This window comes from Aythya marila, assembly GCF_965140915.1.
Source record: "Aythya marila genome assembly, chromosome: 2".
In the NCBI taxonomy this organism is placed as follows: domain Eukaryota; kingdom Metazoa; phylum Chordata; class Aves; order Anseriformes; family Anatidae; genus Aythya; species Aythya marila.
Window position 1 is genome coordinate 132,303,827 of NC_139043.1, and position 144,179 is coordinate 132,448,005.

Here is a 144,179-nt window from a genome sequence, read left to right on the forward strand (position 1 = left end):
ACTTGAATGTTGACCCTCCATCCCAGCTGGATCTCCATGTAAACTGTGCTCCTGCTGTAGCCTTTTAAATAGATCAGCAATTTACATTTTAAATAGATGAGCAATTCAAATTAGTGAAATGCCAGAATGTAGGTAGCATGGAGGTGGGGGGGAATTTAGTGCTACCCGAAATTTCATCAGCATTCAACAGTGTAACTCTCCTAACATTTTCTGAGAACAGAGACTGGATGAGCTGTAAGGATGCAATTACTAAATGTTTGTACAAAGCCTGATGGAAGGAAGGGGCTGCTATGTAAAGAATGAGCAGAAGTTCAAACTGACCAAATCTCAAGATCAACTTTGGACACCTGATTTAGGTGTTATAGCATCTAAAAAGCAGGTGCCTTCTCCTTGCTATCCCCAAACTAGAGTTGGGCCAGAACAAACCCATATAAGCACCTGTAATTAGTATAGATGGCAATTTTTTTTTTCTTTTTGTTGTTGTTATTATTTTTAATTGTGGGGGAGCTATATGGGGAAACCCTGTGAGAGGAAGCCAGGGTCTGCCTTGTGACAGACACAGTCAGTTCTAGGCAGCTCTGCAATGGACCCTCCACAGCTGAGCTCATCAGAGAAGTTTGTGATACCTCTGTGAAACCATTTGAAAGAAAAGTAAAATGAATACTGAGAGAAAAGGAACGAGGCCAGAGCAATAGGTTTTGTGCTCCATGATGGAGTAGGTACACCCCAAAAAAGACTGTGGTGCATGGACCCATGATGGTGAAGAGAAAACAAGTAAGAAGGAAGGAGCAGAAGAATAAAAGAATGCTAAACAAGGACCAACAGAAAGAATCCTCTATGCCCTAGTCCCCTCTTGCACTACTTTTTGCCTTACCAGAGGGACTGAGTATAATCTGCAGTGATAACGAGTTGGATAGAGAGTAGGAAGGGATGAGGAGAGCTGTCTGGAATTTAGCTGAGCCTGGAAAAGAGGAGGAAAGCTGATTTCCCTAAATATTTAGATATTTTCTTCTCTGGTTCCCAAGGTCTGAATCAGCAATTGAATATTTGAATTAAATTAAATTCACCAAGTCTGTTTTCCCTGTAGCAGTAATTGGTAATTTCCTTGTTTTTATTTTGGTTCATAAATTCTTTTACTCTTATTGTCCCTATTTTCTCCCCTGTCCCACGGGGAAAGCAGGAGCAGCTGAGCAGCTGGGTAGGAGCTTGTCTGCTGTCCAGGGCCAACTCACCACAGTACCCCAGACAGCAGAAAGCATCCTGAAAGCAGAAAATGGGCAGCAAGAGGGATGGATGCACCTGGACCGTGGGGAGGGCATGCTGAAGGAATATCTCTGCACTTTCAGCCTCCTATGAGGCCTTACATCAGGTGGCATTACTTAAGATTACATGAGATTACTTAAATGAATCAAGTCTTTTTTGGTTTGGGTTGGGTTTGGGCCTGAGAACAAGTACTGCTGTGTACCTTGTGCCCAGTTCAACTCAGCCCTCTTTCTATCCAAAAGAGCAGCTTCACCTATAACATCTGCTGGACAGAGCACCTGACTTGTGCCATTCCCAGGCCTTGACCAGACCTTGTCTGGCCATAACTGGTAGGCTTGGGCCTAAACCTTGCTGAGGTTTAGGATCCTGCCAAGGAAACAATCCAGACAACTGTGGCAGGTTCTACCATGTTCTGCCCTGGTCTCACTTGCTAGTACAGACGTGGTGGCCTACAAGTCCCTGTCCTGGGATAACCTGGGGGGAGCACATTACAGGGAGCAGGGACACAGCAACCATACTGCTGGTGCTGGGTCCTGAGCCTACACAGGTTCATGGGTCATTTACACATCAATTGCCCCATGGCTGCTGTGTGCACAAGGTGACAGCTTTGTGATCTGATTGTTGCTCCTTTAAATGCCCAAATATTTCTGAGAGCAGGAGCTGTTTGCTCCTGTGAGCTCTGAGGTCTTACATGGGTGTGGGTGCCTTTAGGGTTAAGCAGTGATGGACTGTAGGTTTCTAAATTTTATTCTTGGACTTCGGCGCCAAAGTAGGTGGTCTGAATCTCACCAAAGATAAATTACTGGCAGTGAAAGCAAAGTGTAAACATAGGAAAATGTAAAGGCCAGTGTAAAACTGTATGAGTGCATGGCATTTTCCTCTGGAGGCCCTTGCCTAAGTCAATCTGTCATACAGCGGCTCATCAGGCACTGTCAGACAGATGTCTGTCCTTCCACCTTCCTGTGGAACTGCAAACACAAGAAGAGAGCAATTTGTTAATGTGAGCCCAAAACATGCTTGTTTCAATGGGCCTTCAGGAAAATACAAGACCAGCATAATGAGTGAAATTTTAATGAGGGGTTTTGTTTGTTTGTTTGCTGCTTTTTTTTTTTTTTTTCTCCTTTGTTTCCTCATTTCTTTTGTCTCTCCATTCAGGTATTTAACCATTGCCACTGGCTACTAAAATGCCTTTCAGCTACATTATTTCCACCTTTGACCTTCAGAGCTGGTCTTACTCCAAATTTGTTTTTTTTGAGTGATAAAACACTGCTCTGGATCCCATGCACGGGATCATTTCCCTCTTAAGCAACAGCAAATCCTCAGTGCTTATGTTCATCTACATCAGTTGTTTCACACACACAAGCAGCCTTTAATTGCTGCCGCCAATTAAAAACGTGTAACACAGGCATACACACTTCATCCCCGTGGTGCTGGGCTCGGCCTCCCTTTCAGCTGCAGCTTGAAGGAATACCACTCTATTTATCTCCCTGACACACAGCAAACGGCAGTGTCACGCAGTTCAGCGTGCGCGTGAAAAAGCATCTGCGCCGATCACAACGCTATTACTCTTAATCCCTCTGGCCCTGATATTTGTTCACCTCATGCCAGGAGGAAGAATAGGGGGCAGTTGCTCTGGATAAACAGGAACGACCGTGGGAGATGCCCTCAGGAGAAGCTCTGTCATGAGGGGCCTTCCCTGCTCTGACAGCGCCGCACAGCCTGTCGGCTCAGCTGCTGCTCCCTGCAAGGGAAGTGGCAGCATGGCAGGCTGCTAAAGGTGTGATTGATGGGTGCTGTCGGTCCCTACCTGTCACCTCATTGCACTGACAGGGGTGAGCTGCACCCCTGGGAGACAGACTTACATTGTGCAGCCCACCTGTCCCTTGCAGTGAGACCCTAATGTCCTGCTGCAGTGCTCCTCGCAGGTGGCGATCTACTCTGCAGGCTGGGGAGGGTCGAGCAAAGAGCTGGAAGCCCTGTTTTTGCTGGCAAGGGCAGTGATATATCTCTCAGAAGTACCTGGAGACACTGGAGGAGCGCTGGCTGCTGCTGAGGGCTGGTTCAGCCCGGGGTTAGGACAGATTCAGCCACAGCTGTGGGGACGTCAGAGAGAGAAACTTGTGGGATGCTGGCACGGCTCCACAGCCGTGCATGTGCAACGTTGAACACGTGCAGAGGGTTCGCAGTGTCTGCCTCTGAGCCCAAGGGATGACAGAGGTGACACAACTGTTCACCCCTGCCTGGGGGAGTCCCTTGTGTGTGCACGTGGCTGCGCTGGCACACGCAGGTGTGAATTCCTCACCCTGCAGGAGCGAGCCTGAACACCATCTGACTATGGCTCTGGTTTTGCATCAACCTAAATAAAACTATCCGGTCAGAATAACAATCTTCCCTGGGAATCAGGGATTTTTTCTTTTTCTTTTTGTGTGTGTGTTTGCTAGCAGGAGACTTAAAGCAACTTTTTTTGACATAGCAATTTAAAGAGGATCTTTCTAGCCACAAAGATCATCTAAATCAAACCCCAGACCATTCAGCCAGCATCAACACAAGAAACGAACAGCAGACAAATCCAGCTGCCTTCCAGCAGCCCCTTCCCTCTCTCGCTGACCCCTTCCCCTCTGCTGCAGGCAGGCCATGGTTGACACCTGGGCAGCCTGATGCACCTCTCCTTGCATCTGGCTCACTGCAGCACTGGGGCTGTCAGGCCACAACACCCCAGAGGGCCCATCCAAAACCCACGGAATTCAGTGGAAAGGCTCCCACTGATTTCAGGGAAGGTTTCATCAGACCCTGGTCCCTTCCAAACTTTCACTTGGTAGCTCATAGGCTGGCACTGGTGGCACATGAAGACTTCGGGGGAAAAACGTGCTGTTCCTCTGCCTGCACGGAGAGCTCTGATGCCGCTGCTGGATCACTCCTTTCATCTGATGCCTCAGATAAGAGAGCGTCTCACAGCTTCCCTTTCCCCTCCAAATCAAAGGCAGCAACTGCAGCTGCACAGCCCGGCGGGTCTGTTTAGTTTCTGTGGGCCAACAGCCACCAGCTGTAGAGGCTGCTCTGCTTTTTGCTGGATGGGAGCTTTTAATTCCCATAGACAATGTGTACAAATATTTCTCATATCAAAATTGTTCCATATCTTCCTAAGTTAATTAAATGCTAATTTTCTAATGAGGTGACAACAATGGCAACAACCTGTTATCTGCATGCTAGCTAGTGCCCGTAACCAATGGGTGAGCACAGAAACCTTGTGCTGTTATTAAACTATATTCTTATATTAATTAATTACTTTTGTGGCTGTATTATTTTGAAGCTGGTCAAAAATGTGGATAGTAATTAAATGTAAAAAACATTTACATTATTTTTGAGATTGCAGAGTTTCTTTGTGGTATTTATTATTTCACGGTGTTGTTATAGAAACCCCTTACACGTTTTCATGCTCATTGCTTGTTAGTTTAGCAAGAAATGCTGGAAGGAAAACTCAGGATAAAAGTGCTGTTCAACATACCTTGAGCACAAATTAAGACATAACAGTTCCCTGAGTTGTGGAATAAAAAGGAAAAAGCTGCTTGGAATTCCTATTAAAGGGTGGCCATATAGCTGTCACATATTCACACCCAGAAAATGACTTCGGCACTCAAAATCTCGCAGAGGTTGAATTTATGTGCCTACATCCAAAACAGAGATTTTGTTGTCTAATCCAGGAGGTTTCTGAACTTCCCCCCACTTCAGCTGCCAGTACAGAAGATCCCCAGACAACTTGATTCCTGCTGATACCCAAGAGCTCCTCAACCTTAAAAAGGTCAACTTGCCCAACATCCTGTTCATGCACCAGATTAGTTGGGACCCCAAAAACATGTTCCTCCACTTATCTTCCCTCAGGACTGCTTCAAGTCCTCTGAAAATTCCTACCAAACAGCTCTGAAATTGGATTTTACATAAAATACAATGACAGCTAAAAATTTCCTTTGAAATATGCTGGAGTCAAATACTGCAATATTTGAACAGGATATGAGAGATACCTTCAATGCATTACTCTGTCTGGTCTGAGCTCATTCCTCTTACACTCTAGCCAGGAGGCTTCATTTCTCTGGAAGTCGGTGTGAGATTTTCCCATCCCTTTTCAGACAAAAGCCGTGGTAATTTGCATCAGGACTGTGATTTTAGAGACGTGACAGCCACTCTGCCTTTGACAGAGAAGGTTTAGGCACCTACCATCAAGAAAGTGTTCAGACGGCGGGGAAAAGGACAAATCCTCATGATGGCAGAGAAATTCAAAAGCCATATTGGAGTAGGGGAGGGCACATGATTTCAGACAGGCTTCTGGCTTCCACTTCTCCCTGTCCTTTGATTGAAGTAAGGCATTGTGCTCCATCCTTGTGAATCTGACATTCCCCATGTGCTGTTCATGGAGTGTGGGCAACCAACTAAGGACCAGGGAACTGACCTACGGCATAGTGCAATGCTAGAGTGTGGCAATAGTTTAAAATATCACTGGACTTGAATCTTCTTAAAATCTGGCATTTTGTATTTGGGAGCTTCCAAACGATTTTCTACCATCAGGCAGTATGGCTCAAGGGGACAAAGGACACATTTTCCCCCACTGTTGGAGAGCAGGCTTTGCTAATGAAGACTGCTCCAGATTTTAGTAGGAATAAATTGTATACACCATGTTTTGATAAACAAGTAGCAGAGTTCCATGTAGATAATTTTGCAGCTATTTTTAAATGGTATAAATCTTTCCACAATGAGCAACAGGTGAGATGCACCTGTAAACCATTTCTTTCAGTGCTTCAGCAGGAGGATGTCCTACAACTGAATTATAAAGTCTGCCAGGAAAATTAAGCCATAATGTGAAATTCATGTTCAAAAGTGTTTAAAACAATTTGTTTACTGAATTCAGACAAATGCCTCCAAACTGTTTTCATTGCATTTAGTGCTAACTGAGCCAAGGCAAAAAATACACTGATAACAAGCTACAAGTCCATTCACATTAAGCATTAGGTAGACAAATACCGTTCCTCTATTCCTCTGTGAGCTTCTTTCTATTCAAAATCTGGACGAATAAATCCTTATTATCCATTCCTAGCATTAGATGATGATGATAATGATGATGATAAAAATAATAGTAATTTACATTTCAATATAATATTTAATTCATTCCACCTCTGGTATAAATCACAACATCTGGTTAAACACAGATAGTATCAATGCTGTGTGATAGATTAGGACCAGGAGAAGGGGAAACAGTGTAAATAAATAAACAGTTTAAATAAAAGGAAAATTATTTGAATTGAGGTCTGTAGGAAAGCAACAGATAAAAAATGCTTATCTTTGTGGAAAAGTTCTATAGGGTATAGGTAATCATGAGTTTTTGGAGATTTGCCTCAACCTAAAGACAAAATCTGTATAGCTATCCTGATACCATATTTAGGGAGAGACTGGGGAGAGAAAAACTGCCCACAATGGACCAAACTGTGCAGCTTTCCAGTGACTATGAAATATATTCTGAGAAAATCTTGGGATGAAGTCTGATGGCATCACAAAGTGAAATGCTGTTTAAGATGCCTATCTTCATCCAAATCTATCACATTTATCTTAATGAATTTAGTAGTATTCAGCATCATGGACTTAATTAAAATACATAAAAGTATTTTAATTATTAAAATATTTTAAATTATTTTAATTATTTATTATTTAATCATTAGAAATAAGTATTTTAGTCTGTGACTTAATAGCATATACAACTGTTCAATTATTTTTTGGCAATGAGGGTCTAGGTTTCTATAATTTCAATTTAGGGCTACTCAGAAGTTGCAACTCTGCTATCTTGGCTTCCTGTGAAAAGAAGCCAATGCAAACCACTTGTTTAATGCAGCACAAGAAAACACACCTGTGTGGGAGACAGCAAGCGATACAGCCTTCTGAAGTTCTGCTTAGATCTTGGTCATGATTAGAGAGATACAGCAGTGAAATACACTAGGTAACACAAAACAAGAGAGAAAGAGAGAAAGAGAAAAAGGGAGAAAGAGAGAGAGAGAGAAAGAGAGAGAGAGAGAGAGAGAGAGAGAGAGAGAGAGAGAGAGAGAGAGAGAGAGAGAGAGAGAGAAAGAAAGAAAGAAAGAAAGAAAGAAAGAAAGAAAGAAAGAAAGAAAGAAAGAAAGAAAGAAAGAAAAGAAAGAAAGCGAGGGAGGGAGGGAGGGAGGAAGGAAGGAAGGAAGGAAGGAAGGAAGGAAGGAAGGAAGGAAGGAAGGAAGGAAGGAAGAAAGAAAGAGAACAACAACAAAAAAACCACTCTTGCTATAATATCCACAACAGCTGATGAATTGCACAACTCGATGAATCCCCACAATTGCATTAATGTTGGGGAATTACAATATTTTCATCCTTGTTTATGTATTGTAAAAGTTCTGTTTTTCCATTTGCTTCAGGAATTCCTAATCCATTTATTTGACACTCAAGAACAAAGTTCTGTCATGTTTTCGATGCAGTTTGGGCTGCTTCTCCCTGCGTAGAGCTCTCTCTTCTTCAGCAGGGGTTGCACATTGGACTGGACATTTCCCCATGTCCTTGCTGGCTTCAGAAAATGTTTTGTCAGCAGAATGGGCCCATGCTGTCACCACATGTGATAGAGCTGAGGGTGATGCAAGAGCTTGGCTGAGCTTTGCAGTCCCACTGAGCCCTCCTCAGTGTCCAGGCCTTTATAATTCTTCCCCTGGGGAAAAGTCTTTGGCTTCCGATTTATCCCCCAAACCTCATTTGGCCTAGTCTAGTCCAAAACTACACTGTTCTGATGGATGGTTTTAGAAAAGCTGGGCTAATGTTTCTATTGTAAATTAGCCCCCAAGAGGCTCCCCCTGAGCACCAGGAGCCCTTCTGTGCTGTGCGGGTGACGGAGCCCTGGCACAGGCTGCCCAGAGGCTGTGGGGTCTCCTCCCTGGAGCCCTTCAGCAGCCGCCTGGATGTGGTGCTGGGCACCCTGCTCTGGGTGTCCCTGCTTGGGCACGGGTGGCACCGGGTGGCTCCAGAGGGCCCTGCCAGACTCAGCCACTCTGGGATTCTGTTATGGCACAAACTTAGACTGACAGAGAATGAATTTATATGGGAACATTGTGTGCTTTGGAAGGAAAGATGGCTTGCTCACTTACTACAAGGCAATTTCTCCAGATAGGCATTATAATTAACACAATGGGACGATGGTAATGTCATTCATGTGTATGTTGCCAGTATATTGCTTTAGGTTCTTACATTCTCCTTAAGTCATAAACAAAAAGGATAAAACTATGCTGCAGCAAATTTAGAACATTTACATAAAAAAACTGAATAGGCACAGAGTCTTTCTCAAAACCCTTTACTGCCATGCAGACAACAGCTGTGGGCTACCCTAAGAGCAGTTGGTGGCAGCCCTTCAGAGATCACAGTCCCACAAACCTGCACACTCAGAAGCAAATTAAGTACTGGCGTGCTGTGAAGTGGGCCAGCCTGTCACCAGATTCTTCCAAAAGTTACCCATAAGGTCCCAGTGCAGACAAGGGGCCGACAAGCTGGGAGGGCAGCAGTCCTTTGAAGGCAGGGTCACACATCTACAGCTCCAGACTGCCTTCTGCTCCCTAGTGACTTCTGGTGTGGGCAGCTGTCCACTGTACATCCAGATCAGCTCTAAATCAACCCTAAACCAACCCAACTTCCAAGTTTACTTCATTTGTTACTAGAGCTGGATTTAGACACCATCCTCCTGACAACTTAGCGCACAGGCTTTGTGTCCCCTGAGGCTTCGGCTCATCCTCCCACCTGCATTCCTGTCTTGGTTTTGCCTCCAGGGTATTGTTTGCTCAGGAGTGCTTCAGGGATAAGCCCTGTCAATGCTTAAACAGCTTGGAGGGCTGATGCAGCAGCAGGGAGCATCATCAGCCACCCTGGCCCTGCAGGGACTGAGGAGTCCCAGAGCAGGCAATACTATGGGGAGAAGTGTCCTGAGGGCATAATCATGAGCAGACCCCTGCCTTCTGTAACATAAGCTGCCCTGCCAGAGGTGCTGCATCCATCCCTGTGAGGAACGGCGATCTGCATCAGCCAGAGTGAATCAAGCTACCATCTGTGTGGGCATTTTTATTTATTTATTTTTTTAAATGCAGCTGCCACGTATATATAGAAAGCAAGTCATTAGGAACATTATGGTATTAGTCAAATCAACTTTTTCAGAGGGATGAAAGCTAGAGATGTAATTCACAAATAGTGGGTATTGGTGGGTGGTAGTGTTACACAGAAGCTTTCAAGCTCTTTTCTCCTGTGTGAGCAAGTTTTCATTCTTGCAGAGGCATACTGTGGAACTGCTGTTAAGTGGCCATGTGAGGTTTGTTTTTCCCAAGCTCCCCAAAGTGAGCTGGCCCAAGGCTTGGATGAAGAGGCAGAACGGCTCCTTTGGACCATGACACTGTTGTGGGTTTGATGTTCTGGAAGAAGGGACTGCTCTGATTGCTGGTTGCTACCCTCATTTCAGGACTGCATATTCAGCCTTACGCATCACTATTATTCTTCCACTGGGACATACAAAGCCCAAACATTTTTCCATTGTGCTTTCCAAACAGGCACAAGAGCATTTTCTGGAGTACTTTATCCCAGTTCCACCTTCAAGGACATCTGTGATGTCTGCCTCTAAATGATTAAGACTAGCATACAGCAGAGCTTTTACAGAATATCTTCCTTTTCTTCCTCATTAGTCTGCAAACTTCAGCTCACAGCCTATGCTAAGGTCAAGGAACACCTTGTGAGAGGAGCAACATAAGACAGAAACTCTCACACATGTGATGGTCTCTGTATTCCTCAAGACTTCTGAGACACAGAAGAACTTGACAGCACACGGAAATGTTGCTGGTGGATCTGTTTTTGATATTTGTCTCTGAGGCACGTAATAGTGGGGTATCTATATAAGCTATAATTTAATGAACTGAGATCTTTATTTCTGCAGCTCTCCAAACTGGGGCAGCTAGGTAGCCTGGTGTTTTGTAATCCTGTTTTACTTAATTAAAGTCTTCGTGTTGGCTGCATGGAAAGATATGTTACCCTGTTACTAGCAGATGATGAAAGGAGGCAGACATCATTAGTGTACATGACTCCTTGCTCAGCCTCCATCAGAGCTGGGGCCTCTGTAGTTCGTCTGGAACAGAATTAACATATTTCTCATTGAAATGTTTCTTTTCTCTCTTGTTCAGCTGCATAACAAGTATACATTCCCCATAACAAGTATTAAACTGTTTGGTTATCTGCAATGTGCCCAGACTTTCACAAAGATTCATTCACAAATGAACTCCTGCTGTTAGGTCAAAGAAGGTCTATTTTAGCACTTGCAGCTCCTATAATATTAAGCTGTTAATGAATTGACCAAGTTTTCATCATACTTGGCATGAGGGATGCTTCTCGTGGCCTCGACTCTGACTCCTGAAGAGCAAGATTTCACTGGGGTCCTCTCATAAGTTTTCTTGGGTTTATGCCATCACAGGAGGGAGTGCATAAGAAGTAGCATCTGGCAGTACATCTGCATCCAGTCCCTGATGGCATCCTGAGATCCATCTGCCCAGGCGCGCTCCTCCCTTCATACAGAGCTTGACATATCTGGTACCCCACTGCCAGACAACCTCAGCACATACGTCTTGCTCCAAGGGAGGCTGAGTCACTTTTTCAGTGCCTCCATCTTTTGTTGACCTCCTTGCTAACCTGATGTAAGAGTATGTGGTCTCTTTTCAAACTGCTCACCGCTCTCTGGAAGAAATCTGCTGAAGGTCTTGACCTGAGCAAACAGACCAAAGGCCCTAAAGTCTTATTTCTTTACAGAGGACACAAAACCAAAGCTGGTATCTGCGATAAATATTGGTAAGTGGGCATGACAGATCTCAAGGCTTTGCAAGGAAGCAGCAAGGAGGGCCACGAGGCCTGCTCTACAGTTAGCTGATCAGTTGAAAGTCAGTTGTCATTTCTTTGTTACTGTTTCTTTGTTATTGATGCATTTTACATTATTGTACATATCATCCAATAGATCCTTTCAGAGAAACCACATAATTGAATACTTAACAGGGATACTTTAATTTTCTTCAGCTCTTGGAAGTACACAATCATTTTTTATTCAGAGTTGGCAATGAAGATCCCCAAACTAGTGGTGGAATGGGAGGGATAACAGATTTGTGGAAGCGACTCTACAGATTTGTACTGTAGGGGAGTGAGCATATGACAAAGGAGTGAGACCTACTTTTATCCTATATACATGTACATCGTAATGAAAACTTCCTTTCAGTATTTATATTACCTTTTAAATTTAACACATTTTATGCCCATGCACCTCTCCCGTGCTGCAGCAATGATTACTGTTTCCAAATGCCCTTGCTCACAGGGAGTATTTTTTCTTTCTCCCTATCTGTACATTTTACATGAAGATGTACAAAATAGAAGCTATCTTCTGCTGCACATGGTATTCATTTAGTGACATGTCTCTTTCATATCTAGGAGCATAACATAGTGTAGCAGAAACATTTGTCACCCAGAGTTTGGGGTGCAGCAATCAAAGGAAACGTTTCAGGTTGTCTCAGATGCATTGCCTCTCCGTCAGCCTGTACCACCAATTTAGTCCAGCCATAGCAGTGTGTATTCAAGAGATTAGACAATCTATCTGAAGAGTTTCATACGTGTTTATTTTTTTCTTTTCAGTTGTCTTTCAGAATTACCCAAAACATGATATCAAGCTGAAAATTTCCTAATACAGAAGGTAAAACCAGCAGTCAAGGAATAATTTCAAAACCTTTGTTCTTGTTAGTCATAGATCTGAAATTTCCAAGAAGAAATTATCAAATTTCAGCATCACAGTCTTTGGAAAAAATTCATACATATGACAAGTAATTCATATTTTGATGCAACTTTAGCAAAGAGAAGTAAATTATTACCATTGTGTAACATTTCAAATGAGATGCTACATTTGACCAAACTGTATCAAACCAAAACAAAACAGCTTTTCTATTAATTAAAGATGATGAATGTCTATGAGAAATAAACAAATAAATAAATCTGCAGTATTGTCATGAATAATACAATCATGTTTTTAGCTTGTCTTACTTTAATGTGAACTCACAAGTCTTCATGTATAAGTGTGAAGACTGTTAAATAACATTCACAGGAATACAGCAGGTTTTAAAGGGCTGCTTTTCATACTCAAAACCTGGAAAAAAATTCCTAACATAGATTGCCCAACTTTACATGAATTTGTGGCTTAGAATCACAGAATGGTTTGGGGTAGAAGGGACCTTAAAGCCCACCCAGTTCCAACCCCCTGCCGTGGGGAGGGACACCTCCCACCAGCCCAGGTTGCCCAAAGCCCCATCCAGCCTGGCCTTGAGCACTTCCAGGGATGGGGCATCCACAGCTTCTCTGGGCAGCCTGTGCCAGGGCCTCACCACCCTCTGAGTGAAGAATTTCCTCCTAACCTCTAATCTCTTCTCTTCTAGTTTAAAGCCATTCCCCCTTGTCCTATCTGCCTGAATAAAAAGTTGCTCTCCAAGTAAAAACTTGCTCCTCAAAGATCTGAAGAAGCCCCTCTACTGTCTTCTCTGTTCAGCACTTTCTGATATTATTTGAAGGGCAGAGACACAGTGGCATAATGGCAAAGTAGTGCCTGAGACGAGCAGATTGAGAATAGCTAGTTAATGAACAAATAAACACAGATATGACCATCTGACTTTTAAGAAGGGACAGTCACAAGCTCATTTGGGCAGCAAGAACCCATGCTAGTTATTAAAACAGCCCTGCTTTAATTAGAAAACCATAGCACCTTAGCTCATCTTTTAGAATGAGAAGCTAAAGGAAGCCATCAAAAGATAAGAAAGCAGTAAGGACATAAGAACTCTAACTATGTGGGCCAGTGTGAAGGCTCCTGAGGTAAGAAAGGCTAAATAAAACCTTCCTGACTTCAGATTTTGCTGTCCTTCCCAAAGCAGAGCAGGTCTTTCTGTATTATAGAGTAATAACTACTTGAGGTCTCTTCAGTTTCAGCCATGTGAGAGCAGGGCAGGTGGCAGCTCATCCTGCCCTTGCAAAAGGATTTAGTCTACAGCTTTCCTACCAAAAGCAGTAGGCACGAGTCTGGTATCTGTTTACTGGAAAGCAGTCCTGCACTGAGTAAGGGAAACAACTGTGCAGACACAAGTTTCAAACGAACAACAGCAACAACAAAAAAACTTTTCTGGCACCTCTATGAGAACCCAATAAATAAAAGTAAAAAGCCTCAACCTCTCAGCTTCTCTGTATTTGTGGTAACAAATCAGACTCCAGTGATGGTAGGAGACTCGCCCTCTAGGTTAAGCACTGCTCTGTTCTTTTTTGTAGCCTGTCCAAAGCAATCCAGGAGCACAGCCTGCTCCAAACACCAGCAGCTCCCCACTGAGCCGGGGTGATGCTTGAGGAGTGCAGAATCAGCAAAAGGGCTCCCTGGCCATTTCCCTCCTCGTCTGTCCTCTCTGCTGTTCGGATCACAGGAGTAGAGAAATGAAGACATTGCCAATATCAGTAAGAACATTTACATTTAACTTAACAACATACACACAGTGCTACTCTATCCTGGCTTTGTTGTCAGTGGTGGTGGTATTTTTAATGTGAAAGTAGTAACAATTAGCCAGGAGCAAATTTACCAAACCCAGTTTATTCCTTACTTAAATATATGAACCATTGATCCACTGAGAAGCTGCTTCATTTCAGACATCTTTATTTCCTCCTGAGCTCCCTCCCTCTTTTTCTTTCCCCCTACAAAAAAGAAAATGTTGAGGGAGCTCTGATTTGACATCAGAATTAGCATTTCTTCCACCCTCTTCTCCAGCAACATGGTGAGTTGCAAGATGTCTGTCTGCTGGAAGAACTGGCCATTTTAGCTCTATTTCCTTCCACTCATTCCCAGGGAGGCTGTGGTAGGACAAAGACATCAGTTTGTCACCATACTCCATACTTACCTCCCATGCCTCTGCTTTGTAAATTCCTACAATTTCCTTGTGAAATGGCAGACTCCCAAAGATCTGTATGCTGAACAGTTTTTCCAAGGTTCAGTAAAATGAAGCTCTTCATATCTCATAACATCCACATCTCTAACTGACCAGAACAAACACCTTTTGGGAAGAATTTAGAAAAAGTAGATAAACTGCCAGCTCTTATCTACTTTTCAGTGACCAAGAATAAGACAAGGGAATCAGGACTCTCATTTGACTGATGTATTTATTTGTGGCTTTAACATGCAAAAACAGTATAACAATTATAGAAGTTAGAAAAAATATATAGCACTGAAAAAAGTACTCATGCAAAATGAGGCTTCTACTTGAACTATTCTTCACAATCACCAGTTAGTTGATTTGTCCCAATATTTATAGTTCATCGTTAAAACTGCCAAAACTGGCAACCACCAGGATTGTTGTCTCAATTAAGGACAGTAAACAGATTGTCCCATTTTTTTTAAATGAAAAAATCCAAAATGTAATACTTCACAGTTTAACATGTTTATTCATTTAAACGAGCTAAAAAATAGTGGTGTGACATCTGCTTGAGAGACACTGGTACCTAACATTTTGGCTGTCTCCCCACCAATTTGGTTCTGATTAAGGGGGGGTGGGGGTGGAAGAAGAGTAAAGGATTCTGTCAGTTAAATGCATTGATAAACTACACAAAATATTTCTTCACTCTTGGAAAAGTGTAGAAATACATCTACAAAAGAATGTATTACAGCAAACTAAGAGGATGATGGGGAAAAGTGCTGTGATATATCAGCGTCGGCTCTTTCAGGGAAAAATATTGTAAGCATATGATCACAGACAATCTTTGCCAGTTTATTTATCTCATGGATTCATTTCCCAAAGTGCAGGCATAATCCACCACAAAATCTTTTAAGAAGCAGTTCCAACGTCACATTTCTGCTGTCTTATTGATGTGCCATATTGTTATTTTCTTAGTCATAAGCATCACTAATTATTATGCTACTGTAAGTAAAACTTGAAATGCGATCAAGATCTGTAGTATCCTGTTTGTTGGCACTCTAACTTGCATAGTCTGCATTTCAAGTACAGTACTTTACAGAAAATTGTCCCAAATGCATTTGACCTTCACCAGTTGGCTCAGTTGTGCCTTTTATAGGCACAATCCCATATATCAGAGCAAAATGAATCATCACTCTACTGGGAGCTGCTAGCAACATTTTCCTCTCCAAAGGGGCAGCATTCAAAACTTGGCCCTAATTCAGTAGAAAAGCCTCTTTCTTGATAGCACTTCTCCTGGACATGGGATGGGTGGTTTTGTAGGGCTTCCACTGTGCTTTTGTTTAGTTGGGTTGTTTAGAAGTTGCTTCCAAACACAGCTTGTTAGGTCAACTATTCTAGATTATACCTAAATGAAAGGATGTTTGCTGGTGTTGTGCATCTTTGCAGTTATGTACATGTTGTCCCTGCTCCAAGCTGGTCTGATGAATGGAAGGAGCTATGACATACCCTGAATCACATGATGTCCATATGATATGCAAGAGTGAACTTTAAATAAAGCGTTCTTCAACAAAAGTTTAAATACATCTCTAGGGTCCATTAGGGAAATGCTTAACACGCCTCCTAAGCTTCCAGTAAAATATATTTATGGACTCTAGGAAATAGAGTTAAAGCCTTTCCTTGGCAATGCTCACCAGCAGCACTAGTAAAACTACTATACTGAGGCTTCTGTCCTGAGATGGTCTACATGCTGGTTCTGCCTCTGTGGGATCAAAGGGAAAAGAAAAACTGCTGAGGAGATATTTACTGAGCAAAATCACTGCTGGAAGGCTGTCGTGCCTTCCTAGCCAGAGACTCTTCCAGATGGGACATCCTCTACCACCCACCGCTTGAGGGCCCAGTACAGGCATCTCCACCACAACCTCTGCCTGAAAGAAACTTTGTTTACTCCACAAGCAGACTCAAATATGCTTCCCAGAGGTAAATATCCTTGAAAAAAAATACCCAATCAAGCCAGGGCTGCTGTGTAAGTGATTTGATCAGCAATCTTTCTTTGAAGCAAGTGTATAAAAGCATTACTTTTATAATAAAGTCATGCTGTCTGAAGTTGATGGGAGCTACATGGAACAACTTCATCTACACAAGATCTGCTGTATTGGTTGGATAAGATGCTAAGGGAAGTTCTCTTTATTGTCTTTTACGTAGGCTACACTTAATTTTAATATGAGCTCAGAGGTTAGAAAGGTATAGAATAATATAAATATTCTAAAGCTGGTGAATATCACTGTGCACATTTGAATATTGTGCTGTCCAGATTGCTTTAGTGTCCTTCAAAATGTATATGTAATTCAATGTGACACCTCCAACATTAATAAGAGCACAAAGATAATACAAATACATTTCTTAACGTAGGCACTAAGCAACTCATACAAAGATAGATGGTCCAAAATTGAGGAGGCATATTTCAATCTGTGATATAATTAGGAGCAAAATAAGCCACATGTTTGCAAGATTCAAATCAGTCCCTATTCTAAATTACCAGGTATGGTCGCTACAGTGCTCTAGAAAGTAAAAATAACTTCAGGTTGATTACGATCTCCTTTGAGTAAATCAGCTGTAATTTCAGCAAATTCATAAATGTTACTCATAATCCAAACTCATTGTTAATGTTATTGTGCTTGTGCCTTTTAGAAAACTAACGATGAAAAATTTTATGAAAGGTGGAGGCTTTTAGCTTTAAAAACAAACATATTGACATGGTTCCATTAGAAATTATTGTGCTGATAAGAGAAACAGTGTACTTGCTGCAATATTTACCAGGTATTTCTGTGTACACTGAACAGAACTCTATCCAGTTTATCTAAGCAACAGAAAATCTTCTCATTACATGAAAATATCTTTCATATAAATGAAAAGGCCTAACCTTAGCGAAGCCCACAGGCAAACTGCAAACTATGGCACTTGTGGGCGATATGGACTGATAAGCCACAAAACAGGAAAATTGCTTCAGTCACACATTTATGCACTTCAGATTTTGTCTGTGAGTCATAATTATGGGAAATGAGATCTTCATGTTCTAAGAACTTCATAAATTTGACAGTAGGAATAGCATGCTTTTTAATGTAACCAATTCAGAAAGCAAGTTATGAGACAACTTGCATGATGGGGATAACCACACATCATTCTGAGACCACATACCACCCAGGGAGCTACATACACACATTAAGAAAGCAATCCTTCCAGCATTTTATGGAACAAGAAAATTGCTCATGCAAAGTAAAAGGAGAGGTCTGTAGGTTCTGTGACATGTGGTGTGGCACTGGTGAAATGAACGGCATGTCACATCCAAGAAGACAGATTGTGATATGCTTTTCTCCACACTGAAAGGCGGGCCATGTGTCAGAAAATGCTTCACCATAAATTCAACATGTCAGTAAGCGTTCGGTCATGTATAAGAGTATTAGCCGCCTATAAGTCATATGAATGTATAAATGTTAAGTTTTTGTGTCTGTAACAGTCATAATTAGAAAATGAGACATATTTGCATGTATATGTTTTTCCCTTTCATATTCTTGGAAGACAGTTGTACTCTGAATTTCTAGAGGAGTTGTTTTGCATTGCATAAAGTGAATGAGGAGTACGAGAGATAAGAAGTGTATCCTTAGGGAGACATAACGTATATGGTCATAGTTACTGTATGGTTTAAAAATTAACTGCATTAATCTAAGTTCCTTAAGAGGTGATAATGGGACTGTGTCAATTTAAAATAAATATATTCTCCGTTATAATAGTTGCTAGGATTTGGTATGCCTTTGTCTTCAAAATCAGTGTATGGAATCTTACTCAGGCATTTCTGGAACAAGTCAGTAAATGTCTCATTTACAATTAAACCTAGCCTTCAGCCCACAAACTGGTATCAAAGATACAACCAAGCTAGTTTGCTAACAAAATTTCAGAATTATAGTAGCTTTTATGGAAGTTAATCTGCCTAACTCATTTGCACATTCAGCACTAATGGCTCCATGCTCTTCTTGGTTTCAAAACGAAACCAAACTAGAGAAAGACTGACCACAAATTTAAAGGATCAAACCAAAACCTTTACAACCATAAGCTCAGTAATATGCTGAAGCTGAAGCAGAACAGTGTAAAGGCAGAATTTAACAGCTCCCTGCAGCTGCTTTGACATATCAACTTCTTCAAGTTGCTTGTGGTTATCAAAGGCATCAGAAATGTTATCTACACTGCATATTCTGAAAGAGACTTTGTGAAAATTAAAGGATGACATAAAGCCAAGATTTTCCCAATTATTAGAAGTGTACATAAAAAAAAAAAAAAAGCCTCTTAATACTTACAACTTCAGACATTAGTTTGATGATAAAAATGATTGTATAACTACAAAGAATTTTTTTACAACATCCCCCTCACAGGTAGAGCCAGTTGATACCACAAACAACAGGAAGACTATAATTAAAATATAATTTTGACTTTATATTAATAATAGAGCAATACACTAATTAAACCCAACATCGACTGAACTTTCTATTTACACTAGTTCAGACAGCACAGGAGGCAAAGAACTGTGTTTCAGAGGCATATGCGAATGCTAGAGCTTCTGTCATCCAGGTGCCATTTCTGACAGAACACATGTGTGCTGAACAGTTGGCAAAAGAATGAAAAAGATTACTGTAGATATATGGGCACACAGAATCTGGGATGACATAAAATTAAGTCCATATAGGAGGTGACAGACTGCTTCTAAAAAGATAATTTTTTCCTACAATGTCTTCCATCTTTGTGTGTGCATGTGTGCGCACACATTTACAAGAAAGATAAAAAGGGAGAGGAAGACCGAGGGTTTTTTTGATATACTTTAAATATAAAACAATAAAAGATTATTTTATTTGGTATTTCTGCTTCCTCTTGGGAAAGGGAAAGGAACTTAATTTGGCTATTAGGAAGCTTTGATTCCTAAATTTACTCAAGGCAGATTCTTCTCCTGTGAAGTCAGCATCAATACCCATGGTAATAATAGCACCTGTCTTTCGACATCAAAGTTCTCTGCCTGAGAAAAAATAATGTAAACAATAAACTTCATGTGTTGTACTGCAGCTCCTGGCTTCGGTGTTAACCAAATATACTTGCCGGGCGTGAGCGTTCTTCCTTTATTTTGGAGATCTGGAATGTAGAAGTAACTGATGTATTGCAAAACTTACTAATTTGGACTGCAAGAAATGGCATTGTTTACTGTCTCACAGTGAAGAGACTGTGTGTTCCTACGTAGTCTTGTTCAAGCTGAAGAAATCGTGATGATAGATTCATTGCATCTGCTAGTTTTCATCTGGATCCAGATCAAGGTCAACTTCATTGGAAATGTTAAGATAAAAGAAAGCATAGAAAGCCAACAAAAATACCAATATAGCTGCAAGGACAAGGGCAACTTCCTGTAGGAAAAAAAAAAAAAAAAAAAAAGTAAAACAAAAACTGTTAGAAACACTATCATAATTTAAGATAAATAAGAAATAAATGTCACTTCCCTTCTATAACGCACATCAAAATAACACCAGACGTAGACTCTGCGTAATATATCAATACTTTAATGATTTATTCTTTTTGATCACCAATTCAGAGTGTTATAAAATCCATTCACTTAATAAAGATTTTGGTGAGTTTGATACACTGCCAAAAATAAGACACTTGGCTTAAAGATCTTTGGTCTGACCTAGAAATAGGAGCTTTATGTCCTTTTATTATTCCATCCCTTCCTTTTTAAAAGAAAACAGAATTCATGAACCACAGTTTTGAACACAAATTTAAGTTATGAATTTACACTGTGAATTTTGATGTTTTCTAGCAATATGTTACTGCTTTTTGCCAACAAATTTGTAATTTTTTAATGAAGCAAACACAGTATGGTGGAAGTCAATGAAAATTGCTACCTCTACCTCCCAACCTCCTGGCATGCATTACAATATGGATCTACAAAATCCTTCAGAATTGGATGAAACTTTTCTTCTTTCCCCTCTTCAATAAGGCAAAAAGCACAACAATTCACACTTGCACTTGCCTCTCTTCCCATAAAATACTGCAACTTGCTGCATCTTCCTTAATTAACATAAAAGAGTCTTCCAAAGTATACATGATTTATAGCAGCTTTCAGAATCAGAAAAAATGTTTTTCTACTAAACGTCATATTCACTATGTGACTGCCTATCATCGTATTCTATCTTAAGGCTGGACTCTGTTAAGCTCCAGCTTTACATCTTGGATATAACAAATCAGTGTTATCATTATAACATTACTTCTTGCAAAGTTGCAGTGTTTCTGATTTTTAAGTTTTTTTTTTTTTCTTTTTTCTATGAAAGCACAGCATACTCCCTTTACTGTTGACTCTCATTTTGTTAGACAATAAAAGAAATACAAATTATGTATTTTATGTATTTTATGTAATTATGTTCCTCCAGCTCATAGTAAGTACCACTTCCACAGCTAACAGCACACGTTGCTTCATTACCTATCATCAAGAAGGATTTTTGAAATCATGTATGGGGGTACTCACAAGGAACAGGTCAGTTTGCCCACCCCCACAAACTGCCTACCCTCTACAAAAAGAAGCAATAATCTCCCCTCAGAATCTCAGTTTCACGTTAACCCACAAATCGTCTGCTTCAGAGCAACCTACCCATATACTTCAAAGGAGAGAAATAGTTTAATAAATTTATAGCAACTAATCTGAATTGGTACAGAAGATGCAACATCATACTTACTTTGCCACTGGGATGGAAAAGAGATGCCTACATCTCACCTAGACAATCAGACAACCTTTTCAGGTGAAGGAGAGGATCTGACCCTCTTCAGTGTAAGATTCCTTCTGTCCTAAACAAGATATCTAAACGACGTCACAGGGACATTCTCTAAAAATGCCTATTTCTCCCCTTAGACTATGAAGGAAGTATAGATGATGGGTCAGGTGTAGAGACCTACACTGCAGGACAAGTCCCATCTGGGATCTCCAGATTCATGGTAGCTTTGTGGCTGACTTTGCATGTCCACTGCCATGAAGGAGTTAAAAGTGTGTTAGACTTTTTAAAGTCTAGCCCATAATCTGGCATTCTTCTATAGAACAGCATTTCATTTGCATTTACATGAATGCATTATATAGTTTATCAGAATGTTGGATCAATAATTCAACATATGCCATCTAATAAACTTTGAAATACTACTGCCTAGTTGGTGTATGCTTTATAGGAGCCTTTGTTCTATAGAAACCTTTGCTTTACATTTTATATGGATGATTAATTGATATGCACTTTAAATTTATTTTACATTAAAATCGTTCCTTTGAATTTGCCGAGGCTGTTTGCTAAGGATTTCAGCTACATTTTCCTCTTAGTGTTATCCCTTTCTCTGAGCCTCACCCTCCTGTTTTTATATGATTTGATTAAAAAAAAAAAATACATCTAATTCACTAATATATTAAAGGAAAGTGATTTTTGCTTTGTTGCAGTTACAACACGTCAGTATCTCACAAAAGGGCATGGCAGCATCAGACAGGTTTCATTTATTTCCTTGTATCCACAGCTGTGCTCCCAGACCCATCTGGCCACACAGCTACTAATCTTAAGAGGATGTAATAAACAAGTGACATACAACTGCAAGCTCCATCTGCTCAGGAGAGTGGACAACAAAACCGTACAATGCAGGCACCGTTCACACTTGACACAGACAGCAAATTCATTCCAGTATTAAAAGTTTTTTCCCTTGTTCAGATGTCACACTTGCCATGTTTTCTGCTCTACAATCAGGCCACCTTCCCTCTCCTTTCTCCCCAGACTCCCTTGTGAAATACTGTGGTAGCAGCAGCAAAACTGGGGGGAACGTTTGCATTAAAGATTTGTTTTCTGGGATGCGAAACTGGGAAAATCTTGATTTTATTCTCAGGCTGCCCAATAACTGCTTGGGAGCAGTTCTTTAATTTCTCTCTGCCTACGTTTTACAGCAAATAACACCAAGACAACATTACTTTCCTTACGCAGGCATTAGGAAGTAGGTGAATGGATCAGTATTTATTAACCCTGGGAATGACAAGCCTTATTGAAATTCCAAGTTTGTGACTTATGCGAACACCTTAATTCTGAGTTACTGAAGAAGGCTGAGTAAAAAAAATCTAAAATAAATGGTCTAACAAAGGATGCCTGGCTCTTAGCTAGGGATATGCAGCCTCTTAAGAATTGTATCCAGTTTATGAACTTTTATAAACATAAATTTTGCAATGTAAGTAGCAAATGAGATGCTACACCACTACACTGCCTTTGCAACAACCGTACATATTGTCATTCTAATTTGTTTTATACTTATCAGGCTTTGCTATTTGTATTTTAAGCCATGCATAGAAATGAAATGTTAAAATACTCCCCGCTTGGCATATATAGCTCCCTTTCTCTTACACTTTATGGATCATCCCTATCATCCCCCTGCGAAATCCATTTACTCAGAGGATTTTGCCATGAATAATTAACCAATAAGAAGAAGTCTTATAGAAATAAACTTAACATGATCACAGGGCTTTTTCTCCTTTTTTCTTTTTTCTTTTATAACATGGTACAGAACACTAGGAAATAAAATCCCTGCTCTCAAATTCCAAAGTACAGTCAAGAAAGCTTTAAAAAGGAACACAATTTTCTACTATATTCTCTTAAATTTAGAACAATTTCTGCAGAAATCTATTGATTGCAGCTTAGTTAAGTTTTTCAGGAACTTCTCCATAAAGGAAACACATGCCATTGCAGAATAATGTAGATTCAATTCTCCTATCATTTTTGTCAGTTTTATGTCTCTCCATGCCAAAATACTCCAATAACGTCCTCAGATTCCTGATGGAATAAGTTGCAGAGTTGGGATCTAAATGAGATTAAACAGGATATAAAAAAACAACTACATCAACAAAAAAACAACAACAAAAACAAAAAATGGGGGACTAGATGAGGAAAAATGTTGAATATAGTTGCACAGATTTAGACACTGTTTATGACAGTATCATATACCACATATATAACGTAATACCACACTCAGGAAATTTTATTTTTTTTACATGTTAAATTATTTGTTTATTGTCCTCCAAATAGAAGCATATATTTAGTATATCTTTTTCTTTTTTATCAAACACTATCTTAAAAGTAGGTTAAAGTGTACCACAGATTTCTGTCTCTGAAATTGTAAACTATTCCTAGATATTTTTGAAAAGGGATCAAAAGAAAATCACATGGACCAAGGATATTTGTCTTTTTAGAAATAAAACTTACATGGACTTAAAAATAAATCTTCTTATCCCATATAATTTCTAAGTGGAAGACTTTGGCTGGGCATTCACTGTGACCATTTTTTAGAATTTCAAAAAATAAGAATTAAAAATGAATGTTTGCTTGTTAACAAAACATTTAACATCTAATGCAAGGCAACAAAAGTAATTTAGTAACTTTTATCAGTAATTTTTATGTTATAAATTTTAACCATTAAAATTTTCAGATAGCACAAAAACAATTATGGCCTTAAATAAGGAAAACAAGGAACTACTACAAAGTCATCTAAAACATCTGGCTATATGATCACAAAGCAGGATTCATTTTAACATAGCTAAATGCAAGATAATATAGTTGTTATAATTGTAATACTGTAGTACTACAAAGATGCTACTAGATAATATTGTAACACTTACAAAGGCAGTACTTACAAAATGGAAAACTCTGCCTTGAAAGCCTGTGACTCTAAAAAGGTCTTTTGATTTAAGAAGTAACCACTTCCTCAGCACGATCCCTACATGTGGAAGGGGGGATTTCCAGTAAGGAGATGACTGTTATTTATTTTATCATAGAGAAGAATGAGAGGTAGCTTGGTTACAGCATATAACTATATGCCATATACCTGTATTTAAGTAAGATGCTTCACAGTGTGGGGTCTTTCTACCTCGTTTATAAGAACCTCTTGAGGTCCTGCCGAGGTTAGATAAACTCGGTCTTGAAATAAGATGTAATTTCCTAAGAACAAGAATGAATGAACATTCAAGTAACCTCTTAGGGAGAATACAGACTTCCATGGCCATGAGTCTTTTATGGCAAGATTTCTCAACTAAATAAATAAACATATAAATAAACAAATAACTTATTCAGCCATTGGGAAGAATTCTTCAACTTGGGCATTTGTGAAAGGAGGCCCTGGCTGCTAGCTAGATTTGGTGAACAAAAGCCTCCAGACTGCTCCCTTCCTTCAGAGCCTGGGAAGACTAGAATTGCTTGCATGGTCAGTGCTATATTCTGAATCCCTGGAGTACTAGATTGTCAAAAATAATGACAGTTCATGCTTCTGTGCTTCAGACTTTTCTATAAAGGATCAGAGTAAGAGTTTCCTTCCTTTCCAATAAATTTCCCTTCAATTATATTGATTCCGTTACCGGGATATGATGTTTTATTGTTGGACTCCTTTTCTTTCAGCTGTCCTTTGGAGTGGGTCATAGCCAGAGACTAAAGCCTGAGGAAGATGGACTTCTGCTCCGAGATGGTACAGAAAATCCTCCTAAGCTTCTGCCTGGTGCATCTTGTTCACATGCTGAAAGTCACCAAAATTACTGTGCTTAAGTGTACAGGTCAGGCCAGGGTCAGATGGGAGCAATCTGATTTTGTTGTTCACTTTGTACACTTTTTTCCTCCTCTCCCTTCCATTTCAAGGTCAGGGATGAAAATCTGACTGCTGGAAGCACTGGGAATATATCACACTGTTCATTGGTGGTACATTAAGGTGCCCTGCTCTTTTTGTGAGGCACATAAACTGGTTTGAAGACCCAGTACTTTGGGTCTACAAAAGTGCTTGGATTTCCTAGAAGGTATCTGGATGAAATTTTATGATCTGTAGTATATAGGAGGCCAGATCAAATGATCTAATAGTCCCTTGTGGCCTTAATTTCTGCAAAGCTATGAAACTGTATTCCCAACATATCTTGGCAAACAGAGTCCACTAACTTAGCAGATTATGAGCAGCATGAAATCAGAGAACACCCTTTGCCAAAATACACTAGGAATGTTTTGTTATCTCTTCATACATAACTTGTTCCAGATGAGATAAACTCTTAATAGAGAGCTAGCTAGCTAAACAATAGATTAGGCAGATATGCAGAAGAATGACAGACAGTGAGCTTCCACTTCTCTAAGAAACATTTATTTCTTAGCTCAATCAATGTACTATGCTGCTAATAATTCTCTATGGAGTGGTATTCTGCAGCTGATTACATCTTTGCAAGTGGGTGTAAAATGCTACTGTTCAGATTTGTGTCTGCTTTTCAACAAGAGAGAAAACGTCATCATCTATCACACGGACCACAGATTCATTCTTGTAGCCTGTGAAAAAAAATATCTCCTCAAGAATTCCCATTACTTTTGGCCTCTGCATAGAAAAACCCAGCTATCTGGGGCTGAACTTGAACACTCCTCAAACCATTTTCCCCTTGCCACCCTCCCACTGGCACCTCTAAGAGCTGAGACAGCACCGACAGCTTAGAGCCCTTGCTACTCCACCTGGTCGTCACCTCCAGGTGTACTTCCATCTGCAGGCAACAAAACAACCACAAAGAGAAAATTCAGAGGCTTCCTTTTTGGTACTGCTATAAAGAATCTTGTCTTACCCAAAAACTGAGAGACTTCCAACATATTGCTTTCTCTCCATGTTATTTCTTGAGACAGGGGTCCTGCTTGTCCAAGGCACACCATGTGTTTTGGCACTGTCTGCATTGGTGTCATGTATACAAACAGAGCCAGCACAATAGCTCTTTTTCAATATTTAATTTTTAAGCATGTTTAAAGAGCAAATATTACACTGAATACTAGCATGGTCACCCTGCTTGAACTAACTTTTGATAGTTATTAGTGCTTAGCTACTTCTCTGACATTATCAACATGGATAAAATCTCTCATTGGGGAAATTAAAAAGTACTAAATGGCAGTGACTGAAAGAAACTTTGTTACTTTAAACCTTGCATTAAAATGACAAGGCAATCAAAGTTTGACAAGACAAGCTAATTAGTATGCCAGCGATGAAATGTGAAGGATCTCCAGGGGATCAGTTCTCGAAAGTTTTATGTCATTTATAAGGCTTTTTTTTTTTAAAGCAAATGTTGTCAGCTCTTATGGTGAAATACACAACAGTGGAATTTCATTATCTTCACAGATATTGAGGACTACATCCCCTCTCTGTTTTTCAATCCTTCATTTTCCCTAAATACTTTAGTTTATATCTAGTGGTTGTTCTTCCCATGGATTGGACCCCAGGCTAGAGGTATCAATGAGTACTAAAAAAAAGCCATTGTTTTAAATGGCATTTTCATAGATGTAAAAAATTTTCCTCTTTCCTTGAGAGGTTGTACCTCTATAAGTATGATACAGTTATATCTCCTCTACAGTATTTTTATTATCTGCAACTTAGCTTTTATAGGAAAACGTTAATATACTTTGAAGTGCTGCATACCATATCGTGTACTGAAACCTGGAAAAACAAATAAATGGAGAGTATACATATGTATGTTTTTTCTCAAACATTTAACAAGAGCCTTGGCCATTTCTATTTAAAGTGCTGCCTACTTATTGCATTGCACTGTAATTACACCGCTTTTCTTTCAACACAAACTGAAGTTAGTCAACTGTCACTGCACAGAATTGGAGCCTGCATCGTATAAAAACACTAAAACCTCACCCTTAGAAAGGTGAACCATGTTGTTTATCAGCATCAGAAAACTTTGCTAATATGAAGTGACAGCTGTGACAATACCTTCCCAAATGAAGAGCTCAGGCACACGCAAAGCTCTGAATATTAGGAAACAAACAATTATGTGCATTTAACCTCAAAATAGTTTCAGAACTGTACATAACCTGATGGGTTATATAAGCTCAGCGAGAAGGCTGTATACAAAGGCCTTGTCCTCCTTGCTCCACAAGCACATCCCTGTAGGGAGAAGTAACCACCTTCCCTTCCCTTTTGCTTAAGCTCTGACAGCTTTTGTCAGCAATTAGGAAGCAAGGAAAATGACTGAGATCTGTTTGGGGGCAATCAGAATCAGATTTTATAGCCCATGTGTGCAAGAAATGTAACAGCCAGAAGACAATATTTTAAAGTTTTTGTTGTTATTGTTGTTTTGTTTTGTTTTGTTTGTTTGTTTAAAAGGCAGAGGCAGAATTGCAAACCTCAGACACCTAAAACATTGCAACCAGTAGATCCCCAGGGAACACAACACCCCATGACCTGGAGAACATGTGTGCACTTTGATGGCAAAAGTCATTCCAAGCTGCAACAAAGCTGGCATTCTACAAAAATATGTAGGAACACATTTGTACAGGATAAATTATTCTTGTTCTCCTTATTCACTAATATTTGGTATTCATTATACATGTGATTACACATATGCTTTTCTATTCTCCATCATTTTAAAGTAATAATTACTCAAGATAAAAATGAAACAAAACATGGTTTGAAGGACATATTTTCCTCACTTGTAAGAGATACGCGTAAAACTTGTACATTTCTAAAGAACTAGGCTGTACAGCAAAAGTCTCCAGGTAGAACATCACTTTTAAAAGGTCATGTCATTGAAAGTAAAATGAAAAGAAAAAGTAAAATTTAATAAGAAGGGAAGGAAAAAACATCAAACTCAAAAGGTTAATAATCTATCCTTTAAACAAAAAAGGCAATCTACTTTTTCTCATTAAAACCTGACACACAGCACTAACTGAGGAGATTATGTTGTGAAAACATACTGCATCGCACGGTAATGCTTGATCGAGATCAGCAATCAGGAGCAAAAAGAAAGCACTGTTTCGTGATTATAATAGCAAATTCTGGAAGACAACCAAATACATCATCTGGCAGCTCAACAGCTGTTACAGCTTGGTAGTAATACCTTGGCATTTGCTATAAGCTATAACTTGAAAAAATTGATTTCTCATCTGCCAGAAACAAGAAAATGTTCTCCTTTTAACATTTCTAAAGTTCCTTTCACTAGAATACTCAGGTGTCTGATCTTTTAAAAACAAAACAAACAAACACACAACATTTTTTAACCTTCCTGCTAAGCTAATTGTATATCACTTTGATTCAAAAATAAGTGTGATGGAAAAATATTGGATGCCACCTAAATAAACAATGTACATTCAGCCAAACTCCATTCTGATGACACTGGATAGAACACAATATTCCTGATTGTCTTCCTTCTTCATATTCACAGTCATGATCAGCCAGCCATTATTATACTTCATACCAGCCTGGAACAGGGACATTTCCAAAACAGATTTCAGTCCCTTTCCAAGTATTTTGCTGTTAGTTAAGCCTACTGTTTTCCAAGTCAGAGGTAGTACACAAGAATGTAGACTGAGATAATAATGCTGTGAATTTACAATATTTAACAAACACTGTCTTTAAATGACACAAGAAACTTATTCTAGAATGCCGAGTTCTTAGAAATGGGTATAGGACAGGAAGAGGAAGAAGGGAGATGTTTGTGTATTGTCACTTTTGTAACAATATAAAATCATTAAAGCATTTGTTTTGTGCACAGAGTGGCTCACAGGAAAGATCAGTTTTCTAAGTATACAATATTTTATTGACATTAAAGTATGCATCATAACAAGAACATGGACTACTTAAAACCCTTTAGTATTTCATCTATTCTAGTTATCTTAGGGTTAAGTAAAAGCAATCCATCATAAATATTTTAGATTCTGGCATTCCACTTAGATTTTGAAGTGTCATAAACAATATCTCTCAGAAATCAATATTCACGCAGTACATCTATGGGGAAAAGAAACAAGAAATACACAAAGGTGGTATAAGCTATCAAAGAGAACTCTACCTTCACGCCTAGTGCAGTTTTCTTGGCCTCTGCTTTTAATCTTGTTGCTCTTAACATAGGCCTGGTTTTCTTATAATCTTGTTTTCCTAGAGCAGAAAAACACATTTATTGAAAATGTTGCCAAAAATATATATAAAAAAAGATAAAGAATGTTAGCAATTATTTCAGTTTGAAAGTCAGATCTAACATTTTGAAAACGTCCCCCAGTTCAGCACTTTAAACAGAAGCTGCTTTATAAGCCAGGGGCCCAACCAGTGCAACAACGGTCCTCAGCACAGGTGATGATAGCAACAAGCGAGAGTTGATAAATCAGTGCAGAACTTATTACTCCGAAGAGACATCCAAATACACATACTGACAGCCACCCACTAGTACAATGTTTACTAAATTGTTCTGTAAGCATCACACAGCAAATAAGTAGATTAAAGACGGATGACGTTTTTTTCCCTCACTTTTCAATCAAAACAAAATTTTCGTTACCATTTTTGTTGGTTAGTCATCTCTAATGCACTTATAAATGTGTAATACGTGACATTCTGGTGAATGTAAATGTTTCAAGATTCCAAACTGGAACATTATTTGTGAGTAGCAGAACTCGGAGACATGCAGGTCAGTCCAAGTAAGCATTAATAAAACCACTGCTTCACACTATCTGTTTATAGAAACACGTTACACAGAATCCTCTAGAACTGTCTTAGATGGACTTTTTTGAAAAATATGGGGACTACCTCTTGCAGCCACTAAATAGTGCAGCCAAGTGTTTCATTACTGTGAGTCTATATGAACCGAGTTCAGAGGAAGACATGAAAGTACTTAGAAATGTCATAAATCTTTTATCTCAACTTAATAATAAAGCATAAAATACTTGATATCTCTCAGGTATATTTTTCCGACTTAAAGGCTCCACTACTGTTGTACTGTATACTATTAACCACAGCCTCTTTAAGTCCACTGAAGTCAAGGTACTGATACAGTCAGCAAAGGAGGAGAAGGAAAAGAAGAATCCTCAAAGAAAATGCTCAGAGGGGTAGAATCCCAGTGAAACCGCTTTGTCTTTTCAAAAAAGTCCTTTCCTCCACCCCCCACCTGCCCCATGCATACATGCATTTTGTCCTTTTTGCCTATTTACAAAGCTGAGCTGCAATGCTTAAAGCAGAAATCTTTCATTTTTTCTTTTTTTTTTACCACTAGTTTTACATCTAGGTTTCATCGTTGTTACATTCAGATAACTTAACCTTCCCTCTAAAAGAGTTCTCAGTAGTTTTGTGCACGCAACACTCCCATTTAATCTACCAGATGGGGCCTTATGTTCACAATCAATAGTGCAATCTTCTCATTTCATTGTCATCTTCAAAATTGGGATATTACAGCACAGTGGAGAAATTCTGAAACATGAATTAAAAAAGAATGATCTTCTCCAGCGATACCCTGAATTCATGGAAACACACTTCTACCTTTGTCCACCTTTTCTGTTTCATTTCTCTGCTCATATTCAATGAAGAGCTCTTCCCTGTGTAGAATATCGTGGATGCTGAACTCGCATTACGAATTTGCTCTTATGGTATAATCTCTCCTCAACCCTGGGGATTATATATTGTGAAGGTCTCTGTATTATCCTCTGGTCAGGTATTATTCATAAAAGAACTGAAATAACTTAGAAAATACTCAGTGACAAAAGGAAAAATAACCTAAACCAAGTGAAAAAAAAAAGCATATATCCAAAGAGCCTTCTTAGAGGATGGAGTAAAGATGACAACATGACTATTTATGTCTGATGTTCCAACATATTCATCCAGTCAACATATCACATTTACAGGACAGGATGACTGCAGCATTATTCTTCAGAAGTCAATGATATCTGAAAGCAGGATGCAACAATGCGGAGTGCTGTAATATTCTGTACAGTTACAGAAAGAAATGCAGGAACAACCCAAATGGTTAAGTCATGAGATGAAACCAGCCTGGAAGACAATGTGTTTCTTCCTCCTGAAGTACTGCAGTCGTACCTTTGCAATGAAATAGTTAAAGAGCTGTCAGAATTTCCATTATAAATGGCAGGAGTTTATAACTCATAAAAATTCACTCCAGGGTGAAATTTGGCATAGGTATACCCCAGTCTTGAATTTTTTTGTTTGTTTGTTTGGAGCCAACTTTCAATAAAGTGATGCAGCTGTTCTTACTTACTCATGAACAAACTATAGAAATTTATCCAGCTGATATGTTTTAAGCACAACAAATACTTTTGTTTAGAAGTATAAAACTGACAAGGACTAGGTTCAATTTCAGTTCTCGTAATTCAGATTTGCTGTTCTCCCATCTGGGGTAAATAAAGCAGGACACACAGAGGTTTCCCATCCTGTGATGCAACAGAGTTAGATAACAAAAACTAGAAAGCTTTGTAAGGCCCATTAGGAATGAGAAAAAAGTCAGATACTGATCCCCACCTCCTCTTCCTCACATTGCCCATTCTCCCTCCTCCTCTCCAAGGACCAACTGTGAAGGTGACTAGAGCAATGGTAAATATTACACAGTCTATTCCTAGAAAAGGGAAAGATTATCGGTGTTCCTTCACTCAGTTTCAAACATTCTGGTACTGTTTAATCCAGTACTGTCAGTATGGCTAAGACTGTATTCAGCTTATCCATAGAATATGTCCAGATTTATATTAAATCTGATATGAACAACTAAACCTCCCTATATAACAAATAGGCTATTTTAATAATGACTCTAGAGCTGGTAGTTCTCCAAATCTATGCACCTGTCATTAATTTACCATTCTCCTTGCTAAACGTGAAAGCCAAAGGAAAAAAATATATATGGTAGGGAAACAGTCTGAGTCCACGAAGTGCAAAAGTTTAAAAAGGGCATCTGTGAAGTCCTTTGTAATGAAAACCAGATTTAGCTATTGTACTAAAAGACTCTTAAAACATCTGAACTTTCTGAGGCCTTGGGAAAGACATCTGCACTACAGGACTATAAAGAACTATGAAATGCAAAGCCCCTACCACGTGAATGCTGATCATTACCACCTGGAAAACAAGCAGGAATAAATAATAATAGCTCCCTATGTTCTTTTGAGTCTGCAATTTCAACCAGTTGGAACACGTATATTCACACTCCCGATTTCTTCTAGTTTTATCTACCTCATCCTGCAAGCTGTCTTGTACATTTATCTGTCAGAGTCATCAGCTAAAGCTGTTTCTTCTTCCCAGGAAGTGACCGTCAAAGCCAGTTAAGATGGACTCATCAGACAAAGCCTCATTTGTCTGCTTTACCCAATGTCTATTCAAGACAGACAGAGAGTTTTCCTGAGGGAACATAGGAGGGCCAGAAAAGAAGCCAAAAACATAGATTTGGAAAATTTCCAGACCAAATCCTACTTTCTGTATTACCTAAGCAAAATCCTTTCCTCTTGTACATCTTCACATTATCATTATTATCAATTTTTCATTTCTTCTCTCAAACTCCAGTGCTGGCTTTCCTTTTTTTTTTTTTTTTTTTTTTTTTAAAAAAACAAACAAACAAAACCACCTACCTTACTTTTTTTTTTTTTTTTTTAATTTATTTAATAAACTCACAACTTCTTTCTTTACAACTTTTCTGAAGTCCATCCATCACTTTATTTCAGTTTTTAAGGCCAAAGAACTAGTCCATGATAAGGAAATTTTTCTTACTGACTACAGCCATCTATTCCCTGCTTCTATTGCGCCTTGCCAGTCCCTCCCAAGAACAGCTGCAAAGACCATCCACCTTTCCATTTCAGTGCTTGAAGTTGTCTTCAGAAACTCTCCAGTGCTCACCCTTCATCCCACCCCTTTTATCCTGTCCTTGTCTGCCCATTTTTTTTCCTGCTCCTTGGGTGGCAAAAGGACCTCAGTAGCAGCTGAACAGAGTTGTGCCCATTTAAAAATCCTTTTTTGAAACTTTCCAGGAGTGGAAATGGACTCTTCTATTGGCTGTAGACTTAGAAAAGCATAAAGATAACAGTGAAAGATGGGGGAGTTTTTCAGCTACTAAACACAGCTGTATTGTGAAAAATGCCAAAGTGTTTCCCTCAGAGCAAATGTTAGGTATTCATACAATATGCAGCATAAAGTTGTTTCTCCTCACGTAACTAGGATTAAAATGCTATGGATTTCACAAGAAATGTTGTGATTTTTCTCTATTCACACTAGAGAACAAGATCCCAAATATCTCCTATTCAATAATTTTAATAATAGATTAGAGAAGACCTGATCTGGTATATTCAGTATTCTCTTTAACTAAACACCACAATTAATGCAAAACTTAAGTTAAATAACACTTATGAGCTAGATAAGTTCATTAAGTTCTGAGTGACCTTTTTTTTTTTTTAACTCTGCAGAAATCCTGTGACATTACGAGGTACTATGCATAAATATTTTTGCATAGATAACAAACTCTGTAACACATGTAACTGAGAATGCAGCACGCTGAGCGCTATATGTTAAGAAAATGGACTACACCTAAGATTTTGTAAAGATGCTGCCATTTACCATACAACCTGAACCTATATAATAACTTCTTAAAAAAATATTGGATTCCCGATCCTTCTAGATGTTTACTCTTTCATTCCAACAATAGCTCATTACTGGAATTGAATAACTGACTAAAGACTGCCTCTCTGCTTCTCAATTCATCAGGCTTAAGCAGAAACAGGACTGCATCTTTGGCCTTTGTTGATACTGCTGTCCAAGCTTATTATCATATGAATATCTAGTTATTGTTTTATAAATGTTCACATTTCAGGAGCTCCCTGCTTTCTTTTCTCTCAGTAGACTTTACAATATCCACCTTCATTATCATCATGTGGCAGCACTGCTCTTTGCCTGCATTTGCTACTTTAAAAATTAATGCACTGCTATTTTCTGAATACTGTACTGCGTAAGCTGCTTATGAGTACATTATGCTATCAAGCGAGCACATGCAGAAAAGCTTCCTAAACTGTTATTCTTTCAATGAAAATACCGCTGGTTCTGCTTCAAAGGCACTTCTTTTCACCTGCAAATGGACTTGCTCCTACACTTATTCCTCAATTCATTGTCTTTTATTTGTGTCTGCAAATCTTTAATTGCCTTTAATTAGAAAAAAGTAAATTCAGTGCTTTAATCTTGCAAATACATTCAATCATAATTCTGTCTGGGATGAATACCAAGTTCTATTCACTGACTGATCTTTATAACAAAGGTATATAAATTTATTGTCCGTTTATATAGACCACACCAATTAAGCCACAATGGAATAGCAAATAGATAAGAGTCAAAATATTTGAAATGAGAAATGTGCAATCTAAATTTAATTACTCAGACGAATTATTTGAAGATGAGTTATTTACAGCATGCCAAAAAACCTGACAGATAGTAAAATTTGCTAATCAACATTACAGATTTAAAATTCCTTTCAACACTTTCAGTATAATTTGTAGCAACCAACAAACTGCTGTCCTGAATCTTTCTGTGCCGGTATTACAGTCATAATCAAAACATTAGTAAGATTTTTTTCTATATAGTAGCAATACATTTCATATGCTAAAGTATTGTTTAAAGCATAACAACACTATAGCTACTGTGTAAATTTTAGTTACTGGTAGTAGTTTAATTAAAATACATTAATGTAACTGATGCTGACACCCAGACTAAAATGTATACATAGATAATTAGAAACTAGAGATAGATTGGGGTAAGCTTTACTGTCAAACTGGAAGTGTGAAACAGCACACCTAGTTAAGCAGGAATCATTGTCATTATTATTGGTTTGAATTAGTGAAGGTTGCAGGAACCCTCCCGTGAAATCCTACTGAACAAGGACAGAAGAAAATGGTCCTCTGGACTTTTTAGGGTTTCCACAGTCTGCCTTTGAGGAGGTCCTTGATTTCCTCACTGTAACAGGGGTAGCAAAGGGCCACAAAGATGATGAAGAGCCTGGAGCAGCTCTCCTACAAGGAGACGCCTAGAGAGCTGGGACTGCTCAGCCTGGAGAAGAGGATGAATCTCATCACTGTCTGTAAATACCTGAATGGAGGGTACAATGATGGCCATCAGGTGTTTTACAGTCGTGCCCAGTGGCAGGACTAGAGGCAACAGGCACAAACTGAAACACAGGAGGTTCCATCTCAATGTCAGGAAGCACTTCTTTACTGTGTGGGTGACGGAGCACTGGCACAGGTTGCTCAGAAAGTTTGCACAGTCTCTTTGCTTGGAGATCTTCAAAAGTCACCTTGACATAGCCCTGGGCAATCAGCACTAGCTGGCTCTGCTTGTGCAGGGGGTTGGACTAGATGATGTCTAGAGGTCCCTTCCAACCTCAACCATTCTGTGAAATTCTGTGAATCAGTAATGTAACTGATGTGCACCAAAGGAAATGCCAACATGGTTTCACTAAGGGCAGATTGTGCCTGACAAATATGATGGCCTTCTACAAGAGGGCTACAGTATGGGTGAATAGGGGAAGAGCAACTGGACTTGTGCAAAGCATTTGACACTGTACCCCATGATATTCTTGTCCCTAAACTGGAGAGAAATGGGTTTGACAGATGGACCACTTGGTGGGTAAGGAATTGGCTGGATGGTCACACTCAAAGAGTTGTGGTCAATGGCTCAATGTCCAGGTGGAGATCTGTAACAAGCGATGTTCCTCAGAGGTCGGTATTGGGACCGGCACTATTTAACACCTTTGTTGGTGACATGGGCAGTGAAATTGAGTGCACCCTCAGCAAGTTTGCTGATGACACCAAGCTGTGTGGTGCTGGAAGGAAAGGGCTGCCATCCTGAGGGACCTGGACAGGCCTGAGAGGTGGGCCTGTGTGAGCCTCATGAGGCTCAACAATACCAAGTGGGAGGTCCTGCATCTGGTCTTGGGCAATCCCAAGCACAAATACAGGCCGGGTGGAGAACAGGTTGAGGAGAAGGACCTGGGGGTGGTGGTTGAAGAGCAGCTCAATATGGCCAGGTTGGATGGGGCTTTGGGCAGCCCGATCTGGTGGGAGGTATCCCTGCCCATGGCAGGGGTGTTGGAATTAGATGATCTTCCAACCCAAACTGTCCTGTGATTCCGTGAATTCAATAGCTTGCAAACACAGCAAGTTAACTGACTCAAAAGTTCAAGTCAGTTTGTACTTTCAACAATTCCATAATTTTACAGTAGTTTATTTTTTAATGGGATGGAATAAAGTTTATTTTTTTCCTATATGCCCTGAAACTCCTGCAAATGGACTGTCTCAGTAGCAGAGTTTTTCTTTAAGTGCCTTTATTAATGCCAACAAGTTAGGTGTCTGGTATGGGGAAGGAAGTGTTTTCTCAAGTGCTCTGTAAAATCATCCAGATCCACAGAGGTATGAATGCAACTATCATCTAAGATGTGCGTACAGAAGTATATGCTTAAATGATTTTCAGAGAACTTAAACTAGTCACTGTGCATTCAGTGAGTAACATAATTTGAATCCAGTGAAACTCTGTGAAACTCTAATCATAACTGACATCTATGTCTTAAATACGCACACATCACCTATAACTCTACAACTTCAAATTTGGAAATAACTATTGGTCTGGGAACCTCAAAAAAAAGCAAAATTCCAAAGAAAATTCTGTCCTAAGCTCAGTTAAAATCAGAAGCAAATCACTTACCAGTAAGGGTGCATTTAGGGTGTTATAATCTACCTTTGAGAACTGGTGCCAGAACTCTTGTTCATATGCTTGAAAACAGGACCAAGCCCTCAAGTATTTAGTATAGTTTTTTGTGGTCTCAATGTCACGCAGGCTATTCAAGTACCACTCTTTTCCAGAAAAACAGAAAAGAGGTTTTCTTGTTTTTAATTGCTGCGATTACAGAGTTTTTGGAGTCTCAGGTTAACAGAAACACTTTGTTATGTCTTACACATACTCAAGAATACGTGTGTATTCAGAAAAAGCATGAAAACCCCCCACAGCCTCTCTCTTTTTTATTCAGGTTTAATGGCAGCTCAAATCACTGACCATTTTTCAATCTTGAGAGACAGAACAGCTTGACACTAATAATACATTTGCAAAGGACACATCATCATTTAACACAACATTAAGTGCTCAGGGACAACTTTTTACCGTAGACACAATGTGCTCTGAGCTCAGGGTTGACATTTAATGCTACAAAGATAATCCAACCAGTCATTCATGAGGGGTAAATTAATTTTCAAGCAACTATATTTCAGCTCTAAGCCAACAAGAAGGATGCATTAAAATGAATAAGTTCCTTGTATGCTGTCTGCAAGATTAAAAAAAAATATTAAAATAAAATCAAAATATAAAGCATCCTTAAATATATCAAAATATACCCATTTAATTATTGATATCTTTCTCTGATTCCAAAACGCAAGTCTAGTAATATTTGTTAAATATAATATTCTGACTGAAAACAAAATCCCTTAGAAAATCCCTCTGAATTTGCTCTGAGTTGCCATGAAAAGCAGTATTAATGAATGCTTTACATTTAAAATCTCAACCAGGGATAGATTGACTACAACGGGCACTTAAGAAGTATAGAAAGGTGCTAATTCAAATACTTTTATAAGGACTATTTCAAAAATATACATAAAAGTTTAAGAAAATACATTTCAGAAAGCTGGTTATCAATAATGTAGAAAAAAAAATCAATACTTTAAATCAGTTAATTCAGTCATGAAATTTCATTATTTTCAACACCTGCAGAATATTTTCAATTAATTGTAAGACCATAACAAAGGTTATGAAGAACAGCAGCAAAAATATTGATGTTTACTAGACAGAGTTTGATGGGCATATTTTTTCATACATTCAAAATTAAATAATCTTTTCAAACCTTTTGCTTAAGCTCAACAGGTGTGTGCTGACAGCTATTAAAAAGTAATAGCTCCATGTAGCAAGGAGTATCTTGAACACCCATGATGACAGTTCTCCAATTAACCTCTCCAACAATCTCTCTAACATTTTTCATTCAGACAACTATGAAAACGTTAAATACCTTTCTTAAAAATAAATTAACATAATTAATTCAAAACAGGTCACTGGGTGAGTGTTTCACTTCTTTTCTTCTCCGCTTACATAATATATACATGCATTAATGTGTGTATGTAGTTTTGAGCACATTTTTATTACTTTGCTATGGAACAACTACCAGCATTTGCACTCTCATATACACAACCACGTTTTAGTATAAATTCTGAAACTGAGGAAAGCAAAACAAAAATGTGACTGCTTAGGAGCAAAGTACCAACATTGACATGAGTACAAACATGCTTTTATCAAACATTTGATTAGATTTGGGGGAGAGAAGGGAAACTATCCAATGGTTTCTTTGACAATCAGAGGTGTGAAAAAGACAGCACAATGTGTGGTAAGGGCCACATAGCACACAAAGACGCTTTCTGCTTTTTTGAGACAGGCTGAGCCCAGCTCCAACTTGGCTTACACCGATTTTATTAACTTTGCTGGCTGCAAATAGAGGAAAATGTGATATACCTCGTAATAAGTGGAAACAGAGTTACAGACTTATGGTCAAAGCTTTCTAGGAAGACAGACACAGCATGCAGCACAATCCTTCCAGAGCCATGCAAGGTCTGCGAGTGCTCCTTCGTTCTTTGCAATCTCTGTCTTTGCAGCCTCAGACTTTCTTTAATATATTTTTTTCAAGGGCACACTCATAGCCTTACCTAATAGCTAAAAAAGCCAAACAGGAGGAGATCTACCAAATAGAAGCTATGCAGCAAAGTCAAGAGAAAATGGGTGTCATCGTCATAGTCACCGACACTCACAGTATCTGGAGGACCTTCCAACAACCATGTTCAGCGCAAACACAGTAACTGCAGAATCACAGAAAAACAGATCTGGAAGGGATTTTTAGGAGTTACCTTGTTTGTGTCCTCGCCCCAGAGGAAGATGAAGTTTGGATGGATGTTTGTCTACACAGCTCCTAACAGCCCTTAAAAAGGGCAACTGCACAGTCTCACTAGTTTTCCCCTAGTTCTTCACAAACATTATCATGAAGTTTTCCTCATGTTCAATATCTAACTTAGATCTTCCTTACTGAACTCTTAGAACATTACTCTATCATAAACTTGGAGGACAGTTGACTTATTATCTGCTTTTTTATATATGGTAATCTTTTACTCCTACCTCTTTACTTTCTCCCATACTGAATTTGCAAACTAAATTCATCATCCCATTTGCAATTAAAATACTGGGTCCAGAACAGACCGCTATGGACCCCTCATTACACTTTTACAAACAGACACTAAGCCATTAATAACCACCAAGTACAGTTTTCATAACAATTTGGTACCTATCTTGGAGTAGCTTCATATTCACACATCTCTTTTTTTTTATCAGAATACACTGTCAAAACGCCTTGATAAAGTCGAGGCATATGGCACCTCTTCCTTTTCTCCATCCTTAAGATTTGCTACTCTGTCACAGAAGAAAATCAGATTGGATTGACAAATCACATTGGCTGCTACTTACCTCCTGGTTGTGCTGTAGATTCTTACAAGACACCGTGTGTCCCTGTCCTGAAGGGTGTGAAAGATGAGGGAGCTGCGTTCGATCATTTATGAATATTATATGTCCCATCTGTTGGATTGTTATTGTGATGTTGGCTGTGTAATTACTAGAGGTTAGCTCCAGTAAGAGTGAGCTCGTCCTTACACAGGAGGGCAGAAAATGACTACGAACAGTTCTCCACGGAGAGTATTTAAAGAGGATAAAGGAAAATGTGGAGACTGACGACCAGGTCACCCAAATTCAGCTGCCCACAATAAAATGTATCTATGTAACAGATGCTCCACAAAACATCTTCCCTGTTCTTCTCACCCCCAAAACTAGAGGCAGAAATTTCTCCCACTTTCTTAGATAAAGTAACATTTTTTTGACCTTACACAGAATATGAGTGACTGAGGTCACAGCAGAAGTTAAAGATCCCCTGCCAGTGATTTTTTTCCCCCCAAAAAAAACCAACACACATGCAAATGACTCTAAGACCACGATCCAAAGAAAACCAATACCCCCTCTCCTCTTTCTCCACTGAAGAAAACCCGTTCAACCCTCTGAACCAGAAAGAAACCCTTCCAGACAATGCCTCTGGCAATCAGTTTAACCTCTGAGCGCATGACTGGACCAAAGCAACCACTGCCTAAAAAAACATTTTCAATACCAGTAATGCAAAATTTATTCCCAATTACTCTGATGTATATCATGCTGGTGCCAGACAACATCACTGAATCACTCACGACAGTGGTTGCTGAATAAGCACCGCAATATCACCACGCACTGTAATATTAAACCTTCTGGATAAAGGGTCGGTGGTGCTCCAGGAGGTCAGCAGAGCTTCTCTCCCCCTCTGATACAGTTAACCCCTCGCTACCTGATGTGTCCAAAAATAATGATTGCACCCTGTCGCTGCGGAGAATCACGGGGAGACAGTGGCACCACGTGGATCTGTAATCACCCCTTCACCCATGGCCCTGCCAGTATGAATTTGTCCAGTATTAATACATTAGCTGTCATTAAATTCTATATCTGATTTTAGGAGAATCAAAATAGACTTGAAGCAAACAAAGAACTTTGATAGAGTCACATTATGAGCCAGGGGCAGAGACTTGGAGACAGTGCAGCTAAGGAGAGGCTAGGCTGACTTCCTTCTAATGCCTGCTTGATGAAAACATTTTTTAACATTAGCCTGTGTCTTTGCCACCAAGACTAAAAACATTCTTTGCTTCAGATTAATGCGCTGGTAATTAATCACTGGTGGTCACAACTTGCCAAAGAAAAGCCCTCCAACTCTGAACCAAATCATACCTGAATTGGAGCTAGAACTTGTGTGTAAAGGATTAAATGTAGAGATTTAGTCCAAGCATGAGATTCGTGGATTTTGCCTAGGAAAGGAGAAGCTGCAAGCCCTGAGAGAGACACCCTACGAACACTCACAGCCAGGAAAAACACTTGAGGACAACACTTGATCTAAAAAGGGACAGAGTGGGGGAAGGAACTAAAGACGTCTGGGTGAAGGGACTTGCATGAGGTCAGGCACCAGAAGAATGGCACAACTGTGATCCTGAATGTCTTAACTCCTGATCCACTGTCTTATCCAGTGGATAATGCTTTTCTCAGAATTGAAAATAAATTGGATGCTGTCTGCCAAGATGCAGTAATTCCTTACTAGTAAGTCATATCATTCTGGACCAGCTGTATGTTACAAGACCATCCCAAAATACAAGTTGTAATTTATTAATTCTGCCTAAGTAAAAGGTTTGCAGTAATACTGTCAGCATTTGCAGTTCTCACTTCAATGAAGCATATTGCAAAGGATGCTTTGTCAGACCTATATATCACTGTCACTCCAGGAGTCAATGCACTGACAGCCTTAGCAGAGGTGGATGTTACAGGATACTGTGGAAGTGATTATGTAAGTTGGAAAAGCAGGTTTCTGGAGTCTCACTCCAGCAATGCAGAAATCAGAGGCTTTTAATGGAATTAGCGGAGAAGGGAACATCTCTTGTATACATCACCATTATCCCTTGAGATCCTAAAATTACTTGTGAGGAATAATCTCTCCAACTCACTCATAATTTTAGCACTCCTAAGAACTACATATCTTCAGTTCACCCATAATTTAAACTTCTTTCCTTCAACAGAAACATCACCTGACAGGTCTTAACTAAAAGTGAATGACAGCAATAGCAGCTTACTTATAGTGTAAAGGCAATGCATATTTATGAGCTCCCAGAGTAATGGCTTATGGACCTCAGAACTAAAGGTGTAATAATGTCTTCAAGGCACATCAGAAGGCACAATTTTACCTTCAAAAGCCAAACTGGGCTGTAGCCAGTGATGAGATCTGTGTTTGTATTAAGATACTAAAGCTTGCTGCTACAGAAAGAAAAGATAGAGAAGCCTGTCTGGCCTTTACGTTTATCTTTACTTTTCCAGACTTACTATTCCATCTTTCTCTCCCCTTTTTGAAGGCTCACGGAAGAAGAACTCCATGTGTGTATGTAGCATATTAGAACATGTAGAATAACATCATCTTAATCCAGACTTCAGGACTGGACTTGATACCTTAGAGGAGAATGTCTCATATCCATTCACTGTACTCATCAATATAGAAACAAGAATAGCTAGACTTGGCTTTACACCTCCTCTTTAGGCATATATATTTGTCAATTAACTAAAACACCATATTTTTTCCAATCACATTGCCATCAGAGCGATGGCAATGGCTTTATCTGAGACCTTTTGATTTTATTTCATTATCTCCAGAATCAGCCCTCTGTTGATGTTTTTATGAATCAAGTCAGTCCGTTTCAGTAATGGTTTTATTTTGAACCTGACTTCATTATAAACAATTTAAATAATGAAAGGCATCTACGAGGGCAGTTTACTCAAAGAAGAAAGGACTGTTCCCAGCATATTTTTTTTCCAAAACTTAATTCCATAGGACGACCTTCTAAGTATGTTGCCTCTTGTAGGACACATAAAAGCTGGAGTGACTGCTAAGGAAAACAGCCTAGAGTCTGGGAAACTATTCTATTAGAGCAGATAAAACATGGATCTGCTTTTTATTCCTCAATCTGCCACAAAATTATTGTATAACCCTGGGAAATCTCTTTTCCTCACAAGACTTTGGTACTCATCGAAAACTCTGAGATCCTGGTGTAATGGTGTAATACAAGTGAAAAACACTCATGAGCGTTATCTATTTGAGATGATTCTCTATTGGCCTATATTAATTTATTTTTTAATATTTTAAAATTACATTTACAAATATAATGAGAAACAATTAAAAAGTACCTGAAAAAGTAACTGAATCTGCTAGTGACCCTTAAAGTCAATTTCTTATTCATTAAAAATGCATGTTAAATATTTATAAACCCATGCACAAAGCAATTTCAGTTTCTGGAATTAAAAGCATACACAAATGCTCTAAATTAAACAGAAAATTAACTTTTAGCTATGCCTGCTTCCTCACAAACTTACTGTTGACATTGGTCTGATCACAAAGGTCCTAAGTAACGTCCCCCCTCTCTTTTTCTCTGCTGAAGAAATCTCTTCATGTAAAGTCACAAAGTATGGACTAATGGGTGATATAGGACGCAGAATTTCACCCACACACTGTTATGTGCAGCCCAGCAATTCGGTCCTAGATGAGGTGCATCTGCTGGGGGTTAGTCCAAATGTGCAGCACCAGCAGAGACTCCTCCGCTTCCCGTGGCAGGGTGCTCTCAACAGAAAGGACAGGCATTGCTCAAGACAGACAAAAGAGGTTATTTGTAAACTCCCAGAACAGTTCTCTATTAACATTCCTCTCTCTGATTGATTCTTTAAACATACCAGGACGGACATATTTATTATACATAGCATGCAGAGTGAAAAAACAATCAATGCATTTCTTTTTCAGTCATTTTTCAGTCCCTCGCAACCTAGAGGTTTGTCTCATACTCAGAGTGAATTGCTTTTGTGAATGTCTTGTTTCATAGATAGATTGATACAGAAACACAGAACAAAACAAAGCCACACACCCTCCCTATGGCCTGTTTTTGAACAGTTCAGTTCCTCAGAAGAAAAGAGACATGACTGCACTTCCAGCAACAATGCAGTCCTTATGACAAATATATTTTTCACAGATCCAGGAAAAAGCCTGTGGATTTGATTAAGCTAAGTTCTAAGAACTGGGCAAAGGGATTTTGTATATGCATAATAGGGACCACTAAATTATTAAAGCAAAACTAGTGCAACTAACATTTGAGTGAAAAGTGCATAAAATGAAGATTTCCATCAAGTTGCCTCGTAGTTCTTTTGATGCAAAATCCAAAGGAGTGTCAGAAATACAATGCTAATGTAATGTTCAAGTTCTAACCATTTTTTTTTTTTTCTTCTTATGATAAAAAGGCTACAGAGTGTGGCAAAAGAACTCACTGAGAATTCACTCAGTGGTGTGGCAGTGCTTTATTTTCTATTGGTCCTCCACCCTCAAAATAACACATAAAATTCCCGAGATACCCACGTACCTGTATTTTTAATGCAGATACACATACTAACAGGTATGAAGGCAGGCACTGAAAAGTCAAGGAATTAACATAAAGTTGTCTGTTCCTAATCTATAGCTGAATGAAGAACTCAATTTTACAATAATGTTCAGAGGCCCCTTCTCCATAGAGAAGTAAATAAGGATGATAAGATTCATTGATCAAGGAGTATGGTACGTAACAAGTGAGACAAGGGACCAGAGGAAGATAACAAATGCATTTTTGGTGAGGATAATAGACAAGGACCAAAATCTCTCTTCCTCTCTCAGCCACGTTTTATGTATGACCTTGGACAAGACTTTCAAGTCCTAGATTAGTCTTCCTTCTTTTTTTGGTAGTAAAAGTGTCGAGATTTTACAAGGTTAAACATATAGCAATGTCCTCGTTCTTCCAGGGCAGCATCCCTCACCACCATCACATAGCAGCCCTAACTGATACGTTACTGACCAACAGTCCAAATAAATGCATGTACCTTGATCACTTTCTAGTCCAGGGATTTCCCTAAATATAACCCACTTCAGTCAATATAGCCACCTACTGCAAGATACTCTGGGAATGAAGCTCTTGCAATCTCCCCCATCATAGTGTCCAGTTCCATGATCACAGCACTTTTATGCTGAAGATTTCAGCAATGTTTAGTGCTACACACCCACATAAATTTAATTTAAAATGTGCTAAGCTAAAATTGTTCTTGGGAAACAACTGATTTTGCATATACTGTTCAATACATAAATAGATGGTTTTACTTCTGAAGAACTCTACCTAAAAAAACCACTTTATGATGTGATTATTACCACACACATATATTATGTGTATTATCACACACATATATTATGTGATGTATGCAGTGCAGACCACCCATATTACCATGCCCTTATTCTATAGCCTTTGGCACCTGCTATAAACTCTATCCAAACTCTTCCTATTTACTTACTGAACGAAATATGTTCCTGGGTTCCTTAAAAACCTACAAATGCTGTGTGCTTCTCTTTTCTGTCCCCTTGGAGATGAAGTATTTACTAGAAGTATTTGGTATGAACCTTTTGTTTTGTTTCCCACTGACATTTTTTATGACGAGAATGCCTGAGTCAAATCCTATTCCTGCCAGCAGGACATCCCACAACAGCTAAGGCCAAGGGATAACAGAAAAGTCTCATCAAAGATGTATCTTGGGATTCCCCAAGAAATCATATACTCTAATTACTAATAGACTCTCACTCTCTCTCTCTCTCTCTCTCTCTCTTCCTCAGTACTGTCCTTGTATAAAATAAAATATAAACAAAAGCAACAATATCAAATGTACCTAGCAGCTTATCAAAACAAAACAAGAGCAACCAAACAAAAACCAGGAGAGATGATGCTACGGAAATGCTTTGAAAGTTTTACCATACCACGTTGAGAGTACAAGCACTGAAAAACAAAATGTAACACGACTACAGATATGTACCCTTTTTCTTATATCTCTCTCCTTCCATCCCAGACTTTCAGTATGAATTTCATCTTCACTTCAACAAGAAGAAAAAAGCGTGTGAAATTCAACATGATCTTTTCAGTTCTCCTTAAATTTTGATTTTGGTGAAAACACCCAGTATTAATTTTTCCACAAGTAAAACTACAGGCAGAAAGTTATGGTAATCCTTCCAAATGCATTTTCTAGCTATAAATATCTTGGAAAGCTGCTCCACTTCACAGTGAAACTTTGTCCATATGGAACATATGACTAGAAAGGACTTTGTGAACTACTGAAATCCAGTATTCTGTTAGTGAAGGCACCCATATCATTCAGTTTGGTTCAAAACTGATCATAGGAAACTATCAGTTGGAAAGCAATCTAGAGCTTTTCTCTTCTCTAAACTACAGGCAGGACATCACTCAAGAACCTTAGTCTCCTATTGGTAAGAAATCACCGTCTGTTTTCCAAATGGGTCTCTTTATGGACAATTTAAATACAGTTACAGACTGGGTGCATATGGACTGCTGTTTTTCCCTAGTGTTCACTCCTAAAACATTCACTAAGAGCAAACACATTTGTCTTAGCTTGTGTTTGGCTGGCCTAAACAAGTTAACTTCAAAATTGTTTTTATTTTCTTGGTCATACTAATAGTTCTTTCAGCATCTCTCTTTCAATTCACTGAAGAGCAAAACAGTATAATCAGTACTTCATATGCACCATCACTTTATTCAATAGCTGTAATATTTCTTATCTCTACATTCAATACACACAATGATAAAACACACAGTTTCATTACTATATTTTGGGTGATCATTGGAAACAAAGGCTCCTACCCTACCCTACCCTACCCTACCCTACCCTACCCTACCCTACCCTATCCTATCCTATCCTAATCATTATGCCAGTACCATTCTAAGTAAATATACCCTGCATTTCAGAAGCAAATAATCAGAGAGTAGGTCAGAATAATTCAGGCTGGAAGGGACCTCCGGAGGCTACCTGCTGCAGCCCACTGTTCAAAGCCAGGCTAACCTCAAAGTTAGATCATGTGGATTAGGTCTTCATATGTGCCAAAAAGTCTCCAAAGACGGAAATTCCACTTCTCCGGGCAACCCCTACCAGTGTTTAGCCTCCTTTATAGTGAAACTTTTCCAGAATTGTTACCCACTTAGCAACGCACACAGTTCTTTGATACTATTTTGACAAGAGACAATAAAATCCTAAAGCAACAGAAGCCCTTCCAGTGTCTAAGAGTTATTCATTTTTTATCTTCGCACTTATGGATTGGATTTTGCTCCTGGTTAAAACGATGAGCTTCTGAAATAACTTTGCTCAGTTCAGTAGTTCAATACCTGTTCCAAACCTCCACCAGAGTAAAATCCAACCTTCCAGCCACAGCCTCTTGACTGTTGGAAGTGCTTCTATTTAGACTAAAAATTGCCTAAAACGTAGCTATATAAAGCAAAAAAGTTAACACTGAACTATGCGTTTCAATTTCTCTTTTTGCACAGGGGGAATGACAAAGATGGGGAAAATGATCCTTCATGAACTATTTTTTTTTTTGCTTTAGTTCACAGTGAAACATTTTATTCTCCCTCTCTGAAGAGTATGTAAAAGCACTTCCCCCTCTGTCCCTTTCATGACGATTACTCATTAGAATTTAATGGTTTTCTCTCCACAAACACAACAGATCATATTTGCTTTTTCCATTAAGCCATTTGGGCAGAAAATCTTCCACAGAATATATGCTACAGGGTCTGTGGTTTTCCAAGCTCCCTATCAAGACACACAGAGCCTCCTGTGCTGTAGACAGGAGTCTGATTTTCTTGTACCTCTACCAATCATTTCCATCTGGTATTGTACTTAACAGGCTGATTTTCTGAGACACTTCACACTGTGAAGTATGCTAAGGATTGTACCTTCAGTTCTATTTGATTTGCAATTTATTCAATGTTTCTCCCTGTACACTTCATTCTAGTTTGCACTGTTCCCATCTTTTCCAGAAAAGACACAGAGGACTGCAGTCTAGCTTTTCTGGAAGTATTTCTTCTCTGAAGTATTTCTTCAGAGATAATCTCACAAATCATTTCATTCTGTTTCTTTCTAATCTTTGGTAGGCACAATACACAGTACTATACTTGACCATAATGAAAAAGGCTGTGCCAAAAAAGAAACGCATTTAGGTTTGGTTGTGCCTTCCACACAAATGAAAGACTATGTCATTGTTCTCTGCAGAGAGTACAAAATATCTCCCAAAATAGATGGACTTAAATGATGGTATTTGTTATTCACAATATAATTCATCAAGATCTGACCCACAGACATCACCCAACTGAAATCAAAAGTGATTCCAAGGACATCAAGTACCTACATAGGAAGCTAATCCTTCTCACACTGCCTCCTAATCTGTCCAATCTGCGTGTTAGATGCAATAAAGGCTCTCTATAGACTGACTCGAGATGTAGTTTGGCTTTACAATACCTTCAACAGCAATACCAGCTTATGGCACTTGTTGGCCTGGGTTCTGGCACGTGTCTCAGTCCCTGCAGCGTGCCATCCTGCTCTTCAATACATATGAGCTCAGCTGCACGCAGCCAGATGATGAAGCTGATGAGGGAATTGATTCAACTGCCCAGCACATCTTTTTCTTCAAGCTGGGTCAAAACAGCACACAAACAGCTGTGCCATCACAAATGATGGTGTAGTGTACACTGTGATATGGGGACAGGAGCAAGTAGCAAGATTCAAGTGCCTTAGGTGGGTATTGCTAAAGGTCACTTTGTAATGTCAAACTGCACCCTCCGGCTATCTGTTTGCAGGTGTAGTGCATATTATACAATGCCACTAGGAACTGGGATTGAACTCTCTGCACTATCCAGTAGCTAGCACAGTCCCTGATGCAGTTTGTGCCCAAGGTAAGCAGCTGCCAGGCAATTCCCACACATGGTTCAAGAGTTAATATGGGCCTGGAGCAACTTCCAGGAAGCAGTCTGCATGCAGCCACTCTGTTTTAGGGATAAAGAGTTTAACAGTATGGTCAGGGGCGTTTGATGGTAGTTAGCCTCTGTGCCAGAAAGCAGTCCCAGGCTTAACTTTCACATGCAGACATAAAACATCAGCCCAAATTCAGACTTTTCACCTGTTAGAATAAAAACCTACAGAGATTATTCTTATACCTCTTCACTCAATACCTCCAAAACTCCTACTTAGATTCTACCTTAATTCCTTCCAGCTCTTCAGCGACATTGACTGAAAGTCCCTCAGGCAAGGCCTACACAAATGCACACTCATCCAGCCCACGCTCTGAATTGGCTAGGTAAAAGCCATTTTTAAGCTAGGTGATGCAGTGCCATACTGCGCGGCATCATGGCCGAGTTAATTAGAATCACAGAATCATCTAGGTTGGAAAAGACCTTCACGATCATTAATTCCAACCATCATCCAGACCTGCCAAGTCCCATCTCTAACCCTTGTCCCTCAGTGCCATGTCCATGTCTCTTAAATACCTCCAGGGATGAGGACTCCACCACTTCCCTGGCAGCCTGTTCCCATACTTGACCACCCTCTCCATGAAGAAATCCTTTCAAATGTCCAACCTAAGCCTCCCCTGGTGCAACTTGAGACTGCTTTCTCACATCCTGTCACCTGAGAAAAGAGACCCTCACCTTCCTTGCTGCGACCTCAATCCGTGCAGTTGCAGAGAGGGATGAGGTGTCCCCTCAGCTTCCTCTTCTCCCAGCTAAACAACTCCAGCTCCCACAGCCGCTCCACATAACTCTTGTTTTCCAGTCCTTTCACCAGCTGCATTGCTCTTCTCTGCACGATTAGCGCTGCTACGAGGCAGGTCAGCACGTGCACAATGCTCAAGGGGCCCAAAGCTGAAGGATTTAACACACCCTCTGAATTCAGTCTTGCAACAGCTTCAGTGAATCTGGGCCACTCTCATCAGTATGCCATAACCTTGAGCTGAAGGGACCATGTCTAATGCTGAGACACTGTTTCCTTCCATATGCTAGTTCATTATCCAGCTCCTCGCTGTTTTGACTGCCAACAAATAATGATGTTTTTCAACACTTCTCCGCTAGGAACTGAATGCACAAACATTGCATCATAAATGCCACCCAACATCTGCCAGGCAGTTACCATCTTCCCATGACTATCACCTAGGCTGAACCTGAGCAAGTGATTTAGTGATGAGCTGTGTCACATCCCGTTACCTATTACATCCTAGATCATTCAAACCCCAGTTCTAACAAACAAGAAACATATTCACAGGTATTTGGTTAAAATACCACAGGAAAATTAATTCAAAACAATTAAACATGTATTCTAAATTCAATGTTATTTTGTTACTGAAAAATCAGAAGTCCTGATTCAGGTTATCAGTACTGCTACAAATCTTATAGCATCAATGCAGACATGGTACAAAAGATAAGACATTCACAGAATGTAAACTAAGGCAAAGGTAGCCTTTTTCTACCCTTCATATTTAACAGGCAGTCAAAACTCTTGAGGATATTATTATTTAATATATAAGTTATTTTAGAACAATAGCTTTGCAGAGCAAAATCCGCTCAGTCAGTCCAATGTTAAATAGCTGAGGTGATTACAAGAAAAAGACTTGAAGTAAAATATTTCAGATACTAAACGATAGATCAGTGACTTGCCTTATATTATCTGTAAATTTATTAACTGCAATCAGAGCACTCAATCAGAGCAGAGTACTGGTATAGAACCTACATTCCACTTCACATTATATAGCTCTTTTGTTCCCTTCATGGTGCTGTGCTGTACTGATCCAACAGCTACACAACTGAAACATCTCAAAATAACCCCGCCTATGTGAATATTTTCAATAGTGCATAGTTTTGATCAGCCTTAACCATCAAGTAAAAGCAAATGTCAGTCGCATCATGCTTGCAATTTCTGTAATTCCAATTCAAATTAAGCAATTGCCTTTTTATATTTTCATTCTAGCATTTTGAGCTCACCAAGATGCTTCTCCTGCTATTTCACTTCCCATCCAACACCCAAAGCCTGAAAGTTATATTTAAGACTCAGCAGGCAATCCCATAAATAGTTCAAGACCTTGTAAACCACAATGAAGCCAGTTCCTAACTTCTTCCAAAATAAGACACTATAGAAGAAAAAGCCTCCACTGAAAAAAAAATACTTCAATGCAAATAAGTTACAGAAATCCCTGTCAACATGCAATTAATGGACCACATGACAACCATCACCAATATGTAAAAATCCATTACAAATTCATCCTGCAGAAGCCAGATGGCTGTTCTGTGGTCATGCTTACCCAGAACACAGACACCTAACACATTTTTTTATGGCCATAAATAGGTGTGATTCCTGCTGAACTGGTCACGTCCTGAAGTATGAAATACAAAAGCCCCTCCAGTTAAACCTCTTGAAATGAAGAGAATTGAACCAAGGGGATTGTATGTGTTTCCTTTTGCTTAGTGGCCCCTGCAAAGCTCACCAGCCTCCTTGCTGCCTTCATTTCTGCTAGCCCAGACACTGAGGGAGCAGCACAGATTTAATGGAGTGCCACACTCCACTGGGAGACAATGGCTGGGCAAAACCTAACAACACCAAATAAATAGCTCAACATCTTGTAGCATTGTAACTGAAGACATGTGGTTACAGATATGCATTATGTTCATCTTAAGCATAAAGCAAGAGCATCTGTGGAAGTATGCACTGACCATTTCATTTTTATACCTTCTGCATTGCTGTCTGATGATAAAAAAAAAAAAAAAAAAAAAAAAGAGGAAATCAGATATGTAATTCGTTGCTCAAGTCTCCTTGCATTTATATTGAAATATTATTACTTACAAGTATAAGCACATGGAACACAAGCGAGTGAATAAATATAAATACTGTATACATAGAAAAATGATGTCTGAGATTTTTTTAAGAAATGTGTCTGAAGTTAGATTTACAGATCCACATTCAGATGTGAGTACTTTGAAGTCTACCCTTCATGCATATGAGATAAGATTTTCAAAGGCTGATACAAGAATTTATAAAATTGTTAAACTGCTCTGCCTCTAAATGTAATATATACATGCTTATGTGTCTACAGCAAAATTTTTATGTATTTTGGATAAGATGCAAAGAGGTTGTTTTAGGATGATTTTTGACTGCAAAAATGAATCCACTGAAGAATGGATCAGGCAGCTCAGAGAAAGCACAAGCACAAATATGTATCATTGCAAGAACCCTGTAGACACCAACTACCTTACAGGAACTGCAAGTGCTTGAAATAACACCATACTGAAACGCAGCTCAGCAATTGGAAACAGTGAGCCAAATTTCACTGTCATTTACACCTATAAAAAAATTCATAGCGACACCACTCAGTGAAATGGTGATGTTGTTGATGAGCTTAAAATAAGAGCAGACTATGAGCCTCCATCTGTATAAAAGTACTAAACGTGTAGTATAAACGTATAGTAGAAGTAGCATAATCAAACAAGTTCAAAGAAACAACAGGGATTTACTGTGGAGAAGGGATGGAAGCCAAGGGAGTTGGATTCTCCTATGAAGACAGGCTGAGGGAGCTGGGGTTGTTCAGCCTGGAGAAGAGAGGCAGACCTTACAGCAGCCTTCCAGTACCTAAAGGGAGCCTGCAGGAAAGCTGGGGAGGGACTCTTTGTGCATAGGGATAGGGCAAGGGGGAATGGCTTTAAACTAAAAGAGGGGAGATTTAGGTTAGATATAGGGAAGAAATTCTTCACTCAGAGGGTGGTGAGGCCCTGGCACAGGCTGCCCAGAGAAGCTGTGGAGGCCCCATCCCTGGAGGTGCTCAAGGCCAGGCTGGATGGGGCTTTGGGCAACCTGGGCTTGTAGGAGGTGACCCTGCCCATGGCAGGGGGGTGGAACTGGGTGGGCTTTAAGGTCCCTTCCAACCCAAATCATTCTGTGATTCCCCACCTTCCTCCTTACCATCATTCTCCACAGCACATGGCATGCTGCAGATTCCCCTCCTGTCCCTGCTCAGTAATATCCATACAAACACAAGTACATATCCAGACCTACCATCACCTTCTACGCTCTCAGCCAAGGCAATAAAATACAGCTTTACTGCTTTGGACTTAAAAAAATAAGTGAGCGCATACCATACGTGCTTAAAATCCATCATCAGTCTTCACAGAACGCATTTAAAAACATCCCAATTGATGAAAAATGAGGATTGCATTAGGACAGCTAGTCTAGGTTTCACTTCATAGCACTGTTTTCCTCAGCTGCTCTTTAGTTTCCAAGAAGTGATGCCACTGGCATAAAATTGAAATTAAAGCAGCAATCACTGGCCAAAAGATATAGTTCAGTTTTTGTGACAAAGAAATTCATTCTCCATGGCACCATCTCCCAGACAAAAGAACGACTACACGTGGTATGCATGGCACATCAGCATAAAGTATGAAACTCAGCATAGGAGAAGATTGCAAAACTTGATGACACTCTCATGTAATAGCAAAAGGAGTGGTCTTTTTTCTTCCCCTCCACTTCTCTTTATTATGTGCTTAATAGTATCTTTTTATTTAAAAATTCAAGAGATTAGAGTTACATCTGTATAAAAAGTCCTATCTATTTATTGGTTTGTTTTTCTGCCCCAAAATAAATACTAGGAGAGGTCCCTTCTTTTTTTTATCTTGACTTAAAATTAGTCAGAACAGCAGGTATTTGTTTCAGTACTTTTCCCCTTCCCATCTTTCCCCTAATAAATAGTTGACTGATACCAAATATGGGAGAAAAAAAAAAAAGATTATTAAAAAAAGTAGGTTGGAGAATTTCACTCCATTGACATCAGTCCTGGTAAATATTTGCTTGTCACAAGGGACAGCAATCTCAATGATGAAAATACTGCCTTCTGGTGCTGTGCCTTCTCTTAGCAGACAAAAGATACAGGAATTACTGTTTTGCGATAAATGGTGTGATTTCGAAATTTTCAGTACAAATTCAGTCCAAACATATTTTTTGCTGCTGTTGGTGTTGTTTCAGAAATGAAATCTAAAATTTTGATGCTGACAACAAACATATCCTGATCCAAAACAAAACAAAAAAAAATCACATTTCACTTCAAAGTATGTAATGTATTTCAGAAAAAAATATCAAAACATAACAGTTTTTCTGAGCTGAAAATAAAGACAATTAAATTTGAGTACGTATGGCACCATTCAGGATAAGAAAAGCAGAGGAACATTAACTCTACAAAAAAAAAAAAAAAAGAAAATGAACAATAATGGAAAACAACAAAACAGGTGAGGTGGTAGACAGTAAAGGGGTTGTTTTTAACTGCAGGGCAATTGGATATGGCACACTGCCATGAGAAGGGCTTCCTTCTGGAGACAAGGAGGCAACAGGTCCATGCTCAGGACTGAGCTGGTGGCTGGAGGTGGGAACTCTGGAGACGTCCATGCTGCTGCTAGTCACATTCTGCTCATCCCTCTCTCCATGACCTATTACTTCATATCGTCAGTGCAGATATCAGTGCACAAAGCACTACTGGCTGGGGAGGCTGGTCCCCATTGTGGTCACCCAGCTGAGGTACTCTGTGCTGGAGGCCGGGAGGCCACTGAGCCCAGCCCTGACCAAGGAGCTCATGCTCTTCTCCACAAGCTCTTCTCCATCTCATCAGGAACGTAACCTCTGACACTAGGAGGAGGTGCCTTATTTTGGACAATTCTCCAGCTCCCCACACTCAGGAGTCGTAGAAAAGGGGCCACTTCACCCACAGAGCTGTAGTTGTTCAGGCTGACAGCCCTCTCTCCACACCAGGGTCTCCAGGACTCCCACTCTGTGTTACTCCCACTGTGTTACACCAGTGAGCACCACCACCACCGAGCCATCACGCTTGGTCTAGCACCTTGTGCTTTCCGAGACAAAAAGAGAATTTATTTTCATTCATAACTTTCACTCCTCCCCAGGGGCCGCACAGAGCCTGGCTTACCCCAGAGCTGTGCCTACACATGTTACAGACATGCAGGATCAAGCCAGCGAGTCCAAGGACTCAGAGCAGACAATAAGCAGACCTTTGAGTCTACAACTTGGAAGTTGAATGATTGGCAAACAACCTCTCCTCATGAAAAATTATGTTACAGCAACACAATAGTAATGTGAGCCAAAAGTATGTCTATTCCTGATTTGTAGACCAGGTTTTAGTTATACTATAATCCTCTCAGTATGCCTGCTTAGGATCCCGCAATCACACGAGTCATGAACACTACCCACAAATCCTGCGGCTCCTATGCTGAGCAAGTGACACACCAGATGAAGAGGGATGGAAAATATACATGTGGAATTGTTCTGGGAACTTAAAACGCACATAACAGTAAACAAAGCAAATATGGTGCAAAACCTGTTGCTATTTTCACAGCATTTGTGAAGCAAAGCTACGTAGATGCGGAAAGATGCATGCTTCCTCACACCTCTCCTCTGATCCCAGCAAATTAAGCACAGCAGCACAAACAGCAGCAGTGATAAATAAATGCTACGCAGAGGAGCGCCTTGTCTGCTGCTGCATTGTGGGGGTGTACGTTGTGCATGCTCAGGTATAAATTTGTGTATGGGAAAGACAGCTGAATAAAATCACTCTTCCTCATGCTTCCCTTACAGTGTGGGCTGCTGGAGGGGATTGAGCACAGATAAACTTCCATGGCGTTGTCCTTCTTCCTCTCCTCCTTCTCCAGGCACTGTCCAAGTCAGTTTGAAAAGGCTGCTGCTGCCGTCCTCTGCCTCACCTGGGGACAGTCTTCAAGCAGCCAGTGCTAGTTTGGTCTGATAAGCAAAAACTTCCCTTTACTCCCTGCAGGAAAGGCAGTGCCGCTGTTGGATACTGGTGCACTTGCAAGCACTACAGACAAAGTTTGGCTGGTGGCAGAGAGGTGGCTGGAAGCCAGCTGACACAGAAAAGCAATATCAGTCTTTATTCTGGGGGAACCCTCTAAAAGCAAAAAGCAACTGCTAATGGCACAGCAGCAAACAAAACACAAGCGATCCCTCACTTGTGAAGGAGAGAAAAAGAAGAATGAACTGAAGCGATCAACATGAACTTAAACCATGGCATAGGGCAAGCATGTGGTGTGCCGTATGGAAACTCAGAACAAAACAGAAAGCTTGGAACAAAATGAAATTAAAAATCTGCTTTTAGTTCAAATTACTCCACTAAAAACCTAATTGAAAATTGTGTTGAAGTTGACATGACTTTGTGACATGTTGTTCTTTGAAGACTGCATTTTCCATCCAAAAAAAGGTACTAAGAATGTTTCAATCTGGCTACCTTCTATTCAGCATGGCTAGGGAACAGTAAATCATGAGCTAAAAAATAACACCATGCCATTAGTCAGCAAAAGATAGCTGTTCAACCAGCAGACATCACAATATTTTCAAGAACCCATACATGCTGAACACCTGGAGACAAAGAATAGCGATCATTCACACATGGCTTTAGAACTGTAAAGGGACTTGATAAATTAAGTTTTTAGAGACAGGCCCCATGCAGCATCCCCTTGCCCACTGCTTCTAGATTATAACCTATCTGGGAAAGGCAATCCATCTCCAAAACACATGATCCTTCTGTCTCTCTTTTCCCACAGACAAGAACGACCTCCCAGAAGCTACAATCCTGGAGAGTGACAGTGTTTGGTGAGCTGAAGGGTCTTCTACTAATCTGCCTCACACTAATGCATCCCTGCAAAGGTATCTAAGCTGCCAAATCTAGGATTATATGAAGACTAGATTTTAAGAGAAAATTGAAATTCTTCTTTTATGATTTTTAATAAGTATCTCAATGAAATCAGGTCATGAAGAAACAGATTAAACAGAATTAAAATTAAGAGACTGGAGCACCTCTCCTACCAGGAAAGGCTGAGAGAGCTGGGACTGTTCAGCCTACAGAAGAGAAGGCTCAGTGGGATCTCATTAGTGTATACAAATACCTAAAGGGAGGGTGCAATGAGGACAGAACCAGGCTCTTTTCAGTGCTATGCAGTGACAGGACAAGAGGCAGTGGACACAAACTGGAACACAGGAAGTTTTATTCAAATATAAGAAAAACACTCTTTACATTAAGAATAGTCGAACTCAGGAACAGGTAGCTCAGACAGATTGTGGAGTCCCCATTCCTGCAGATACTCAAAAGCCACCTGGACATGGCAATCTGCTCTGGGTGGCCCTGCTTGAGAAGGGGGTTAAACCAGGTGACCACCAGAGGCCTCTGCAAACCTCAAACATTCTGTGATTTTGTGACTAACAGATGAGTTATCATCACTTGTATAGAAAAAATAAATAAATAAATCATGTAGTAAAAAAACAAAACAAACAACAAACAAACCAGTCTTCCATACTCATCATGGTCAGAAAATCTGTTTATTGGACCAGGTTAGTATTTATTGTACTAATAGACCTTGGGAGCACAAGGAGAATAAAGGGATAGCTCCACTAAGTTCAGTTACCAGGCCTGAAGCTATCCTAAGCTGCCTATATGTAAAACTCAAACACACTTGCAACATTAAAGTATAAAACCCTACCCATAAATTTTCAGCTCCCCCCTGTTACATTCATTAAGTTCAGTGGTGAGAGCAGCAAGCTAATTTCCATCGGCAAACTCTGCGGTTGTATTAGTGAACAACCAGAGTGGGAGCTGAAAAAAATACAATCAGAGCAAAAGGCAATGGATAGTCTATTTCAGTTCTTGCTCTCTGTCCTCTAAGGAATAATACAATCACAGAAACTGGAGACAGAAAAACACCTCATACATTATATAGTTTATTTGCCTGCCAGTGTGAGATTCTTCCCTACAATAATTTTTAACACTTGCCTTTGCCAAGCTAAGAGCAATGCGTCACTTCTAAGGAAAATGAGCTTATTATGAGACCCCTCAGACACTGCACTTTGCAGTACCCAATAGATCACGGTGCTGCATCGTATAACAGGGAAGGTGCCAAATTGTTCAGACAACATGCTGTACAAACCTAGCCCGAAACAGAAGAGCCAGCTACATAACAGCATCCCTCTGAAAGATGGGCCCCTGTGTACATTCTCTTGTCTCCTTGCTACAACACAGCGTCCTCTTCCCTGCTCAAGTCACTGCGGATCAGTCCTGGCACACAGGTGTGAGACATGCAACCACGGTGCCGAGTGGCGTTAGCGTGCAAGAAATAGCTAAAGCTTTGAACTGTGAGGTCATTTTGAAAGTGCCATACTTAGTGGCAGTTTTACCTTCTCACTGGTCCTCCAGTGGTCCAGCCTGGTCCCAGGAGGATCCTGCTGAAGGCAGAGCCTGGGCAGAAGAATTTCCTGCTGAAAGGAAAGAAACTTCACGAACCAGAGCCCTGCCATGCTGAGAAGCCCTCTCAAGATCCCTACCATGCAGAAGACTTCAAAAAACACAACTCCAATAGTCACTTGAAGGTGTTTACAAAAGGAAGAAAAGCAGACCTGCAAGAGGTAGCTGGTAAAGCACTGACCACAACAAAAACCATGCAGAGATGATGTCAGAAAGCTGATGCAATAAGCCTCTCTAGACACCCAGTCCCATGGGAGGTATTGTCTTGAAGATATGCTGAGGGGTTTCTACTTCTTACCTAACCCACTCTGGTGAAGTATTTGAGGTGTCATCTTCTCCTAGGCAATAGTTTCCTTGCAGGGTTTTCTAAATTGCACGAAAGCACAGAGACCATCTGAACATTTTCAGTATATTTGCTTCCCATCTGTAAGTGTACTTGGAGATTTTCAACCATATTTCTAACTATCTCAGAGAGCTAACCAAGGAGGTCTGCCACACTAACTGCCCAGGATTAGGAAACACAGAGCATTCTGTAGCTAGTTTTAAAAAAAATTAAAATAGTCCCTTACTTTCAACTTTAAATGCAGAAAAGCCCATTAAAACAATTATATTAAAATGTTAAGGTAGCACTAAAAAAAATAAGGCACACTAAAATTACAATTGTTCACATAACCTTAGCTCTTTCACCATGAGAATGTGCATTATAAACAGCCTTTTCTTCCCAGACACTTGCTGTTTTTCCGCATATTTAAACACAGATGTGAGTGCTTAGCAACTGTGAAACAAAATCATTTACTTAAATAACTAAGTATAGATTAAATTACTTCACTTTATATATGTACTTTTAAAACATTGTATCTGTTTTATAATAATATTTTACACCTAGAGAGACAGACTCCTTATATATGGATTGCAAAAATTAGTCACTTACCTTCGCATATAAGCTATGAAATAGGGATTTGTGTCTGCTCTGTGTGTATCTGTGCGAGTGTATGTGTTTGTGCATGAATACTTTGCATACAGGTACCTATATTTACAATGGGCAGTAACAAGAAAAAAAAAAGTAAAGAACTTATTCAAATGTTAAAAGTATTCCATAAATGTGAAAATAAATATATTTATACCATGTAAAGGTCTGTACATGTATCATTCAGCATATCAAAAATTGTAAACAGTATTTCTTTTACAAATTTCCATATTTCAAACTGGAGACAAACAGGAAAATAATGAAAGTTTGAACAGTTCAAAAACATCACGTAGCCACCTAACTGCAGCCTTTCACTACCATTCCTAAATACAGAAAGTGGACTTTTTAAGTTACACAAAACAGAGTCTGTATAAAAGGTTTTGCTGAATGAATTAGTCAACAGCATACAACATGTTTTCTTGGAGTGTCCATTATTTTGCATCACTTATTTTAAGCAACACAAAGCTTTTGAGGAAAAATAATACATTTTGTTAAACCAACTAGTCTACCTGCACAAAACAGAGGTTTTTTTAAGCACACAAAGTTTTCTTCAGATCTCTTACCTATTTGTTTCCTGTATTGGTCAACAGGAGTCCTTGCTGTAGAGGCATCTTTTCTACCCATTGTTTTCAATTTGAAAATCACTGTCAGTACCAGAAGAAAAAAAAAAAAAAAAAAGACATTATTCCTAAATAACTTACTAAGGAAATCAATGATTTGTAACACCAACAGAAACTGTAACAAACAGCATTTCAGCATTTACTATATTACATCTATTAAAGATGGAAGCCTACCCAGAGACACCGAGACACCGAAGTTAATCATCACCATTCTAAAAACCATTAGATAAATTCTAACCATACCTTTTTCCCCCACTGCATAGGTTATTAACATTACCAAATGCTTGTTACCTTGAGTTTAAAAGAAAAAAAGTATTTTAAACTGATTGTTCTGTAATTTAGTTTTCAGTACTACTACTGAATTTCATCCCATGTATATATATAGATATATATAATTAGTAAACCACGGAGTGAATGCAGCATTGTGAGCTTCTCCTATTACTGGTACACACATCTGTGCAGGAGTCTGAGGCAGGACGAGGCAGGGTGTGTGCACCCACAGGTGTACCTAGTCAAAAAACCTGAGGGATTTCTCCTCAGGCCACCTTGAGCAGAAGATAAGATAAGAAAATACCTAAAATACAGCAATCTCCCACTCTCCTACCTTCCTGCCATGGTCCTTAGAGATCCACAAATGGAAAGAACGTGGAGATGGAAGGTGAAAGCTGTGAACTCTTCTGTGAACAAGCATCACTGAGCAGCAGTCTAGCAACCGCCCATGTAACGTGCAATGCCTTACGGGCCATCATTCATACCCTCACAGGGTTATTACAAATGTCTCAAGAGATACCATAAGAATCTAGAAGAATGCTCGTTTCATCCTTTTTTCCATAATCAAAAAATACCTAGCAAGTCACAGTCATTGCTCTAAACACTGGTTTTGAAACTTTTCAGCTAGGCTGGAGACAACCTTCGTCACAGTGATGATAAATCCCACCATGTGAAGACATCCTTCATCCCACACTTGACCATCCGTATGCCACAAATGTCCTACCATCAAGCCCTGCACACACCATAGGACTGATGTTCTCCAGAAGTGCCTGATTTACCATCTCAAGCGCAGATCAACTCCAGCAAGCACAACAGTTGGCCAAGATATGCCACAAAATTAAGTATTTGCCATTTCCCAATGGACCTTGATGAGGACAGTGCCAAGGGCAAACTCTGCGTCACCACAAACCGTCTGCAGATTGTGCACATATGGCCTTGAAGTATGGACAAGTTTCATGTTAGGCACCACCATCTGCAAGAGGAGCGCGCCCCGGTTCTGCCAAGGCACGTTGTCTGGGGAGTGTAGCCCTTGAAGGCACTGCCATGCCAAACCATGTGCAGAAACACATGCCAAGTCTCTACTGAATGGGTTACGGTTGGTGTCACAGCCTTCAACAGCCACGGCATTTCATTCTTAACTTCAAACAAGGTTCGAAGCAGATGATCCCATCAGTGATTTGTGCATTTAAAACCATACAATCTCTTTTTTTGTACTTATCTCTTTTATAAGATTTATTACAATTTAATCACAGAATCACAGAATTTTCTAGGTTGGAAGAGACCTCAAGGTCATCGAGTCCAACCTCTGACCTAACGCTAACAGTCCCCACTAAACCATTTCCCTAAGCTCTACATCTAAACGTCTTTTAAAGACCTCCAGGGATAAATGTCAAATGACAAAACTGCCACAAACAGAGACTGAAACAGGCTCCTTAATTCAAAGGGTAGGATACGGGATGTAAAATGAACTTTGGTGCTCAAAAATCAGCAACATTGCTAATGCAATAACAAGATATAAAAGAATACTTTTTTTTTTTTTTTTTTTTTTAATCTGAATTGAAAACTCAAAGTGCTCTAATGTTTCCACACATCACTGTGGTTTAATTCAGAGAATATTCTCATTTTATCTAAAATGCATAAGCAGGAAGCTGTAATCCATCGGGGTTTTTCCCCCTCTATTATGCTTCCCAGATATTCTCTTGACTGATACTCTTGCATAGCATTCACGTTGTAATAACAAGAGTGGAAAATAAAGGTAACACTCCAACTTCCAGCTAGTTGAGGAGATAACAGATATTTTTTTGTGCTGCAGAACTAGTTCTTGGCTTGTTTTATGCCACTGCAAGAAAGTGTTTTGACTTGCCTTTTGCAATTTCAATAGCCTACAAATGTTTTGTAACAAAATGTCAGCTGTGAAAGATGTTTGCAGTCTTAGCAGTGCCAACGAAACACAAGAGAAGGCAGACAAAAAAAAATTAATTATTTCCCGTTATTTGGGAACACGGCTGGCCTACTTTAGCAGAGCCTCTGCCCACGTGGCTCGGCACCACGGACCCTGGCATCTAGAACCTGAAAAGGCTGCGGCTCTCCTTTGTTCTTCAAAGCCACGCCGCCATCATCCTGCATTTCCACCGCTTTGATGGTTAGATAGCAAACGCCCGGGAAGCCCACGGAGACATTAGCACATACAGCCGCAACGTCTAATAAGACAGCTATTTGCATAAAAGATCAGCCACAATTTAAAATGTGTTGTGATAGATGTGGAAGGGGAATAGCAGATCTATATTAGCATGTACGAAACCAAGCTTGTTTTCACAATGTAATTCCCCGGGGACCATGGCTCATCACCTTCTCTTGCGAAGAATCCTCCATTCCCCGAGGAAGTAACTTGCTACGAGCCAGAGTTAAACTGAAATATGGATTAATAAGAGATAGTATTTATTATGTATGAATCTCGCTGTAGGAATGGCTTCAAACGCAACTTTCTGATCAGATTTCCGTAAAGGAGAAGCCAGGATCCTTTATGACTCCTGAAACCATCTGAAAAGAGACATTCCCCTATTTAAAATAGCAGCGGTCATCCCGCAGTTATTGGTCATGTTAAATTTCCTGCAGGAAATTTGTCCTTTTCAGCCCATCCCTTCTGACAGCAGCGGGTGGAGGACCTGGCCTCTTCTCCATGTCTCTGCAGAAGAGGGACCACAAGGAGCAACATGCGGCAGCCATTGGGTCCCTGGCATGTCAATGATTTTGCGACCACCCGAAAAGATGCAAAGGAGCTGCTCTTTTCACAGGCTACTAAACGGACTGCAAGAGAGATTTCAGATCACTGGAAGTCAACGTGAGCTCTCAACTTCTGAGCTTCTTCAAAAGAGGATTTTAAGAAAATGCAGCGAGGTTGACTGGAATGATTATTTGTTTATTGCTATTTCACAGACTCTACAAGGTCAAAGGGATTTCTTTGTTTTTGTGGTTTCCTTAATTGTTTTCTCACCATCTTTCCCTTCCCGCCTAGTAATTCACTTCTGAAGGCTTACACCCTCAGAAGAACAGATGATTTTTCTTCTCCTCCTGTTCTATTCATTAGCAGTGACTGATAATAATTAATGCACACAATAAATTGCCTATTATCACCTCCAACAGTCAATAGCATTTTGTGTTATAAAACAGTTCTGAAAGTCCATTCAAGGGATGACCACAAGAGTGTTTAAATCCCAATGCACGATTCTTGACCAAAAAAAAAAAAGTAAAGCCATTATGTTAATGAAACAGAAATACGCTGTGATTGACTTCAAAAATAATAATAAAAAATAAGTGCAGGGACTATATAGCACAAAGACTGCACTTTATGCATTCATGGTGCAATACAAATGATTAATAATAGTAATAAAGCTTGGAGTGTCTATCAGAGAACACACAAAGACCTACATATGTGCGTATGTACCAACTACCTTAGCAGTGATATTTGACAGTCTCCTATGTCTGAATTCTTCAACAATAAGCTGCCTCAATATTAGCAGAGGACACCTTAAAACAATAAAAATAATGTATGGGATGACTGTTTTTGTTGCTGAAATATAACTAGTCAGTTTAAAGAAACACTAAAAAAAAAACACCGCAGAACAGAAAAGTACTGTGACGAGTTGTAATTGAAAATGCAGGTGAATGCACAATGAATATCTGCGTTTATTAAGAAACACCTTATCTTTAATTACAAATGGATATCAAACTTAAAATTCCTTTTTTTGTTGTCTTTTTGCTGGATGCAAGGCAGGTTAATAATTTCAACTCATAACCCAAACCATTTTTGAATATGATTCAAAGCCTACTGTCAGTGAAAGAACTGTTTTTCATCAGTCACTTCCATAGTCCACAGTTTAATAAATAACAGGTATTATGGCTCTTACAAGATACAAGAGATAAAAATAGCCTTTTAGCGTCCTCAGGTAGAATCCAAGGAAGGCACTGGATTCTCTGTGGTCATCAAAGACTAGGTATCTCTGCATTTAAAGTGAGAACATGTCTGCAAATATATATTTTGGACATTATTGCTGTTATTTTAATTGGCTTTTTTGTGTACCACCTAATTACAGTAACTGTATTCTGTGAATAGCAATGGAAGGAACTTAATGCAAGCAACCAGCAGCCAAAACTGCAGGAATAATGCAGCTAAATATTTTATTCACACTTTGGTCAGGAATAAGAATTTAAAAAGCTTTACTAGTACTTAAAAAACATTCACTGGCTGACCTAAACATGTCTTATTCATAAGTCTTACAGCAGTCTTCACCATTCCTCTGGAAACTTTTTCTCAAAGGATGAGCATGCTTTTTCAAAGGAAAAAATACTTGCCCGTAGTGCTTCTGGTAGAAGCTAGCTCTGCTTTCCTTGGGGACTTTTTATTTCTTTTTATTTCTTTTTTTTTTTTTTTTTAATAAAAATAATTTAACATATTTTTAATTTAATTTGATCTTGGAAGTAGTGGAGATCACTTTAAATTCAGTTAAACTTGGAAAAAATAAACAAAAAAAGCACAGAATGTATAAAGTCAGGTGGAAAAAACGTTGCTCAAATAACCCAAGGTTACATCCATCTAGGAATTAAAACTTTTATTCTGCCATGCATCAGGCCATTTGGTAGCTCCATGTAAGCAGCAGGCACAGAACTCCCATTGCTACTTCCAGGAAAACTTCTTTGTGCTTCGGGGAAAGGTGCTGCTCTGCTCTTAGTTACACAACACCTACGAAACCCATGAAATTAGCTCCAAATTTATGTTCAAAAGCAGTACACCAGTAATAATATTCCATATGAACACTTAGTATATTCTCTGGGCCACTTCAAACTCCTGAGCATTCATCAAAACCAATTACAAAAAATAAATTCCAACAACAACCCAGATTAGTTCCACCTAATTCCAGGAATGTGAGACACCTAAATTCTGCAGAAAGGCCACCTCAGCTGCCTTTGCAGTGCAAGAAGAGATGCAATTGTAAAGAAATCAAAGCCGAACCAAAGCCAAATCACCTCTAGGAGTTCTGTCTCTGGGAGACTATGCTCCTAGACTGCAAAAATAAAGATCTTTTGAAAGACTTCACAGTGATGTAAATTTGTTTTTGTTTAAAGCAAAAAGAGACTTTTAAAATTGTCAGTGGTTCCTCCTATGCCCAGCAAAGTTTGTCACAGCTTCTACAGGAAGAAAAACCAAAATGTATTTGGCCAAAACTCACTTACAAAAACATTACTTAGACAACTTAGACAGAACATACACAACAAACTGTGCAGTAATTGGTTTTATAGTACAACTTATAAAAAACATGGCATTTTGCAGATGTGTGTTGCTATTTTAGGGATTATATGCACCTTACATTTACTTTTCATTATTAGGATTTGTTATTTGTCTCTAGAACCAAATTCTCTACGGATTTCAGAGCTGAACAGAGCTATACCATCTGTGGAACATATATACTTTTTAATTTGAAGACAGATCTTCGTCCAACCAAATTTAAAATTGCAAACTTTCAAAGCTGGAAGTTTTTTTGTAAGAATATATGACGGCATTGGTGCGTCAAGAAAATACCCTTGAAGTTCACGAAGGAGAAAAGCATCCATGTGGTTCACTTCTGCCTCGCCAGACAGTTCAACGTGTAGTATTTCCCAGAGGAAAGAGCTAAAGGGGAAATCACTGCTAAAGGGAAAATTATACAATAAATGACACCATATGCGGTATTTCAGAACTAACATTCTTCAAAATACCATAATCTGTTTAAACATTTTAGGGGGTTATGGTACAACTCAGGGGTAAATTGGTGGAAAGAGGCTCAGGCGGGCACCTAGCCCACCCTGTGCTCTCTGCCACCCGAGTTAAAACTTCATCAAGTCCAGAGCAACCATGGGAAGCAATTACTTGTTCTGCCTCAGCACATGAGGCAGCCACAGCAAAGGTTTTGTGGCTCAGTTAAATACAGGCAGCTTTATTCCCGCTTTGATCGCCAGCACGCACACCTTCAGCACTCATTTCCTTTGATGAAGTAGGGGATAATTTAAATAACAGGTATAAAGCAAGGGGTCAGAGACCTTAAATTTAAAAATCAGCTAAGTCTGTCTAAGCACTTCACTTTTAATATGTTATGAAGTTACAACTCTTGCATTTAGTAGAGCACCACGTGGCTTCACTGAGCTCCTATCCCCAGACCTCAGAAACTTTGCTTTGCCCTGCTGGATGGCACTGTACGGGAACAGCAACTTCTTCCTTCCCTTCTTTGAATTAGAAAATACTCCCTTTATTCGTTGTCGCGTTGGTTTTGGGAAGTGACAAAAACCCGATTTTTTCCAGATGTTACTGCTTTCCTGGATTTGCCACAAGTCATAGCTTGCTGGGTGCTTTAATTATACACACTTTCTAATTCCTCATTTGAAGATCTTAAGCTTAGGCTCATCTTTGATGGAAATGAAATTCCTATTTCCTCCTTAAATTAGAAGAAATATTTAGGGAGTAATTATACTTCCCTTCAGCATGTTCACCTTAAACTGGAGGTCACAACCACCCAGAGGACCGAATGTCTGATTTTTGATATTTTCAATGTTGCAAAACGGGACACAACCTTCAGTGAGAATAAAATAGTAACTTTTTGATGTTATTCACAATAAATAAATGCATATTAATATATTATTTTGTTTCCATTGTGCCTTTTCTTTTTTTTTTTTTTTTTTTTTTCTTGTGTTATACCATTAGAAATACATAATTTCTGGGTGAATTATTTAAAAATTAGAATTATTCGAAGAAATACATCAAAAGACCTTTTGAAACTGATGGAGTTCTTCCTTGCCTCTCATCCCATTTTTCAAAAGTTACATTTTAAAGTGCATTAGGCTAAGTTTCAGCTTATTTTTTCCCCATTATTTCTATTACTGATATTCCAACTACTTCGACTTCATTTTCATTGAACTTTGTCTATCGTTCATGGTGAAATACAGCTCTCACCAAATAGTCCACCCCAACCTGCCGATCAGCCTAATACATCGAAACCAGAAGAAGAAAAGAGAATAGCCACAAATCAGCCACACAGGCAAAAAGCTGAGAGGCAGACAAGTGTGTCCTTCTAGTCCATATTTCGCTGCAGTGTAATACAATGTCCCATCACATATGACTTCAAGCTGTAATAATTGCTAAAACTGGCCACCACGCTTTTAGTCTAACAATTGTCTCACTTCTTACCTTGAGCAAGCACGCAACTGTTGAAAGCAGGCTACAAATGGTAGCAGCAAATAACACTTCAGCACACGTAGACCTAATTGTAACACTTCAGCAAAACTGAATTATTAGCTCCATTGCAAAACCCAGTATTCAAAAGGACTTAATGTTCAGAATAAATGTGTTTTTTTTGTTGTTGTTGGTTGGTTTTTGTTTTTTCCTCTGAAACTACTGCAGCTCGATAAGTATTAAATAGCCTCATCTATAAATGAAGAAAAACAGTTATATGCCCCTTTTGTTGTCTCCCATGATATTTTAGGGATTCAGGAAAGCAACTAAAAGCTTAATACACACACACACACACACACACACACACACACACACACATACATATTCTAGTCACTATATAAAAGAACCATTAAGTGTAAAGAGTTTGAGTTCAGTGGTTTTGGCATCTACATTTTCTTCTGTTTTTCAATAACTGATTAAAGACAGAATAACCTGTTAACCTTCCCCACAAAGACCAGAAGAGGAAGCTGCCATGCATTTCCTTAGCCTAACTGCACCACATCATTTTTGCAATTTTTCTTTAAAATTGTCTGAGGTGAACACCGCCAGAAAACCCGAATCTACAGGATTTAGCACTAACATAGCAAATGTAAAGTTCAGCCCTACAGCACTTAATAATGAGCTTAATAGTCCGGCTTAGTGAACAGACCCATCGATGTTAGCAGCAGCATTTTCAAAACCAAGTCCTACTCTACTAGCTTTGAAGGATTAGGCCATAATTGGGTGCAGAGTTTAATACAGCTTAAATAACATCGGTTCAGTAGGTTCCAAAGTAGTTCGAAACAATAGCCCAAGCACACTCTCTGCAGATTACATCTAAATTGCTCAAGACTTGGCTCTCCTGAAACCTACCTAGACAGCCCATTAAACACAATGATTTTTAAGACAAAGAACAAAGTAATAGTGTACACGATACCATCTCTTGAAGAGGTTTATATTCTATTTGGGCAAAAAAGTGAGCATAAAATCAGTGATATCTATCAAAATACGAATCTTGAAGGAAAAAAAAATGAATTAAAGGAGTGTATCAAAAGCAGGATAAAACCTTCATATGTGGAAACAGTCAAATGAAAAAAATGAACTCTGATAGACATCAGAAAATGTGTTAAACTCTTTAGTTGCCCTGTTTCAAGGCAAAGAGGACAAGCGTGGAGTGCAGCTGGAAAAAAAAAAAAAAAGGCAGCAAAAAGAAAAATCAGCAGACGGTAGAAAATGGAATAATGGTAGGTCATGTGAACTTTTGAAGGTGCCTGGTGCAATCATTCAGGCACATCTGCCTAGGTCCTTCCTACAGCCTCCCTGTAAACTTTATGGCCATCCTGGTTGTTTCGATACTATTTTTTTTTCTTATAAGGCAAGTTAATGAAAGCCTATTATATAGTCTAATATAGTGCAACCATCTTTCCAGGTCTTCGCTCTTCCCAGAACTGACAGTGCAGGTCAGGATGCTCAAAACCAGACAAGTTTGGTCAGAGAGCCATTTCCCTGAGCTTTTTCTTCCAAATACCATTCTCTCCCCTTGATGGTCTCCTTGAGGTACAGCACAGATTCTATAGAGTCCTTCTATGGTCAGGATACAGAATTGAACAGAGCCTATACAATATACATCACTTGTGTGCAGTAAATGACAGAATGCAAGTACTTTGGATTCCCTACTCTGCATATATGGCTATGTTTTAGTACTGTACCCACATTTAGATCATAATTTCCATGGGTATATATAAACACACATGAAGATAAACAGGCTCTCTTCTCATGTAGAACTGGAAGAATTCATCCAGAAGCTTCGCTTCGTAAATCATTTCAGATGTATTTTACTGAAGCCATAAAGGATATTAGCAAGTGCACTGGGACCTTTTGTTTTAAATTACTATGATCTGTTACTTTAACAGAAGTTACTAATATTATTTAACCCCACTGGTGTACTTAAAATGAAAATAGTTTGAAGCTTTTTTAAATAGGTTTTGTCTCTATAATAATCATTTTTCCAGAATACCCTCTTCCTACTTAGCTTGTTAGTCCACTGCTTTGTATACCCAGAAAGCTTCTGAAAGAACCCAGACCTGCAAATTATCGTATCTTTCAGAATAAAAAGTTAAAAAGCAATCTAAGAATGCTCTGTTAACCTTTTTAATCCAAATTACAGAAAGATACATTCACAAATTAAATTGTATATGTCAGAAAAATCTAAAGAAAGAAGCATCCATTCTTGCTTTGACCATTTTATGAACACAGATTAAAAAATCCCAAATTATCAGCTGCTGAAATTTCTTGTGGTTCCTCTAAAATCATACTTATATTTATTCATGCCTAAGTCCAAGGTTGAAAAAACACATTATAGAAAGCTTTCCATGATGCACTCAAATATCAAAAAAGAAACAATGCTTTCTGCATCGTGTGGAAAGGAAAGAAATGACAAAATCACAGGGGTGCCTCTCAGGATCACCTAGGACACCTAATACTACATACATAGGAGGGACGGGTGTCTAACATCTTGCTGAAGCCCAGCATGAGTGAGGTAAGGTAGACGTGTGGTCAGAAATATCATGGTAATCTTAAACCCACTTTCGCACAGGCATAGTGCCAAAGGCAGGCACCACCACCAAAGCACCACTGCCATTAGCAGCAGTAAGCCTGTGTTTTCACCATTTTTGGTATTTTTTTCAGGATACACTTTTCTGAGAAATTCCAATTAGAAACAACAATCCAGGACTGGTCTTACCACAGGGATTTGAACTGCCTCCCCACCTCCACCCCACCCTATCCTAGGCCGCACCAGCCCCTTTTGCCTCTGTCCTGCGCCAGAGGCACCTTTGGCTGCAGGAGCTTCCTTACAGACCTGAAGTTTCTCATGGCCCCAGCTTTCCACCCAGATAAGATCGTTCATTCTGCATACACAGCACTCCTACTTCCTAAATACATTTGCAGACAGATCGCAGTCTAACAAAGAGACTCACGCTGTGGTGATCCCAGCCATGCTATCACGAAGAAGCCAGGCTTCTTCATCAGCCCAGCAGTCACTGAACCACCACAGTTTGTCACACTATTCCTTTTACGTTTACTCCCAGACAACTGGCTGAAACAATGAAAAGCATCACACCCGAAACTAACTCTGCTGAGAGCCCCCACAAGCTCTCATCCGCTGACAGTGGCCTCCAGCCATTGCTTCTGAGTGCTGGCAGCTACCCAGCTCTTTATCCATTTTATTGTTACTGTACAGTCCTAATTTTTAAATTAATTTTAATCTAGTAACAGTAAATCAAGGACCTAATCAAATTTAAATGTTAGCTATACGAATAGGGTACTTTCAGTTTGACAGCCAAGACACAAAAACAAAACAAATAATCCATTGCTTCAGGTTAACTGTTTCCTTTTGGCAGGGACATAAGTAATACAAAACTGGTCTTGCAGGAAAGTGATGTAATCTTAATTGCAGGCAGCTTAATCAGCTCCACACACAATGAGTTCAACACCAAAACTGCCTACTGGACAATTTCTGTGGCATACTCACTACGTGACCGAAGGATTTATGCTCTCTAAGAAGAGCTTTTGGGCATGATCACTTTTAAAGGCAGACAAAACCAGGAGGTGAGAGTTGAAGAAGAGGTGATGATACGGTAAAGCCAAGCACTGAAATGTCCCCTGCGCTGATTTGGTTGAGCAACAGGTGGAAAACACGGGTTAGCTGAAAAACAAAGTTAAAAATGTGTTCACCTGAAACTACAGGGGAGTCTCTGATTAAGATGCTGCTGCCCCCAGCTCTGTGCTGGGGGTGACCTGCCTGTAAGAAAAGGCAGTGAAGTGGGGTGTATTCTGCTCCAGGAGCCCTGTTCACAGCCCATGCAACAGGTCAAGATATTGAAAAATAGATTTAGGTTAAGGTGAGGGAAGTAAGATGCAGGTAGGGCTGACTCTTCCCTGAGGGCTGCAACTGGAGCTGGAGGGATGGGGAGAAGGCGACCAGCTGGCAGCATCTTCAACCACCGCATCGAGGGCTTCCCGAGCACATCTGTCAGGGCCAGTTGTGAAAAAAACTGAGAGCAAGAGTTTGTAGAATTGAGAACTTCATATGCACAGATTACAATGAAAACACAATAGCCAAAAGCCCAAAAAGCTACAAAGGCTGATTGATAATGTAAATGTGAGCAGGAATTACCATGGGTAAACTTAACCTTTTCTTCATTTACATCACACAGTGCAGCCAGAAAGAAAACAGTCGAAACTTTGAAAGCTGCTATGCTTCCAAACCAATCTGTTTCCCCACTACAAAAAACAGTTCATAACATAAAAGGTTATTCTGTTTCATTATTTATTTTATTTCAGTGGAAACACATGAGGATAAACGTGGCTTTCTGGCTAGAGGCAACTAGCTACGGGCCATGTAACCTAAGCTTTTATTTTGTTGTCTTACTTAAGGATAGAAATAACAGCATTAGTAGCTGACAACAAACTGGTCCTGTGCACAAAATGGTGTGCATCAGCATGCCCTCTGGATTTTAACTTACCAATACTATTCTCAACATTAACCTAATGCTAACCTTTGCTCTTTTCCTCTCTCATACTTGCCCTTTCTTGCACAAGTGCCTCCTCCACTGTAAGCTTCTGCTGTCAGAACAGTCCTTCCCTGTTTATTCACTTCACCAGCTCAACAGCTATTTCTGGATTTTTTATTTTACCATTCCTCTCCTGACGGCATCTCCTGACCCTCCTTACATGTGCTCTTGTGCTCACATTCACTAATTCATCACACTGTGTCTTTCCAATTCTGTCTTGTTTTTGATGGTAAACATATTGGATGAAGGATGATGCCAAGAACAATCACAACACATGAATAAACAATATTTTGTTGGTATATGAATTATCACATTAACATTCGAAAAAGTCCTGGGACACAATAAACTATTGTATAAGCTCCATTGTATCATTGTAATATCTGGTTAGAGAGGCAAAATCAAACTTTAAAACATTACAGCTGTTTTTTAGCCTTGCTGTAAAATAAAATAAAATAAAGTAAAATAAAGTAAAATAAAGTAAAATAAAGTAAAATAAAGTAAAATAAAGTAAAATAAAGTAAAATAAAGTAAAATAAAGTAAAATAAAGTAAAATAAAGTAAAAATAAAATAAAATAAAATAAAATAAAATAAAATAAAATAAAATAAAATAAAATAAAATAAAATAAAATAAAATAAAATAAAATAAAATAAAATAAAATAAAATAAAATAAAATAAAATAAAATAAAAAATAGTAGAAGACATTGAAAACAAAGGAATTAGCACTGTCCATGTCAAGAATTTCTGGAGTGAGTGTTTACTTAATGCACTGAATTATAGGGGTAACTACACAGAGCCTGTGATACAAAAGTGCCTGGGGTGCCATGACATTTTCCCATGACCTTCAAATATAAGTCTAATAAAAAGTAAAAATGTATTGGGAATCATAGGTGTTGCAGACAATTTTGGGATGTTAAAGCTGCATTAATGCAAGTCCTTCTTGGAAAAGCATATGCAAGTGCTTTTTCTTCTTCTGTGGCAGTACCAGTGGCCATCTACTTTTGTTGTTCCACAAAACAGAGTTCCTCTATAAATGGCAAACACTGCAATTTTTTTGGAGCCATTTTTCCTTTTTATCTTCTTTCCAGAGTGGAAAAAATCTTACCTGATTATTCCAAGCGTCGAAAAATACTTCAAGACCAAAACTGATTATTAAAGAGTTGTAACATAAATTGTGATTCTTCATCTCTTCTACCAACAACATCGTGATGTTTATGTTGTGCATAATATTGCAATGATGTATGAGATCATCAGCTTGCTAACTAAAAACAGTTTCACTGTGCCTGTGATTGATAAACTATGGAAGTATTAAAACATTAAAAATGTTAATCTTTGTAATAATCTCCTGAAAAGTTTTTATATTAATTTAAACCATCGATCATTTTAATATTTAATCATTGCAGACTTCATTTGAAATGAGGATAGCCATTGCACTGAAAAGCACTTCATCTTTCATTTTAAAAAATGATCAGCTTGTATGTATTCCGCCATGCTCTTTACATTTTTTCCCCAAGAAAAAGTAGACCTGTAAGCAAATGAAAAAAATCTACAAAAAACAACAGAAAACTATAAAGCGGAATCAGAAATATGAACTTTTGCAGTTCTGCTTCCCAGGAATAACTGTATTATAATGGTAGTATTGGAAGAGGGTCAGAGGATTGAAGGAGATGTCTATGTTTCCTTCTCTTTATGTATTTCGTAACAAACATAACAATTTACTTAAGAAGAATAAGCACTTAACGGAGTGCCTTGGCTCTCCAAGGTGACATTAACCCATTTTAGTTTTTTTAACTTGTAACCCCATTTTGTAACATTAGCCTACGTTAGGGATACGTAAAGACTTTCCGAAGTATTCTAACCTCTCCTCTTCTGTAATTCACAGCTTGTCTTGCCTAATGAAAATTCAGGTTAATATGGAAACATCCCAAAGGAAAACAAAACCAAGAACTTCCTAGCTATGAGAAATATCTCAAGGAAATTCTATAATTAATCAGAATTGTAAGTAATGTTGATGATATTCACCTGGTTTCTTCTGAAAGATTTTAAAAAATATTTAAGAAACAAAAATTAATTCATGGTATCAAGGAACAATTTACACAGACAAATCCAGGGCAAATGTCTTCATTGCACTACAAAACAAACAAACAAAAACCACAAGTTGTCTTGTTTTCTGTATAGTCCCTACGAAAACCGGTTGTTTCCTGGAGGTATTGCCATAAAGTGCACCAAGCTTCAATCCTCCTTTAAGACTCTGCTGCAAGAGATGGCTGAAATATCTGAACAAAGTAGATCCTGGCTATACACTGGGCAGCATAGCAGGTTAATATATTAGCTTACGTGGCCAGGTATTCATTCACTCTTTGTGATCAATAGTGGGTTAGAGGATTTTCCCATACCTGCCATAAAACTCACACAAATTGGCTTCCTTTTCTTAAAAAAAAGCTGCAGTGTGATGGCAAGAGGTATGAAAAAGTCAAGGAAAAGGTAAAAGTGCATATGGAATCTTCCAATGTCCATAAACTGATTCTGTGTAGTTCAAGTTTATGAAAATTTAAAAGAAAAACAAATAAAAGCACTGACTTTATGCATGATTTTTTAAAGAAAAAAAAATAATTGTTGCATATTATATTTTACTGAAGTCTGTTTTAAGGAAAGACGTGGAAAAATCCTATACATTAAATATGATGCAGTAATTGAATTCAGGAGCTCAGCTGTTTGCATCTGAAGCAGAAGGGATAATCCTGTTTTTACAGAACTTAATAGAAACACATACATAGACATATATGTGTGTATATATAGACACAAGATTTAAAGTTAATTACACGAGAAGTTTTGCCAATTATAACAGGAATTTCCATTTTAGTGATCGGATATAATCTGTTCAAACCTAGGTATTTGAAAAGCCCCCATATCTATGTTGAAATAACTGATTTTTTTCTATAGAAAAAAAAATACTACAAAATTTTAGACTAAAAAATCAACTGTAGAATATCACTGCAAACTCTTCTTTATTAAATCAATAAACAGAATAACAGAATCATTGATGTTGGAACAGAGTTCTTGAGGTCACCTAGTCAACATCCCTACTAAAACAGATTGAGCTAGCAGATTATAAATACAGAGTTATACAATAAATTATAAAAAGGATTTATATGTTGAAGCAAGAATAGCAGAAAAAAAAAAAAAAGTGAACAATTGTCAACTCTACACTGGTGATTAATTTATTTCAAAGTAAACCCTTCATTGTTTTCTCTATGCTCATACTTAGAGTACTGACCTGAAGTACACTTCCATCTTCAGGGCTTCTATAAACACACAAAACAAGTCCTAGAGGGGTAAGTTGTACTAATTCACAATCAAAGATAATCATGCCAACAAAAGCATCTGCCAAGATTTTCCTTTGTGAACAGACAAGCTATTTTCTGAACAACCAAGTTTGTCCCTAGCCCATTTTGTACCAAGAGGTGAAGTGATTCAGCAAGGCAAAACATGCCAAATAGCAATACTTAAGGAATAATTCAAATTTTGCCATAACTGTAGATCTTCTGCATCCCTTTTACAGTTTCCCACTACGGAAGTCACTTATCAGTAGCGAAGGCTGGAAGAACCAGTCTTTATTAATAGGTATCCTCGCATCCTGATCAGTAAATAGCTCTCTATTTTAGGAATGAGCCGGATCCTTAACAGCAAAGAACTTGAGCCCCTTAGGATGTCATTGAACTAGCGTGTGGGAATGCATGTGCCATACCTACAGCCCAGTTACACCATAAGCGCTCTTAGAGGGGTGTTCTGGCACTATACTCGATCGTCATCACTACGTAGGCTGTTGAGACATGCAGCAATTTTAGAACCATATGAAAATGCTGGCAAAAAAACCCTACTGACTTTGCACTTAGAAACATTGCGGTTCCTGTATTTCTGTCCAGGATCTTCTGAACCTAAGCACGATCAATGCACTCACGGAAAACACAAGGGAGCCCAACATCCCCAGAGGTCAACACCCACAAGGTAAACACTGCAAAGGCAACAAATCCAGGTTGTATCTCATTTAGTGCCTGTGCAGAGGCGGCTGATGCAGCCTGCTGACCACATATGGCTCCGTGTGCCTTGGTCCCAACTCATGGTCTGTGGGGGAGCAGCCTGAACACGCTGCTGCTAGTTGTCCCACTCCCAGCCACCTGGAAACCCCACGGGCAGGTCTTTACATGGGATGGGATTTTTACATGGGATGGGGTTTTTACATGGGACAGGGCTGTACATGGGGTCAGTGTTCTACATGTGAACCCAACCAAGCTGCCTCTGTGGGTGCCACATGAGACTTAGTGCTCTTGAGGGCGCATCCTGCAGCCCATGGTGGCCTCGCATGGACCCATTACAAGCCTCCTGTCAGCCCCACCACCCTCAGCAGCCCCTTGGCAGGGCCAGCGCACGCCTCACACCCCTCCCTGACCACAGAGCCCCCCAGCAGGGGATGTGTTTCCCACAAAAGCAGCCTTGGCCGGCAACCCAGCCTGGCACAGGCTGCCTGTGGGCACAGGGGAGCAAGGGGGCTGCCAAGGACTGCCTCAGGGCAGCGGGAGGCCGGGGAAAGGGGAAAGCCCTTTCTGCCCACACCCAAAATGGCCGCGGCGGCCACAGCCGCTGCCCCCTCCCGCCCCCCTCAGCCCACGTCCCGTGGGCGGCACCCGGGCGCCGCGCTGGCCAATGGCGGAGGCGAGCGCTTCCTCCCGGCCAATGGCGGCGGGGCCCCGCGGCGGGCAGCGGGGCCGGCCGAGAGCGCCGCCGGCGCGGGCGCGCCCTGCCCGCAGGCCAATGGCGCCCCCGGCGCCCCGAGGAGGGGGGCGGGGGAGATAGGGGGGAGCGGTTGCCATGGCAACCGTGGGCCTAGTGACTGCGGCCGGGCCTAACCCCGCGGCCCGCCGCCCACCCCGGGACGCGGCGCGGTACCTGGGGCCGAGCGGCGGAGCTCCGCCTCCTGCCTGCTGCCTGCTCCCTCCTCCGGCGGCGGGGCGGTGTCCTGTGCCGCCGGGCCTCGCGGCCGCCCCCCGCCCCGGCGCCCCCGCCGCTCCGCCTCCCGCTCCAGCCCGCCCGCAGCGCCGGGCAGCGGCCTACGTGGGGCCGGGGCGGAGGGGGGGCCGGGCCCAGCCCTCGGCACCTGCGGGTTGCACGGCCCCGGCAGCCCTGGAAGGGTGCTGGGAGGTCGGGCGGGCGCTGTGCCCTGCCTCACATCCCCTGTTCAGTCCCCACCACCCACCTGTGAGTCTGCCAAGCAGGCGGAATTCAAAGCATGTTGGCCACACGCACCACGATCCCGCCCGCCCCCATAGGGACGTACATTTAAGACCCTAAAAGCACCCGTATGGCAAGTTGCCTTCCCTGCCAAGTAACCTTTCACCATCCCGAGACGATGCCCCTGGCACCACATAATTCATTTACTTGGGTGCGAGCGATCAGCCCCTGCCTTCGAGCGGCATGCTGATTAGTATGGCAAGTGCGCGCCTCGCTCCCTGCAAAATGGCACTTGATATTCGGGGGTAACACTCCCCTGGAAGTAGAGATACACAAAACGAAATATTTGCATTTGTTTACCTCTGCAACTTAGGAAGTGAAAGCCCTACCCATATGAACTTTTCCCGTCTTTCTAGATGACATGAATACAGAGCGGAGAACCAGCCTGAAGAAAAGTTGATTCATCAGAGTTTCTGTCTGGCACGCGTACCAAACCGCAGGATTTTCTCCAGTCATTTCTGTAGCAAGCTTAATGGATGGCTGAAACAAAACAGCTTTCTTAGAAATACAGCCAACCCTGACTTCAGCCGATGAGACACAAGGCGTTTTTGTACCTTTTCTGCCAAGAAGCCTCATGCTAACACTATGTAGCTCTTGGAACAAGGCAGCTCACTGGCCATGTTATGTTTTCTTCTTAGGGTACCTGCCCCATGTGGGACAGAGTGTGTTGCACCCACAGTGGGCACAATCTCTGATCTTTCTAACTTCTCTGTGTTCAGAATTTGTAATGATACTGTATTTCTTTAAGCTCTTAGCAAGAATCACATACATGTAAAATACTTACATATTTTGTTTCCATTATTGTTTTAGTATGGTTCAGTTAAACTCAATTAATGATTATGCTCACAGATATTTGGATATAGTAGCATGTGCAAAACAGCAATCACACTCAAATAGCTGTTACGCATGGTTTTTGACTAGATAATCACAACCAAAAAATAAATAAACATGAAGGAATACCGGAATCAGCATAGCTAGTTACATGGTTTTGTATTATCTGAACAACTGCTGAGGAGTTTGTCCTTGTGAGACCTCATAGCAAAATGCATTCAGTGCTAGTTCAGTTCCACATAATTTCTCCTGATCGTGGTATTCATTTCACTATCAAGTTATTCTCCTAAACAACACAGCTGTGTATGACCAGCAACCTTGACATAGAATCCTTAAAGAGTTAAGCATAAGGAATTACAATTTCATGAAAAGGATCTCTACAAGCACTGAAAAACTTTCGCCATTTTTAATTTCACTGTCCTGAATATGTTTCTGAATATATGTAATCTGTCTCTTACAGGCATAAAAAACACAAGAAATAGAACTACTGAATGTGTAACTACAACTGAAATGCATATCAATCAGGGAGGAATAAGTGCTACCTTCTATTGATGTTACCACACCCATCAATTTGTTGCCAAATCCCTTTAGCAAATGACTTTAAAAGTCCAAACCTGTTTCTTAAAGCTACATGGTTTCATTTCATCTCAGGAATTTTCAAAGAAAATATATGGGCTGTTGTTTTCAGTGACTGTCTTTTCCTTCAGGTTACTCTGACAATTTAACAAAAATCTGTTCCTTTTTGTTCTCTTTCTATGCAGTAGTTTTCAACTTTATGATTTGTGAAAATTTTTTGAATAGAAGTTGAATTAAGTTAAATTAAGTTGTTAGCATAGGCTTGCTTTTCCTTTTTATCTTTTGCAGAGCTCCTAGAAGCATTCCATGAGCTTCCAGGGCTCAGCAGATCAAAGGCTGAAAAACAATGCTCAACATCTTTGTTCTAAGATGACAGCACAAAGTAGACTAGCACACAGAATATTAACTCCCCAAAATGCAAGAACTTTGTCTACTCTCTGACCTGGTATCTCCCCGTGTATGTCTAGCCACCAGATCAAGCTCAAAGATATAAAAGCATGTTATTAATTCTTTTTGGTCCATTCATTTTGTGATCATTATCAATAAAAGTTCTGTCCCATCTCCCACTCAGGACTTCAACCCAAATTTTGCCAACAAAACTATTTAATTGGTGTTAATATTCAGGCTAATGTTAAATCTTTCAGGTAATACCTTTCTCCAGAACTCATAAAAGGTACATAAAAAGTATTGCCCATCCAACCACATACCTAAAACTCTTTTTATGCTCCTGTCACTTCACAACAATGTCATTTTGGGCAGCTTTGACAGATACAGTCTTGCTCTGCTTGTATCCAAGCAGAATTGCTGCTGAAAGAAATAATCCCCTTATCTCATTCCTTTGTCCATGTCACTCCACCCCTTGCATCTCTCCAGTGTTCCTATCTGTACGTGGTCTCTGTAAGCACTTTGCCTTCATTCTGAAGGCCTTTATTCTCAACCTGTCTTGGTCCTCACTTAGCTTTAATATCTTGCTTCTCACAACTGACTAACCCAGGATACTGGATTCCACTGCGCTTTTATTCATTTTGTTTATCAAATCCTGTTGTGCTTTCTCCCATGTAACAACAGTACTCTCAGATCCATCCAAAACCACAAGTACGGCAGAAAATATACTGCAGCTTGATGCCGTTGGTGTGCTGAGCTGCTCCTATCACACTAACCGGTACTGCCTAATTAATTATCCCATATTTACCATTTCTGTCTGCTTGTTCGTGTCTTTTCTTACATTTCAGTCGCAATCTCTTTAGCACAGGTACTTTCTTCGTGCTCTTTGCTTGGTTAGTATTTAGCACCATGGTTCCTAAAATTATACATTCTTAAAGCATCTGCAACATAGCCCATAGCAGAGCAAGCCCTGAAAACGGTCCTCATCCCTGCTCCCCAGGTGAAGGGACTGCCGAGTCCATCCTCTCTCATTCCAGCCTTCCAGCTGGAAATCTCAACGCAGTGTCAGTCATGATAGATGGTGCATTTTGTGACACAGACAGCCTGCCATTAGGACAAACTCATTTCACTGAAGAGCCATCTGATGGTAATGACTTTCAGTCACAGATTGACCTAGGCCGGCTTGAATCAGTGTGCTGGAGGTGAAAGGCTCCATATTCCATTACCAGTCCTCTGAGCCATCAAGTCTACTCCATCCCTCCCCTGCTTAATCTGTATTGATATACTTGGTAGCATTTTCCTAACTGCTATCATCCATACAGATGTCTGCCGTCATTTTGTTGATCCAGTCAATCAATACTACATTAAATGTTACCTTCAGTTTACCCTTAATTGTCTAAAGTAGATGTGGTATTTTCATTATTTATACAGCCATGCCATTAAATTATGCATTCCAGATTAAAAGAATAAGAGACTTGTTTACATTATTATTATTGCTCTGGCATCAACTTTTGGATTTCTGTGTAAAGAAATTAATCTCCTATCGGAGGGGGAAATGGGGACTGACAAGCACTAGCTCCTGTTGCCTCTGGGACGTAATTATGCTTGTAAATAGAAAAACAGAAAAATCATAAGCTTAACACAGTAGAGACTCTTGAAAGTTTCATCTCAGCATGAAGCTATGTTTTAATTATTATTTTTGTCTGTATTGTTCAGATCGACAGTGCACCAACTAGAATAAGTGCTTATCCTAGTTAATTCTTCATGAGGCTTATGTCACTGGTAGATGCATTTAATTTATTTCCTTTTTCTTTTCTTAAGCCAGCACTGACTAAGTGGTTATCTATAAACATTCAACAAAGGTTTTACTACATCAGGGCCAGATCCAAAGCCTATTGAGTCAGTTGGAAACTTCAAAGGTCTTTGAACAGGCTCTATTGCAAGACAGAGGTAATCTATGATTTGTTTGGGAACCTAGAATGAAAATAAACTTTTTTTTATATTCTGCTATATTAACAGATTTTCTATACAATAGAGACCGTATATTCTTCTGTCAATGGAGTTTGGACTCTCTGGCCCCCCCTCTCCCTCTAATACAACAATTTTGTACGTACACAGCTAGACAAAGTGAGACAAAGCTAGCAAATTCAAGCTAGACAAAGTGAAAATAGAAATAACACATACTTTTTCTAAGCATGATACTGAATTCTTCACTGTTTTACTGAATAGCCTCCTCACCACCACCACACCTCAAAGCTTTGGAGAAGCTAAAGAACAAACTTGGGGGTGATAATCATCCCTTTCACCTCTACATTCTATGTCTCTACTTAGCACATTACAATTAATGGGTGGTTCAGTATTTTATTTGTTGCTTTACATTGTTTGGCCTTTTTTAGTTACTACTTAGGAGACAAACTCTTTTCTGAATAGTTTATTTGCCTTTTAGTTATTCATATCACTCATATTTGAGTGATCTGGAAACAGAAATTAATTAATCTTCACTGCAGACCTATAAGATCGCAGGCTAGTGGCACTACAGTTTTACAGATGGGGAACTGAGCCACAAAGACCAGGTGAGAAGAGCTGGGAAACTAAAGACCAGCACATCTGAATTCTCTACCAGGGAAAATGGTTGAAGGTACAATAGCAAATGGAACTGGATGGATGTCACACACAGAGGAAGATACATCATAATTTTTGTAGCTGAGGTCATGCCTTTTGCATCTATTAGAGTTCTTTGAAAGACTCACCTGAAAATGTTGATAGAGGTGACTGATCAAAATATTGTAACTGGAAGGTCAGAACAGCTAAGTTACTGTGGCATAAAAGGGAGGTTACTTCTCTTAAAAACAAACAAACAAACACACACACACACACACACAAACAACAACAACAAAAAACACTAATTAATAAGGTTAAGGTTAGGTTAATTCTATATCTACCCAGGACTGTTCTTTCACACTGCAGTCGTGGCACGTGCCCATTATATTATTGTTCTTTGAACCTTCTCAAGTAGCGTGGCTCCATTCAGGCTACCTGTTAGTGACCATTCCTGGCAGATGATGACTTGTGCTTCAAGAAACCTGAACCACGCTTCGCAATAGTTTGGCAGAGAGCTAGCTGGCATAGGCCAGTACTGCACTGGAGACTGTTGTAGCTATTTAGTAGCACAGGTGATGAAATGCAAGTGCCTAGGATCAGCCTCTGGCAGGGCTCACTGTACTGTTAGAGGCATTGCCTTAGTGAGGTATTACCAGCCAAGAGAGAAATCCTAGAGTCACTGTAAACAGTTCTCTGAAAATATCAGTTTGGTGCTTGGCAGAGGTCAAAATACCAAAATAGACTGAGCCAGATTAGCTTAGAAAGGAACAGAGAGCAAAACAGAAGTCATCATTATACCACAGTATGTAACGACAGAGTGTTTGCATCTTGAATACTGTGTCTCATTACCCTGTCTCAGCAAAAATATGTAGAACCAGCAAACATTACAGAGGTGGGTTAACAGGGATGATCAGATTTGGCTACTGTACAAGAGAAGATTAAATAGGTTAAATAAAACCCTGCATCCTGGAAAACAGAAAACACGAGAGAGGCACACAAAGTCATTACTTGCAGAGAGAGCGTAAATAAGGAGCAATTATTTGCTGTTTCCCAAAAAATCAAAAATAAGAGGGCGCCAACTAAAATAATCAGGCAGCAGGTTTAAAACAAATAGAAAGACCTTCCCTTCTGAACAGAACACAATTAAATAGTGGGATCCATTGCCAAAGCTTCCTTTGGTTTGTGCTCATAAAACACTCAGGAAAGAGGAATCTATCAAAGGCTATTAAGACATAAAAAATATAGCTACAACCTGTGAGTCAGAAGGTCCCTAAACTGCAGACTGACAAAAGCCGAGGACATTTGCTGGGGACTGCTCTGTACTCGCCCTATTCTTACACTCCATTCCTACGAATTTGGTAACAGTCCCCACCAGAGAAAGGACGTTAAAGTGGGTGAATCCTTTGTCTAACTGCAAACAGTTGTTCACATTAAAGAAACGTTGGGTATCTGGATGCCACTTAGGACCTAGGTCAGAAATTTTGGAGTACACCTGCATTTGGCCCTATCTCCTGGATGTCCACAGACCAATGCTGTAGCCCTGTCTCTGTCTCTGCCACTCACTGTGACAGACCACATGAGTTTCAGAGAAAGTGTAGTTCATCATAGACACCTGTACAACAGCACCTACTAGAGATTTCTTACTTTTAGGATTTTTTTTTCCCACATAATTTCTAGGGCTATCTGCTGCAGTCTATGAGATTTTGCAGAGTCCTTTCTTAAAATATGCATGATAGAAGTGTGTGAATTGTTCCAAAAATGGTCCCATCAACAACAAATTCAGAATTAAGGCATGTCATTTAACCCTGACTATTACTCTATTACATGATTTTATATCCAACAACTGAGTTATGTGCTTTGTTTTGGCGAAGTGCATTGAATTGTTTGGAATTAGTGGCCATAATAGTTTCAAAAATTTGTTTTTCAGGATAAGGCCACTTTTGTAGGAATCAATTGTAATTATTTGTTTGGCTTCAATAAAAAAAAAAAAAAAAAAAAAAAAAAAAGGTGATTCTTATCAGTCTGTATATTAATTCCAACCTCAATGTTATTTACTACCTGCCAACCTTTTTGACCTCCTCATTTTTAATCAACATTAATTTATTCCATTATTATTCTAGCTGGAGCATTGGCAAAACTCTTAAAGCATGAGTAGCCTGCTATCAGTCCCTACAAAACTTCAGTCGAAGTCTATCTACCTTCAGTAATAACTACTTTTTTGGATCACCACCTATTTTCTTTGTGTCTTTAATGTGCACTCCAAAAGGAAAGTCATGCTTTACCATTTCTTCCCACAAACACAAATGGAATGCCTCCTTAGCTTAGCAACAAACCTTAGAAAGAGGGTCTTTTAGCTGGACAGCCTAAGTGGCTGTTTGCCTCATGGCTAGGGGCTTTCAAGGTGCAGGAGCATCCTCCAGGCTGCTCTCGGGGCTGTGTTTGCTGCTGGTCCTTCTTTGCTGCCTGGAGGGAAGGTGGTGGTGCCAAGTGTCTGATGGGGCAGCCTCCCCACACACCTTTTCCCTTTGGAAACATGAGGCAGACAGATCCTTCCTAGAAAGATCCTGGTGTCACCTGCTAGAAAAAGCAGATGGGATTTTTTACCCAGTCTGAATTCAAAGCTAATGTGGTCACTTTCTCTCTCAGCACTTCAAACCACTTAAGTACAGACATAACTCGTACTTCCTGGCTAGCCATGAGCCCAAATACATAAGATAATTAGTTCCTTAATTCCCCTTGACTGCGATAAGGCTTTGTGAGGTTCATTCTCCTCAGTGAAATCTGTATCTAAATGTCATCACAACCAGAGTCTGGATGCCTGCCCCTAAATCTCAAGCTCTTAATGGTGGATGGCATTTGTGGAGAGCAACCTCATTCTCCTCCTTGTTTTACAGGAGGGGAATAGAAGGGAATGGTAGCAAGCTGAGACTCCTCAAACCTTACAAAAAATTGCCAAGCATGTTCTATTTAACTGAGGAAATACTGAATTGAAATGATGCACCTTGGTGCTCTAATGTTTTATCTCAGCTACTGCATGTTGTGTCTCTTCTTGATACTGCCCTGCCTTAATGGCTGTGTGGATTCTATTTTTTTTTTATGAAATTTATATCATAATAGAAGCTAAATTCACCTAGAAAGGATATTCTCTTGGTTAGTATGGCCAAAATGCATCACATTTTCATTTTCACGTTTAGAGCATTCACTGACTCAACACCTTTATTCAGGGAAAACACTTACCAAAATGAAGGGCACAGAGATCTGTATGCAATTGCTTTGTCACATTTTGTAAATACATTATTACTAATACTGCTAATACTAATATGTTGAACTATGCACCGTGTAAATATACAACTCTTTGCCTGAAAATTTCTGAAAATGAGCTTCTTGTAACACTAATGAGCTACACAGTAACAACAAAGTACTGGACACGGTTTGAAAGGGGGATCATTAGCTTCCAAGGAGCTGTTAAAAATGTCAACATCACTTTAGGATAAGGTACAAAAAACTGCCCAGTAACAAGGTGAAAAGCTCTTTCTTCAATGTTATGTGTAAAACGTGTCTTAAGAAATTGGAAATAACTGCTTTTTTTCTGGAACATTCTTGGTTCAAGCCCAACCTGTATTTATAAATAAAAATTGGTTTCATAAGATATCAGAAATTAGGATTAACTTTCTACTGGGAAATCTGTTTCAGGATAATTGAATTCTGTAGTGACAAAGAGGAAGTACATGCAAATAATTAATTAGCAATAATTCAGTATGGAGAATTAATACTTACTCTACATAACAAGGCAAAAGGTATCATAGCTGAAAAATATTATTCTTAGTTATGAACATTTTTGTGTGTTTTTATTTTTATTTTTTTCATCCAGCATTTAGTCTTTTCATTCTTACTGAAAATATCATTTATTCCAGAGCTATATGCAAAAATCCTCATTCTGCAAACATTTATGTATCTGCTTGATTTTATACAATCCAGTTCTGAGTTAAGAAAAGTTCTGGCTTCTAGGGACTTCAGTTCTCAAGCACTTCATTCTCTAAATCAACTTAAAATAAAATATTTTTGCCTCCTTAACAGACTGCACGTTTTCATGTTAGCAGAATAAATAATAAATTAATGTGACAGGAGGAAGGATAAGTCTGAAGACTGAAATGCTGCAGTTACAACTCTAACCCATTTTGAGAAAAATTTGATCAAAGGCATTTCATGAACAGAATTTTTCCCTTTTGGGGTAAATTGTCTTTACTGTGTGAAGAGAAGCACTACTGGGAGCAGAGAATCTTGTTTTGAAATCTATTTTCCTAGAATGAGTGCTTTACTTTTGCAGTTTCATAGCCGTTAGTCTTTTTCCAGCACTAATCATGCAAGTGATGTCATAAAAAGTAACTTTTATAAGTTTTAATCACATATATTTCAAATCTAAAATAGGCTGTTCAGACAATACACTGCTTAGAAGACCCTATTATACCATGCAGTAGTGTGTGATGAGGAGATGCTACATTTATTTTAGGAGAGAAAGAAATCTGTATTTCATTTGTTACACTGCTAACTTCACTTTAGGTAATTGCATTCAGCTTTATTATTGCCCAGAGCAATAACTGATTGTTAGTTATTGAAGTCTGAAATGATTTTCTCATTTCCCAAGGGAATCTGGAGATTTACATGGTGCACAGCAGTAACTAATAGATATAATCTGGTCATAATGTAGCCCTATAATGTGTTATTTACTTGTTGAGAACACGGATGTTGAACATTTTAACATTTCCTCAAGAAGTGTGGCAGATTTTGCTCATGATATGTGAGCTTTAAGTGTGCACTACTCTTAGTGTCGCAATGGTTGAAATGCCAGCAACCATTAAAATATATATATAAAACACTGGGGACCACATATAGGTACGGCTGAACTGAACATTGGACAGCTTTTATCATTTTTTCTGCCCTAAAATGTATAAAAATGAATTGAAAATAATCTATGATATGTAATATTTCATCAACTATAGATTCTAATTACTTTGTCTTAGAATTTTATTACAACATGAGGATAATTGCACCAGGATGTAGGAAGGCTTTTATGGAGCAGACCTTGCTTTTCTTGCTCTCCTCTGAATTGTGCGCATCTATTTCAGTACCTGTGTATGTGCAACCCTGAGTATTTTCGGTGGCTGTGTGCCTTGTTTTATGAACGTGCTGTGGCATCCTGTAGTAAAAGGATATTAAGGGTGTGTTGTCACGAGCAAAATGTCCCTGGTTGTATTCTGGAAGCAGCAGACATTTTGAAGATGGGATTCAGCTGCCTTAATATAGGCATCTCACTCTGTTTTGCATGCCATGGTGTATTCAAGGCTTCCCCATAGGGATGGCACCTAAAGCACGGAGCCTGCAGGGCATTTTGCCCTCCTGAAGCAGACAGGTGAAATGCTTTCGTGTCTAGTGGCGCCCCCTTTTCTTCAACAGGCTGCCCCTCTGGATGCTGGCTCCTTTTACTTGGTGCCCAGCACAATGGACCCCAGCCTTCTTACGACCTTCTGTTAATACAGGAAAATGAACCCTAAAGAAGTCACTTCAAATTCAGCAGTTTTCTGGTGCATATGTCTGTCTTTCAAGCCACATTCAGAAGTAGGATCTTAAGGAAAGAAAAAAAGAAAAAAGAAAACTTGGGTTCATCCTGGCTTGCTTAGTTAAAATACTCCATTTTGAGGCTACAGTAAAATGACCTGTTAATAAACAAACCACTAATAGGAAGCAAAGTGATCTTTGCCTTATGATATATCCTGGCAATGCATGTATGCAAGTACCTTATACATGATACCCAAATAGATAACATACCAATGGCTGCATTGTATAGTAGAGTCACATGTTTTATTAAAGCAGGTTTTCCTTTCTATCAAATATGAATGTTTTATGAGGGTTTCAAAGTATCCCTCGTGGAAACATTACGGAATCTGTTCTCTTCTCAGCCCGCAGGGGATTTGTGACTGTTATTCACATTAAACCTAATGAGAATTACTGACATAAATACCTGGTGCACCAAGATACAACAAGGCCCTTTGTCCTTAGCATCTTCATCACTGCACAGGCTCCACCTCTTCCTTTTTTTTTTTTTTTTTTTTTTTTTTTGTGGAAGATTGCTTGAGGAAAGTCCTCCTTGACAAATCATGATGTGCTACTTTCTTCTACTGCAGAGACAGACCCTCTACCACACAGCAAAGGTCTGGATGTCACTTTAAAGTTTTATTGGGATTCTTATTGGGTGGGGAGGGAACCAGAGGCTTTTCTACTCTCTGGATTCAGCTCCAGACTGTTTACTGTCTGGATGGAAGATGAAAGGAAAGCGAGAAGGAAGAAAGCAGTAAAGCGAGGACTGCAGGAGGAAAGGGGTGAGTGAGAAAGGACAGGACGGGTCTGTGCTCTGATAAAAGCAAAGTACACAATTAAGAGTTAAAAGCTATCCCTTCTCAAACAGCGATCAGAAAGAGCAAAATAAATGCTGTCCAAACAACACCATCCTCCCTTGAAACCTCGTCCCTTATTATTCTCCCCAAAGCCAGAGCAAACAGCCAGACTGTGCCTGGGAGTTAAGAGGCTCCTTAAAGCCCACAACAGCTTTCAACATGAGCTGCTCAACTGGCAGCTCCCCTCTGTCCCCACACACACTCCAGAAGGAAGGTGCTTCATCTGCTCCACTCCTCGTATGCTAGCCTAGATTCACTGCCTCAGCTGCACCTGCACACGCTATAAATAAAACCACCTGAAGCAAAAAGCCTGGGTTCCAGTGGATAATCTTGCATATTATGCCGTGATGGATCACTGCCGATAACACGTACTAAAAATGTCACTTTTCACACTAAAACCATATATCAGGTAACTCCTGCCGTGGACCATCAGCCAAGGCCACACATATAATCACTAACAGATTATGGCTTGATTTTTTTTTTTCCAAAGGATTTTAGTCAAAATTAAAATGTCTCAGTCACCCCAAATCCCGTAGTGCTGTGCATTTTCCTCTATCTTTGTTCTGATCTCCTCTGCCTCCAGTTGTGCTACATGCTCTGCTAGTTCTTTTTTCCCACCTCAGTCACCTCCATGAAACTCTTTTGTTCCTGCTCTTGCATATTATAGAGAGGTCCTTTGTTGCAGATCCTTTCAAGCTTTTCTGTGGACTTTTAGTTAGCTTCTAGTGATAGCTGTCACTGCACTACTTCTGCCCTTTTGCTAATCCTAACAGCCTCAAATTCCTCCTGTAAAATTATATGTTTATTTTTTTACATAGGATTTTTTTTTAGATAGCTAAGAAGTCTATATGTAGAAGATAAGCTTTTGAAAACTTGTCATACAATAGCTTAACTTATCCATTTATTTTTTTTTCTAATTGCCATCTTCAGACAATCTCTGTTGTATCCCACTTGTATGCACATCTGTCTAGTTCTGAACATCTCTCAGCCTTTTAATATCAGAATCCTCTTTCCCATGCTAATGATAAATCCAGCATTCCGTGATGCCTTTGTCATAATTCTGGGGACTCTGGTCTCTCTCTCACTGCTTCAAGACTTATCACCCATATTCCAGAAAAATTAGATGGATCTAGAAAAGCCACTGAAAACCTTTGGATGCTCAGATGGACAAGAAATGTTTGCTACGGAAATGAATTAACATTACTTTGCTGGAATACATGCCAAGGGTATTGGAGTGCCTGGTAGGAACTAGTGCCTGCTAGATGATAATATTGGTCAAATAACAAAAAGGGTATGGTAATACTTTTATAAAAGAGTAACAGAATAACAAACCCAAGAACAGAACAATTTTTATCTGATTATTATGAAGATTTCTTACTATTTGAGAGCAGAAGGACTGGAGTAGATTTTCAGTGGAAGTATTTGTAGCAAAAATAAATAATTAAATAAATAAATCGATAACTTTTAAGATAGATGTTATGAATTATTTGAAGGAGAGTGCCTGGTGTGGTGCTTGTGATTGCCAGGACATAGACTGAGTGGTCCAGGGGTATTTACTGATCCTTTTTTTTCGCTGAACTTGAAAACATGTCTGTGAGTGCTACATCCCTTTCCCAGATGCTATATAAGCAATCACTTCTGCAGTGTAGTTTTGTTGATTCTTTCCAGTCTACACAAAATACTGCTAACTTTTCTTTGTCTGAAGACATTTGTCTGATAAGATCAAAGTCTTTTTCTTTTTCTTTCCACGTTTTAGAAAAACAGACTTACTTTAGTCGTATTTCTTATCTGCATTAGTAAACAAAGTATGAATCAAAATGCATGTTCCTTGCTAATGTCTTGAAAACCTGACTCTCTAACTTAGTAAATCTGATTTTATTGAAGCCCGCACAACCTATTGGATAAATATGTCAATATTGTACATATCCTCTTTGGCTTGCTACTATTTTCCTGTTTTAGACAGATTAACTCAGCAAATAAACTAAGTACACATTAACTGTATTGACTGCCAGGTGAATAACTTATCAATTATATATACCTAGCTTAGATTGCATTATCAATAAAGAAACCAAGATCTATTAAGATCAGCTCCTAAAGTTAACTATTTCACTGCTTACTGCTGTTTGGCATTCTCGGACTGTATATTAGATCTACGACAAATGAAGGACAAAGTTTCTTCATTTCCAGAAGACTTTTATTAGGAAAAGTGCTTTCAGTTGGAGGCAGTGGAAGTTTCTACAATTCTGCTGTCCATCAAAGCCTGACAAGCAGATCTTCAGCTGACTGAACCTCGGTTCACACTATTTTATGATACCAGTAATTGTCACTGGTGTTTTAATTTCTCATAAATTGTTTCAGCATCTTCTTACATCCCCTTTCCACACCTTTCTTCTGAACAAAAGAAAATAAATATTTAAGCAGTTGTTTGGTTATCTGCCCATGCAAAGGACTCAGCCTTCTTAAAATCATACCTAGACCTCTTAAGCTTTTGTACTAAAATATGACCATGTTTGCTAGCACATATTTGATAGGGACATATAAGGTCATAAAGATTTCCGTAGACCTTGAGACACAAACTCTAACACCTGATCTCTTCACTCTTTATAAGGGAATGTGGTAGCAGAAATGCCACTGATTTATCAAAGAAGAGGGCTACAAACCGACTGGTATTATTTCACATTGTCTTCCATTAAACTACCAAAACTTTAATCAGGGAAACAAGGTATTTTGAAAGAATGGAACAACACATTCGGCAATGAAAGGGAAATCACTGCAGTGTTCTTGTGATGCCTTATGGATTAGTAATCTAATTAGTAATTAGTAGTGCATTCATCAAGGTTGGACCCATCACCAAGGAATATGACAGTGCTTTCAGGAAGGAAGCATCACCGTCCCTGGGTACATGGGGTAGTTATCCTGAACCACAGATAAAATTCCTACATAAATTGTTACACAGTCTTTCACCCATATTTTACAACTTAGGCTGCCACTGTTTGTTTACAGGAAAGGATTGCAGTTCTTCTGATCATATCATTTTTAATTGACCAATATAAGAACAAAGCTGAACTACACAAAAATGTTTTTCCAGGCTTTGAGGAATTATTAAATGACCTTGTCAACTCCTGGAGGATAACAAAACCAACATTTTGAAGTTAAAGTGAGAATTTTTCCTTGTTGAAAATTGCCTGTTGTTTTTATTATTGTAAGAACTGGTCCACTGAACTTAGCACAGCCTCTGAGGTCTCAGTGAGAATCCTATGATTAATGAGGTAGCCATTAATGTCAGTAGATTGAACAACTGAAATCTGATTATATTAAAGTGCTTCCCAAACATTAGGGTCACATTAACAGTTTATTGAAACAAGCTGATAAAATTTAAAATGGTCATCTAATTCCCTGGGGTTCCTAATTGTTGCATGATAAATCACTCTGTAGAGAAATCTATTACAATGTTCCAAATGAGAAAATGTAATTTACTGTACCATTAGTGGGGTGTTTGAAGCACATCAGTTCTTTCATAGGGGAGTTTTGCCAGAACAAGACAAAACTCTGTATATGGAGATTTTTTTTTTCTTTTAGGTCAAGATAACGTTCAGGCATTGAGCTGCCTAAACTATGTAAGAAAAATGAGGCATTTTATGGAAACGAATCATCTGACAGTGACTTGCAAGTCTATTACTAAAGGTCCAGCATGAATGAGCATTCATCTATATTTATGGTATTACTCTACTTACAAGCACATTTTGCAGAGATTAAAAAGTTTTCATGACTCAATTATGGCTTCTTAAAGGGAAAGAATCAGCTTAAAATTTGCATATTTCTCGTTTCAGAACCCCCGTATGCTGAAACAAATATCTATACAGAGGAGCCAGGTTACTCATGTCAATATCTGCAGAGTCTGTGTCAAAATTCATAGTTTTTTTTTCTTCTTCTGGTGTCAAAAAATGCCCTACTGTCAACTTTGTGGGCAAAGTTGGTCATTCCTGTTGGGTTTGGATCTTCCCCAAATTCACAGAAAATTGGAGGGAAAAAAAAAAAAAAAAAAAAAAAAAAAAAAAAAAAAAAAAAGCATTAAAAGTAGAATGAGCTTTCATAATTACAACTGACAAAGACAGGTAGGCAGATATCCCTTTATCTCAAAAATAGGCATCAGACTGTGGAGACTTTCTATACTTTGAGATATTTTCCCACATAAGAGTGGAAGGAGTTGCTGAGTGACTGGAGACCCACTGATGGGCTAAGTACCCTCTTGTTTTCTTCACTCACACTAAAGAAATAGTCCATGGAAAAGGGACGACATTTCTGCAATGGAGGAATAACGAACAGCTAAATGATGAGCACTTCCACATATGAAAAGAAAATTTGTAAGCATTCAAAAAATGCATGACATTCAGGACATGGAGTTATTGGTACTGTTTGCAACTCTGTAGCATCTGGAAATCTCAGCAACACAGCAGAGGTGTGTGTGCAAGGAGATGCACCAACGCAGGACAGAAAGAAATGTTCCAGTAAGTTTCAGAGGATAAAAAAAGGTATGGCAGGTGGATGTGAGGAAGTTAAAAGGAACAGCAAAAGAAGCAGCAGTCTCAGCATTTTTTGCTGTAGGTTTCACAGAAAAGGAGAATTCTAGGCTGGCTGTGCAGAGAATAATGGGGTGCAGCTTTGTGGAAATTTGATTTTCCCAGAGAAAACACATCTGGAAGAGAAATTACTGCCACCACTTTTGTTTTATGCAGTACCTCAGTGGTCAGAATGGTCTGATGGGAGTCTTAAGTGCCATTTGCCAGTCTCAGTGGTGTGGAAGTCAGGATGAAGAGGATGCAAAATTGTTTTTGAACAGAAAAGAACCCTAGATTTTAAAAATATAAGAAACAAGAAAAGAAATAGGGTTGCAGTTGAAGGGCAGACTTTTTTTTTAAGATGCAAACATATTTGTTTTTATACTGGGAGGAAGGAGCAAGGGAAGGTTAAACAAAAGCAAGAAGTAAGGGAGTGACTTTCAAGTCACTGTTATGAGAAGGTCCACAGAGGATCAGGCAGTGGACTTAAAACACAAATCTAATCTGTGGAACTCATTGCTACAAGATACTGTGGAGATTAAAAAAAAAAAAAAAAGTACTTTTTTGTTTGTTTTGTTTTGTTTTCCCAAAATTAGACTTTATTTAAGATAGGTTCATTAGCATCTATTGAACATGACTGAACAAAAGCAATTTTTGACTTAAGAAGTCACTAGAAAATGCTGGGGTTTATTTTATTTTCCTTACCACCTGCAAATTACTTTACTTTCAGATGCAGGTCACTAAGGTACAGGTCTATAAGCCACAAGCAAAAAGAGTCACTAAAAATGATAAACACATCCGTCTTTAGATGGTCATGATGAAAATACCAGAATTTCAAGTGCCCTTTGAAACAGTTGGAATGGTTCTGCCTGATCTTTCTGAGAACATAAAGCCTGCCCATACTTTGAGTTGTGCCTGACTATACAAAGCACAGTTCATTTGAATCACAGAATCACAGATTCACAGAATTTCTAGGTTGGAAGAGACCTCAAGATCATTGAGTCCAAGCTCTGACCTAACACTACTGACCTAACACTCTGACCTAACCTCTGACCTAACTTCCAATGGCCTGATGGAACCTGGGGTTCCAGCTGCTTTTCCCTAATCACTAAACCCAGGGCTGAAACTGCATGAGATCAAACCAATATATTAGATCTTCTTTCCCTTCTCTAGGCTGGGCATCGCTTAGGTTGTCATCTCAATTCATATCATGTCTTATCAACTTCGTTATTTTCAGTGGGTCAATCATCTGGCCACACTGAAAAATGGGGATAGGGAAGAAAGAAGAATTAAATTCTGCTGTGGAATATTTGATAGAATCATAGAATCATTAAGGATGAAAAAGACCTCCAAGACCATCTAGTCCAACCATCCCCCTACCACCAGTATCACCTACTAAAAAATGACCTTGTGTAGCACATACAACCTTTCCTTAAACGCCCCCAGAGACAGTGACTCCACCACCTCCCTGGGCAACCCGTACCAATGCCTAACCTAAAATAAGGCACTTCTTAAGTTTGTTTTCTGAGATGAAGAGATGGGATAGAAAGATGGAATAAAATGTGTAGAGATAATATGAAAAACTCCACCTGAAGAAGGAGAAAGCAAAGGCAAGCTAAGGAAAGGAGAAAAATCAAGGGATCTGAATCAGCATACTTCTGGTTCAGGGTTGGCTGTAACTGAATTCCTTTCAGCATAATTCTCATTCAGATTGACATCAATTCATTATTTAGTTTGTGAAGCCCACAACAGTTTGTGTGAGTTTGGAAAATTAATCACTGAAAAATGTTGAGAGATGTGTGCCTCTCTCTTCCCTCTTTTTTCTTCTCTCTTTTCTTGTCTCTCGTCTCTCATCTCATCTGTCACCTCTCTTCTCACATTTGTGCATTGTTTCTGTCCATCTTCTCAATTATAGCCCACAGGGTGGATGATTTGGAAAGCAATCAGTATACCAGCACCACCTGGAGAAGGAAAGAAAGAAGGAAAAAAGTTGAAGTCTCTATCGAGTGTGTCAATTTAGTGAATAGGAGGTCTTTTGGGGGGGAGCAATTTTTCCTCATACCTATACCATTGCACATGAAAAAGTTTTCCTCTCACTGGAACCAATATTGAAGTTGCACACTGAGGCACCATCTGGGCAGTCCACCTAGCAATGTGGCTGGAGAGTCCTCCACCAGTTTGCCCTCTGCACTCAGGTGGTTTGTGCTTGGGACTGGTATTTTGTTCAAACTTCTTCACCAAACCTCCTGCACCTGTGTGCAGTTTTGGGCACCACAGTGTAAGAAGGACATAAAAGTATTATATAGTGGACAAAGGAGGGCAGTAAAGATGACAAAGGGTATAGAGGGCAAGAGTTTCCTTGCCCAGCTGAGGTCCCTTGGTTTGTTCAGAGCAGAGCAGGCTGAGGGGAGGCCTCATGGTGGCCTGCAGCTCCCTCACGAGGGGAACGGAGGGGCAGGCGCTGAGCTCTGCTCTCTGGGGAGAGCGACAGGACCCGAGGGAACGGCATGGAGCTGGGACAGGAGAGGGTCAGGCTGGGGGTTAGGGACAGGTTCTGCACCCAGAGGGTGGTCAGGCACTGGGACAGGCTCCCCAGGGCAGTGGTTACAGCAGTGGAGTTCTGGAGGACCCTGGGGAGTTCAAGAAACATTTGGACAACGCTCTCAGACATGTGGTCTGATTTTGCAGTGGTCCTGTGTGGAGCCAGGAGCTGGCCTCAGTGATCCTTGTTGGTCCTTTCCAATTCAGGACATTCTATGATTCTATGATTCCATGACCACTGAAGTTGCAACGTGGACATACAGTACTGGAGCTATACAAGGCCCCAGAAAATCAACTCCCTGTCCTTCCTTCCTTGTGCCACACCAGTCAGTAATGTAGACCTAGATATAGTGTCCTGTCTTTACTTAGTCTCTGTAAGTCTTCAAAAAAAGAATCTTCAAAATCTGTCAAAACACAACACAGAGGGACAGAAAAAAAAAAAAAAAAAAAAAAAGCCAATGAAATACACTGGTAGACATGCTAAGCCCAAACTGTCACCAATGGAAGTAATGACACACAGCTCTCTGCAGGGAGGACAGGATTGAAGATTCAGCCACCACTCTTATAATGTCTGAACAGTTTTCTCTCCCATGCAGAATGAACAAGAAACAGGAAGAGGAGGTGAAGGACTGAGAAGCTGCCCCATGTAGCACAAACACTGGGTTTCATTGCACTGGGTTGTCATGCTTGTTACCTGAAAGTGCTGCATCTCAACCCAAAAGGACGTCACTGAGATTTGCATTATACTTACTGCATAATCGAGTATTCTGAAGAATTGGTAAAAAATAAAGTAGAAAATAAAGTAAGAAAAAAAAATTAGCAGATCATTTCCCTGACAGTGACTGATTTCCTAGTCTATGTGTTAATTCACTGCACAGCTATCGGTTTCAGAGGCAAAAACTACATCACTCGCATACTCTCTCTCCCCTTTTTTTATTCTTCAAGAGTTGGCTGACTTTGAATTGAAGACTGCAGAGTCACAGTAGCTGTGGATGTGCCCCCACAGAGTTTTTTTAATACACTATTTTACTGGGAAAAGGTTCTTCAGATGTAACTTGTCTGTCAATTTTTCTCTAATTATTGTTATTACTACAATCTATGAATGATATCTATGAATTTCTGTGGATCTGTGATAACTATGGATTTCTAGGTTTTGGCATTAGAAATGTGAATATTGCCTAATGTGCAATTCAGCTCCTCTGAAGCTGCTGAAGGGTTCCATGCTGGTTTGCAGGGACTGCTTGCACACAACACGTTGTAAATTGGCCCTTTGAATGGTTAGCAGTAGAGTTTTTTGTGATACCCTTTGTGTGAAATTGCCTTCCTGGTTTTGGTAAAACCTGACTGAAGTCAATAGAACTACTGCAGAGATGAATTTGGACCTTTATATTTTGTTTATTCTTAAAAAGAAAAAAGAAAGTAAATTGCCTTTATGGAATAAGAAAACATACATAGTATTTACCTGAAAGCTCTCAAAAGCTTTTTCATAAATACATGTCATATTTCTGTTCCTATAAATGTGTATTTGTATTTTTACAAAAAACCTACTTATTAGTAGCACAGTTAAATAAGTGTTTTGGATGTGTAGTAGGAGTTTCTTAGCTCAAGCGTGATTTACCTTATCGGCTATAATGACTACCAGGGTAAATGCATATTTTGCTGTAACTAAAAATGCATATTAATAATATTTTTATAATAGTTTACATTTATATAGCGCCTTTCATCCCAAATACCATAGGGTATTATATATGTGAATAATCCCATTGAACTGGTGTGAATAGTCCATTGAAACTAGTGGGACTATTCACACAAGCAAGACTATTCACATGAATTAGAGCTATAGAGTCTGGCCCTCAATCTATAATGTATTTTTACTCCACAAAATTGACACTCACCATACACGTTAGTTTTAAATAAATTAATTGGAGAGGAGATGAAATTGCAAATGCTGCTCCTTCCAATATACTATCAGAAATTCACATTTATGAATAAGGGTAGGAGGCCAAATAATTTAATCTCTCTCCCTCTCTTTCTCTCTCTCTCTCTCTCTCTCTCTCTCTCTGGAGTATATTAACATGATAGTTTAGTGCTGATTTAAAATGAAGATGTCTCTTGTTAATGGCTTATCCCCAAACAACTTACTACAAATAAGGGGCTTAACCCTAGAAATTTTTATTTAAGGGAACAGTTTTTAATCACATAAAGAACCTTATTTCATTCAATGGGATAAAGCACATGAGTTATGATAAAGACTAAGTCCAGATAAACCAGTGGTTAATGTAATTGATTTCTTTTTGATCTATATTAAATAAATATTTTACACTGAAACAGCCACTTGAGGAATCAGATTTGGGTGACAAACTCTTGGTTTGCAATGCAACTTTCCATTTCTGAGGCTTAGAGATGCTCAGGAGGCGAACTTGTTGCAAGATTCAAGATATGTTGTATTTTACTTTGCAAGCTCTAATTCAGCAATGTACCATCAATAAAACTACACAAGAGAATAATTTAATTTGTCATATTTCACAATCCTTGTGAAAGGATTCTTGCTCTGCTCTGCTCCATGTTGTTTGTTCTTGCCTTTTCAGCACACCCTGGCCTATGTCTAGTCACACAGTTGTGCAGCCACACAGCAATTACATCAAGGACTGATCTGACTGAAAGGTAAACAACCTTTTTGGCCAGTTTAGCTTTGGTCCCAACTATTTGCCCAGATGAAATCCATGACTACAGAAACAGCTGTGGAAGTACCAAAGAGATTGTGATGCTCTTCTTAAACAGTAGAATGGTGGAACCAGTTCCTTCAAAATTGACCATGAAACTACTGCTATGATATATAAGATGTGAGGTCACCAGGGATCTGAGCATTGGAAAGGCTTAAAATTTAGCGACAACTCAAGTTGGTTTTCCTTCTGGCAGAAATAGAGGAAGCTGCCTTGGAAAAATATCCTCACACACAGAGGTAGGGGTGGTGGTATTCAGGAGAACCCCCACAAAAGGGTTGGGTGTACTCTTGAGAGAATCTTTTCCACTCATAAGGTTCTGAATAAGGTTCCTGCACATGGACTTAGGGAGTTAGTATCTGGCTTTTCATGCTTGCCTTTACAGTTCAATGCAAAGCAGGCCTCCCATAAGAGACACTATGGGAGGCCTACTTTGGGGGGTCAGCACTCTCAGGAAGATGGGGGACTCTCCTGCCAATGAGTGAGACCAGGACTCATCTTCTAGCTCTACAACATGATGAAAACATGATGAGATCATGGTGAGTGATGATGAGAAAAGATTGGACAGCCCTGTTCACCTACCAGCACAGTAAAACTGAGCATAGCACCCAGATAGGCCCTAACACCCTAAGGTGTGCCCAGTTAGGAGGCTGTGGCAATGAACACTGGATAAAGGTTTTCAGGAGTGACCAGTGTGCGACTGCTGATCTTCAGATTACCTAGGGGTGAGGGATACAACACATCAGTAAGGCTGACTTGGACTGGCCCATTGGCCAGCACGTGGGCAATTTCTTGATGTATAAGGAAATAGAGGTGCCTAGGGGATTTGGTTGCTTTTGAGGACCTCAGATTTTCCTGCTATTGAAACTAAGTACTTCAAGTGGCAGAGCATTGCCTGAGTCCCTTTACAGATTAGTCCTAAATTGTTAGAGAAAGTGTAATTTATATAATATAATACAATATAATATAATTAATGTAATTTTATGTAATGCTTCCTATGCCCTGTCCTAGAGGTTGTATTACCACCCCGAGGAAAGGCCACAGCCACAGGAATATGAAGACAAAAATTTACTTTTCAGTGTTGTATCCATTATTTGGAGTTGTCTATTATTTCTTAATATTACATGGCCCAGAAGGGCCTTATTCTCTCGTTCAAAAATCAAATATCCCTTCAAGGGCATTTAAGAATCTCTGTTTGGAGGTCATATTAAAATGAAGCAAATAATCATTGAAGAAAAATTTTAAGCATATTTAATACTTTGTTTTCCTAAATATTTATTTCAAATACTTCAGATTCACTATGCTTTTAATACTAATGTCATACTTAAAATAAATCACAATGTGTACTTCCTGTGATCTTTTCAGAATGCAATAAAACAGATTGTTTTTAATGGCTGTTCCAGCAATGAAAAATATCTGTGTTAGGTGGAAACAACAAATTGATGCTTTTTCAATTCCTTTTAATGGCATGAGGATCTTTGCAACATGCTGTGAAAAATATTCTCTTAATGATAGGCCTGTGGCACAACTTAAGGAGTCATCAAGAAATAAATGCTCTGCTGTCTGGCTGGCAGCTTGGTGTCCCTTAATTGAAGTATTATAAGATTCTGTGCAGAGTAAAGCCTCCAGGGTTTTGTAGCTAAATGGCACGGACACCTCTGATGAGACATGCAGATGAAGATGTGTCAATACAATCTTCACCAATTTGCTGTAATAGCAGAGACTGATTAATTTTATAACCACGGGTGCTTCTATTAGCTAACCTAAGGAATGATTTAGACTTTATTAAGCGACTTATTTCTATCTTTTTCGAGAGACTTCTACAGCATAGTTTATCTTCAAGTGCTAGACAGCATCACTTTTTCTAATAAGGATTCTAAATTTATTATTTAAGGAGGGATCATGAGTGTGACTCAGTTACGTGCAGCTTAGTGGGGGCGAATCTTTGCGACTTGGCAAATCAACTGTATTTAAGTTGGTATTTCTCAAAAAATAAAGTGGCTTCATATCCTATGCCACTGAGATGGCAGCTCCTCTATACATTTTTAATGTACAAAAAGGGAAATTGAAGCAACTAAATCAAAAGTATGTGGCTGTATATTTTTATCTTTCTTTTCCTTTTTTTTTTTTTTTTTTCTAGGCTATAAAACTCTTTTAATATTTTATTATAATTGCTTATGGACAACTAGCATAATTTGGTTACCTGTGATCAACCAATAATTTATATTTTAGAACTTTTTTCAATAAAGCATGAATTACAACATGGACAATGCATTTCACGATTGCTCTGCACGGTGCTGGCTGTGCAGTCATGCTGCGCTTTCTCCCAGGAATAGGGAACCCAAAATGACTCTTGTACATTCTGGACACAGCAGACAGTTAGGAAAATGGTCTTTCTTGTCTGGATGGAAAAAACATGAATTGATCGCTGTCATCAGTTTTCTTACCCTTTCAGCAGGAAGACTGATGACCATGTTTTTTCCATTGCAGATGCCAGCATGCCTCCCACTGCGAAAACTGTGCGTTCCACATTGTACCCTAATGCTGCCTCCTGACATGGGACTGCATCCTTAATGCTGAAAGCAAATATTTTGCCATCGAGTAGAGACAAGATTCCCTCCTTGTGGATATAAAAGTATTACTTATCAAGAATACTGGAGACAGACTGACCTCATCCCTTTTTTCTTTATTATTATTACTTTTTAAATTAACCAACTCACATACAAACTAACAGAAAATATGCTCTTCACTAAAGCCAAATCCATACTCCAGAAATTACAACCATAAGCATGGGTATGGTGTAAACCGCTTCCAGACCATGGGTCGAAGATGTACTCCTACAGAAATGGCAGAAAAAAACACTTTATTTTTCGCTCATCATGGTCAAAGAATCTAGATGCAATATAATTCAGAATTGTGCTTGTTTACTTAAAATTTTAAGTCTGATTCTGGAATGGATATTTACTGCATAAACTTGTCTACTACAAGCTAGGAGAGCTGCACATCACATACAATCTGAGATTTACAATTTTTTTCCCACCAGCAGAAATGCAAATGTGGGATAGTGTTTCTCTGGATAGTGTCTTATTTCTTACTGTCCCTCTCCCCTACTGCCTTTGTGTATTATTATTATTATTATTATTATTATTATTATTATTATTATTATTATTATTATTATTATTATTATTATTTATTTATTTATTTATTTATTTATTTATTTATTTATTTATTTATTTTTAGGTGAATCGCCGTTTTTCACTTTTTTTCACTTCTCAATTGTGGCTGACTTCATAAATATATTTCAACATTTATACATTTGAAAGTTGTTCTCATGACTTGTTTCCTGCAGTTTCTGCTCCTTAACCAACTGATGAAATTATTAAACAGTAATAGATCATTCCTCAACATTGAACAACAAATTCCACTTTTTCTTATGCGTATGTGCAACTCCCTCTAGTAGCAAGATTCTTGGGAAAAAAATACTTCAGTACTTGGTAAGTTTAGCCTACAAAATTTATGGGAATCCCTACTTTGTGACTTGTCTGAGATCTTCTGAAGGTCAAATTATTTCTAAATGTGAGTCAGGTAGTTTCCATATACATCTTTCTCATATATCTGGCATTAGCCACATGCCAGTGGGGGCTTGCTCTAGTATGGCACATGCTAGTATGGTACATGCCAGCTATATCTAGACTGCTTCTCCTAGTATTTCAGGGGAAAAAAATTGCTCTTGCAAAAATGAAGAACAGTGCCACTGATTCAGGTTACATTCTTGTTACAGTGAGTAAGAACTTGCACCAGTGCTCACAAGTCTCTCTGAATACTGCTGTGGCAGCTCCACAGTGTCTTGGCACCAAGGAGTTTTGCCTTCACAGATCTTCACAGAGCATTTACTGGAGATCTGTTCCCTTGGGCTTGAATGGCAGCATGGAGAAACAGGACAAAGGAGACACGGTTGAGGCAAGTTTTAAAAAATATATATTTATATGTGTGCGTCTGCGTGTGTTTGCATTTACACATCCATCATCGCCAATACACCTTTAAAAATAATTTTGCCTGGCCAGATCACTTTCTGAATTAAAACACAGGCTATTACTTCAGCTTATGCTTGTAATTCACGTAATGCCCCTAGCCCCCTGCCCTCAGCATCCTCATGGAGAGACAGGAAGGAGAGCTAAGCTCAGATAGGCTCCTTGGCACCATATTACCTATCATATAACCCCTGGAATGGTGCTGCACCTAGCACTGATTGAATCACTAAGCACTATTGATTTCAGCTTTCTAGAGACGCCATTCATACAGCCTACAGTGTATAAAAGAGCTTCTATTCTCCTTGAAAATGATTTAATATAAATAACTAAAATAAATGTCAGTGGGAGATCTGTGAACTTATTAAGAAGAGGTAGACCTCTTGATGTGCTGCACGTAGACTGAATGTGTATGCATATAGATTTAAATAATGATACGTGTATTTTCAGTCCAAGTCTGGCAGAGCAGCAGAACGGACCTCAGAGTGAGTGCAAATACACCGGACAAATTACATAATGTGCATCTGCATAGGGGAACCCAGACCACAGACGCACCGTGCAGATTAATCCTCCTCCAGAGACTCCTAAAGGCTGGAGAATGCATGCTCATAAATGTGGCCTGCATCCCTTGGTCACAAAACGGTCTCCAGGGACCCGTTTGCACCAACCTTGGCAAGTTGCATTTGTGTCTTTGAGGGTAACTAAAGAGAATGAACAATTTCTGCCTGTCTTCCAGAAAGGCCCAAAGGTGCCCTGCACCTTCTATTTCTGTCCACTTTGGGCAGAGGAAGGTGATGGCCGTGCAGCCCTGGCTACACATCCCCACGGGCCGTGTAGCTCTGCAGCAGAAGGAAACAAAGAGCAACTGCTTTGCAAAGAAGCAATGATTTTTCCCAGCATCTCCCAGTCTTTAAATAGTCTTGTTTGTTTATGCTTTCTGGAGGTGAGGCATGGAAAATACAATACCACGCCAGATCTAGGCATTTCAAGTTAACATTTAAACTCTGATTCATAATCTGCTGCAGGCAGTAAAAATCGCTCTATCACCTTTGATAGAGTCTGAATCAGGCACATATTGAGACCTTAACAAAATCCAAAACTACATATGCGCACACACACACGCACGGAGTGCTCTCACAGTACATGCACCTACACATGGCTTTAAATTTTCAGGCTAACATAGCATAACACTAAAATATAGAGTGGGCCATTGCTCTGTTAGCTTTTGAAAAAAAATTAAAATAAAATAAAAAAACATTTCCCCTAAAAATGGACAAGATTTTTTATATTATATGTTTTTAAGGCATGACAACCATCGAAAGAGCTATTTAGTATGTTACATGGTTTAATAAAAATAACTTGTCTGGCAATGTCTGAAAGCTTTTGCAGCTGCAGGGGTACTTCTTGGAAATAAATTTGTGTTTACACAGGTGCAGCCATATTTAACAAAATTTTTATATGCAATGCAAACAGCTGCCTGTCTGTTTTCTTTGGCAGAGCTCTTTCCAACTGAAACAATTTGTATCAAACATCTCTCTCCGTGATACCTATATAAACAATAGACAGAATTCCTGTAAAAGGAAAAGGTTTGCAATAACGTGTCTTTTAGATAAACTGGAAAGCAGAAGCAGCCTGATTAAAAAAGCTTGGCCCTTCATGAAATATTTTACATTTGAGAAGACCTTGGGAAGCCGCTGAGGAAGTATTAAGCACTCAGTAGGATAACTCAGAGGATTTTATCAAGTTACAGTCACGCTGAAGGATCCCATGACCGGTTAAAGATGCTTGGGAAACTGGATATTTTCCTTAACAACGGTACAGTAGATACAGAAGTATACTATATTATTCAACTTTTCCATACATTTGTATAGCGTGAAGTCTCTGCCAAAATATTTAACCTTAAGGCAATTATCTTCTTTTTTTTTTTTTTTAACTTTACTATATTTTTTTGTATTTTCTCCTTTTTTTCCCATTGTATAAAATTCCCGTTCATTCAAAAAACTACCTATAATTTATGAGAGCCGTAGTAACCCTGCACTTTTCCAATTCTTTGCAAATATTCATGCTTTTGAAAGGCTGCCCTATCACCAGCTTGCTTTCTTTCAGGCAAGATTCAGAAGAAGAAATGAAAAGTCTGTGCATTTTGAATATCTTGTTGTTTCGTAGTTGGGGTTTCATAGACACCTACCTCAGCCTTCCCCGCTCCAAACAAAAACAATGAATAGGAAAGAAAGGTTTTTCCACTTAATTCACCTTGACATTCTCAATCCCTTCCTCTATTTTTTCAGAGACAAAGGTTTTCTCTGTTTTATTTGCAGGAAAAAAAAAAAAAAAAAAAAAAAAGTTTGTGTTAATATTTATTTCTATTGATTCATATTTTGTTAAAAGGTTATTGTACACATACATAAAACAGCTCGGAAATTAAATATTAGTCTATATTAGCATTTATAAGGAATAATTTTCTGTTCACAAAGGAAGATCTAACTCTCCAACATTATCTTCTTGCGAGTTTTTTCCTTCTACTCTAAGCATGCAGTATTGCATGCAGTATATTTTATCAACATTTTTGCTTCATCAGAGAGTGGAGACTGTGACAATGTTTTTTGCATCCTATCTACAACAGAAATCAAGTGTCTAGTTTAAGATTTTAATAAATTATAAATTTATATAGCTTCACTGACTTCAACAGAGGATCCAATAAATGACCTTTTCTTAACCCTGGGCAAGGCATCTCCAGATCTCTCCATAAGATGTATTCACCTATACATGTTGTATTGCCATATAAAATGACAATTCACATTACTGCTGATTGGAATTATGGCCACAGGAGAAGATTCTGTGATTGTACATTTTCTACACTTTCTGAATTGTTTTGGTCTTCTGTTTGAACTTTGTTTTGATGAGTTGAGAACCCAAAAGATGTGTTAAAAAAGTTGTGCTCCATGTGTAAAGACTGCTTTATGTTTACATGCCTGCATTAACTGCAAAAAGTAGTTAGAAAATGAAATTTCTTTGTGGGTATTTAGCTTCTCTTTCCCATCCAAATGGCATTTAAAGCTTTGACTATGGTGTGATTATTTGTTTCTAGGTTTAAGAGACATGCTTCTATCATCAGGCATGCCTGCACATTTGGTAATTGTGTAAGCTCTGTGGTTTTGGTAGGAATAGATTTACTGAGTGAATGAGAACTACACATACCCCTTAAGCTCTTAAATTTTCAGACTGAAAGATTTCGCTGTGGTGCTTTTAGCTAAACCTTACCCTAGGCTAAATTAGGGGCGCTACTGACTGACAACCATGGAGTCAGAAAATCCAGTACATGTGACATGCTTGTGATAACAATCTTTTTCCTAATAAATGAACAATTAGATAAAAGATGATATTACATTATACTGAAATTAAAAGCATTAATAAAAAAGAGATGGAGAAAATTTTGATTCAGTGGAGGAAATTTATTTACACATTAACTTGGGATCTTGTGCTCAAGAGCTATGATCTCACCAGACATTACAACAGAAGCAGACCTGAGTGTGGGACAGCAAACCAAAAGTGTTGAACATAGCACCCCTTTATTTCATAAAGTACTAACCAGCATTTCTTAGCACTGCTGGAAATGGTTTCTTTTAAACAAGTTGCCTAGCTGACTACAGGACCATGACACGTTTATGAACAAGCTATTCCAGTATCTTCATCAGATTCTAACTTTCTTTCCACCAAAACTCCCTGTTTAACCAGCATAACCAGCACCTCTCTGTTCAGCCCCAGAATAAAAAATATTGACAGGACCATACAATGGAGCCCATGTTTGTGTAAGGACACTAAAAGATGAACTGAAATGCTACAGAAGCTGAATCCTTAGCCTTGGATCTGAGTATGAAGATACACCAAACTGAAGATGTATAGGGATATCCCATAATAGTTTAAATGATGCAAAATTTCTGAGAAAATTTTGTCTTCAACATAGATATGTCTAATGAAGACATTAGACCCTCCTGATGAAAGGAATTCTAGGGCAACCACCATGAAAATAAAGAATAAGAATGCAATAACAGCAATAATACTGAATGCTGGTTAAATAAGTCTGAGACAAAATTGACGTGATACATTAAAATCAGACAGTAATATTAAAAAGATGATACTAACAGCTACCTCAGACCCATCAGATAAATATCTTAAAAATGAATAAGAACACAACTATGAAGGTTAACTGCATTCCTTGGTATAAACTATATTTTGAGTTATATCACCAGGACAAAGGCCCGTACTGCCCTACCATGGGCGATTGGTGAGGAGACCTTATTCCGTCCTTTGTCATTAGGTTATAAATCACCCTTCTTTCCTTTCATGCTCTCCTCTTGCTTCCTCTACTTGAAGGTCCAACATTAATTTAGGTTTGCTATGTGCCCATCGTGCACATCTGTGCATTCGCACCTAGAGTGGACACTGCTGGCAGAGCAGCCCAGTCCAAACTTACAGGATACAAGCTTCCTTTACAGGTAAATGGTCCATCCTGCATTGATCTGATCCAGCCAGTAATGGTGTCATCCACTTAAAGACACAAGCAAGCATTGTTATCCCTGGTGCCTAAAGATGAAGTTAAGTAATTGGGAATTATTTATCCCAAGATTACTTGGCAAAGCAGTGGTGCAATTGTATTATTGCATCAGTCAGATTGATCAAATATACAGCAAACTTATGTTGCTTATGATAATGCTAGTGGAAATAAATTATCATACAGATAATAGGAAATAAAATGGGTCAAGGACCCATTATCTATTTTCCATAATTCTCCATTCTAGCTTTCAAAGCAAGGGGCACATCTCATATCCATATGACTCAATTTAATCAGTATCTCTTCCTATTCCCCAAAAAGGAAAACAAAAGTGGTCTCGTACTATATAACCCCTGCTGGTAACAATCCTAGTCCCACTTGGTCTCCCACAACACACCTTTGTATTAGCTGTTCACTGGAGTGTGCTGTAACTGGACTGGGGAGTGCACTAACAATAAATAGTACGGACAGCCAGAGGCCATATTTATGCCATGACCATAATTGCGCCATGGGCACCCTGCTTAGCTTCCTGGCTCCATGCTTCATTGGCTCTAAGGCATTTTGAAGGTAAGGGAATATTATAATTTTGATTGAGCTAAGGACTTAAATAAATCCCAGAATTCTCCTTATGCTCTAGCATAAGTGCTTACATCTCAGCAGACTTTCAGAATAATATTTGGTGACTTTCAGAAGAATTTTATATCACAAAGTCAATTTAGATACAAAAATAAATAAAAGTGTATTAGTAAAATGTTTTTTTAAATTATACTGACTGAGAAAATATTGATTTAAATATATTAATTCCTGCCTGCCTCTCAAAACCAACCAAACAAAAAAAAATCAAGAGACAAACCTACCACCTTTTTATTAAACATCACTGTGACATTTGTTTGTTTGTTTGAGAGAATAAAGATTTCTATTCAGTGCATGGCAACATCACAAGTGCAGTTTGTTATTAAAAACAGATCTATGTCCTAGGACTAGAACCTAAAGTCCCATGAAGCAATAAAACCTGTGATAGAAAGGATAAACTCTTTTTGCTAAACAATACAGTCTCATCAGCCTCATGATCATTGGGTTTGGAAAACGAGTGAGAAATCTGCCATCTTTGATCTCCAGGAGGTGTGCAGTGCCAAATGTATTTGGCTTAGTAATCAGCAGGTGCTGTGGTAAAAGAAAAGTTCTGAAGGGGTGTTTGAGTGCATTTCATCCTTACTCGTCCTCACTTAAGGCAAACACAAACCACTCAGTACTGTCATCTATTGACTTCAGAAAACAAGCCCGTAACTGCGGCTCTAAATCCCTGTTGCCACTGTCTTTTATTATGTAACCGAGGCTATAATATTATCGTGTCCTCACTCTGCCTGTGATCACAACACCACTTCATTGTTCTGGTCTTTTCTGTTTGAAACAGATGTTTAAAAACATTTGAATAAGATATTTCAGTTTGTAGACTTCTTGTCATCATCCTGCAAATTTACTATAGTCAGCAATGTAAACACGTACTTGACAAACTCCAGCAGCTTGTAGACTTCAGAGTTCATCCACTCATTTCAGTGAGGCAGATGTTTCATTTTAATACTCTTCATACTATAGATTAGGATTATGTTTTTTCTTTCTTTTTCTTTCTTTCTTTTTTTTTTTTTTTTTTTTTTTTTGAAAAGGGAATAAACCTGACATGCTACTAATGTCATTTCACACTGTGGGCCAGATGGCGAAAAATGCAAAGGCTGCAACTCTGTTTATGTATGGGGAAAAAAGGAATTTTGTTCCTGAAAGACTTTCAGCTCAATCATTTGTTACTTTAAACTAAACACTAGATGATGAATAAAGTAGGACTATCTGAACTTCAAAAAGGTCCTTGAGATTAAGTGCTTAACAATGTAATGCATCTGGAGGAAGAGTATTACATTATTCCTGCTGGCTGCATAGGAAAGATGCTGGGAACGTTTTCACTGTTGTGGCAGCCTAAGAGCAGGGTGCTTTAAGACAACATTTGGCAGTCCTTTGGAAATTTCAGGAGATATAAATCATATTTCCATCACTTTTTTATTATTATTACCAAAAGACAGTACTTGAGCAGAGGATTGGCACACTGTCTGTGTTAAAATAGCTTGTTTTATCTGTCATTTCAAAGCAACAAAATGGTATATTTGCCAAGAGCTCTGTAAGTTTTTTGCAAAGAAATTTAGCATTATTCTAGGCATTATTTCAATACAGACTGGGAAATTTAAAAAGGAGAGCATTTTTTTTTACCTCTTCTCTGCTCCCGAACAAGTTTTTATTGATTTGCAGATTATCACAGACTTCATCTAAAATCTGTGATTCTACATGATTTTGAGAGAAAGCCTGAGAAAACTCTAATTGTGCTTTGAATTGTTTGTTCACAAAGCAAATGTTCCAGAGTGGGAGTGGTTTTGGTTTGGGAATCAAACCTTTTTATTTTTTTTGGCTCAGCGCTGTAGCACAATTGTAGTACATCTTGGATATTGTGGTCCAGATGCTTCATTTTGCTATGTGGGTTAGTGGGCCAGTATTTTCTATGAAGTACCATTATTCTTCAAGAATGGAAGTGTCTCTCATGCACCACTGGGGACTTCAGTTTGCCAGAGAATTACCCTCACACAACGGTGGGAATGGGAGGAAGGCAAGCTACAATTTCAGGTAGGAGTGTGGTGTCATATTGAACTCTAAAAACTTGCATTTGGGACAAATTATCTCTCTCTCTCTCTTTTTTTTTTTTTTTTCCTAATTAAAACATGTTTTAAAGTTTTTGGTGGTAGTTTTCCATGGAGATTTTACTTCCTCAGCTAGTTGCAGTAATTCCAAAATAAAGATAGAAGCAAGGAGGGAGTAAGTAAGAGGAAATATTTTGTTCCTTGTTTCAAGAGGCTTTATTTTCATGAATTTCCCTGTGATCATCACAGCCCATGCTGTGTCTGACACTGGACTGTGTCTGGAAGAAGACAACTCCTAGGCAGCTTTTCTCAAATGAGTTATGTCAGATTTGTAGAGGAAGGAATTAAGTATGTAAAGAAGGGGAACAACCTTTTGAAATGAAAATTGTCTGGATGAACCCAAGAAAAACTCAAATAGAAGAGCATTGACCATCCTGCGACCTCACAAAATTGCTTCTTTCACTCTTGGTTGAACACAGTGATGATATATCACAGTGCGCATGAGAATCTGCACAGATTTGTTAGTATATCAGGCCCTAGTTAAGACTGAAAGGCAAAGAAAGGATATGAATGGACTGCATCTACGCCTGAAACATTTGCTGGTGCTGTACATGTTACCACATGAGTATTCTCCAGTGTCAAAATGATCAGGAATAAGGAAGAAAATACATAAAGATAAAAGACGTTCTCAGCAGTACTTTTGAGAGTTGAACTGAGTATAAAGGTAGCACCAATGGAAATTAACATAAAAGTTTGGTTAAATCAGGTAAATAAATGCAATGAAAATGAAACTACATCAGGTGTAAGTAGACAAGATCAGATTTAAATTTAGTATATAATCAAATAATATGTGCTTAAAGTGGATAGAGTCCTAAAGATTATGGTCATAACAGCAAAACACTCATATTACTTAAGAAAACTTCTATTTGAAGATGAATATCTAAGAGATCTAAAGTAAAACTAACTTTAATACTGCTTATGTCTTTATTGCACTCAAAACACATCTTAAAATTTAAAATTATAATGCAAACCAGGATTAAACAAGTACTGAAAACTCTGATTGAACCTCTTCAAATGGCTGAACTGTTTGAATGTGCCTGAATCTAACCCCTCCCCATGCATTTTTGATTCTTAGCCAAATACAAATTCAAAGAGGGTCTAACTTATCATTTTAGATACAACTGAACTTTTCATGTGAGGAACAGACCTCACAAGTTTTCCAGCATTCATACTGCTAGAAATTTCTGAAGAATAACTTGTCATGAAAGTTTTCTCCTGTTGCAGACTAGCAAATCCTAATATAGTGTCTAACTTAATACAGCTTCCACTCTATATCCAAACTCCAGTCTACACCTAAACAAGATGCAAGTGCTTGCTGAATCGAGTTTGGCTTTTTTTTTTTTTTTTTGAAGGCTGAAGTGTATTTTGGAATTAATCTACTGTCAATCTTCCATCAGTCTTTTATATTGTCTATCAAAACTGAAATGGAAGTATTTTGATATATAGAGACTCCATTACAGAAACAGTACTCTGCATTATGACTAGGAAAGTCTTCTAAAATCTCTCTGTGTTACTTAATTAAAAGATAATGGGCAGAAGGGATAATAGGTTGTTTCTCAAATTTTAATGAATTTTATCATCATAATGATGATTACCAAATGTCTATATTTGCAAAAGAACAGCAGTTCATAAATATCAAATTTGTGCTATTATTAACATGCAGAATGTGCCAGTTTTTATCAATATAGGAATCTGGTAATTATCACTACAGCTATTCATTAAAATTAAGAAGTAACTAAATAAGGAATGGGAATGCCATTTATTTCTTAACATCCAAAGAGCAGAAATATCTACCTATTATCCTTTTCAGGCATCTGACACTGTGACAATGGAATAGAAGGTTGTCACGGTATAATAGTCCCCAGCTGCTGGGTGGATGTGAGCTGAAGCTGAGGCATTTATCAAAAGTAAACACCGGGGGAAGCCGGGAGACATCGATAGCAGGGCAATGCTCTGTTAAAATGACGGCATTTCTGTTCCAGCCAGTGGGGATGCAAACACTCGGTCTATGAGTGTGGGTAAGTCTTGCTCACCGCATCACGGGGCCCATGTGGTGATTGGTAGGGGAGCAGGGGCCAGCACTGACACCAAACTGAAGGGGACCTTCTGTAGGGCTTTGTGGGATGTTGCGATGTCATGATGGAGGCTCCAGGCCTCCTGGTGGTGGTTCCCAGCCCCATTGCTTACCCAATGGCTGGAGCTGGTGGTGGATCCACATACAGGAGGACTAAGGGCTGGAGGAATGATGAGTCTATCTTCCACCCCTGCCCCAGGGACACCTTGGGCACAAGCTCCTGGGCCTCTTCCATAAATATGCGTAGTAGAGCCAACTTCAATGACCATGAGAGGCCTGAGGGGCAAGGCTTACCCACCATGAGGTGTCCCCAGTTTCACCATCATTGCTTTGGATGGGATGGTGAGACGCAACCAGGAGAAGGTTCAGCAGCTGTGTGGGCAGAGTTCCTGAGGCTCTGCAAAGAAGCCTACCCATACAGCACACTCATATAGCTTGGCCAACAGTTAGTACACACCTTCAGGAGAGCAGCCACCAAATATCCAGGCTGTGATATCAAATATCCAAGCCAAGTGATATCTGAGGTATGGAAAAGGGTGCTGCTGGAAGGGGCTACCACCATGACTGGAAAGATATTAGTACTGGCCAGCAAGCCTCAATTGCATTGAACACAAGATTTTGAAGCAGACATGGTCTTCCAAGACAGTGAAAGAGGTAAAAAGGTTACATATTAAGGCAAATACCAGTTACCTCTGTTTCAAAAAGGGCTTTCCGCTCTTCTGGCATTGTTATACATCTTCAGCCTCACTCACTGCCCCCTCCTGTGTAAAATTTACACAAGCATTGAAAGCTTGTGGAATACCCAAGGAAATCATTTTTCAGTCGATTGAGTTCTTAATGGAAAAACCTCCCTGAATGCTATCTTACAAATTAGAAGATCCCCTGCTTTCTAAATAGTTCAATTGAAATCAGCTTTTGTATTTATCCTTCAGGTCATTCAGGCTCAAATGTTGTTAGCTCTGAGTCAAAAAGTCAGATTTTTAAAGGGAAAATGTCAAGTCCTTTTAGGCTTCAACTGACCTTTTAAACCAGATTAGGGATTTGAAGCATTACACATGGATTTCTACATTTTATATCACAGTATTTAACAAATGATCAAATACAACTCCCAAGAATACTATTTTTACAAGCTTGACATTTCAGGCCTTAAAGGATGTTGCTGGTCTTTCTTTTACATAAAATTACCCTGGAGAAATTCAGTCTGTTTTCTGCTCTTCCATGTCTATTTCATAAGAGGAGAAGTTCTGTGGATTTTATTTCATACTGTTGTTCTCTCTCTGGCATTGCAAGCAGCAAAATATCATGATGAAATGCTTGAGATATGTTAAAAGTGATTGCTACAATGAATTCACTCAGTGGGTGTCACATGTGGTTAGAGTACAACTTGGGTAGTTATAGATGCCAACAGGGCCCTAGGAACAGATCTGACCTTACGTTTGTGCCTGGAATGTCAGATAATGCCACTAAAAATGCACTAAATATTCCTGGGAAGTGACAATGGAAACCCTCCTTTGATTCCAAGTGCTACCCACAGGTGAGACAAACACACTGTGAGGCAGAATGGGAGTGTGGATGTATGACAGAACACTCATGAGGTGAAGGTGTGAGCTTGGTCCAGTGCCTTAAGCTTGCAGATACAGCAGTAACAATAAGAGGAGTCTGATTCTTAGCTACTGAGGGATGTAATGGGTCTCTGACAAGAGTCTTACAAAAATAAACTGAACAATCATGGTCATTTGGGACTTCTAGATGAATATACTTATGGAGAAGATAGAAACCAAGTAAATTTCCATTCTGCTGAGGTTCAAATGACCTCTCCTCTCCTCTCCCACATAGCCCTGTTTTGGTTCTCCTCAGTGATCTGACTCCAGTAAAGACAAACATAGTGCAATATTTTGCAACACACTGCAGTTCAAAGGGGTGAAAGCACAAGAGGTTGTTACCAGTCAAGTATTCTGCATCCTTTGATAAAGAAAAGGAGTTTAAAAGATATTTTTTTTAGACAGAAGAAAAAAAAAAAAAAAAGTGCTGAAAATAACCTGAAGTTACAGCCCTGTGTCGGCAGCATTTAACACAAGTATTTTTGTATATTTGCCACGGGTGTTTTTGTATTCTATTTGTGTAGTTATGGTCAAACAGTGCGTAGTCGTGGCCGAGTGGTTAAGGCGATGGACTAGAAATCCATTGGGGTGTCCCCGCGCAGGTTCGAATCCTGCCGACTACGGCTCTGTATGACTTTTGAACTGGTAATGACAGACAGACATACATGCAGAAGGCTGAGGTATGTAATGACTTCTTTGCCTCAGGCTTCACTGACAGTCAGGTTTCTCAAGTTTTTAATTTCCCTGAACCCATAGATGGAGTCTGGGGGGAGCAAAGTCCCACCCACTGTAAGAGCAGGTGTGAGACCGCCTGATGAATCTAAACAGGTACAAGCCTATGGGACCTAATGACATGAATCCCAGGGTCCTGAAGGAATTGGCTAATGTAGTTCCCAAGCCTTTCAGTACTTAAAGGGAACTTATAAAAAAGGTGGAAGGTGATTCTGCTTAATCAGATAATGACAGGACAAGGGGGAATGTTTTTAAACTAAAAGATTAGGAGATTTAGATTAGAGATTAGGAAGAAATTCTTCACTCAGAGGGTGGTGAAGCACTGGAATAGGTTGCCCAGAGAAGCTAGGGATGCCCCATCTCTGGAGGTGCTTGACGCCAGGCTGGATGGGGTTTTGGGCAACCTGGTCTAGTAGGAGGTACCCATGGCAGCGGGGTGGAAGTGGGTGATCTTTGAGGTCCCTTCCAACCCGAGCCATTCTTGATTCTATGATAAACAGGCAGTTACTGTGCAGACCACAGTGCCTATGTGTAATTAAACACTGGCTTTAACATCTATATATTTTAAGTAAGCTCTGTAGCTTACATTCTGAAATAGAATTCTACAGTTTCAATTGCAAAAGTTACTGGTGTGTTGGAAGAGACTGAAGTGGTAAGTTTTGTTATGCCCAGAAATCATGCTGACTTTGATTCATATCTGGTAATTGCTAACAATAAAATAAACACCATTCTCTGTACAGAGTAACTGTATATCCCTCTACGCTTTGATACTTTCTGCATCATGACACTAATATTGTCATTATAAGATCAGGATAATTCACTTTTCCCAAATCCTACATTTAAAGGGAAAAATATAAATGGAGCAATCAGCAGCTCTGTGCCTGGGATACAAATCCATTGTAGTCTGAATCTAATGGATCAGAACTGGTTGGAGCAACAATTTACAGTCCTTAACTTTAGTTTTGCTGGTAATTTAACTATTTTCAGCTCTTTTTGTGGATTGGTTTAGAGAGAATTCTAAGTTATTCAAAATAATACTTATAACACAGAAATAAGCATTTGTTTCTTATAGGCAGATGTAGAAAGTCATGACAACACCTAATGATAAAATTACCAAAGACATCTGACAGATGCAATCTTTCTGATGCTATTGTTTTTTTCTAAAGTAAAATAAGCAGCTATGCAGCTGTTTTAAAATGTTTGTCAGACTTTATCAAAATCATTTACCTATCACCATATATTTGTTACTTGTAATAGAAAATACCTGTAGTATGACAAGAAGATGAGGTTAATCTGAAGCAAATCAACATGATAGTTTTCCATTATTGGAACTCAAACAGGCTTGTCAACAAGGGATGACACAGAATAACAATGCTGCTGCTGTTGTACAAACAGGCATTCACAGAACAAAGAGTATTTTGAGATATGTTTTTCTTCTTATTTGGCAACATTATATCATGAAAATGAGGCTATTCTGTTAAAGCTCAGGAAGGCAAGCCCTTTTGAAATGACATGTTCTTCTCAAAGCTTTTACTTTGCTTAAGTTTGTCTCCTTTCCTGCCACACAAAGGAGTTTTTCATTGCTCTAGTCATTATTATAAAGACAGAATTAAAACGAGCTTGCCAGAAACATTAGGATTCATCATGTGCTCCAGTCTTAGTGGGGAGAAACTTGTTTCTGATACAGAAGGTGTATCTACTTAATTTGTAAATTTTACAGGACAGGTCTTATGGTCATCTTTCTTTGGAAGCAATTATACCTGGAGCCTTGTTGAACTCTGTCTGACTGAAGAGACTTGTTTATGCCAGTCAGCTATGTGCACTAACAATTAGATGTTTGTTTAAGTTGCACCAAAGTGCTCGCAAGGTAAAGCTCCTAAAAAAAAAGGATATTGCCCCCATAGCTCCCATTCACTGTGCTCTGGAGTTCCTTCTTCCATTAACCAGATGTGGCAAGGAAACACCACCTCAAAACTGAAATTGTTAGTTACTAATGATAACTTAATGGATATAGCATCCCACTTGATCTCCAATTTGGGGGGCATCTTGTCACAACAGACTTCTATACTAGGTGATGAGAGTCAATGAATTTTGCAGAACTTAAGGGGCAAAATATTTTTAGAGTTACAAAGCAGGAAGACAATCAACAGGAAACACTGTCTGGGATGGATGGAAAAGAAGGTTTGATAATATTAAACACTCTACAATTTTGGAGATTGTTGCTATTAAAAGTTGCAGAAGCCTCAGTTGCTGTTTCAGAGAATCTGTCTGTTCTCTCTTAGGTATGCTGCAGGAATAACTTTTAGCAATTTGTTTTGGGAACAGCCTGACTGGTGAGGAACAGAGTTGTCTTTCTAAAGACAATGTATCCCTGAAGTGCACTGGTAGAGCTACTGGTAGCCAGTGGGCCATGGTCCTGTCCACACTGTGCAACAGGGTGTGTTGCAGAAGCTCCTGAACAAGTGCCAGATATGGTGGTGAGCCTGACATCATGTCTGTGTGCCCAAGCCAACGATTGCATGGCATTTCTGATTTGGGATCTCAGCTGCTATCTGTGCAGACAGTTCCAACAGCAGCATGGACCAGGTTGCTCAGGTGTCTCTAACACAGCGTCCCTTGTGCTCTGTGACATACCCATGTCTAACAGTTTTGTTCAGCAGTTCATACTTAATGCTTCCCCTTCTTACTCTTTTTTTTTCTGATTTCCTCAATCTGAGAAGTCACTCTTCTCTCCCTCCTGCCCCTGCTCCAGGAGCATTGGCAGAAGCTGCCCACGTGTTTTTCCCTGCCCTCTGCATGGGAACAGTCCATTGGAAGGATACTGGGCCTTTTGGGGGGGAAAATTGTCACGACTTTAAGAATGGCAAGAGAGAGCGGGATAAGGTACATGTAACGTTAAAATGATTCTGCGTTCAGCACTGAGGCCCCCAACACAAAAATGACATGGGCCTGATAAAATGAGTCCAGAGGAGGGCCACAGGGATGCTCAGAGGGCTGTAGCACCTATCCTAGGAAGACAGGCTGAAGGAGCTGGGGTTGTTCAGCCTGGAGAAGAAAAGGCTCCAGGCTGACCTTACAGCAGCCTTCCAGTGCCTAAAGAGGGCTGCAGGAAAGCTGGGGAGGGACTCTTTGTCAGGTGGTACAGGGATAGGACAAGGAGGAATGGCTTTAAACCAAAAAAGAAAAAAAAAAAAAGAAAAAAAAAAAGTAGATTTCAATTAAATGTTAGGAAGAAGTTCATCATCTCTGGAGGTGCTCAAGGCCAGGCTGGATGGGGCTTTGGGCAACTTGGTCTGGTGGGAAGTGTCCCTGCCCATGGCAGGGGGCTGGAACCGGGTGGGCTTTAAGGTCCCTTCCAACCCAAACCATTCTGTGATTCCTTTTCTAGCCCAGAGGACTTTCCTAGGGCTGTACATCAACTGAAAGGTCACAATGAGATTTGCAGAAGCACATGGTTGCCTTGTTCCCATTTAATGTCTGCCCTAAACTAGCCAGAACAAGAAGATCTGGCAACCCTTCACTAGGGTTCATGCTGTTTTCCCACCACATGAACTCACACATTGCACCGCTCTGTGTGTGCTCTCTCCCTTCCAATTCACTCCTTTCTCACAGTCACCTGCTTTTCCTCTCCCTCATCCTAAAGCACACTGCTTCCTTCCCCTAAACTCCTGCTTGGGCTGCAGTTAGCAGCTCAGTGCCTCTTATGTACAGCATCCATGCTTTGAGGCATAAAGCCTTTTGTTTGCCTGAGAACACTTTCCCTTGCCCTTGACTTGTAGGCAAAAAGGCTTTTCTTTGCTAACTGTTACTTTACATTTATATTGGGTCTATCTTCTCAGAGTACCCCAAAGCACTTTACATACTCTATGCAGGAATCAGTGGAGGGTGACTGCATTGGGGCTCTCTTGTTATTTCTGTATTCTTAGTTACAGCACTCTGTGTTATGGAAGCTGACTTGGTGACTGACAAGGTTAATTCTGCTTTGCCTAATTCATTCCAGTAGAAAAGCCATGAAAAAAGTAGATTTTAAGTGTATAGCATTTTAAAGCGAATATCAAGCACACTTCCTACACTGTTTTAATCTTTCTCTAAGGGAATATATGAGAAGCATAGTTGATAGGAGAGAGTATTTACATAATTTAGATTACTCCAGAGCACTTCATTATAATACCTAGAAAGAGTGGGAAGGACAAGTCGTTGGGAGCTGGGTGTCTGGGCATCACAACCATCCTTAGCCAATGATACACATCAGCCCTTTCAGCAGTCAATGAGACTAGGGTTTGGGTGATGTTCATCAGAAAAGTGTAAAACGCACGAGTAAGGAAAGTCTATTTTACATTTCCAATGACATGTCTCTATCTGTTATATTTCAGCCATTAAATAGATAAAACAACCACAGGTTATGCAATATGAGATGCTGCTCTCGTTCCTTGCTGGGAAAACACATGTTGGTATAAATGTAGTCTTACAGGGACAAAATATAGTCACATATTTTAAGGCTTTACAGCCTTGAAACAACAGTGATTTCCCTACTCACTTTGGAACAAAGGAGGAAGTATGAATATGTTTAAACTTAAAAGATCAATACTTCACAACATTTAAGGAAGAGAGAAATATGGCATTTTATATAACAAGTAAATTCCTTTTTGGCTTAATAAAAGGAGTAGGGTATATTAACTCCTATTTTGAAGGTGACTTTTAGAAGGGTAGAACACAACTGATAGTAGCGGCATTACATATGGAAAGTGGTGACACAGCAATCACAGGATATGAACAGTGAACCCTCTTACTTTGGGGAATCACAGATGCATAGCCAGCACTTAATGGGTACCTTTTTAGCATGGTTTGTGCAGCTGTCCTCTTTCTGTTTAAGCCGTGACACCTTGTACCCACTTCCAGTTGTTTGCCATGTGATAGATAATCACAGAAGAACTTCAGGTTGGAACTGCCAGCCACACTACTGACAATGGAAAGGATGCTGCTCACAGCATGGAGAGCAACTCCATTTTTCAGTCCCCTGGCCAAAATTAAATGAATAAACCCCTGAATATGAATATATCCCAGAAAGAGAGGCTTTAGGAAGGTCACTCTGCCAGCACAAGCATTTCATTGAAAGGTCTTCTTCCAAATGGCCGTGGAATCATAGAATGATTTGGGTTGGAAAGGACCATCACCCAGTTCCAACCCCACTGCCATAGGCAGATGCCACCTACTAGATCAGGTTGGCCAGGGCCTCATCCAACCCAGTCTTGACCATCTCCAGGGATGGGGCATCCATAACCTCTTTGGGCAACCTGTGCCAGTGCCTCACCACCCTCTGAGTGAAGAATTTCTTCCTAACCTCTAATCTAAATCTCCCCTCTTTTAATTTAAAACCATTTCTCCTTGTTCTGTCATTATTTGACTGAAGAAAGAGTCACTCTCCATATTTTTTATAAGCCCCCTTTAAATATTGAAAAGCTACAATAAGGTCACCCCAGAGCCTTCTTTTCTCCAGGCTGAACAACCCCAACTCTATCAGCCTTTTTTCATAGTAGAGGTGTTCCAGCCCTCTGAGCATCCTTGTAGCCCTCCTCTGGACTCATTCTAACAGCTCCACATCCTTCTTGTTGTGGGGGCTCCAGACCTGGACACAGCACTCTAGGTGGGGCTTCACAGGTGTAGAGCAGAGGGGGGACAATCACCTCCCTCGACCTACTGGCCACTTTTCTGTTGATGCAGCCCAGGATACAGTTGGCCTTCTGGGCTGCAAGCATGCACTGCTGACTCACATGAAGCTTTTCATCCACCAGAACCCCCAAGTACTTCTCCACAGGGCTGCTCTCAATGAATTCTTCTCCCAGTCTGTATTCACGTCTGGGATTGCCCTAGCCCAGGTACAGCACCCTGCACTCTGACTTGTTGAACTTCATTAGGCTCACATGGGCCCAATTCTCAAGCTTTTCCAAGTGCCTTTGAACGGCATCTCTTACTTCTGCTTTATCAACTGCACCACTCAGCCCGGTGTCATCTACAAATCTGCTGAGGGTGCACTCAACCCCAATTGTCTATGTCATTGATAAAGATATTAAACAGTATTGGTCCCAGGAGAGACCTCTGGGGGACACTGCTTGTCACTAGCCTCCACCTGGACATTTTGGTCTTGTTGATTGCAGTTGTCCAGCAATTCTGAAGAAATTGAGCAAGCCCATTCCCAGCAAGTCCCTGGACTTGTGGAAACTAGTGTCTGTTGATGCCTGGTTCTACCCAAAAGTAGAACTTCTTCCATGGCAGAAATCATAATTTGCAGGAAATCATGCAGTATAGTGCATCATATTTTGTTATTATAAAAGACAGTTCCATGAATATATTGCATGGCCCTGATATTTTGTGGAAGGTCACCGAGTCTGGTCTAATGGCTTCTGCCTGCAATTACACTCAGCTGAACCCATTGCTAATGATGATGACTACAAGTTCATTGAGCTTTACACCTTGGATGCCCAAGAATATCAAGAGCTAAGCAATGACTTTGAAAGGAAAAACAGTGACATATTCTTGCCTATAGGCTAAAAGTCTCTTCATCAGCCTGCACCTTAAATCCCTTTTATAAAACCTTATTCCCTGTGTAAACCAGTAATGAAGGTGATGGATGGAATACCTGGAAGAAACTTCTGACCATCTATTATAGTCTCCTGGTGGTGTCCCAGTTGTGCTTGTCTAGAATTAAAACTATTTCTTATTCTTCATAGATGGTTACTGTGTTCCAAAATAGATCACCATTAAAAATAAAATAAAATAAAATAAAATAAAATAAAATAAAATAAAATAAAATAAAATAAAATAAAATAAAATAAAAGTGATTTTTTTTTTTTTTTTTTTTTTTTTACTAATTACTGAATTACTAGAAAGGAAATTAAATCAAAGTATGCTTAAGTAATCTTGTGATTTGCTCCATACTCATAAGGTGATCTTTACACAGTTCCACACAAGATATGGCTTAGTATACAGTTATTTCTTTCTGGTTTATCCAGTGTTCCATACATGCTCTGGCATTTCATCAATAACACTGTCAGGGATAGATAAGCTCATGGTCATGAATTTTGATAACTTTATTTTTCTGAATCTGAACTTCTTTCTGACTAACATATCCCTGTGGTGCTAAAGCATTTCAGTAAAAACCCCAAATGATGTTCAATACAGTGGAGCTCCTTTTCTATGCCACCTGCTTCGACAATTGCAGTAGGAAGACAAAAAACAGTACGTGCCATGATGGCATGGGCAGCTCTTTTAAGTATTCACGAGTACATTGATTTTGATTTCTCTAAGTTTCCTCAAGGCAATTCAGCAAAGATTTTTCAAAGGCAGTGCTTTACTATTCTTTGAAAAACAACAAAATTGACTGGATAAATGAAGCAGTGTCTGCCTTTAACCAGTTTAAAGAGCTTTCATTATCTTGCTGTGTCCAGACTGAACAAAACTCCTCTTTGTAAAGATGAATACATAGAATTATAAAATAGGACCTGACCTTTTGTAATGCAAGAACCCCCAAATGAACACAGTTTGTGCACGTTCAATTCCCACAGCGAGAAGTGAATATGAAAATGGCAAGGAAATTCAGGCACCCAGGAGCCTTCAGGCAATGACATTGTGGTTTAGAAGGTGAACAATGTCTGATTCAGGTTTTCATAAAACTTAAGAATTTCAAAAACCTCCAAAGAGCCTTGATCCAATACCAAACTCAAGGGTCATTTTTCTTCTCTAAGTTCATTTTCACGCTAACTGTTGCCCTGGTCCAAGCACAGTAGTCCCAGTGCACTATTCTGTTAGCATGAATACCTTCACCCAGAAAGCACCTTTCAACAGCTTGCAATTATTTTATGATCCTTCCATTTTGTCAGCGTCTCCATGATCTGTAATGCAATATCCCATATTAAGGCAAGATCATGCCAAGATCTGTTTTCCATTGAAACAGAATGTGTCAAGGAAAATCCTGGTCTTCATTCAATATTTCAGATCAAGAATGGGCTTGCATTCTTCAAAAACTAATTTTACACTTGGGACAAGTGTCGCCTCTGAGTTGCTCAGACAATGCCACAGTCCTCTGAGCAGCAGCCACCTTGGACGTTTTGAACATACATGTATGAGCACCTATCTCTTCAAGTCACGTTTTAAAACTTCACAGACCGTGGGACGGTGGTGTTGATGATTAGAGAGCTCACATTGCATCTCTTTCCTGGCAGGCAGAGATGGAGATGAGTCAGCCCGCAGCTCCAGCCCTGCTTGGGACCCCGTTTCCTGCTACGTGGGAAGTGCACATCTGTTCAAATATCATGGGAGAAGCCGAGGGACCCTTTGGGATCCAGAGCGACTACTAATAGGGAGTAACTCCTCCAGGAAGCCACCTACCCTCCATCCCGTGCTGATTGACCTCTGGGAAAGTGGGAAATAAAAGCAAAAGGTCATGCGTGCTCTGCATGCACAGGACATCTGGACCTTGCCAGCGGCTGCACCACCACGTGCTGCCCTTCGCCACAACTGGAGGGAGCCCACCCAGCAGGGAAGGCTGGGCTTGACCAGGGCTGGTCAAGAGCAGGCCTTTTAAACAGCAATTAGGGAAACATTTGACTTTCAAGTGCTGATCCTTGCCTCACAGCACAGCTTCAGGCCCTTTCCCCTCGCCTTCAATTACTTTCACGTGGCTGTGTCCTTGCCCACGCAGGGAGACTCCTCTACCTTTCCCTTAGGCCTATGGAGGCTGCTGCCTGGAGCCATGGCCCTGGCCCAGCCTGGGTCTGCTTCCTGAAGGCACCGGGCATCGGAGCTTTGTTGTCCTGCTGTCTCTGGCTAATTGGCTCTCTGAGACCTGATATTCTCCAGGACTCTTCGCACAGACAGCCCGGGAAACTTAGGGGGACAGAAAGGGCCTGGGGGTGAAGCGCTAAGTCTATTGAAGTAAGAGGCAAAGCTCCCTTTGACTTGAGCAGGGTCAGAGTTTTCCCCTGTAGCTTTAATTAGCTGGCATTGTTGTAATTGTCTTGTGTAGTCTGCTACACGTGGAATGTAAAGCATGGTATGTTCAATAGTGGTGTACACATAAATGATTTAAGAGGATATTAAAGCAGAGGAGTGCATTTAAACGGAATGAAGTTACAGGAGCAGGCTTGTTTAAACACCGCCTACTCCGTGCTTCATAATCAAACTGAAATCTGCATGAAGCCATGTGCTTTAACAAAACAAACTGGCTCCCCAGAAAGCCACTACCTGTAAACCACTGGACAAAATGTCACAATAAATAAATAAATAAATACATAAAATAAAATAAAATAAAATAAAATAAAATAAAATAAAATAAAATAAAATAAAATAAAATAAAATAAAATAAAATAAAATAAAATAAAATAAAATACATCTGACAAAAATAAATAAATAAATAAAAATCACCTATAAACCATTCAGAGAATGAAGTTTTCATACAGACTTTTGGGTTTTAAGCAGGATGAGATGGCTACCCTGTCAGGCAGAGGAAGGAAGACAAATCTCAGCCATCTGCAGAAGGGAAGGGGGAGCGTGGCTACAGGATGCTCGGCATGCTGGAGCGCAGGGGGCACAGGGGACGCGTGTCAAGGTGTCACAAGTTGTGCACAGTGGCCAGAGAGCCAAAGTTGGAGACTGACTGATATTTTGACAGAAGCCGGTGTGCGAAGAGTGTTCTATGCAAATGATGTGCCTGGGATAATGAATAGGATAATTTTTTCCCCTTCTGAGAGTTTCAATGGAAAGGACACCTGGATTTCACAGAAAAGCCCCCACAGAGGAATTAAAAAAATGTTTTATTCATTCATGATGCACACTCTGTCTTGTGTGCAGATTTTATCATTTCATTGTCTCTGCTATCTCAAAGAAGAACAAACAGCTGGGTCCTCACTAGATGCCTCCATGGAGGATTCATTTTGTTTAGTTATTTTATTTTATTTTATTTTATTTTATTTTATTTTATTTTATTTTATTTTATTTTATTTTATTTTATTTTATTTTATTATTTTATATATATATATATATATTTTTTTTTCCTTTCCCACAGGAAAATACTAGTTTAATTGTACAGGAAAGAAACAGGCGATGCTTCCATATTTCCAGTTTCTTACCTATGCTAAGTGAAGGGTCAGTACAGCGTGGGAGAGTACAACAGTGAGAGCCACATCATTTTCTGACATTTTGGATTCCTTCCTCATCCATAGGTGAAGCTGATCAAAGGGAAGGATCCAAGTGCTGGAGCAAGGAGCAAGTACTACCACTGCCCTCAAAAGGTGTGTACAGGGCTTCAGTTTAACAGAAAGTCTGCAGTCCAGGAGTCAGCTCCTGTGTGTCATCTGTGTTCAGCTGTTGTTTGTATGACACAACTACATGCAAGATATCTGAAGTGAATCATCTCATCTGTTGTTCCTTAGCCTCCTCCAAATCTTCAGTCTTTGGAAACTTGCCTTTAGACATTCCTTTGATGCAGGATGATGCACACTTTAATTAGTAAAAGCCTGTGAAGTACAGGTTAAATTTGCTTCTTGAGTTACATTCTGTCAGGTCATTCCGCTCTGTGCTTCAGTTGCACAGCTTTGCTCCAGGTCTTATTTACACTAACAAATTTCAACGTCCTAACATGCTATGTATCATAAATTTAATACCAGCAATTCTGATTAATTTGCATTGTATTTCTAATTGCTTACATGATAGCTGTGAGAACAGAAAGTACAATGCAGTGTGTCCTGAATTCTCTTAAGGGAAGAAAAAAATTCTTTCCATCTCCTTTGTTATTGCTATAACTATATTCTTTGCTAATGCTATTTACAACTGAAATTTGTAAACTGAAAATAATGTTTTACTCCATAATTTTTGCTAGATTTTACATAGTGACTTTTCCTTTTAGGAAACTCTGGGGAGACAGCATGTCTCTATCAAGAGAATTCCCTACATAAGGGAATTAAAAAAACAACTTGTAATGAAATATGCTAGCATTTGTATAAAAATACATTGTGTGGGACTTTTGCCTGTGGCAGTATGTACGCACATGAATGACAGTATTGTGTGAGACAGAGCATTGTGTTGTTCAGTGCCAGTGTATAAAGCTACACTCATTTTGCATAAATATTTGACTACTTTCTGGGATGTCTGGGATTTTTATTTTTATTTTTTAAGTAATGTTCCATTTCTCCTTCTCTGCAACAACTCCTTGGATTTGCATGTCTCAACTGTGGCTGTCAAAATGGGGAAATGCTCGCGTGTCACTTCAGTAAATTTGATCAAATTGGGGAGGGGAATAAGAGGGAAAAAAATGTATACCATGAAAATCAACAAAATCTTACCTTTTTTGCATAAACTATGCAATAAAAGTCATACAAAAGAGAGTACACTTTTAGGCAGAAACTCCTTTAAATTTTTATTTATTTAGTCTTTGCAGTGTTCCACAAACTTAGGGGCCACATCTACAACTCCATGGAAAGCCAGACAATGCCAGCAGAGGATGTGGTACTGGTATATTTACAAGTGTTTGTGTTTTAGTGTTTCAATCACATGTAGACACATGCAATAAAGTTTTTTCTCTATTCTGTTGCTTCAAAGCAGTCGTTTCTTATGTAGTTCATATGATGATGACAGTAAGTCCCAACAAGATTGATCTGGACTGCTCACTTATGCGAATCCACTGCTTTATAGCCTATTACAAATGTATACATTTAATGAGCAGGAAGGTTACATCTGCAATATGAGAGATACCTTGGAAACTAGAGGTTCAGAATAACATTCAAAGGAAGGAAGAGGCAAAAAAATCAACATGAGCTTCAAATGCATTGTGATGATGAAGCTAGTTTCAGCTTTGTAACTGGGTGGGCCAAAGTGGTGATAGCACACTGGAGAGATTAATGGTGGGGCAATGTGTTCAGGTTCAGTTTTAACTTGGAAATTTTGAGTTTGAAAACAAAACAAACAAACAAAAAAAGAAATCATAAACTTCATGTGAAGGCTAGAGAAAATGCTTTACAAATAAAGACAACTCATTCAGATTCTTTAACTTATGAAAACATAGACTGAGAAATGACTTGGCTGCAATAGAGAGATGGTTGGATGGTGAATACCAAAGGACCTTAAAGTCCCCCTTAATCTAACAGAAAATGGGCTGACACCAAGTTAGATGTTAGAGATAATACAAATGAAATAAAATTTAACAGTGTGAATTATCAAAGTACCACAGCACAGTCTCCATCTTTTGGAAGGTTAGTCAACACCGGCTTCCTGGAAGGTGCTGGTTACCCATCCATAAATTATGTTTTATTTCATAAATGGTAGTGGTAGTCAGCCCTCAGAATAATAACTGGGTAAGTGATAACAGACCATGTTGTCTAGGAGAGCCATGAGATAATGTAATGTCTGTACATGTACACCTGAGTAGCTCAAAGGAAGCTCTTGCAAGGTTGGGTCAGGATTAATAGTTCTCCCATTGCTCCCATTTTGCTACCATTTCTGCCCAGCTTGTTCACTCAGCAATTGCAAATGTCAGCTGTGACACTTCCCATAGACATCAGTGTAACCAAAACTGAAGGGAAAGCAAGAATCGAGGGCAGCTCAAAGCATTGCCTATTAACAAGTTGGCAAACTGAGTTATCATGTATGCTACCACTCCAGGGCAACTGCACAAGTGCAAATGGCTTTTCAGCCCTGGGTATCTCACAGAGAGCAGTCCCAAGGGGTTCCCTGACTCTCCCAACATCCAGAAAATCTAACCCATCTCATTTGGCCTAACTAATTTTTATATGTGCTAGCAGGCACTTGAAAACACTGCAGAGGACTTGCCTCACTGTACAGCCCATTAGTAACTTTTCTGTCACCTTGTGCCTGTGGCCTGGGCTACAGGACTGAAAGAATGATACCCAAGCTTTCTGCCTATACATTTCTGTTATTTCTGTTTCAGATGAACTCAGAGTATTTAAGTAGCATTGAAATCAATCCCCCCCCCCTTTTTTTTTCCTTTTAATAAACAGTGTTGTAATTTCTTATATACTTAGGTTTGAAAAAGTCATAATTCAAAAGCGAGTATAAATCTACTTTATAGTATATCTGATTAAAAATAAATAAATAAATAAGTAAATTTGACAAATTCCATTCTAGTGTAATATGCTGTAGAAAGGAATTCAAGAAACCCATTTCAGATGGGAGAAAGGCTGAGATCATGAACAAGCCACAGAACATGAAGGTATTTTTTTCCATGTGCTGTGTCAGGAAATAGGATTGGCAGAGGGCTCAAGGAGCCAGTCTTTAATTTGAGTCTGTGAGACTGGCAAGACTTGAGTCATACTCTGCTAGTCTACGGCCACAGCAGGAGCAACTTATGCCTTCTGCATATGCTGCACTGCTGTTCTCCAGTCTGTAATGTTTGACACTCTGCTGCTGTGAAAAAATTGCCTACGTGGGTCTCAGCAGGGTAGGAACCTCCCAAAATGACCACTCCTAAACCAAGCCCAGAGTCTCCATATGTGAATAGTTCTGATACTCTACTGGTCTCCTCTGAGAGGTGTCATGTCTAGCAGTCACCAACCCTTCACCAAAGCTGCTGCTATCAGTTAAGTTTAATTGGATTTTAATATCTTAAATGGAAGATGACTCATGCAGGCAAGATTTAGTAAAGGTGAAAGGCAGTGATTGCCTCTTTGTTCAGATAGACTTGGATACAGTGAGCCCCTCTGGCATTGCTCCATTCTTCCAGGGTGCTGAAGTAAGATGGAGTGGCAGAAATGTCCTGCACAGCCTGTGCTGTTCTCACCTGCGGGGTGGCACTGAACAGCCCCACATCTCACTGAAGACCAAAGCCTACTGCCAGCGTACTCTTCCTTGCCTTGACTCCTGAGAGGTGGCAGATACCCATTCCTCTTTCTTAGGCTGCTCTCGAGGAACAGACTAAAGTAGCCAACAGGGCATTACAAGAAACCTCATGAGCAGCCTGACTAGCTATGACTCGATATCCCATTAAAACAAATCGGAGCAGGGCAGCGAACTACATCTCCTCTCACTTCCCCAGAGGGTTGCAAACCTTGAACTTCAAGATGCAAGAGCCTGGCTTTAGACCAACTCTATGCATGACTGGTGAATTAGAAGGCAAAGTTAGACTCAAACTGGGACCAAATTCATAACACAGACTGTTCCAACAAGCCTTAATGCCTGTAGACCCCAGAGCACCTCCCACAGGCTTGATACACTTCTGCATGGTTTCCCACCCAAAAGAAAGATTAATATCTTAATAATGGCAACAGGCATTCATAATGTTCACCTGCATCACAAAGACTGCATCTCTTAATAGGGGGAGGTAAACTTTTGATATCTCCATGGAGCAGGTGTGGAAACCATTATGCATATATTGGTCTCACCAGGTAGCTCTGACTGTGAGCAGAACTTGACTGTGCAAAATATCCTATACAAACACAAAAGACAAAATTTCCATAATTTTAACAAGCCAGATTGAAAGGGGAAACAGAGGTGGAGAGAGGTCAAGGTACTTAGTTCAAGGGCATTCATCAGATCAATGATAGAGCCAGGGCAGGCAGTTGCCTTACATTGTCTCTCTGAACAGATAAAGTAGTGCTGTGAGAATGTCCATATTTGTTAGCATCAGATATTTTCATTATGTTTCTATTGAATTTTCCTTGGCAGGGGTTCTTCATGTTACTGAAATCTGACCACATTTTTTTGAAAGAGTGATTTAGTTCCTGTAGGTTAATAGATGTGGTTTTTACTGTCACAGAGAAAAGCCACTATTTTTGGTACTTTAACAAACTTGTGTTCTGGTGAAGGAGGTGAAACAGCTGAAAAAACTTGCCCAAATTACTGCACTTGGTCAATGGAAAAATCAACAGATGACAAAAGTTAAAACATGTTGCAATAAAGTGCAATCGGCTACAGTTTGTCCTGGGGATTCATTCATCCAGTGTTAACCCTATGTGAAAGGAAACCCGATATGTTTTCCCTATTGCAAACAGCTCAATAACAGAATTTGTCAACTATCCCCATGTTAATTTCTCATTCCCACATTGCTGCACTGAACAACACTGAACATTTTTTTATAGTTAGTGATCTCAGTTTGTTTTCTAAAAGAAACTATCATATTTAAAGTTGAAAACATAATATTATATGTTATATATAATATAATATAATCAATATATAATATAATATAATAAATATATATATATAATTTCATATAATATAATATAATATTATATGAAAAAATAGAGAACAAGATTTTTTTTTCAAACTTTTTAATCAAAGAAATACCATTGAAAATGATTTGCTTTGTTCTTGAAAAGAGAATCAACAGCTTTATGTCCATTTGTTTGAAATACTTAAACAAGCAAATACATATTCTTTTCCTTACTTTCATGTGAGCACCCAGAGCAATTCAGGAGGTTTTTCAATAAAATGTTTTCTGACAGAAAAGCAGTTTCTGCAAAATCAAAATTTCCACAGGGAAAATTTATCAAGTTTCTTTTCTTTTTCTCTAGGGAAAATAGAATTTAAATATTTAGTTCTGAAACATGCTTTGAAGTGTGTGAATTACCTCCAAGCTGAACACTCCACTTTCTTGCATCTATAAATAACCATTGTGTCTCTCAGTCATGCATATTGGTGATGCTAGCAAGCAGTCCAGTGCCCAAGCACTTACTCCTGAAGGGCACAGAAAGACATCCATTCTCACTTAGTCTGTGTTACAAACATTACCAAATGCAATTATCAATCCTCTGAGAGACTGTGCAGAGGAGAAAGCATTTTACATTCTGTATTTTCAGACAGAAGTGGTAATAGCTGGGAGTGAGAAAGAGTTTGGTAGCATTTAATCCCATGGCATTCCCCTGTCGATGAGGTTTCTTGTTACATCGCTCCACTGCTTTGTCCCAGAAAGTGATGACCAGCTCAGCACCGTGCAATGCTGTCTGCAGTTCACAGCATGGGCAGAGCCCCATGGCAGCCCAGTACGATTCCAGACTTTTATTATGGTCATTGGAAAATAAAGTTGCTAAAGTATCAAGGGGAAATTAGAAACATTTGGACAAGAAAAGTGAGTTTGCTCTGCATAAATTCTGGCTTAATCCCTTATTGTATTGTTATTTTCATTATTTGTTATCAGCTATTATTTAGCTATTGCATGCTAAGATTATATGTTATATTCATTATTTTGTCTGCTATCAATGGCTGTTTTGTAATCTGAATAGTCTGAATCTCCATGGCAAGAAAGATGACAAAAACATATGCAATAATAGAAACACAAAGGTTTTTATTAGGTCTAAATTATAAATTATTGTAAGTAAATAATATGAATATTCTTAAATTATATACCAGAACTGGAAGGCAGTTAAGTGGAAATAATACTGTTAGTGAGGGTCTGCCAATCAAATGTTAAGGTCGTATTCTTTTTTGGTTTTAATGGGCATCTGGTAGCGCTGCTACTTAATTCTCCTGTCCTGAAGAGTCATGTGCTCCTGTTAGCAAAACCAAAAACAAACAAACAGACAAAAACTAGCATCTACATATATTTTGAAATAAGCTTTCAGTGACTGTCGGAGTACAAAATCAGGTATACGGTTGGCAGAGCTCAGTATCCCACATATGATAATTGAGGATGAAACAACCTCTGCAAATGGTGAATGCAAAACCGTGTTCTCCAGGACTGTTATCTAAAGCCCTAAAACAGAGACTAACTTAAAACCAATGTCTGAGATTTTATATTGTTCCAGAAGTAGCGTGACAGAACAGCACAAAAGGTGTTAATGTTGGAAAATGAGATAGCTGTGTTATTTGTGTTTTCCATATCCATGCTATCCCAGGCCTCTTGCACACAGTATGAAAAGAAAGCTTATACAGGGCAGAAGCATTCAGAAGAAGGAAACCTTGATTTACGCTGCAGTATATTATCCACATAATTCACCACCCTGTTTTGAACATCCTAATAACTGCACATTAAATTGAGGTCTTCTTTGTGTGTTACCTGATTTTACCTATCACAAAACACAATTTAGACTAATTGTGACAAATAGACAATAGACAAATAGACAATAGACAAATAGAGAAATCTTTTAACCAGAAGGAGGACAAAACCAGGTTTATAGTACCATGATTTTGGTTTGTCCTTCTAGAAGAGAACCAGAAATACCTATGAATAACAAGAACATCCAGAGTTGTATCTGCAGGGTTAAAGCTGAACTGATTTCCACGGGGTCTCTTCTAAAAACCAGCAGGGAGGCAGGGCTGGGCAAGGCACAGTTACAACAGGGCAGGGGCTGATGGCCCCGGGCTGAGCTGAAATAGGGTCCTGGTCCATGGCTGGGGTGGGGAGAGGGCCCAGGGGAAGATGGGCAGGAACAGGAAGGGCTCATGGTGCCCCTGGGGCAGATAACTTGGCTGGTATCACCCCTATTTTTCCCTTGAAAGTCTGTGAATGATACTGGCAGTGAAGAAAAGGCTCACAGAGTGTGAGGGAACAGCAAAGCTTTCAGAAAATTTGGAGTCCTCAGTGAGATGCAGTTCTGGAAAAGACTGTCCTTTCACGGGGCTCTTCATACTTGTAAAACCCACGTCCTGCCAAAGGTAGCAGGCACTTTAATGAAATGATAGCCTCTGTGTAAAGGCTTCATGAAGGGAATATTTTAAAATAAGTAAATAAATTGCCCCACTGAAATTAAAAAAATATATATAAAAAATAAGAAAAGCAGCTCTAGAGGTGTTAGCTTTGCAGGAAATCCTGTCTCACTTGGATGGATATAGAGAGCCTGAAAAACAGCAGAACCATTAGGTAGCAGAGGTGAGAGAAAGAGGGTTACATACACACTTTACAAAGGGACACTATTCACCCTGTGTGTACATGGACTGCACACACAGAAGGCTGCACTCTTTAACGGAGATGTAGAAAATCCCTGCACAAAGTGCTCTTTCTACAGCTGTCTTTGAGACAAGCCACAGTGCATCCCTGTTGCTACACAGATGCTAAGCTGGTGTGTGTCAGCCAGCGTATCGAAACCTGCCTCATCAAAACAAGAAAGCCTTTGTCCATCACAATAACCAACACTGAAAATAAATAAATAATGATAATAAAAAGGAAAATTAACACCTGAGGGAAAGAAAAGGAGTCCCAAAGCTGATCTTGAGAAACAACAGACCTGGGATCTGTTAAAAGAAAGGGTGAGAAACTAGTTCCAGGTGATGCAGCTACTTTTCTTGAAGTTGTCCTGCACTGAGACGCAGGTGTGGATTTCCAGAGGGCCCGGCAAGGAGGGTGCACTTTGACACCACCCTCCCTTACAGATCATACCAGATGGTTAGCTGGCAGTTGCACAGTTGCAAACCCATCCCATGTGCATTCACCCCCAGCCAGATGCACACATCAAGTCTTGTCTCTTTAGATGCTGTATCTGCCAAGTTGAAAGGCAATGAGCTTATTAATGTATACAGCCCTCAAAGCAGGATGGGCCTTATAGGTCAAAATTAACCCAGAATTAATTGTGCCCAAGACCAAAGCTTCACAGAAGTACACGTTATGCCCTGTGCTAGAATGTCTGTAGACACAGGTTAATACCTGGTGAATGCCAGGGTTAGGGACAAAGAACTTCACCTGTTTAATTCAGATCAACTGTTAAACAAATCCTGGGCTTGAGCAGAGGCAGCTCAAGGTCAGACAGCACATCTGACACTGGGCTGTGCTCTGCATGGGACACCGATGGTTTAAAGCATGGGAAGGTAAAGATGGAGTAACAATGACCCAGATCACTTCTTCAGCTTCATATTCCCCTTTGCTTGCTATTTTGGATTAAAGCCTCTATGATGCAAGGCAGCACTTTATTAAGAAACACGCTTTTTTTTTTCTTTCATTTTTTTTTTCTTTTTTTCAGACAGCCAGATGAGTTTTTGGGGCCAGCTTTTATCTGTCATCAATCAGTATGCAGCACTCAGTGGAGGAGTGTAATAAAGCAGTTCATCAGAGTATGATTTGCAATAAGGTGAAAGTATTTAGATTCAGATGTCTCTGTTTGTGTGTGTGTGATGTTTCTGCCTACTGTCCATAATGAAACCCAAATGCAAGAGTGAAGCGTCCATTTCTGCCCTTGGTATTCAAATCAATACAGCTATATCCTTTTACCCTCAACAATTATGGCATGTTTCTTATTAATATCTACTTTGTACTATTTTACACTAACCTATATGTATATATACATTTTCATATTAGTTTAATAACCTAAAAACCCTAAAAGAATTTTCCACAGCTAAAAGGCCATTGGTGCCTGGCTTTCTGCTGCACAGATAAGCTTTGCCTCCTGTATGGCAGTAAGTTATTCTTACTGCAAATATTGTCAATATTCTAGAAAAGCAAGGCAGTGGACCATGTCCAAGCACTCAGAAACCTCAGTGATAACAAAGAATTCGTACATAGGGAAGGAGATGTACAGTTCTGTGCCATCTGTATATCACCGGCTTTGAAACCCAGTTCACTCAGTAGCTGGATGCATGTAGACATTGAAAGGGACTAGAAAAAGAATGGGTCTTTGTCTAGTTGAAGAGTTACTTTGGATTCATGCCACCTGTCAGACTTGACATAAGGTCAACAGTGCCATACACTGCAAAGATATTAAGGAGAATAAGAATGGATCTCTCCCTTGTATCCATTGACAGCAACAGCCCTTCTGTGCCAGTCATCCATCAGTGCCAGTAAGACAGATTCAGCTCCCTGCCCCGGCCTGTGTCTGTACCGCCTGTGACCCTAGATTAACATGAATAAACTTGTAAGTGGGTTCTCTATGAGCTTGCCTGAGAATACCAAGTTTGATGGTAGGTGGCAGATGAACTGAAATGATGTATTCAGGATAGATTATTGAGGAGAAAAAAAACTGAGGTTGGGTATTGACAGAAATACTGAGATTCCTTCCCTGAATTAAGCACGAGCTATTTCTGCCTAGATGATAAAGCTGAATATATAATGATAACACAAGTCCCCAAGTCTTTGACTCCTTGTCTTGTGGATGTAATGTTAAAATTAATTAGGAGGCTGTCTAATTTGCTAGAGCCTGGGAATCTATTCAGTAGTACGGGGACCACCAAGCTCAGGGATAGCCAGGGAAATCTCCGTGGAGGACTACTGCACAGGTACACGAGCACAGGAGACCTCTGTAACACCTGTTACTGAAATTAAATATATATATATATATATATATATATATATATATATATGTAAATTAGTTAAGTCTTGCAATTCAGACTGAGCCCAAAAAGAGACATACAGGAGAGAGTTACAAGGTCACTCGCAGGTTACCACTTGTAACCATTGTCACTGTTATTCTTTTGCATCATAGCATCCTCTCTAACCTCGATTGTGTTGTGTCATCATTAACACAGAACAACAAAAAATGTTTTACCGAAGTCTGTAAAGCTCTGGTGGGATGCCACCCACTATTCCAAAGAAAAGCATTTGCTGAACAAAAACATACCACCTTCATGTTAAGAGGCTGGATAGCGTATGTGGAAGGAATAGACCAATAAGACCACCTCGTCCTGGTGACAGGCAATCTAAGGCAGCCTGGTTTGTGTTTTGAGATCAGGCTGTTATAGATGGCCCAACCTTCAGGCAAACTGCTAAGAATTGGCCAAGAAAATTGTTTTATTGTCTGTGATTCCATGAGCGCACAATGAAACTAAACCAGAGTAACACCACTGAAACTGAAGGGGTACAAGATATCAAACCTTTCTTTTCTATCTCCTTTAGGTATTCAGTTATGATTGACATGAGAACCATAAATTAAGTGCAGGAGACCCTATCCACAAGAGAAGGCTCCCCCTGTTTTCAAATGCAGGGGTTTTTATGCTCTATTTGACATATCACAGGATCAAATAATATTAATTTCAAGTCATCTAGCAAAGCATCTCTTTGTACATGTACATCTCTTGCAATTACAGTGAGAGTTATGAATATAGAAATACATTAAAATGACCAGATTTTAATAGATTGGTTTGGATACCAAGTGGACTTACAACATCTATACCCATTTTCTTTCAATTTAACTTAGCTGAAGGAATCGTTTCTATCCTAAAATTAAATATTCACATCCATTATTATTCTCGGACTAGGGACAATAATTTAAATTAATATCAAGATGCATTTTTAAAAATCATCAATCTGCCATCTTAACTACATTATTTTGTACCTTCAGGCACTTGTTGTAGTTTTTATGAACATGATTCAAATAAATTGGCTCTTTTTCCTCGGTGGCTTCTTTAATTACTTTGTTATTATCCAAGGAACTGGTTTAATTTAAATGAACACAGTGTTCCTGCTACTACTACCCAGAGAAAACACAGACTAAGAACATGCTGTTTTGTAGTTACACTGTATGGCTCTGCATGTGGATGCCAAAACTGGCCTGGTCTTACCCAGTTATCTGCCTTGTGTGATCCAACACGCTCCTACCAGCCCAGCATAATCACTTGTCCCAAACACCTTCTTATGAGTCTTTCCAGATAAAGAGCAAAGGTAATTAGGCAATTAGATTAAAGGACACTTTTACAGAACATTTATTTCATGCCCAGACTACACAGTTACTTCATCTTACCTAGGGCAATGTTCTTTTACCAAATATTTGTGTATTTTTAATCAAAGAAATGTGCCTAACAAATAAACACAAGAAATTAACAGTATTTGCCCTGTTATGTCCCTATATTCCTGCTATAATAATACAGGTTGGTAACCCAGTTCTGCACATAGGTGTAAGATTCCTCCTCCCCCTCCTTTTGGTGTCTTTCCAACTAAAGTACATAATAAAATACATAAGAGGGTGTTTAAAAAAAATACAAGCAAACATTGGTACTTCATAAAATATTTAAAGACCTTACAAAAACGCAAAACTGTATTTCATTTCCTGAAATAGTTATAGTTTCAAACTCCATCTATTTCTTTTAAACCAAACCCATATGTGTTTGAGGCAGTTTTAATCTGTGGAAATACTTTATTTCTGGCTGCCTGCATGAGTGAGCATTAAGTATGAAGCAACTAGTATGGCGAGTCAGGATATTGAGAAGAAATTGTTGTATCTCAAACAGCAAATTGTTAAAATCAGAGCAATTTCACTTTTTTTTTCCCCCCTGTGATTGAATATGAGCTACATGACAATATTATACAGACATGGCCTAGGTAGCTGATTTTTCTGCATGTTTTAATGATGACACGTCTTCCCCCTGCCACACAGCTGCCATTTTATGTTCCTTTACTTGTGTCCTGTGTACAGAGGACACTTGCAAGGAGATTTTTTTAGGATAGCGTGCACACATATGGGCACGGGGGCCAAGACTTCTTACCTTTGCCTTTCCCCTACCACTTTCTTAATACCACAAGGAGCTCCCGGACACAAACAGCTCAGCACGTGAGGGCTTGTTTCCGCACGGAGGAGCACAGACACCTTGGGAAGTCGTTTACAGCAAGGTGAAACGTGTCCTCTGCTTTAACAGCATTTCACACCACTCTCGTACAGACAAAAATGATGCTCAAAACACAAGTCAGAGGAGGGCTGGGCCCAGCAGCTCTCTGTATTCAAGCTGTGCTCACTACAGATGACAACACTGGTTGGCCCTGATGTTTCTCCAACATTTGATGTGAATTTTGTTGCTGTTAGTCAATTAATATTGTCATCACAAAATCAGAGGGAGAGGCAAGCACAAGAAAGACTATGTGATTATTTTCTTTTTTAATGCGATCTCTGCTGAGCATAAGGTTTATATTTGCTTAATTAGGGCTTCACTATAAACATTAATGACCCTAAGGCCAACCTGATTTGTTTGAGAAAGGTAATAAATTATCTGCCAGAACAGTTTGATCTCTGTGTAGAAGTCTTGCTCCAGCTGGAGCCTGCCTACATCCCCAAGCTTCCCATCAGTTCATCTCACACGTCTTTTTACTGCACCACAATTCCTCTTGCAGCAGCCTCAGACATGTCAGCTAGGAAAAATATAAAAAGCCTCGTCTTTCCCTTTCAGATGGATGCTCTGCTGCCCACCACAGAGCTGCATTCGGAACAATCATTGCTTCTTGCAACTACCAGGAACGTGTCAGGATCTTGAAAGAAATAATTAGATGCCAACTTTGGATAATAGAGTATTTAAAAATCAATTAGCCTTAATGGGAATACTTCGCAAGTTTTCTCATGATTCTGCCATTTGACACAATGTGTTGAAGTGTGTCTCACAGACAAGTAATAGCCCAGTATCTCACGGGAAAGTGAAGCCTCCACTGTGATGTACTAAGAGTGCATTTTACTGCTTCTGGAGTCCATTCATTTCTTGCCATCCCGGCGTCAATGAACTTCCTCGCTGCTGTCAGCGTGCTTAGTGCACATGTCAAGCCAGCACTGTGCTGGCCCTGACATCAAACAAACTGGCGGCAATCAAGATATTACCTCGAGCTGGCAAGGAAGAAAAATAACAGGACCCTATAAAGAGCAATAACCGAAACACTTTCTTTATCGACCACCCCAAGTTTCCTGTAATCTCGTGGCCATAGCATAATTAATCTGCTACAGATGATGGCATGAAGAGTGTTGAGAAGAAACAAATTATATCTTCTGCTTCACACTCCATGAAAATGTCATTTTAAAGCTGATGTCTAGGGGGGGCGGGGAGGGGCACGTTCTGCTTTCTCATTTCCCAGGGTCTGACAAGGAGCCAGTCTGGTCCAACTTTGTCCCCTTGCTGTCAGTGCCTCTTTGCATACCTCTTCCTCCTGGAAAGCAGGCTGCAGACACGGCACCGCTGGGCTGCTTCACAATTGGGACACTTTGTGGATTTGCTTTCTCCCTGATTACTTAACATGATGAAATGGGGCAGCTATCTGACTAACCATTAGCTTCATGTGTCTTTCCAAATACAGCTGTAACCAAATCAGTTCAGACTGACTTGAGTGTAAGATTTATTTCTTTTCTAGTCTTAGTCCATAAAGCACATACACATTTTATTTGTCTACCTCTAAGGAGAAGAAAGAAGCCAAAGAACCGCAGAAATGCCCCTTCTTCCCCTCTTTGGGCCATGGCACCGAGATCCAAGCACACAAGATGTGGCAGACTCAGGATCTGTTCCCATTTTCCTGAAGGGCACTCAAACCCATTTTTTCCAGTTCCTCACCCCCTCAAGAAGGATTTTCAATTTTTGTGTTTGGGAAACAATGGGATGAAATACTGGGGTTTCAGAGCCCAGCTTAGAGCATGTTTTGTGTTTCAACCCCAGTAGCACAGTGCCAGCAGGGCAGATCAAGCATGCCCACACCTTGCAGCAGCCCTTTGCCTGCTCCTCCTGGGAGCTGAGAAATCCAGGGTGCAGTGCTTCATACAGCATTTGCCTCCGGTGTTTCAGGTCGTAAATCCTGGGTCATGGACAAATGGGGATAAAGAAGAGCCCCAGCCCTGCCTTCTCCCCACTCTTTCATGCCTGCGACACTTCTTCCTCCTTACACACACATTCACACAAAACAAATCCATAACAAACAAAAAAACAAACAGCTATTGTATTCCTGCCCAAACCTACTCAATGTTTTGTTGATGTTGTTTCTTAAATGCTTTTTGTGTTGAAGTTTCTTTGATGCATTTTAAACATTTCGGAAATTAAACAGAATGTCTGTTCATATAACAGATGAATATTTGCCTATTATGTGTCCTAATAGCAAAAAAATACTGCATGGCTAAAGGAATCATAAAGATTGAAAACAAAAATGCTTCATAAGCTAAATAAACAAAAACACATATATAAATTAAAAAGTAGCATAAATCAAATTTTGTCTGTGGGGTGCCCTTTCAAGCATCAGAGCGTGGGAAGAGACTGCTGTGAAACATTAAAAAAAAAATAGCTCTATTTGCATCATTCCAGTGGCTCCAAACAAAACAGCCATCATTGCATGAGATGAATAAGGGATACACTTTCCCCTGTCATTTTGCCTGGCACTTTCTGACATCAGCTCAAACTTTAAGCAGCACTCAGCCAATCCTATGGCATTACCATATCTCTTTGACCATAAAATAAATAAATAAGCAAACGCACCCAGATACAGCAGTGTATCTGCCTAAGTGGATTGTTCAGAGATATCCCCTTGAAGTTAGTTTCTCAGGCTTTTTAAATGGGTAGCCTTGAGCTCATATATCTCTGTAAGTACCAGCACTATGAATCACCTTGAAGAACTTAAAAAAAAAAAAAAAAAAAAAAGAAAGAAAAAAAACCTTTACAGATGCACTAAAAATGAAAAATGGAGTTCCTTCTGGCTTCCACTGCCTGAGCACAGTGTCATCTTTTTCTTTTCCTTCTTCTTCTAGTTTATAGATTTAAGGAATAAGCATTTCCCAGGGTTTGGCTGACAAATATTTGTATACGAAAACACCTGCACGATTAAACAGAACAACATGCTTATAACTTGTCCTTTACTCCGCTTAGCAATCAATTCTTTCGCAAATTTGCATAGTTATGATGACACAGTAGCAAAGGAGCTTTAAGCACTTGTTTTATCTGCCTCCATTTTCAAGTGCTTATCATTCAAGCGTATTAAAAAATATGGCTTTAAGCTGTGCAACCTGCTAGCTGGGACCCTGAGAGAGGATACAGGGACTATTGCTTCATGCTCCTCCTGGAACTAGACAGGAAAATGGTGTATAACAGTACCATGTCTTCTGTTCCCCAGGTGTAACCACAGATAGATCACCCTGTTGGACCAGACTAAGGACTAATACTCCTAATTAGCTGTCCTCATCCTGTTTGGAAGGTTTATATAAGGCTGCTGTAACAAAGTTGAGAATAAAGGCAGCCAGAGGCATGAGGGTTGTTCCCGAGTTCAAGTTCACTCCCTTGAACATATGGAGCCAAAACTTGTTCCCTCCTCTTTCCATCTCTCTTTCACTGCAGATATAGTAATGGAAGAGGTTTAATTTTGAGTTGTTACAATCTATTATAGTAAAAAAGCAAAATTTGAAATGGGGGGGATGTTCAATTTTTGAAGTGACTATATTTAAACAAGGATTTAAAAAAAAAAAAAAAAAAAAAGCCTGTATTTTCTATTTTTTCATTGCAAAATAAATAATTAAAAATAAAAGATGGGCATACAAATTAGCTATACTAATAGGAGAAAACATTGGATCTTTATTTAGTATCAGGACACGTTCAAATACAGAGGTACTTGTTATTCTGTAGTTAACAAGGAGTTAATTTTGAGATTTTCTTGCCTCCTTTCCCTTGCAGGCACAGTAAGAACTGCAAGGGAGACAAAGGATGGGAATACATGGGGGAAGGCATCCCACCAGTGGTGTTGTTTGTTACTGTCTGGCTTCCTGTTCTAATTTGTTTTCATACAGGTTTTCCCCTTCATCAGCCCATAGCCTGCTTTGTTTCTGCTTTGAAGCCCTACCAGGTCTGAGAGCAGCTGTGCTCGTCTTGGACATCGTGGCATCGCCAGGCAGAGCCAGAGATGACCCTGTGGGATGCTGAGAGACTGCAATATCCCCCCGGGGTGCTTTGATCGAGATTAGGCTCTGGAGGTACTGATGGAGACTGCCTCTTCCCCTCTGATCTTCCCATGCAGCAGCTCCGAGGAGGAGGGGGACAGTTTCACCTTCAGTGAGGGATCTGGCATCGAATCAGCTCATGGTGATGGGATGCAGAATGGGAACAGAATAAATTCATCTGAAAAGAGCTCTTGTGCCCAGACAACAGGCCTATAGGCAGGCGAGGGAAGCTGTGCATTTATATGCAGTGTGGAGGGTTGGCGAGGCTGCTCTCCGGGCTCCGAGCGCTCTCTTGGTTAGACTTCAACATGACAGACAGCCATCAGGTGCAGACACAGATGGGAGATATAGGAATTCTTCCTAGAGAGGACTGAAATAGCTCCTGACATTCAGAGAGCTGCACTGGAGATGGACACTTCTCAGAGACAGGGTAAAAACCACCGGGGCTCAGTGTAAGGGGGCGGGGAACATGGAAGAAGCTGTGTTTCCTTGAAAAAAGATTGCAGCTTCTCCTGAAAAGAGGCATCTTCTCTAGGCTGGGAGCCCCTGAAGATCCTCAGCCAGACTCGTTCCTTCACTGCCATGTCTTTCTTCTGGTGTTGCATCCTTCATAGCCTCCTCCCAAATCAAAGAGACACGGCCTAGGACCAGAGGAGAAGGCTGGGCAGAGGCAGCTCTCCCCCATCTCCAAGGAGGAAACTGAGGTGTTTTCGGAACATAATCACTATCTCATTCAGGCTTCTGAGAAGAATGATACCTACAATACCTACTATGGTCCTTTTCCAAAAAAAAAAAAAAAAAAAGAGGGAGAGAGAGAGAGAAAAGGAACAAGAAACATTAGCATCTAGGAATGAAAGACAGAGTGAAGGAATGACACACACTCAAACCTGTGCTGACTCACGTTCAGCACGGCACATCCAGCAGGAGTAGTGATGAGCTCTCACACGCATGATGATGCTCGTTCATTCAGACAGCTCCGAGCAAGCCCTAACTCGGAGTTTCTCACAACCTCTCTGTCCAAGAAATTCTTTGTCCAGCTTCAAATGTTGCCAGCCCTGTGATGGAATGAAGAAAATGCTTAACAGTGTTCAGAAGCACTAAAAATAAAGAGCCCAATGAAAGTTCAGTAGATTTTCATATAAACAGCGTGGTGGGGGAAAGGGTGAACAACATCAGGCCAATTGCTAGCCAGAATTACCTGCATTTTTATATTGCCCCTCAAACTGCCAGCTTTCCACTTATCTTTACTTGCACTTCTGAAGGTATTAGTGAAATGAAGATTGGCTCTTATATTCTGAAATGGGTATAGCACAATGCCTCAATTGGCACATGTACTGTAAGCTTTTTTTCCAGCCCCAACCCCAATCCCAACCCCATCCCCAACCCCAATGGACTTGTCAGCAGTTTCTATCATTAGCAACATAATCCCTGCTCTCTCCCACTCTCTCTTTTTATGTTTTCCCAGGGCTGCACCAATAATGAATAATTTACCAGTGTGGAGAAAGAAAAGTGTCACTACTGGAGTCTCAAGGCTCATCACTCACAAACCTGTCACATGGTCAAGAGTCATCAGTGCCATTATTTGTGTGAAGAGAAATTAGCACTAATCTATCACCGAGTCTCTTGCTCCAGCCACTGTAAATGGTGCCAGATTCTTAACAGAGCAGATTGTCTGTGCCACTGCAAATTGCTTATCTTGGTAAAATTAAAAAGAAAAAAAAAAAAAAGTCTTCTTCTCACTTACTTTGCAGACAACATCCCACATGTACTAAGAATTAAAGGAGAGGCACTGTAATGCAAAGGGCTTTTACCTTTCCCACGCTGGAGAAGAAGATTTGCCTCTCTGCTATTAATAAAGAGCACTTCCATTTGCAGAGAGGATTTCAAGCAAGGATTTCAAAGGTGTACACTTTTTGCAAAAAGTAAATATGCCTTTCCATGCCATAGAATAAGGATGTAAATGCTCAGGTTTGAATTTTAGGAAGGAAAGGAAATGCCCTGTACTGAACTATGAAATATAAACAATGCACAAAGTAGAACAAAATGGTGTCTTGAGTAAATAATGAGGGCAACAATGAGAATTATTTTGCTACAAGGGGTTTCCTCCTGTGAAAGAAAGGAAGAGATCGGTAATGCACTCGCATTTGTTTTGGCAGTGATTTCCATCTATCGAAACAGGGATTTTAACGCTGTGACCATCAGCAGGTTCTTGGAACAGCACCTACAGGAAATCAGCAGCAAAAGCAACCCAGCTCATCCTCGCTGCTGAAGATGTGACAGCTGGGGTTCGGGGGCAGGATGTCTCCCAGTCCCTCCAAGAGGCCTTGGTGGATCACTTCAAAGCGGTAGGCTTAGTGTCCACCAGGAACTGACCCCCATGGTTGGTAAAGTCCAAGCAGAACTCACGGCAGAAAAAAAAAAAGTGTTTTCTGACTCCAAGGATTCAGTTCATCTCTCTCTCCCGTCCTTTGTTCAAAATAATTTTCCAATTTTAATAGCTAGTGAAGTAGCTACTGACAGCCTGTTCAACTAGGGGGTCACGAATGAAAAATATAATACTTTGGATCATGAGAAATGCTGGCCTAATATCAGAACCATGCCGTTATAAAAAAATTGGAAGAAATAACTTTTTTAGTTTGATCAAAAAAAGCACTCAATTTGTTTTAAAAGTTTTTTTTTTTTTGTTTTTGTTTTTGTTTTTTTTTTTTATCTCACTCTAATTGGATCTGCAGTGGGCCAGGTCTCCAGCCTGGCTCTGAGCCCAGCAGCCATCCTTTCAAGGCTTTTCAAGGCCTAAGGCTGCCCTCACACCTTTCCTTGTCAGCAAAGGTCCCCCAAAACCCACTCTCAGGGCATTCTACGCAGCTCATGTAGGAGGCTGCATGAGGAACATCACCCTGCCTTGGAATTAATTAGGGTTTGCACCTAAGAGCCTGCAAGGACACCACGCGTCCTCCCACCACAGGGTCATCTCCTCTCAGCCTTGAAGGCCGCGCTCTGTCTCCATTTGGACCTCCAAAGAGGCTGGCTGCTCTTGAGGAAAACAGGGAGAATGGCATGGATCAAAGACCAACCTGTCACCGCAAGAGGAGGATCAGTGCGTGGAAGGGCTCCTCAGCACTAAGATTGGGACTGACCCCAAGAGTAGCCAGCTGTTGTGGAAATATCTGCGTCCAAACACCACTGCAAAACCGCAAAGGCCTTTTCAGACATCAAAATAAATATAGGTTTTAAAGCCCAAAGATCTTTGGGATTTCCTCATATTTTACTCTTTTTTAATTAAAAAGAAATGTTGGAATTTCACACGACTCTCCAGTCACTTGTGAAAACTAATGACGTTATCCTAAAGCTGTATTCTTGACTGGATTTCCTGAGTTCCTTACCAATACTTAACCTCTCCACTATCCCTCATCATGATTTTGATTGTTTGTCACTCCATGAGTGTAAAGTGGTAACTATTAAACAAATAATTTGTAGGATCATATCCAGGCTCTCTCTCCTTCTCAAGCTCATCCAACCCCCTGCATTCCTAGTGTAGTTTTGTGTCCCAAACCAACACACACCCACTGCCAAAGAGCCTGAACCTCGCTGTACTGTGTCCCTGGTGCCCAAGGCTGACTCCCTTCTCCAAGGCTGAAGTTTCTCTTACTCATCACTTCCTTGCCAAGAGAAATGGCCTGCTTTCCAGAAAACTAAAGCATTGCAAATGTGTTCTGGGACTGCAGGACCAGACATCAGGGTGGGGACCAACCCCTGGGAAGTCCAGCTACCGGAGGAGAAGTTAAGGGCTTTGAAAGAACAGCTTGACTAAAAAAGAGGCCTCTCCTGGTGGTGCTGGAGGGCAGCACGCCGTGTCCTCCCCCTGGTCCTCTTCACTTCTGCACTGCAAATCGCTTTTGCTGTTCCAGCTCACTGGAGCAAAGAGGTAGAAGCCCCAGCTACAGTGTTTGAAGGGACTCCTCAGACAGAAAATGCTTATGGCTGAAGGCAGACTGTGAGACAGACAGGCGGTATTCAGATTTGGATTGTACTGCTATGTCACTGAGGAACCCCTGATGCTTTCTTGCTCCCTGAACACATCTGTTGCTAGAAACACAACAATATTCACCTTGTTAAAAGCAACCTGATTCACAAAGCAGCCAGGAGGAGCACAGTGACTGTGGAGGCTCCCGGGAAATTTTTCCACTATGCCCTGCTCCCTGCAGCTTGCAAGGTGAAGGAGAGGGCAACCTGGACCACATGCCTGGACCAGCTACAAAGGCAATCTTGGCACACCACAGCCTCGTGATTAACCACAGGAGGACTGGTCCCCACCTTCCATGGGGAGGGTGAGAAACTAAGCTGTGAAAGCACCTTACATCACTCCACTGGCAAACAAGGGC

General features: G+C 39.6%; 1 protein-coding gene across 1 annotated transcript; it reads right to left on the reverse strand.

Annotated features, from left to right (window-relative positions):
* Positions 1-13,255: 13,255 nt before the first annotated feature.
* On the reverse strand, positions 13,256-76,660 carry TRIQK (triple QxxK/R motif containing). Its single transcript, XM_082753003.1, has 4 exons — positions 76,548-76,660; positions 59,461-59,541; positions 29,134-29,219; positions 13,256-19,693 (listed from the first exon to the last, which is right to left on the reverse strand). The coding sequence occupies exons 2-4, from the start codon at positions 59,519-59,521 to the stop codon at positions 19,580-19,582; spliced, it is 261 nt and encodes an 86-aa protein (XP_082609129.1). The 5' UTR covers positions 59,522-59,541; positions 76,548-76,660; the 3' UTR covers positions 13,256-19,579.
* Between the last annotated feature and the right edge of the window lie 67,519 nt (positions 76,661-144,179).

Coding starts and splice junctions, on each gene's coding strand:
- TRIQK (XM_082753003.1), bottom strand. CDS start 59,521: ATGGGTAGAAAAGATGCCTCTACAGCAAGGACTCCTGTTGACCAATAC. Junction 29,220..59,460: donor CCAATACAGGAAACAAATAG/GTAAGAGATCTG, acceptor TTTCTGCTCTAG/GAAAACAAGATTATAAGAAA. Junction 19,694..29,133: donor AAACTGCACTAGGCGTGAAG/GTAGAGTTCTCT, acceptor TTTTTCCTACAG/GAAGTTGCCCTTGTCCTTGC.